Below are 141,775 nucleotides of genomic sequence, written 5' to 3'. Positions count from 1 at the left end.
CTGGGAGGGCAAAGTTCTTCCCTGGCAGAGTTGTGGGGCTGTGGCACAGGCTGCCCAGGGAGGGGCTGAGTCCCCACCCCTGGGTGTGTTTAACAGAGGGAAGATGAGGTGCTCAGGGATCTGGTTCAGCTTAGGATGGGATTGGTTGGACTTTATGATTTAGTTTCTGATGGTGCCACAGCCACAAAGCCATTCCCATCCTTGAGACTGACACCTGCAGCAGGGCCAGTGACAATTTCCAAGCTGGAATTAAAGGAACCCCTCTCCAAAGCTCATCAGCAGAAGCCAAGGAGCCCTCAGCACAAGGAGGACATGGACCTGTTGGAGAGGGGTCCAGAGGAGGCTATAAAAATGATCCAAGATCTGGAACATATCTCCTATAAAACAGGCTGAGGGAGTTGGGGTTATTCAGCCTGGAGAAGAGAAGGCTCCAGGGGAACCTTATAGAGACCTTCCAGTCCCTGAAAGGTGCCTATAGGAAAGGTGGGAAGGACTGTTCCTGAGGGCATGGAGTGATAGGATGAGGGGTGATGGTTTTAAACTGGAAAAGGGGAGATTTAGCTTGGATATTAGGGAAAAGTTATTAATCTGAGGGTGGTGGATCACTGAAACAGCTAGGATAGGTCACACAGGGAGACATCCAGCTGGGGCTGGAATCTCTCCAGAGAAGGAGACTCCACACCCCCTGGGCAGCCTGGCCCAGGGCTCCCTCACCCTCACTGGGAAGAAGTTCTTCCCCACATTGGGGAGGGAACTCCCTGGGCTCCAACTTGAGCCCATCACCCCTTGTCCTGTCCCCACAGACACTGAAAAGGGGCTGGCCAAATCCCCCTGCATCCCATACTTAAGATATTGATCCCCGGTGATCAGATCCCCTCTCAGGCTTCTCTCCAGGCTGAACAGCCCCAGGTCCCTCAGCCTTTCCTCCCAGGGGAGATGCTCCAGCCCCTTCAGCATCTCTGTCCCTCCTCTGGACTCTCTCCAGGAGATCCCTGGCTGGTTGATCCCAGGGAGCCCAGAACTGGCCACAACACTCCAGGTGGGGCCTGAGCAGGGCAGAGCAGAGGGGGAGGATCCCCTCCTGTCACCTGCTGCCCACACTCCTCCTCATGCCCCCCAGGATCCCATTGTCTCTCTCAGCCCCCAGGGCACACTGCTGGCTCATGGCCACCCCTGTCACCCTCCAGCACCCCCAGGTCCTTCTCCTCAGAGCTCCTCTCCAGCAGGTCACCCCCACCCTGTATCATCAGGTCCAACCCCCCTGCCCAAGCAGGGTCCCTAGGACAGGTCACACAGGGAGACATCCAGATGGGGCTGGAATCTCTCCAGAGAAGGAGACTCCACACCCCCTGGGCAGCCTGGCCCAGGGCTCCCTCACCCTCACTGGGAAGAAGTTCTTCCCCACATTGGTGTGGAACTCCCTATCGTCCAGGTTGTCTCCTACGTCAGCCCCACCTTATCCCTCTGGAGCTGTTCAGAAGTCCTAAATGAACATAATAACTATAATAAGTTAATGAAATAACTGTGAACTCTATAAAAAACCCCCTCTCTTTTGTTCCCAGCTCACTTGGTTATGTCAGCACTCATCAAATCCCAGTGATTGACAGGGCAGCTAATTTTGCTGTCAACTCGCATGTGCCACACATGCAGCTTTGCCAGGAGCCAACCCTCACGCTGCTGGTACCCAGCCTCTCCACCCACAGTCCCACAAATTGATGCTGATCATTGCTGGTCACTTCTCCCCACCCCTCCTGTCATGAATCTGGATTTTTGGGGGAAAAAAACGAATCAACTAAGTTGGGATGTGAAGGATTTGAATTTCTTGATGTGCTGGCAGAGAGATGCAAATAAAAACTCACCCATGTTGGGAAGGTAAAGGCTGGGAGAGGAGCTCCTGGAGAGCAGCCCTGCTGAGAAGGACCTGGGGGTGATGAGGGAGGAGGAACTTCCCCTGAGGCAGCTGGGAAGGGCGATGGGATCCTGGGCTCCATCAGCAGAGGGGTGGCAGCAGGGACAGGGAGGGGATTGTCCCTCTCTGCTCTGCCCTCCTGAGGCCCCAGCTGGAGTCCTGTGGCCAGAGCTGGGGCCCAACACAAGGAAGATGTGGGGCTGGTGGAGAGGGGTCAGAGGAGCCCCGGGGATGCTCAGAGGGCTGGAGCAGCTCCCCTATGGAGAGAGGCTGAGGGAGCTGGGCTGGGGCAGCCTGGAGAAGAGAAGGCTGTGGGGGGACCTCACTGCAGCCTCCCAGTCCCTGAAGGGACCCCAGGAACAGGAGGGGAATGGGCTTGTTAAAGGGCAGAGACTGGCAGGACAAGGGGGCTGGAGTGAAGCTGGAGGAGGGGAGGGGGAGATGAGATCTTAGGGGGAGGTTCTGAGGGGCTGGAAGGGGCTGCCCAGAGAGGGGGTGGGTGCCCCATCCCTGGGGGTGTTCAAGGCCAGGTTGGCTGGGGCCCTGGGCAACCTTGTGTAGCTCCAGGCCTGGAGGTTGGTGTCCCTGCCTGTGGCAGGGGGTTGGAGCTCTGTGACCCTTGGGGTCCCTTCCAACCCAGCCCAGTCTGGGATTCTATGATTCTCTGAAATCTTTTCCCAGCTATCTCCTTTTGTTTCAGCAGCAAAATGCCACCACTGGTAAAACCATCTGTGTTCCTATCAGCTTTCCAGTTGACTTGGGCAGCTCAGGTTACGTAGCAACTGTTGACAAAGGGAAGGCAGAACAATCACAGGCTTGACACTCATAATAGCTCAGAATTAGCATGGGAGCTGCAAGACTCCCGAGCCAACTAACTGAGTAGCAATGGCTTAAAATACTTGTCCTTTGGAATGGATAATTGATCTGCTAATGTTTGCTGTTTCTCAGGACCAGTGGTGTAGAGAGCTCATCTGATTGTTTCCCAAGGCTAAATCCTCCCATCAGATCTCTTGGGAAAACCCCAGGATCTGGAGGTTAAATGGGATATTATAGAATCACAGAGCTGGAGGGGTGGGAAGGGACCTCCAGGGATCATCAGGTCCAACCCCCTGCCCAAACAGGGTCCCTAGGACAGGGCACACAGGGAGACATCCAGATGGGGCTGGAATCTCTCCAGAGAAGGAGACTCCACACCCCCTGTGCAGCCTGGCCCAGGGCTCCCTCACCATGAAAAACTTCTTCCACATACTGGTGCAGAACTCCCTGGGCTCCAACTTGAGCCCATCACCCCTTGTCCTGTCCCCACAGACCACTAAAAAGTGGCTGGCTACATCATTGATGAAGATATTAAACACCACCAGGCCCAGGATGGATCTCTGGGGGACACCACTTGTCACCCAACTTCTCAGAGAGCTTCATGGTTCCAGCTGGTGAACAGCTGAGGAAGCAGAGTGTACCCCCAGCTTGGTCCCTGGGGTGCTGAGGGGTTTGGATTCAGCTCTTCCCTCCTCCTTCAGTCATGTGTCTAGAAGCATCAGCACAGGCAGGGATTTGCACCAGGACAGAGAAAGAATGATCCATCCTTCCAAGGCACAACATATCCCATGGAGGTGTCTGTACAGAGGGAGGAATAAATGGGTCTACCAAGCTTTTTTTCCCAAATTAGGGACTTTTGAGCTGAAATTGGATTCAAGTCTCCTGTATCCTCATAGACTAGAATGAACCAGGAAAAGAAAATCCAAACAAAACCCTCTCCAGGCTGGACAACTACTCCAACTCTCAGGCCAAGACACAAGAAGGATCAAAACTCTCACAGTAAGAAGTTCTCCTGGGAGGAGTTTTGAGTAGGGTTGGGTGGGCAGAGGCAGCTGCAGTTACAGCTGGTAGGAATGGAAATCCAGTCCCAAAAGAGTTAAGGCAAAAGCAGCCTCAGGGGCTATCAGTGAAGACACCCAAGTGATGATTTCAGAGGATGAAGGAGGTTGTTGGGGGGTTGGGAAAAACTGAAGCCATTCCCAGGTCAGGCTGAAGACCTTACACTAAGCATGGCAAGACAGCAAGAGCATGTCAAGGACACTTGAACAAGGGGGTAGAAATAGCTAAAGAACATATGTGGCTTTAAATAAACCCTAAAATAAATTAATCAATATCCCTGACCTAAAACCCAAACTCCTTCCAAAGGAAGATCTGAGATTGCTGGGGCAGTTGTGGAGCTGCCCCAGGAGGGATGGCACGTGGTGGCTGCTGTCCCCATAAGTCTTTGTAGGTTTGTCTTGCCAGTAACAGCCCTACCAGCAGAGACTTGCTTTCCTCTCTCTGCTCAAAAGAGGTTTTTACCCAGGAATTCATCCCTTTGATTGCTGCTGAAGAGCTGCACCAATACCAGTGGAGCATCCTCATCTGCCACATCAAGTCTTGAGCTTGCAGAAGATGGACTTCCCTGCCAGGGGGATACAACCTCATTACTCCTTCTCTTTGAGAGCACTATTTTAAGACCATCTTTCTCAGGCTAAGAAAAAAAACTCATTAAAACTCTACTTAATGGACTTAATGTCTCATTTGAACCCCTTCCATGGTTAGGACTAGCTTACTTGAGCTGGGCTTTGCCTTAAAACCTGCCCTAGGTTGCTCTCCTTTAGCCATAAAGTCTCTCTGAGAGCAGCAGCCAAGATTTGGAGGTTGGGCTGTGCAACCTTGGTCTTGAAGCCTTTGAAATAAGAAACAAGCTCTTCAGCACAATAGGAACCAACACACAACAAGGTTCCCACAACCATACTGGGCAGCACCACCCAACCTAGAAGTGACCAGGGACTTCTTTAATGGGGGGGGCTGGAAGCAAAGCAAGCTTCTTGACAAGCCTTTTTGCTCCAACATCATTTCCTAATGATATAATTACATATAAACTGCCAGAGATTCAACCACCTTCACCTCTAAACCATCCTGACACGGCATGAAAAAGGCAGCTACCTCCTCTTTGGTGAACAATTATCTGATTCAATGGGTTGATTCACTGATCTCTTAATGACAGCCTCCCCCCATGGTTGTTTTTTGGGTTTGGTTGGTTTTTTTTTTTAATGTTTAAAATATGAAATAAATGAGCCATGTCAGGCTGCAAATTCTGGGTAGGCTCTAGTAGCTGTTTTCAATAAATAATGAGGAGAAGTTTCAATTTACCCATCATCTGGCAGATCGTGTGACGAGGTTGTCATCTCCTTTCAAGCTTAAAAAAAATATCCATTCCCAGCCATCCTGAGAAGATCATTAAATATTGTGGCAGAGGCACTGAAGTTGTTTTTTGCAGAAGTTAATCAGAGAAGCAGAGAATGGGCTGGGGTGGAAGGGATCCCAAGGGTCACAGAGCTCCAACCCCCTGCCACAGATAAAGCACCAACCTCCAGGCCTGGAGCTACACAAGGTTGCCCAGGGCCCCAGCCAACCTGGCCTTGAACACCCCCAGGGATGGGGCACCCACCCCCTCTCTGGGCAGCCCCTTCCAGCCCCTCAGAACTTCCCCCTAAGATCTCATCTCCCCCTTCCCTCCTCCAGCTTCACTCCAGCCCCCTTGTCCTGCCAGTCTCTGCCCTTTAACAAGCTGATTCCCCTCCTGTTCCTCTGCTCCCTTCAGGGACTGGGAGGCTGCAGTGAGGTCCCCCCACAGCCTTCTCTTCTCCAGGCTGAGCCAGCCCAGCTCCCTCAGCCTCTCTCCATAGGGGAGCTGCTCCAGCCCTCTGAGCATCCCCGGGGCTCCTCTGACCCCTCTCCACCAGCCCCACATCTTCCTTGTGTTGGGCCCCAGCTCTGGGCACAGGACTCCAGCTGGGGCCTCAGGAGGGCAGAGCAGAGAGGGACAATCCCCTCCCTGTCCCTGCTGCCACCCCTCTGCTGATGGAGCCCAGGATCCCATCGCCCTTCCCAGCTGCCAGAGCCACTGCTGGCTCAGCACTATCAGTAAATAGAAGTGCTGAGGGAGAAGCACAACCAGGGGACAACAAGGTGAAGAGCCCCATGTCCCAAAGAGCTGAAGACTCCCTACACCTTCCAGCAAAGGGTCTGCCACCCTCTTTATCCATTCCTTGCTTTGGAACAAAGCTGCAATTACTATTTATTCCTACTGCCATGTTGCAGCAGGGACTGTCCAAGGCCAGGTTGGATGGGGCAACCTTGTGTAGCTCCAGGCTGGAGGTTGGTGTCCCTGCCTGTGGCAGGGGGTTGGAGCTCTGTGATCCTTGGGGTCCCTTCCAACTCAGAGCAGTCTGGGATTCTATGATGATGCCAGTTGTCCTGGAGCACTGAAGCAAACAGCTCAGCCTGAGAGTCAATCCCTTACCTGCAACAGAGTTTCTGCTTTCCAAAGGCCTCCTTGGAATATGCAAAGAGGCCCAAACATTTTCTGCTTTGGGTTTATTAATAAATAAAATCCTTTTTTGTTTCCTTAGAGTTTTTCCTTCAAGAAAATTGATCTACACCACAGGTTTATCTTCATGCCCCTTCCAGACAGGGGAGGTGCCTGCAGGGCCAGCTGAGCATGCAAAACAAAGCCATAAAGGATGAAGAGAAGCAAGCAACCCCCCTCCAAAAAAGAGGGGAAAAGTCAAGTTTACCCCTGTATCAACCCCCTTGATGTGCAGAACATCAACTACAAGGAAGCATTAAGGAGAGAAACAGCATCCAGTGGCAGCTCTGGGGGATATCAGTACCCTGAGGAAGGCAACCATCCTCATCAGCTTCACCCCGTGGCAACTGGGCTCTTCCTTAAGACATCCCACCCCAGTCTTTGGGAAAGCAACAACAAGGCAGCCCAAGCTTTTTCTCTTCCCACCCCCAGTGGGCTGCCCTTCCCATCCCACTCTCCCCTTTCTCTTCCCCTCACATGGGCAGCAGGTTGCACGCTCAGCATCGCGCGCGGCTGGCGGGCTGAGGAGAGGGAGAGAGGGACGGGCACGTTCTCCTGCCAATCTCTTTAGCTCTGCTTCATCCAGACAGCTTTAAAAACCCCTTCCCACCACCTCCCCTAAGAAAATCTCTCAGCAAATTATATCAAAGGCTTCATCAGATTCCTATTGTCCTGGATACACCACATAATCCAACTGGTTTCCAAAGAAAACCGCTACCTGCTGGTAGCCAGAGTGGCTGCCAGTTTGCCAGATGTCTGGCTTGTTGTTGGCTATCACTGCTCTAAATTATTTTGGAGGTGGGGGATAAAGAATGAAAATGGCTTTGAGCCTGCAGAACAAGATGCCCCCCAGATTCATTGCAAAAAAGGTCCTTTTTTTTTGGTTTTCTCCTTCCTTTTTGAGGGTGTCTGCACGACTGGGGAAGTTTAGTTTAGTGGGATGATTGGTTCTGTATTCAGTTCAACCTGTATTTACCCTGCACATTCAAATAATGGGCCCTGTTTTGCATTTCAAAAAGAAGAAGAATCGGAGTGTTTATGAAATGCCCTTTGAGTGGCAATTAGAGTCATTTGTCTCTGGGACACACAACATGTAATTGGGTCACCATTGTTAATGAGCTGGTAGCATTGTTGGTAATGAGCTGCTAGTGTGGGTTTCAGTGTTTCATACCCAGCAGGCAGCAAATACAGAGAGATAATTATGGGAATGTTCCCAATATCCACAGACCAAAAGAAGGCATTAAATTTATTAAACAAAGAGGTTAAGGGAGACAATTGGGTGGAGGAAACTCTCCACTCAGCAGAGAAGGGCCAGTGATGTTTGGACACTCAAGTGTTGTTTTCCAGCAGCCTTAAGGATGAGGAAGGAGCCCTTCACTTCATTCATTGTGGGGGAGAGATGGCTTATTTCATGGGGCACAGCAGGAGTTTCATGAAAATAAGACCTTGGTTGCAAACACCCCCCACAGAAGCTCTTAAAGAGGGGAAAGGCCACCTGAGCACCATCTTGTACAAAAAGACCACCCAATAGCAATGAAAATGCTTTAAGAAGTTGGATCCCATTAAGAATGAGGTGCATTTTTTATTCACATTAAGTGTGGCACCCACTCATTTCATCTGCTGCTCCCTAATCCCAGAATCCCAGACTGGTCTGGGTTGGAAGGGACCCCAAGGGTCACAGAGCTCCAACCCCCAGCCACAGGCAGGGACACCAACCTCCAGGCCTGGAGCTACACAAGGTTGACCAGGGCCACATCCAAAGTGGTTTTCAACACCTCCAGGGATGGGGCACCCACCCCCTCTCTGGGCAGCCCCTTCCAGCCCCTCAGAACTTCCCCCTGAGATCTCATCTCCCCCTTCCCTCCTCCAGCTTCACCCCAGCCCCCTTGTCCTGCCAGTCTCTGCCCTTTAACAAGCTGATTCCCCTCCTGTTCCTCTGCTCCCTTCAGGGACTGGGAGGCTGCAGTGAGGTCCCCCCACAGCCTTCTCTTCTCCAGGCTGAGCCAGCCCAGCTCCCTCAGCCTCTCTCCATAGGGGAGCTGCTCCAGATTTATTCTGTTGTTTGAAGGGGGAACCTGAAAAAGGAAATGTTTTTGGATTGTGGGTTTTGGGGGGTTTTTTTAAGTTTTTTGGTGCCTTAATCAGAGAATCCTACAATCTCCTGAGTTGAATGGGACTCATATGGATCGAGTCCAACTCCTGGCTCCATACAGGGCCAGCCAAGTCAGAGCATGGGACTGAGGGTATCAGCCAGAGGTTTCCTGACCTCAGTCAAGCTTGGTGCTGTGACCACTTCCTTAGAGAGCCTGTTCCAGTGCCTGACCACCCTCTCAGTACAGAACCTCTTCCTAATCCAGGATAAGAGTCTCCTGTTTAAGCAGCTTGAGGTTTTGTGAGCAAAGCAATGACCCCCCCATGATGACTCCTCAGACAAGGCTGGTGAATGCTGGGAACAAAGACACTGAATTTATGAGTAATTGGGTAAAACTAGTGTCTGTGCTTCCTTGCTTCCCCTTGCAGATGAGTTTTGAGCAGGGCAAGACTTCAGGTGCAGATGTTTTCATTCATGACTGACCTAACAAGGGAGATGATGAGTTTGGTCCTTCCTGGTTATGTGAAGCCTTTCTCCTTTGTATTTAGCTTTTATTTGGGGGGAAAAGCCCCATTTTTGGAGGCTATGTTGTGTATCTGAACACAGTGGGAGCTTTAGGTTGTCCTGCAAGGTTTAAATTATGCAGCAGTTACAATGTTTGGGTGCAACCTTTAGCATCTCCTTCAGAGACAAGATGTTCTAACTTTCTTCATTCTGAATTCTTTTGGAGGGGTTGACTCCCATCTATCCCTCTTAGTGGCTCCCAAACTGTGTAATTCTGTTACTGCTTCAAAGCTTTGCCTGAAATGAGTAGTTTGCTTTCAATTCTTTGGTATTTAGCCACTGCCAACTAACTAGCATTTCTCCACAGATGCTCTCAGCTAGAACCATCTGCACATCCCAATTATTGTCCATTAATATTTTGAATGATTTCAAACCCAAGCAATTCCATGATTTTTCATTAATTCCTCAACAACTTCTCATTTTTCATAACTCAATAATTTTCTCTGTGTGTGTGTGTGTGTGAGACCCATCATTTTTTCATCAATCATTTGCTGTCCCTTGTAGCACTGAATGAAACTGGAGAACTCCAGTCTAGGACTTTTATTTTAAGGGCCTCCCAGTATGTATTTGATCTGAGACAAATTAACTCCAGTTTCCCTTCCCATGGTGTAGATTTAAGGGGTTTCTCTTGACAAACCTACCTGACTGTCAGCAAAACAGTTTGCTTTCAGAGAGAGTGGTGAGGTGGAACCTTGTATAGATCCAGGTCTGGAGGTTGGTGGCCCTGCCTGAGGCAGGGGGTTGGAGCTCTGTGACCCTTGGGGTCCCTTCCAACCCAGACCATTCTATAAAACCATGGTTTAGGACTCTGTAGAGACTGAAGCACCTTAAACAAAATATTTCCCACCACTGGTTGCCATCTGACCTGAGATGGGAGAGCCAAAAACCTTTCCTCCTTCATTTTTTTTCTCACCAGCTGCAAGTATTGAAGCTTCATCAGGAGTTCTTGTGTCTGTATATATCTCATTTTAAAGACAGAAATCACTCTTGAAATACAACCTGGGAAATTGAGGGGTTTGGAGAAGTCAACAGGAACAGTTCATCAACAGTACTTTTGACATAGGGGTTGACACAACAGAAGGAAAGGAGCCATCCAAAGGGATCCTGACAGGCTGGAAAGGTGGGACTGGGTGAACCTAATGAGGTTCAACACTGCCAAGTGTCAGGTTGGAGGAATCCCAGATATATAGAGAGACTGGGAGAGGAGCTCCTGGAGAGCAGGAGAAGGACCTGGGGGTGATGAGGGAGGAGGAACTTCCCTTGAGGCAGCTGGGAAGGGCAATGGGATCCTGGGCTCCATCAGCAGAGGGGTGGCAGCAGGGACAGGGAGGGGATTGTCCCTCTCTGCTCTGCCCTCCTGAGGCCCCAGCTGGAGTCCTGTGGCCAGAGCTGGGGCCCAACACAAGGAAGATGTGGGGCTGGTGGAGAGGGGTCAGAGGAGCCCCGGGGATGCTCAGAGGGCTGGAGCAGCTCCCCTATGGAGAGAGGCTGAGGGAGCTGGGCTGGCTCAGCCTGGAGAAGAGAAGGCTGTGGGGGGACCTCACTGCAGCCTCCCAGTCCCTGAAGGGACCCCAGGAACAGGAGGGGAATCAGCTTGTTAAAGGGCAGAGACTGGCAGGACAAGGGGGCTGGAGTGAAGCTGGAGGAGGGAAGGGGGAGAGGAGATCTTAGGGGGAAGTTCTGAGGGGCTGGAAGGGGCTGCCCAGAGAGGGGGTGGGTGCCCCATCCCTGGGGGTGTTCAAGGCCAGGTTGGCTGGGGCCCTGGGCAACCTTGTGTAGCTCCAGGCCTGGAGGTTGGTGTCCCTGCCTGTGGCAGGGGGGTTGGAGCTCTGTGACCCTTGGGGTCCCTCCCAACCCAGATTATTCTATGATTCTATGAAAGAGGATCCAGCTGGGACACTGAGTTTGCTCTGTGGGGCCTGGGGGCAGCTTCTGGCTGCTCCTTGGAGAAGCCACCCCTGCAGCCCCTTCCTCTGCCAGAACCCTGCCACATAAAACCACAACACTCACCCAAAACCCTGCCTGAGGGGTTGAGACATGCCCACACATCCCTTTTTCCCCTGCTGGGTACCCAGGACAACATCCTCACTAGCAGAACTTTTAGTGGTAGGTAGAAAAACCCCACACACAGCAAGAAGAGAAGAGGAAACTGCACAGGAGTATCCTGAGGGAGATGCCTGTAGCACAGACAAGCTGCAATACCTTGCAATTTCTTTATAACCTGACTTAGGGAACAGAAAACACCAACCCCAACCCCCAAAAAGCTGAAAACCTAAGTGATATGACCCATTCTTCACATGGCTAAAAATAAAAATACATTCTCCTAGTGAATAATTTAGTGACTCATCTTTGCCAAGTCCTAAGTACTTTTGGAAAGAAGTCAAAGCTGGTTTTTCCCCATTAACCTCCTGAAAACATCTTTCTGCTTCATAATCAGACCCAGATACATTCAGTTACTCAGCAGATTTTGAAAGTTGCCCCCGTGACAAGTACTTGTTAGATGGCAAAAAGAACCAACTCTCAGGCACTAAAAGATGGATTTGACCATAAGACATCCCTGGATCTGTGTCCTTCAGCATCCACACAGGTAGAGGGATCAGGAGAGATGAAAAAAATGATGGATTTAGGGCAAAACTATTCCTTCTTGTGTCATTTTTATGGTGACATTTTCAGCCTCCAACTCTCCTCTGCAAGGTTGGCCAGCTCTGCAATTAGTGATGCCCATGGCACACCTCTCATCTCCTCAGCCTCAGAGATGTTCTTAATGGACAAAGCTTCCCCAAACCCTCTCCTATTAAATCTAATTTAAATGCATAAGTTAAGACTCTTAAATAGACATATTACAGAGATTTAAAAAGACAGTTAATATATGTTAAATACAATCAATTCCAGAGGATGAATAGTAATATGGTTTAGGAATCACACCATAACAGATTAAGATATATAACCTATTGCTGAACTAATAATTAAAAGACAATTACTGCCTTCCTAAGTCTCAGTAAAATGTGTCAGAAAACAAGGCTTTCACTTTAAAATTAAATTGCTGGATACTTGTATATCTAAGTGCTAACATTTCTGGGGCAATTCAAAGAAGTCTCATTTTCAGGAACTGCAGAGTATTCCCAAACTTCCTCAGGCAAACACCAAGGGTGCCCATGGGACCCCAAATCACTGCAAACCCTTCAGAATTTAGTCTGTAAGAATACCTTTTTAAGCATGCACCTCATCACTTCAGTGATAAGAGATTCATATACCAGATACAAGTTGTCAATCAATATGTGGGAGAATATGAATAGCTGAAGAAATAATTAGAAGAATTTGTCTTGATAAAAATCAAATTTACATGGTAGGTTCTTACTTGACCCAAAATGAAGACCAGAGTGTCATCTATTTCCTCAGCTGTTTATCTTCCCATGCAGTTTCCAATTTACTTCTTTCTTTGGCATGTTTTGGTTTACCAACAGCCTGTGATATTTCCCTCATCAGCTGAAACTCAGATGTATTGTAGCATTTGTGCTGGTTCAGCTGCAAACGGTGGCACTGGGGTCACTCACTCCCAGAGGAGAAAGAGACAGAGGCTCCATGGGCTGGGATAAAGACAGTTTACTGACAGAATCACCATGGAAGGAGAACAATAATGGTCAGTTACACTCACACCCAGTGATAACACAGAGTACTTTATTGACCAGATGATTAGAGAGCTGCACAACACAAGGACAAACCAATTGACCCAACGCAAGGAGCAACCAAGCAAGTGACCAAGCAACCAAGCAACCAAGCAACCAACAAAGCAACCAAGCAACCAACAAAGCAACAAAGCAACCAAGCAACCAGCAAGCAAGCAACCAGCCAAGCAACCAACCAAGCAACCAACCAAGCAAACAGGCAACCAACCAGCCAAGCAAGCAACCAGCCAAGCAACCAGCCAACCAACCAGCCAAGCAACCAACCAAGCAAACAGACAACCAACCAACCAGCCAAGCAACCAGCCAAGCATCCAGCCAAGCAAGCAACCAGCCAACCAACCAACCAAGCAACCAGGCAACCAGCCAAGCAACCAGGCAACCAACCAGCCAAGCAAGCAACCAGGCAACCCGCCAAACAAGCAACCAGCCAAGCAACCAAGCAACCAGCCAAGCAACCAACCAAGCAACCAGCCAACCAGCCAAGCAACCAGGCAACCAGCCAAGCAACTAAGCAACCAGACAAGCAACCAGCTAAGCAACCAACCAAGCAACCAGCCAAGCAACCAGGCAACCAGCCAAGCAAGCAACTAGCCAACCAGGCAAGCAACCAGGCAACCAGCCAAGCAGCCAAGCAACCATCCAAGCAACCAGCCAAGCAACCAACCAAGCAACCAGGCAACCAGCCAAGCAACCAGGCAACCAGGGAACCAAGCAACCAACCAGCCAAGCAAGCAACCAGGCAACCAACCAGCCAAGCAAGCAACAAGCCAAGCAACCAGCCAAGCAACCAGGCAACCAACCAGCCAACCAGCCAAGCAACCAGCCAACCAGCCAAGCAACCAGGCAACCAGCCAAGCAACCAGCCAACCAGCCAAGCAACCAGCCAACCAGCCAAGCAACCAACCAACCAGCCAAGCAACCAGCCAACCAGCCAAGCAACCACCAAGCAACCAAGAAACCAACCAGGAAACCAACCAAGCATCCAGCCAAGCAACCAAGCAACCAGCCAAGCAACCAGCAAGCAACCAAGAAACCAACCAACCAACCAGGAAACCAACCAAGCATCCAGCCAAGCATCCAGCCAACCAACCAACCAACAAACCAACCAACCAAGCCAGACTTAGACTGTCCCAGAGGCACCAAGCCCATACCCCTCCCCAACCAGCTCCTTTTATGAAGAAATTCTGTCAGGTGGTGTGGAAAACAGCCCAGGCTAACTCAGCTCAGCTCTCATGACTTCTTGGGAAGGTTGACTGGCCTGGCCAGAACCAGGACAATATTACATCTAAACTTGAAGATGTTAAGATGTTTGGAATAAGAAATATCAGATAGGAGGGCAAAAGGTTAATAATGAAGACAAAGAGTCAGTTAAAACTCTTTCTTTGGGGTATTGTGATGGTTATATCTTACAGCAGCAACCACAGGACTTTCATTTACATCTTCAAATAGAGCTCCAACCCTGTCTGGTGTTTCAGGACCTGACAAAGTTTTTGTTCTGCAAGGTTTTTGGGGGTTTCTTTTCCATTCTATAAACAAACAGCTTGTTTTAGCTTGGAGAAAGTATGCTACAAGCAAAGAGTCTTAATAATTCAAGTTTTCCATGCTGTCCAACACTCAGCTGGGAGAAGCCAATGAGGAAGCCAAGGGAGTGTTAAATAGAGAGTCTTTAGTCAAAGCAAGCAGCTCTGCTCCTAGCAGGTTTGGAAAAAGACTTGGGGTACTGATGGACATAAAGCTGGGCATGAGCCACCAATGGCATCCTGGGCTGTATCACAAGAAATGTGGCCAGCAGCTCAAAAGAGGGGATTCTCCCCCTCTGCTCTGGTGAGACCCCCCCCCTGCAGTGCTGCATCCAGCTCTGGAGCCCTCAGCACAGGAAGGACACATAATGACATGGAGCAATAGGGGGAGAAGCAGTGGTTTGAACCTAAAGCAAAGCAGGTTTGGATGGGACATTAGGAAGATGTTCTTCACTCTGAGGGTGGTGAGACACTGGCACAGATTGGAGGACCTGAACATCATACTGGTTGCTGGTGGGCTATCCATGTCCACAGAGGAGATCACTGTCCACTGCAGGGCTGCTCCCACCTTTTTTGCTTCCAGGACCATGCAACACAGTGGAGAAAGTACATTTTTTTTCTTCTTTTGCAAGGAAATAGCCTTGAGCTCACAATCTCAAGACAGAAGAACCCAAATGGGCAGCTCCCAACCCAGACCCATCATCGCAGCCTCTCTAAACTCAAAACACCCACACCACACCCACACCTCAGGTAACCATTTCATCATCTATCTAAACAGCATCTGGCTCTAACAAAAATGAAACCAAACAACAACCAGTAAGGAATTAGAAAATCCATTTACCTCCCACAGCAGGGCAGGTGCCACTCTGCTCCCCAGTCCTCATCCCTCTCAGCAAGTGTCTCCTCACCAAAGGAAGAAGGAGTTTTGGATTCAGGAGAGTGGCTTTTTTTTTTTGGTGAGTGAGTGAGCCATCCTGTTGAGACTATTCACCCCAAAATGGATATTAAACATGGAGGAAGAAGGGGTTTTGAACCAGATTCTTTGCTGTTAGCACCCATGAGCAAGCCACAAGGTTCAGTATGACAACCACAGGAGATTCATGGAGCACACCATCACAGCTCACAAGCTCACTAAGTACTACTACACATGTGTTAGTCAATCACAAACTTAAAGTACAGCAAATATTCCCTTCCCCATCTCTCCAGGTCAGGGTTCTCAGTATATTCCCTCAGCCAGCATCTTGGCCAAAGGGGGAAGGGTCTCTTCCCAGAGCTGGAGAAGTGGCTCCCCCTTCCCTCTACCCAAATCCTGAGAGGTTTCATGGCTTTGATCTAGGTGACAGTGGGCAACACCACCTCCCACATTGGTCATTAGTAATATTCCCCCTTATCTCATGCCCTATCTGTTGTGTATCTATTGTCTGGGCCCACTGAAGCCAAATGGGGACCCTTCTGGTTTGCCTTTATCTTACTTGGTGGCTTGATTGGGACTCAGGGCATGTTGGTTGTTGAAGGAATTCAAGGCTCAAGCCAGGTTTCAGTTCCTTGAGTTAGGCAGCACTGCCCTGTTTAAGCTGGGCTTACAGGACAACTCAAGCCTGAGCTATCTCCACACCTCCCCATGAGCTGTCTCTGCAGAGATGGGGGGTCCTCAAGGCTTGAGTTACTTTCACAACCCATCATGAGTTGCCTGGTGTGCTGGAAACCTGTTTGTGACCCTTACTCAGCTCCAGGGCAGCACAGAAAGGTGTCTTTCCACAAACAACAACTCTGAGCAACCTGATCACCATCCCAAGTGGATTAACAAGTGAATCTGACTTCATTACATTAGATTGCTGTTAAATAGGAAGTTGCAATTTAATAGGCAAAGTAATTGGTGAAAAATCACAGGAATCATAAGGAGGAGACCAGGAGTAGTGATGCACAGCTAAGAAAGCACGAGGAGGCTGTGAGCCCTGTCTCAGCCTGCTGTGCTACCTACTGCCCCTCTTTTGGGCTGATTTCCCTTAGAGAAGGGTGTAAATACAACTTTTAGTGTGGTTTCTGAACTTCCCAGGTTTGTTTGAGAGATACACAGTGTCCCCTTGTTTGCCCCACTCTATGGTCACTCAGGGCTTCCCTCCAACAGGAGCCTCAAATAATTCAAGAGCAGTTGGTTCCAAAGCAGCAGGCTGGAAAACAGGCACATTAAAAAGAGTTTCTCTGAAGATTAAGACAGCAGGGGTTGCTTCCAAGGTGCAGCTGTCTTCAGAGATTAGTTACAGCACCAGAAACCCAGTATTTTCACAGTCACAAGGGTGGAAAAGACCTTGAAGATTATCAAGTCCAACCAATCCCATCCTGAGCTGAACCAGATCCCTGAGCACCTCATCTCCCCTCTGTTCAACTCAGCCCCCTCCCTGGGCAGCCTGTTCCAGCCCTGACAACTCTTCCCAGCTGAGCTGCCCCTGCCCTGGGGCAGCTTGAGCCCATTGCCCCTTGTCCCATCTCCTGGCCCCTGGCTGCAGAGACCATCGCCCACCTCTCTGCACCCTCCTGGCAGGGCAGGGGAGGTGGGGAGAAGGGCTCCCCTCAGCCTCCTCTTCTCCAGGCTCAACACCCCCAGCTCCCTCAGCTGCTCCTCAGAGGATTCACCCTCCAGCCCCTTCCCCAGCCTGGTTGCCCTTCTCTGCACTCACTCCAGGACCTCAATGTCCTTCTGATGCTGAGGAGCCCAGAACTGGACCCAGCACTCCAGCTGCAGCCTCCCCAGTGCCCAATCCCACCCCAGCCCTACTGGCCACACTGGGTCTGACACAAGCCAGGATGCTACTGGCCTTCTTGGCCACACTGCTGGCTCATGCTCAGTGTGGGGTCACCCACCACCCCCAGGTCCTTCTCTGCCTGACACTCTCCAGCCAGTCTCCCCCAGCCTGGAGCTGCTGGGGGTTGTTGGGGTTTTTCTTCAGGACTCTCAAACTCAGCCCCTTCTGCCCAAGTTTTTTTTTTGTTTGATTTGTTGGGGTTTTTTTTTAATTTTAAATGGTTCCTAAGCCATTTTATTCCCCAGAGCTGGGGCTTGAGCATTGTTACAGCATTCACTTGAGATGCAGAGCTTGCTTTGAAGTGGCTGCCCTCCCCAGCAGTAACTCCTCTCCTTGCAGCTCCTCTCCTGAAGAGATTTGCAGCCTGCTGCTCCCATTCCTTTCAGGCGTGTGGGAGAGAGAAATTAGCTGTAATTCACTGTCAGGAGAAAGGCAAGGTGCTGTAACATCACTGTTATATAAGGAAATCTGATACAAAAGCTCTGGGAGTCTGCAGCTAAGCCTGCTATAAATACCCCTGTTCAACTGAGGCTTGCAGACTGATGTTTCCCTTTGCAGGGTGGCTGGGGACCAATGTTATCCCCCCCAAGTCAGCTCCTGAGGCAAGAACAACTCGTCTTTTTGCAAGAAAAACCCCCAAAACCCAGGTCCTCCATGCATATTTATCTCAAGTATTTCTGCCTGAGGGTGTTCTTAAGCTGGTTCAAGCTTGGAGATACTCAAGGTCAGGCTTGATGGGGCTCTGAGCAACCTGCTCTAGTGAAGATGTCCCTGCTCACTGCAGGGAATGGGACTAGATGGGCTCTAAAAGGTCCTTTCCCACCTGAAACAGCTCCTCCATGGAAGCTTTGGGGGACTGTAGACAAGTCACCCAGAGCTATTCATCCTGCCAGGCTGGAGCACAACAGGTATCCAGGATTAATGACCATGGTGCTACCCAGATTTGGTGGATGGAGTCACCTTGGCTCAGGCTCTAAGAGGTCATTCAAGGCTCACTAAGGCAATATTTTGGGGTGGCCCAAGCCATGCTGCCCTCACACAGGTCTGTGCAAGACCATTGCTGAAGGATGCCACCAAATCAGGACTGAAACAAGGGGGAATGGCCTCAAGATGCTCCAGGGCAGGGTCAGATCAGATGGGAGGGAAAAGTTCTTCCCTGGCAGAGTTGTCAGGGCTGGAACAGGCTGCCCAGGGAGGGGGCTGAGTCACCAGCCCAATATGTATTTAAAAGATGGGGAGATGAGGTGCTCAGGGCTATGCTTTAGTAGGGGACAGGTACTGCTGGACTCAGTGATTCCCAAGGTCTTTTCCAACCTTGGGATTCTGTGAGCCACTCCTGAGCTTCAAAACCATTTCTTGTCCCCTTCTCCTTCCTGCTCAGCCACATCAACCTCATCAAACAGGGCTCCTGAAAGCTCAGCTCCTCTCTGGCATCTGTAGGACCACCTCCAAGGTGTTGTTCCCCAGCTCTGACCTTCCTGGTACTTTGGCTGGAGAACACAAGGAACTAATTACCAGCTTTCCTTGGCTTTTCATCTAACAGAGACCACAGCCAGCTGCATCTCCTGGGCAAGAAGAGCTGAGCTCTGAAGTTCACATGCTGCCTGCACCCAAGCGCTGCCCAAAGTGCTCTGACCTGATGCTCTCAACCACATGGTAGATGTGCTCTGCTCTGTTGGGTAATTAAGTATTTATCAGCCCAGCAAGGAGCTTTAGAGCTCCACAGAGAAGCCAGTTAGCTGGGAGGGGGGAGAGTTGGGTTCAACACTGCAGCTATTAATATTTAAGGAGCTGGGTGAGGTAGAAAAGCTTCAGCAGGAGAGACAAAGGGCCATATCCATCCATCCATCCATCCATCCATCCATCCACCCATCCATCCATCCATCCATCCATCCATCCATCCATCCATCCATCCACCCATCCACCCATCCATCCACCCACCCACCCACCCATCCATCCATCCATCCACCCACCCATCCATCCATCCATCCATCCATCCACCCATCCACCCATCCATCCATCCATCCACCCATCCATCCATCCATCCACCCATCCATCCATCCATCCACCCATCCACCCATCCATCCATCCACCCATCCATCCATCCACCCACCCATCCATCCACCTACCCATCCATCCATCCATCCATCCATCCATCCATCCATCCATCCATCCATCCACCCACCCATCCATCCATCCATCCATCCATCCATCCATCCATCCATCCATCCACCCACCCATCCATCCACCCACCCATCCATCCACCCATCCATCCATCCATCCATCCATCCATCCATCCATCCATCCATCCACCCACCCATCCATCCATCCATCCATCCACCCATCCATCCATCCATCCATCCATCCATCCATCCATCCATCCATCCATCCATCCCTCCCCAAACTTGTGTCCAGAACCCACCCCTGCAGGTCTAAAGGCTGCAAAGCTGGAGCTTGAAGCATGAGAATTCCAAAGAGTGGAGCATAACCAGGTCCCTCAACATGATCCCTGACAGGCACTGAGCCCAGCACCAGGAGGAGGTGTAGTTAATCCTGACTGAGCAGCAGGATGCATGGGAAATGCTGGAATTTACCAAAACACCATCTACCTTGACACAGAGGGAGAGAAAAAACAACCCCAAAGCACTGTTTTTACATCCCATAAAGGCAAGAGATCTACCCAACTGTCCTTGGTGGTACCTGTGCTAGGAGAAAAAAGGCTTCATTTAGGTCCAGCCACAACATCCTCACCTGAAGCAGAGTCTGGATGGTTGGTGAGCAGCAGAACCACACGTGGTTTGGGCATTTATAGGCTGGAAAAGTTGTTTTTCTGGATGCTCAGTAGCTCTAGTCCTCATATTGTCTCAGCTCTTCCCCAGTCCTAAAGATCTCAATGGTTTTCATGTTCCCCTCAGCCCCCAAGGCAGATTTTGCTGCCACTTTCCTTGCCAGGAAGCATATTTGTTCCTCATCTTTTCAGATGAGGAGTGTTTTTCCCTGGCACTGCCTGTGTAGCTCAAGAAGTGTTTGGGGAAAGAAACCCCTCCCATGAATATCAACCATCAGGATGAAGGGCAGTGAAGTTCCAACAGGTTTGGAGAGAAATAAGTCAAAGCCAACTTCTACCTGGTCACATTTCAAAGCAGTGTTGAGCCCCTCAGCTCCAAGCTGCTGCTCCTCATCTCCTGACATTCCCCTAGAGGTTGTTTTTCCTTGTGCCTTTCATAGAATCACAGAGCTGTAGGGGTTGGAAGGGACCTCCAGAGATCATCAGGTCCAACCCCCTGCCCAAGCAGGGTCCCTAGGACAGGGCACACAGGGAGACATCCAGATGGGGCTGGAATCTCTCCAGAGAAGGAGACTCCACACCCCCTGGGCAGCCTGGCCCAGGGCTCCATCACCCTCCCTGGGAAGAAGTTCTTCCCCACATTGGGGGGGAACTCCCTGTGCTCCAACTTGAGCCCATCACCCCTTGTCCTGTCCCCACAGACACTGAGCAGAGGCTGCCCATGGCCCCCTGTGTCCCACCCTTCAGCTCTTGATCCCCATGGATCAGATCCCCTCTCAGGCTTCTGAACAGCCCCAGGTCCCTCAGCCTTTCCTCCCAGGGGAGATGCTCCAGGCCCTTCAGCATCTCTGTCCCTCCTCTGGACTCTCTCCAGGAGATCCCTGGCTGGTTGATCCCAGGGAGCCCAGCACTGGCCACAACACTCCAGGTGGGACCTGAGCAGGGCAGAGCAGAGGGGGAGGATCCCCTCCTGTCACCTGCTGCCCACACTCCTCCTGATGCCCCCCAGGATCCCATTGTCTCTCTCAGCCCCCAGGGCACACTGCTGGCTCATGGCCACCCTGTCACCCACCAGCACCCTCAGGTCCTTCTCCTCAGAGCTCCTCTCCAGCAGGTCACCCTCAGCCTGTTCTGATCCCAGCAGTTATTCCTCCCCAGGTGCCAGACTCTCCACTTGCTTTTGTTGACTCTCATCTGGTTTCTCCCTGCCCAGCTCTCCAGCCTGGCCAGGTCTCTCTGGATGGCAGCTCAGTGTCCTGTGTGTCACCCACTCCTCCCAGCTCTGGATCATCAGCACTTGCTGAGGGTGGATGCTGTTCCCTCATCAAGGTTGTTAATGAAGATATTAAACAGGACTGGACCCAACACTGAGCCCTGGGGAACACTGCAGGTCACAGGTCTCCAGCCAGACTCTGCCCCACTGCTCACCCCCCTCTGAGCACGACGTGTTTTCTGCCAGCTCTGCCTAATCCAGTTGGACTTTGAATTGAACAGGCATTAATTCTCCGGAGAGGAGCATCTGCTGAGGACCAGCTCACCAACTCCTCTCTGAAACCAGCACAACAGCACCATCTAGCAGAGCAGCCCAAAAAGTGCTGGAGGGACTCCCTGCCCATGAAGATAAAGGGATTACCAGGGTTTGTGATGGCAAAGGGATGAATTTTGGGTCCAGACAGCGATTGCCTCACACCCCAGTATCCCCAGTTCCATCTCCAGGCACCTGACTCAACAACCCCCTCCCTGGGCAGCCTGTTCCAGCCCTGAAAACTCTGCCAGGGAAGAACTTTTCCCTCCCAGCTGAGCTGCCCCTGCCCTCGGGCAGCTTGAGCCCATTGCCCCTTGTCCCATCTCCTGTCCCCTGGCTGCAGAGACCATCGCCCACCTCTCTGCACCCTCCTGGCAGGGCAGGGGAGGTGGGGAGAAGGGCTCCCCTCAGCCTCCTCTTCTCCAGGCTCAACACCCCCAGCTCCCTCAGCTGCTCCTCAGAGGATTTGCCCTCCAGCCCCTTCCCCAGCCTGGTTGCCCTTCTCTGCACTCACTCCAGGACCTCAATGTCCTTCTGATGCTGAGGAGCCCAGAACTGGACCCAGCACTCCAGCTGCACCCTCACCAGTGCCCAATCCCACCCCAGCCCTACTGGCCACACTGGGTCTGACACAAGCCAGGATGCCATTGGCCTTCTTGGCCACACTCTTGCTCAGTCTGGGGTCACCCACCACCCCCAGGTCCTTCTCTGCCTGACAGCTCTCCAGCCAGTCTCCCCCAGCCTGGAGCTGCTGGGGGTTGTTGTGTCCCATGTGCAGCACTCTGCCCTTGGCCTTGTTCAACCTCATCCCCTTGGGCTCAGCCCATGGGTCCAGCCTGGCCAGATCCCTCTGAAGGGGATCTGAAGTCCTTCCTTGCACTATCCTTTGTTTTGGTGACACTGGAAACTGGAAGAACAGCCCTGATAATCAGAACTTGTACCACATACTGGAGACATGAGGAAGGCTGATGGGTCATACAACTCAGAGTAACTCTTGCTTTTCTCCTTGCTTCTCCCTCTAGGGATGGGAGAGTGGGATATTAATGAGTCAGCCAAATTAAAAAGGTGTTTTAAGCAGCATTATTTCTTCTTTTGCCTGTTTTTTGCTGCTCATGGACAGCACCCAACTTCAACCTTCACTTTCCCCCAGTGGTAAATTGATTCCAACCCCTAAAGCTCTAACCAAGCCCAACTGTGAGAAATTCTCTGTCAGCCTTGTAAGGAATGGAAATTGATACTTGCCCATCTGGGTTAGTTTCTGCTTGCTTTCTACTCTCCATGCAAGGACAAAGAATCACACTCTCCCATCAGCTTCTCCTCCTTGCCCTGGAATTCCTTTTCTCATATTGCTCATACCTGGAAGATGAAAACTTGCTTCATTTTCTGCTGAAACCAGGAATCCCTTAACCTGCCCTCCATATGCTTGATAGAGCTGTGCAATTCCCTAATTCTAATACAAGGGAAAGTCTTTTTTTCCCCTGTGGTAATTACCCTCACAGCAGGATAGGTGCCTCCTCAGCCTAAGATGAAATCCCTGGCTCCAAGCACTGTCTTTCAGTCATCCTTCTGATTTCTATGCCACATTCTCCCCAGTTCTTCAGGCTCTTTAGGAAGGGAAAGTGGGGCTGGTGAGGAAAGGGTGTCACCCTCTATGTCAAATCAGGAGGAGTGTGGGCAGCAGGTCAAAGGAGGGGATTCTCCTCCTCTGCTCTGCCCTGCTCAGGCCCCAGCTGGAGTTTTGTGTCCAGTTCTGGGCTCCCTGGGATCAACCAGCCAGGGATCTCCTGGAGAGAGTCCAGAGGAGGGACAGAGATGATTTAAGGAGTGGAGCATCTCCCCTATGGGGACAGGCTGAAAGAATCAGTCACAGGGGTTGGAAGGGACCTCAAGAGATCATCAGGTCAAAGCAGGGTCCCTAGGACAGGGCACACAGGGAGACATCCAGATGGGGCTGGAATCTCTCCAGAGAAGGAGACTCCACACCCCCTGGGCAGCCTGGCCCAGGGCTCCCTCACCCTCACTGGGAAGAAGTTCTTCCCCACATTGAGGGGGGAACTCCCTGGGCTCCAACTTGAGCCCATCACCCCTTGTTCTGTCCCCACAGCCACTGAGAAGAGGCTGCCCACGTCCCCCTGTGTCCCACCCTTCAGCTTTTGATATTCTCTGGGGTGGCAGCAGGGACAGGGAGGGGATTGTCCCTCTCTGCTCTGCCCTCCTGAGGCCCCAGCTGGAGTCCTGTGCCCAGAGCTGGGGCCCAACACAAGGAAGATGTGGGGCTGGTGGAGAGGGGTCAGAGGAGCCCCGGGGATGCTCAGAGGGCTGGAGCAGCTCCCCTATGGAGAGAGGCTGAGGGAGCTGGGCTGGGGCAGCCTGGAGAAGAGAAGGCTGTGGGGGGACCTCACTGCAGCCTCCCAGTCCCTGAAGGGAGCAGAGGAACAGGAGGGGAATCAGCTTGTTAAAGGGCAGAGACTGGCAGGACAAGGGGGCTGGAGTGAAGCTGGAGGAGGGAAGGGGGAGAGGAGATCTTAGGGGAAAGTTCTGAGGGGCTGGAAGGGGCTGCCCAGAGAGGGGGTGGGTGCCCCATCCCTGGGGGTGTTGAAAACCAGTTTGGCTGTGGTCTTGGGCCACCTTGTGTAGCTCCAGGCCTGGAGGTTGGTGTCCCTGCCTGTGGCAGGGGGGTTGAAGCTCTGTGACCCTTGGGGTCCCTTCCAATTCATCCCAGGCTGGGATTCTCTGATCCTAATGAGAAGACAACCTTGATGTTTGCCATGCAGTCTCCTTTATCACCTTTTCCAAGGAGAAGAGCCAACAAGACCTGATGGGAGATGGATGCAAGGAGATGGCATGTGTCAAGCAGAAACCTTCCTCACCCAAAAAACCCCTGGTTAAAGATCAACTCTCCTTATCCTCTGATGTCAGAAACCACTGGTGCGTTACCCTGCCTGATATTGACATTTCACTCTGCTTGTAACTCATGCTAAAGCAGCTTCTGGTGATAAGGTCAGGTTACCATGGCCTATTCAAAGTTCCCTCTGCCCCTTCCCCTGGGGCAATTGGCTTTCAGCCTCCCTCCAAATACTTGCTCAGGGATTCAAGCTGACAGGAGTTTGTGTATATGTGTGGGTAGGTGGGGGGGTGGATGGGTGGAGGTGGGGGGGGTTGTTTACCAGTATTTTCCTCAATTTAAATTTGACCATTTCCTCTGATAAAAACAACTGAATTACAGGAATTTCTCAGTTGTTTCAAGAGTTTTCTTGTGGCCAACACATTTCACATCCTCAACCTCTAAGGAGCTGAGCAATCAGCTTTGGGTTTTGGGTTCTATTTGGAAGCAGTTCAGAGGCATCCAACTGCTGAGATAACAGTGGGAACAGAAGGAAAAAAAAAAAAAAGGTGAAAGGGGTGTTGGAGCATCAAGCTGAACTCTCTCCACTAACAGTTGTGTCTCTTAAATGAGCAAAACCAGCCAAGTGGATCAATACAGCTGCGTGGATGGAAGCTCTTCCTGATCAGAATGCAACCAGTGAGCAATTTCTGCCCTCTGGCACAGGGGCTGGTTGGGTTTTAAGCCACAGGTTTCATATGTTATCTACACTCCATGAAATAACTCAGGGAAACTCTTCCTTGCTACAGAGAATCCCAGAATCCCAGAGCTGGAGGGGTGGGAAGGGACCTCCAGAGCCCATCAGGTCCAACCCCCTGCCCAAGCAGGGTCCCTAGGACAGGGCACACAGGGAGACATCCAGATGGGGCTGGAATCTCTCCAGAGAAGGAGACTCCACACCCCCTGGGCAGCCTGGCCCAGGGCTCCCTCACCCTCACTGGGAAGAAGTTCTTCCCCACATTGGGGGGAACTCCCTGGGCTCCAACTTGAGCCCATCACCCCTTGTCCTGTCCCCACAGACACTGAGCAGAGGCTGCCCATGGCCCCCTGTGTCCCACCCTTCAGCTCTTGATCCCCATGGATCAGATCCCCTCTCAGGCTTCTGAACAGCCCCAGATCCCTCAGCCTTTCCTCCCAGGGGAGATGCTCCAGGCCCTTCAGCATCTCTGTCCCTCCTCTGGACTCTCTCCAGGAGATCCCTGGCTGGTTGAGCCCAGGGAGCCCAGAACTGGCCACAACACTCCAGGTAGGACACACTGCTGGCTCATGGCCACCCTGTCACCCACCAGCACCCCCAGATCCTCTGTCCAACAGCCAGTTCTCACCCCACCTCACTGTCCCCTCACCCATCCCATGCTCTCTCAGTCATACACAAATACAGGACTTAAATCCTCCTCCCCATTTTTCCACCCATTCCAACCCAGATACAGCCCAGGACCACCCATCACTTTCAGGCCCCAGTCTCTACAGCCCACATTCCCCTTTCTCCTGCCCTTCTGTACCACAGCTTTTCCATTAAGCTCAATATTTTGAGCACACTCCATAGGATGCAGGTTTTTTTCCTCCAACACTTCATTTCCTTTCCATTCATTTCCCTCCACAGTGATGGAAAGCTTTGGGTAACTTGGCCTTTAACAGTCCCCAAAATGATGCTTCAGTGGTCCATCCCATTTTCTTCCCTGCACAAAGGAAGAGTTGACATGACCTGACCAGTTGAGCTGATAGATGTCCAACCAATCCTCACCTCTTTATCTATGGAAATGGGGTCAATATCCAATTCCCCAGGGTTCTGTACACAGTTTCCACACTGGGAGAGCATCATATCTCAGGATTTCTGAGGAAGCTTTGGAACTCTGTGCCTCAGAGGTGCAGAAAGTGCTCCCAGGTTGAAGTGACATGAGGAAAACTCAGATGAAATTCCTCTGGTTTAGACAGGGAATAAGTGGGTTCACTCATTCCACTTGCCCCACAGCTCATCCATGGACCTGTTCCAGTTACCCCACGCTGGGCTTACAGAATCCCCTCTAGTTTTCTGTTTAGAAACCCCCATTCCTGAAGAGCTTGTAAGACCAGGGTAGAAAACCATGGCCCAAAATATCCCTCCTCTCCATGCAGTCCCCAAGAACAAGTTGGAACCACAGGCTGGGCTGGGTTGGAAGGGACTCCAAGGGGCACAGAGGTTGGGACTCAGCCCCCTCCCTGGGCAGCCTGTTCCAAGCCCTGACAGCTCTTCCAGGGGAAGAACTTTGCCCTCCCAGCTGAGCTGCCCCTGCCCTGGGGCAGCTTGAGCCCATTGCCCCTTGTCCCATCTCCTGGCCCCTGGCTGCAGAGACCATCACCCACCTCTCTGCACCCTCCTGGCAGGGCAGGGGAGGTGGGGAGAAGGGCTCCCCTCAGCCTCCTCTTCTCCAGGCTCAACACCCCCAGCTCCCTCAGCTGCTCCTCAGAGGATTCACCCTCCAGCCCCTTCCCCAGCCTGGTTGCCCTTCTCTGCACTCACTCCAGGACCTCAATGTCCTTCTGATGCTGAGGAGCCCAGAACTGGACCCAGCACTCCAGCTGCAGCCTCCCCAGTGCCCAGTCCAGGGGCACAATCCCCTCCCCAGCCCTACTGGCCACACTGGGTCTGACACAAGCCAGGATGCCATTGGCCTTCTTGGCCACACTCATGCTCAGTGTGGGGTCACCCAACCCCCCCAGGTGGTTATGTTACCTCATCCAGACTTACCTATCTCCCTATGCAAAGCATCCCTGCTCCACCACCAGCATCTCTCAATGGGCTTTTAGGAAGATCTCCCTGGGAAGCAGGGATTTAGCCCATTTTATATATATACACATATATATATTTGGCCATTTTTCCCTCAGCAAAGAAAGAGTTGTGTGGGTTTTGCCTCTCAGATCCTTCCTCCACCTCTGTGTTTCTCCTTCCCCCACTGAACCAGGTGATTTGGGTGGGCTCAGGCAAACACCCAACCTAGGGGGCTCAATTTCTTGGTGCCAGTTACTCCAGATGCCTTTTTTTGAATGCATTTAAATGAATGTGGATGAAACTAGAACACCTCAGTGCCTTCCATGAAGGAGTAAGTGAACTACCTGCAGGTCCCAAAATTAACAGGGACCTCGTGCTGTTGCAATAAATAAACCATGACAACTGCTTTTACTGCTATATATGAAAAGATATGATGTGAAATGAACAGTGAGGCCCCAGCTGGAGTCCTGTGGCCAGAGCTGGGGCCCAACACAAGGAAGATTTGGGGCTGCTGGAGAGGGGTCAGAGGAGCCCCGGGGATGCTCAGAGGGCTGGAGCAGCTCCCCTGTGGAGAGAGGCTGAGGGAGCTGGGCTGGGTCAGCCTGGAGAAGAGAAGGCTGTGGGGGGACCTCACTGCAGCCTCCCAGTCCCTGAAGGGACCCCAGGAACAGGAGGGGAATCAGCTTGTTAAAGGGCAGAGACTGGCAGGACAAGGGGGCTGGAGTGAAGCTGGAGGAGGGAAGGGGGAGAGGAGATCTTAGGGGGAAGTTCTGAGGGGCTGGAAGGGGCTGCCCAGAGAGGGGGTGGGTGCCCCATCCCTGGGGGTGTCTAAGGCCAGGTTGGCTGGGGCCCTGGGCAACCTTGTGTAGCTCCAGGCCTGGAGGTTGGTGGCCCAGGGGGTTGGAGCTCTGTGACCCGTGGGGTCCCTTCCAACCCAGCCCAGTCTGGTATTCTCTGATCACCTAGTTCCAACCCCTCTGCCATGGGCAGAGACACCCTCCACTAAACCAGGTTGCCCAAAGCTCCATCCAACCTGGGCTTGAACACTTCCACAACCTTTCTGTGCCAGGACCTCCCCTTCTGGATGCCCAGGAAGGGCTGGGATGATGAGCAGAGCCAACCCCAGCCCTGAGGATGCTGCTGATTAAATAAACCTGCAGCTATTAATGGGTATTATTTTGCCATGTAAGTTGGGATGTTTTTCAGCTTGAATGGATATCCTAGTCACAGGCTATGAAAAATCTGCAGTGTTTTGGGCTCTTTTCACTATATTTGTGTATCTACAGCCTGGAGAGAGACCGAACCTTGCTGTGCCTCTCAGAAGGGTTTTTGTTGCTCATGCCAAGCACACAGCTCACAGAGCAGGTTTTTAAGCTCTAACTACCCAAGCAAGCTGAGCTGAGCAATATTCTCTGCTTTTTTTTTTTAATCAGGGTCTTCAGCACAAATCCTCCAGGGTGCCTGAGCTGCACTTTTCCCACAGCCCCAACCTCCACTTCCCAACATGGGCTTGGAGAGAACCCAGCAGCTCAAAGGCAAACAGAGCAAAAAGCCCTGAGTGCCTTCACCAAAACTTCTCAGGACCATTAATTTCTCATCCATGGGTTGGGAAGTACAAACCTTTTGCTTGATGACAAGATATGAGTTGGTGGCCAACTTGATGAGCCTCTCTTAGTTAAGCAACAATGAGCTGAGCTTAGCACAAGCTTTGGGGTTTCAGTGATGCCCTGAAGCAGTTTGAAGAAGTTGGGGGTTTTCCCACAAAGCACTTGCCCAGCTTGGAGAACAATCAGGCTGAGCTCATTGGAGAGCAGCTGGATTGTCCCCACGATGATGATGATGATGATGATGATGGCTGAGGGGCAATTCCCAATCCCAGGAAGCCAATCACCCAGCAGTTCTTAACCATCAGCACAGCACATGGATTGCACGACACCTTCCAGCTTCCTCAGCTGCCAAACCTTGGGATTCATTGCCAGCATGGTGAAAAACCCTTTGAGTGCCATCTCCACCCACTGGTTTAATAACAACTCATCACTCCTGTGGGCTTCTCTGTAAGGCTGAGACACAGGTGATGCTTGGAATGTGCTTTCCTCCAGCTGCCACTTGGTGCTGAAGAAGGAGAGAGAAGGAATTGTGGCAAAGCAAAAGAAAAAAACCCTTTTCTCCAGGTTTTTCCACAAAGTCCAACCCATGGAAAACTTCTTACTACTTTCCTAATCATAGAATCCCAGACTGGTCTGGGTTGGAAGGGACCTCAAGGGTCACAGAGCTCCAACCCCCTGCCACAGGCAGGGCCACCAACCTCCAGGCCTGGAGCTACACAAGGTTGCCCAGCCAACCTGGGCTTGAAAATGTAATCAGAGTAAGAAAACCCTCCAAACTGGTCTACTCCAGGCTCTACGTGCTGTAGTATCCATATGGCAAATGCTTGGTGCCACTAGGAAAGGATTTCCCCATCTCTCCTGGGAGGAAAAGCTGAAGGAACTGGGGCTGTTCAGCCTGGAGAGAAGAAGGTTAAGAGGGGATCTGATCCATGGGGATCAAGAGCTGAAGGGTGGGACACAGGGGGCCATGGGCAGCCTCTGCTCAGTGGCTGTGGGGACAGGACAAGGGGTGATGGGCTCAAGTTGGAGCACAGGGAGTTCCCCCCCAATGTGGGGAAGAACTTCTTGCCAGTGAGGGTGAGGGAGCCCTGGGCCAGGCTGCCCAGGGGGTGTGGAGTCTCCTTCTCTGGAGAGATTCCAGCCCCATCTGGATGTCTCCCTGTGTGCCCTGTCCTAGGGACCCTGCTTGGGCAGGGGGGTTGGCCCCCCTGATCTCTTGAGGTCCCTTCCAACCCCTCTGATTCTGTGGCACACAGCTCAGAGGCAGCACACAGGGGATGTCAGTGTGTCTTTGCACTCATTCTTCACATGTGTTTCTCCCCAAAAAAAAGAGGAATATTCCCCTTGGGAAGAGGTTTCCACCTCCCATTGTCTTTAGGGCTCTGGGGGTTCCTCTTTTCCCAAATCAAATGAAACAAGGAATTGAATCCATCTATCACCTTGGGTTCTGCTCTCACCAACAGCCAAGGAGAGATTTCTGGGCAGCAAAAGGAAAAGGTCCCAGTCACAACAAGAAGGCAGAAAAATCTTCCCTGTCTCTGCTCTTTTGGGCAGCACCATCCCCAAACAACACCCCATGTTCACCTAGGGGCTAAGAGTGACTAAAAGGAGTGGATTTAAATGCCTTTTGAGGGTTGAGGAGGCAAGGAAAGCCTTCCCCTGGTTTATTAGACCCCCATCTTGACCCTGTCCCAGTTTCATGAGCTGGTTGCATCTCCCAGCACATCTGGGTGCAGGTGAGTAACCCTATGAGAGGGCAGAGGGAGGGAGAATCACACACCACAGGCTGGTTTTGGTTGGGAAAGACCTTTCAGCTCATTGAGTCCAACCATTAAACTGGCACTGATGAGTCCACCACTACACCAGGTCCCCAAGAACCACAACCCAAAATGTGAGGAGGTCAGAGTGGGGGGGGATACAGAGGCTGGGGACACCCTATTCCATCACCCAACAATTCAGCCCCAAAAGGGGCACCTCAGAGGGACAAGGGGCACAGCACAGCCCTGGGTGAGCAAAGGGTGATGGCACCCAACTCTGAGGTTCCCTCTTCCACCTCCTACTTCCCCCCCTCCCTGTCCTTACCCCCAAATTGCTGCTCAGCACAGCCACTTCATGCTGTGCCCAGGCTTGGTGGGAGCAGCTGCTGCTGCTGAGCTCACCTCTATTTATGCAAATCATGATAATTACCATTTGATAGCCCTTGCCAATGAGTCTGATTGCATGGCATGGGTGCTGATGAGTCCCAGCTCTTGTGGAGGTAGCTGGTAGAGGAGCTGGGGGCTGCAGGAGCATGACAGTGCCTGCCAGAGACCTGCTGCTACCTGCCCAAGGTGGTCTGAGACCATGGGCTGCCTCCAGAAGCACAGGAGAATCACAGGCATAAAGGATGGAAGGGAACTTGAAAGGTCATTTAGTCCCACCCCCTGCAGTGAGCAGGGACATCTTCACCAGAGCAGGTTGCTCAGAGCCCCATCAAGCCTGACCTTGAGTAACTCCAGGGATGGGGCCTCCACCACCTCTCTGGGCAGCCTGTGCCAGTGTCTCACCACCCTCAGAGAGAACTTCTTCCTAAGGTCCCATCTAAACCTTCCCTGCTCTGGTTTAACACCATCTCCCAGCCTGTTTTCATAGGAGAGGTGATCCAGCCCTTGTGGCCACCCCTGGAGCTGCCCCAACAGATCCATGTCCTCCCTGTGCTGAACAAAGCTGGACACAGGATTCCAGGTGAGGTCTCCCCAGAGCAGAGCAGAGGGGCAGAACCCCCTCTACCTGCTGCCCACACTTGGGCTGGAGGGCAAATCCTCTGAGGAGCAGCTGAGGGAGCTGGGGGTGTTGAGCCTGGAGAAGAGGAGGCTGAGGGGAGCCCTTCTCCCCACCTCCCCTGCCCTGCCAGGAGGGTGCAGAGAGGTGGGCGATGGTCTCTGCAGCCAGGGGACAGGAGATGGGACAAGGGGCAATGGGCTCAAGCTGCCCCAGGGCAGGGTCAGCTCAGCTGGGAGGGCAAAGTTCTTCCCTGGCAGAGTTGTGGGGCTGTGGCACAGGCTGCCCAGGGAGGGGGCTGAGTCCCCACCCCTGGGGGTGTTCAAGGCCAGGTTGGCTGGGTCCCTGGGCAACCTTGTGTAGCTCCAGGCCTGGAGGTTGGTGTCCCTGCCTGTGACAGGGGGTTGGAGCTCTGTGATCCTTGTGGTCCCTTCCAACCCAGACCAGTCTGTAATTCTATGATACCCAGGATGCAAAATCAATCCAGGTCAAGTGTTTTTAGGTGTGCATCACATCATGCACCAGGCAGCATCATGTAAGTCTATAAATAGTAGTATCCAGGCAAGAGTTGATGTGACATCATCTGTTTACACCTGCCTCATGCTGTCTCAAGGGGGATAATGCTCCTCAGTGAGCAGCAGGAACCATCACCCATTGCTGCTTACATGAGGTTTTGCACATCACAGAATCACAGACTCACAGATCCCAGGGGTTAGAAGGTGCCTCCAGAGCTCATCAGGTCCAACCCCCTGCCCAAGCAGGGTCCCTAGGACAGGGCACACAGGGAGACATCCAGATGGGGCTGGAATCTCTCCAGAGAAGGAGACTCCACACCCCCTGGGCAGCCTGGCCCAGGGCTCCCTCACCCTCACTGGGAAGAAGTTCTTCCCCACATTGGGGGGGAACTCCCTGTGTTCCAACCTGAGCCCATCACCCCTTGTCCTGTCCCCACAGCCACTGAGAAGGGGCTGCCCATGGCCCCCTGTGTCCCACCCTTCAGCTCTTGATCCCCAGTGATCAGATCCCCTCTCAGGCTTCTGAACAGCCCCAGGTCCCTCAGCCTTTCCTCCCAGGGGAGATGCTCCAGGCCCTTCAGCATCTCTGTCCCTCCTCTGGACTCTCTCCAGGAGATCCCTGCCTGGTTGAGCCCAGGGAGCCCAGAACTGGCCACAACACTCCAGGTGGAGCCTGATCAGGGCAGAGTAAAGCTGGAGGATCCCTCCTTTGACCTGCTGTGCCAGCAGATGAAGACAGGAGCAGGGAGGATGCTCCTCAGTTGTGCTTCCTGACAACGGGAAAGGTGACATCAGATGTGCTAGACCAAGAATTAAAGCACAGGAGTGTAATTAATGCCACTTCAGGATGCTTTGATGGAAAATAGACCTTGTCAAAGGGAATGTGATTTGATTCTTTGATGAGCTACCACATTTGGTGGAGAGAAGTGGCTGTGTTGAGGGAATAGACTCCTCTGCAACCATTAGTGCAGCGCAGGCTGCCACTCTGATGAACATTAATCCTTGGAAACTATCAATGAGGAGCACATTAAATGCCTGGCTAACTGACAGGTCTCTGAGAGGGGCTGTCAGGAGGGAATCAGTAGCAAATGGGGCTATTTCCAATGGGATTCCTCTGCTCCAGGGACCTGTGTGCAACCTAAGGGATGGCCTGGTAGTTTTTAACCTCATCCTTCTCACTGCCCTGCCAACACCAGTTTGTTTGCTTTAATATTAGTCATGGAATGTAATGAGCAGGTGGCTGAAAGGAAGGAGAACATCCTGATTATCCCAGCTCCTTCACAGGATCAGCAGGTTGGAAAAGACCTTGAAGATCATCAAGTCCAACCAACCCCATCCTGAGCTGAACCAGATCCCTGAGCACCTCATCTACCCCTAACCTGGGGTGGGGACTCATCCCCCTCCTTGGGCAGCCTGTTCCCCATCCCCACAGCTCTTCCAGGGAAGAACTTTGCCCTCCCAGCTGAGCTGCCCCTGCCCTGGGGCAGCTTGAGCCCATTGCCCCTTGGCCCATCTCCTGTCCCCTGGCTGCAGAGACCATCACCCACCTCTCTGCACCCTCCTGGCAGGGCAGGGGAGGTGGGGAGAAGGTCTCCCCTCAGCCTCCTCTGCTCCAGGCTCAACACCCTCAGCTGCTCCTCAGAGGATTCACCCTCCAGCCCCTTCCCCAGCCTGGTTGCCCTTCTCTGCACTCACTCCAGGACCTCAATGTCCTTCTGATGCTGAGGAGCCCAGAACTGGACCCAGCACTCCAGCTGCAGCCTCCCCAGTGCCCAATCCCACCCCAGCCCTACTGGCCACACTGGGTCTGCCACAAGCCAGGATCCCATTGGCTTCAACACCTGGAAGATCACCAGCAAGGGGATTTTATTCAGGTTTTACACTTAATGTGCTTAAAAAATGAGAGCAAAGCTGGGAAGAGATATTTAATTGGCAACTTTTTTTTTAGGCACCTACTTCTTGGCATCCTTCATGGACTCTCTCTTGTCTCTCTGTAACTCTCCTGAAGACTGAACTGATGAAAGAAACTGGAGCAAGGGCATAGCAAGGAGAAAGCCAGGATCCAGATTTTAATGAAGCAAACATAACCTTTCAGGGAGGCAAACTCACCCTGAGCTTGCCACAAACCTGATTAAAGCCTGCACATCCATTCAGTGAGGTGTTTAATTATAGCCAAGCACGTGAGCCCCCTTGGAGTTGGGGATTTTGCAGGATTTCTAATCATTTTTCCCCCTCTCTTTCTTAGATTTTTGTTGCCATAGAATGAAACCCACCTCAGGCTGCTGCAAAATGATAACATGGTTGGTGAGAGTGAATTATTTGGGCTGGGGGTGCCTGAATTAAACCCCCAACAGCTGGTTTTTGCTTTCCTGGATTCATGGAGGAGGCACATGGGGTAATTTTCTGACCTGTAAACCTTTTCCAATGACCTCTCTGCTACCCAAGCCCAAAGCACAGCCCATATCAGAGCCTTTTTCACACCTCAGAAGCCACGCTGAGGGCATTTTGCTTGGGAGAAATGGGCTAAGGCTCCAAATGCTGCTTGTCTGTTCAGGCTTGAGTGCCAACATCTGAAGAAAAGCAGGGGAACCCCTCCAGCTCCCAGCCAAGAAACCTCTTCAAGCATTTCTCTGCCTCACATTCAGGCTGCAGGAGGGGGGAGGGACAGGGAATACAAAGCCAAACATTGAGGAGGATGCAAGAGGAACCCTAATAAAAGGCTTTTTACAATTCCTTCCATGATTTTTTTTTCCCCACCCATCCCCATTTCTCCAGAGCCAGAGTTGCAGGATTGGGACCTTCATTCCACCCTCTTCAGGTTTTGTTGGAATAACATCAAGACAGCAGCTGGGGGGGGTTTATTTTTTTAATTAAAAAGGGCTTGTGCAATTTTTCCTTGAGCCTTCTTTATTTCCTAAATGAGTTCAGTGTGATTAACGTGCAGAGGGGGAGAGTTGGGGTGGGGGAAGCTCTCTCTTGCCTCTCAGGTTCAATAAATCTCATGCAAAGAGGGATTGACCTGCAAGCCCAGGTCGTTGCAGTGGGAATGGGTGTGATTGGGCACTTTAAGCATTGTCTCCTGGCTCAGTCAGCAGAATTGAGCACAATAATGCTGCTCCAGGTCCTCCTTCTCTGAAGACACTGATTTTCTTCTGTATAGATGAAGTTATCAGCATTTCCCCTCTGTAATCCTGTTCCTGCTCAGGAATACTGAGCTGCCATCCAGAGAGACCTGGCCAGGCTGGAGAGCTGGGCAGGGAGAAACCAGGTGAGGGTCAACAAGAGCAAGTGGAGAGTCTGGCACCTGGGGAGGAACAACTGCTGGGATCAGGACAGGCTGGGGGTGACCTGCTGGAGAGGAGCTCTGAGGAGAAGGACCTGGGGGTGCTGGTGGGTGACAGGGTGGCCATGAGCCAGCAGTGTGCCCTGGGGCTGAGAGAGACAATGGGATCCTGGGGGGCATCAGGAGGAGTGTGGGCAGCAGGTGACAGGAGGGGATCCTCCCCCTCTGCTCTGCCCTGCTCAGGCCCCACCTGGAGTGTTGTGGCCAGTTCTGGGCTCCCTGGGATCAACCAGCCAGGGATCTCCTGGAGAGAGTCCAGAGGAGGGACAGAGATGCTGAAGGGCCTGGAGCATCTCCCCTGGGAGGAAAGGCTGAGGGACCTGGGGCTGTTCAGAAGCCTGAGAGGGGATCTGATCACTGGGGATCAAGAGCTGAAGGGTGGGACACAGGGGGCCATGGGCAGCCTCTGCTCAGTGGCTGTGGGGACAGGACAAGGGGCGATGGGCTCAAGTTGGAGCCCAGGGAGTTCCCCCCCAATCTGGGGAAGAACTTCTTCCCAGTGAGGGTGAGGGAGCCCTGGGCCAGGCTGCCCAGGGGGTGTGGAGTCTCCTTCTCTGGAGAGATTCCAGCCCCATCTGGATGTCTCCCTGTGTGCCCTGTCCTAGGGACCCTGTTCTGGCAGGGGGTTGGACCTGATGAGCTCTCGAGGTCCCTTCCAACCCCTCCAGCTCTGGAATTCTGTGATATCCAGGCTCCAGGAGGTGAAGCTAGAGCAAATGAGCAAGACCACAGCAGATTCATAACAAAACCATAAGAATTGGGAAATTTACAACAAGATTATTTCTTTTGCTTTTGTGACTGAAAGGGAAACCAGAAAATGTGACCAAAAAACCTCCTGAATCCAAACCACCACAGAAACACTTCATCAGAAACATCAAGGTCTTGTGGCATATGACTCATGATTCTTGATGCTGCTTTGGAATGCTGAATGTGTCCATTGTGGCCTTTCTTTGATTATTGGAGTTATTGAAACTTGAACTGGAAATCATAGAATCAGAGAATCAGAGAATGGGATGGGTGGGAAGGGACCCCAAGGGTCACAGAGCTCCAACCCCAGGGACACCAACCTCCAGGCCTGGAGCTACACAAGGTTGCCCAGGGATCCATCCAAACTGGTTTTCAACACCCCCAGGGATGGGGCACCCACCCCCTCTCTGGGCAGCCCCTTCCAGCCCCTCAGAACTTCCCCCTCAGATCTCATCTCCCCCTTCCCTCCTCCAGCTTCACTCCAGCCCCCTTGTCCTGCCAGTCTCTGCCCTTTAACAAGCTGATTCCCCTCCTGTTCCTCTGCTCCCTTCAGGGACTGGGAGGCTGCAGTGAGGTCCCCCCACAGCCTTCTCTTCTCCAGGCTGACCCAGCCCAGCTCCCTCAGCCTCTCTTCTTTGTAGGGGAGCTCCTCCAGCCCTCTGAGCATCTTTGTGGCTCCTCTGACCCCTCTCCACCAGTTCCACATGAAATCCTGGACTACTTCAAAGGAGCCCCTCAGGTTTTCCTGGAGAGCATGTCAAACCCACAACCCTTGGAGAAGGAAGAAGAACAGTCCTTTTGGAGATGCTCAACAGCTTCTTGGGCCCTGATGTCTCTTTGTCTCTTTGCAACTGAGAAAGATTTGCTTCAAGAAACCCCAGTTTGAGGATTAGCCCAAGCAGGATGGATGGCTCCAGCTCATCAGCCCTCCCAGGCACACATCAGCTCTCCATTCTAATGAGAGTCCCTGTAGATGTTCCAGGGGACATCCCTCCACTCTCATCTCTCAGTTCAAACCTCAAGACCTCACATCACACCAGCTAACTGCCTGGCCCAAAACAAGGCCAGAAAGAAGAGCCACAGGCTCACAGGGAGAAACCTAAGAGATGGGGGCAACTTGGGGCTTTTCCACAGGGGGTGAAGCACCAGCAAGGGCTTCAGCAGATCCCACTGGACTCATCTCAGGCTCATTTTCACCCCTTTTCTAGTTCCTTTCTGTGAGCACCTTTCAGCAAGTGGATTTGTTGGGGAGCATCTTTCCAGCTGGTAATTGTAGGAGGTAATTATTAGAGAGGAGTGATTGAGAATGCCATTTTCAGACTAGGACCCCCAGCTATCAGCTGGGGAGCTCTGGGTGAACCCATTCAGAAACAAGATGTGCTATCCCATAACATGGGTGCCTGCTAAGGTTAATTAACATGTCTTAAGTGCCCATAAAGTAAAGCAGCTATAAAGGGAGTGTTATTCACTGGAGTTATGTGGTGCTTAAGATTTCAGGTAAATAAAGCAATGATGAGATGGAGGGTGGTTAGAAACATTGCAAAGCTCCAAACAAAAACCCCCAACATGAAGGCAAATTAATTGACTGTAAATTATTTCTTCCATGCAGCTCTCAGATCACACCACCAGAGGTGTTTAATAACATTGTGGCACCTTGAAATCCCTTCCTGCTCTCCTGCTTCCTCTGTGAAAACAAGGAACTCTCTGGAGATTGGAAGAGAACTCTTGGTTTCCCCCCCAACAGCAATTAACCCACCAGGCACCTTTCACCACCAAGCTCTGGAGCAATTTGTGTGACAAAACTGGTTTGTATCAAACTGGCATCCTGGCTTGTGGTAGACCCAGTGTGGCCAGTAAGGCTGGGGTGGGACTGGGCACTGGGGAGCCTGCAGCTGGAGTGCTGGGTCCAGTTCTGGGCTCCTCAGCATCAGAAGGACATGGAGGTCCTGGAGTGAGTGCAGAGAAGGGCAACCAGGCTGGGGAAGGGGCTGGAGGGTGAATCCTCTGAGGAGCAGCTGAGGGAGCTGGGGGTGTTGAGCCTGGAGAAGAGGAGGCTGAGGGGAGCCCTTCTCCCCACCTCCCCTGCCCTGCCAGGAGGGTGCAGAGAGGTGGGCGATGGTCTCTGCAGCCAGGGGACAGGAGATGGGACAAGGGGCAATGGGCTCAAGCTGTGCCAGGGCAGGGTCAGCTCAGCTGGGAGGGCAAAGTTCTTCCCTGGCAGAGTTGTGGGGCTGTGGCACAGGCTGCCCAGGGAGGGGGCTGAGTCCCCACCCCTGGGGGTGTTGAACAGAGGGGAGATGAGGTGCTCAGGGATCTGGTTCAGCTCAGGACAGGAATGGTTGGACTTGAGCTTAAAGGTCTTTTCCAGTTTTTCCCCAGCATCAGCAGGAGGGTATTGACATCCCTTGTACCCTGAACAACAATCCCAGGGATTATTTTGCTGCCAGCATGTGGAAAACAGGCTTTATCCTAAAGGGAAACTCCAATCCCACAGGGGGGAGCCAGAGTCGTGAGCTCCCACTGAGCCTGAAGCAAGAAGCAAAACCCATCACCACAGGCTGCTTCACCTCCTCCTTTCCTCACCCAGTCACCTCCCTGCAGCATCACAGGTAGAAGGATCAGCTTCAGCCTTGGTTTTGGATGGGGGATTTTCAGGGGGAATAGCTGAGCAGATTTAATTGGGTGCATTTCTGGTGACCCAGAGCAGCCTGAGCCCTTCTGCCCCAGGGTAAAAGTGGTGCCAGCCCCTAAAAGGCCCATAAAAGAGAACTCCTGTCACCTACCCAAAACCCCTTATCCCCCCAAATGTGGCTGTAGCAGGAGCCCAGCTGCATGCCCATGGGTGTGCAGACACAGGATGGAAGCTGTCATAGAATCCCAGCCTGGTCTGGGTTGGAAGGGACCACAAGGGTCACAGAGCTCCAACCCCAGGGCCACCAACCTCCAGGCCTGGAGCTCCACAAGGTTGCCCAGGGCCCCAGCCAACCTGGCCCTGGACACCCCCAGGGATGGGGCACCCACCCCCTCTCTGGGCAGCCCCTTCCAGCCCCTCAGAACTTCCCCCTAAGATCTCCTCTCCCCCTTCCCTTCTTCAGTTTTAATCCATCCCCTATACATACCTACACATACCATATGTATGGAGGTGACACTGAGCTGGGAGGAAGTGTTGATCTGCCTGAGGGTGGGGAGGCTCTTCAGAGGGGTCTGGCCAGGCTGGACCCATGGGCTGAGCCCAAGGGGATGAGGTTTCACAAGGCCAAGGGCAGAGTGCTGCACATGGGACACAACAACCCCCAGCAGCTCCAGGCTGGGGGAGACTGGCTGGAGAGCTGTCAGGCAGAGAAGGACCTGGGGGTGTTGGGTGACCCCACACTGAGCAAGAGTGTGGCCAAGAAGGCCAATGGCATCCTGGCTTGTGTCAGACCCAGTGTGGCCAGTAGGGCTGGGGAGGGGATTGTGCCCCTGGACTGGGCACTGGGGAGGCTGCAGCTGGAGTGCTGGGTCCAGTTCTGGGCTCCTCAGCATCAGAAGGACATTGAGGTCCTGGAGTGAGTGCAGAGAAGGGCAGCCAGGCTGGGGAAGGGGCTGGAGGGTGAATCCTGTGAGGAGCAGCTGAGGGAGCTGGGGGTGTTGAGCCTGGAGAAGAGGAGGCTGAGGGGAGCCCTTCTCCCCACCTCCCCTGCCCTGCCAGGAGGGTGCAGAGAGGTGGGCGATGGTCTCTGCAGCCAGGGGACAGGAGATGGGACAAGGGGCAATGGGCTCAAGCTGCCCCAGGGCAGGGGCAGCTCAGCTGGGAGGGCAAAGTTCTTCCCTGGCAGAGCTGTGGGGCTGTGGCACAGGCTGCCCAGGGAGGGGGCTGAGTCCCCACCCCTGGGTGTGTTTAACAGAGGGGAGATGAGGTGCTCAGGGAGCTGGGGCAGCACAGGATGGGAATTGGACTTGATGATCTTCAAGGTCTTTTCCAACCTTGTGATTCTGGGATTTTACCTGGCTCTGCAGTCTCACCAGCAGGACAACCCTCCTCATCCCTTTTCCTGCTCCCAGTAAGAAGAAAGAAGTGGTGACTTCTTCTTTTTCTCCTGAATTTTACCCTAACCTGAGTGTTTCTAACTACAGCTGAAGATGGTGTCCAGCAGCTGGAGCCAGGGACTGGCTGCACCATGGACATTGTCACTTTGGTCTTGAAACCTCCTATCTTGTTCTAAATAAGGTGACAGCAAGAAGAGAGAGTCATTAACTCTTAATTAGTGTAAATTATCTTCTACCCCCCATCCCTTTGCCCACTCACCTTGGGTTTGTGATTGTTTTTAACCCCTCCAGCATCCTTTGGAGGATTTTCTCTTACAAAATAAGAGCAGGTATCTCATCCTTGGGCAGGGACCACCTTAAGCAGCAGGTTGCAGAGCTCTTTCAGCCAGTCTCAAGGAGGAAAGGTTTCTCCTTGCAAGAGGGTCTCTGCCTTCCTTTCCCCACCAGAAATAACCTTCTGTCTGCCTGGGACTGGATCAAGTCTGATATTGTGCAAGTTCCTGAGAGGGAAACAAGAGCAGGCAGGGGATGGAACCAGTAAGCAGCAGTTGGGAGATGAGAGACAGGGTTGTGGGTTTCTTTTTATTACTGGGGGCCACCAGTCTTTCCAAATTTGCTTTTCTTTTCTACCTGCAGGTGGTATTCTGTGATGCTGAGGAGTGTCCCACCAGCCACACTGCTCTAAACCAAAAGCTTAAGTAAACTGAAAAGGGGAAATGGAGTCATCTGTGTAATAACACATTAGGCTAATGAGTTCCCTGCCTCACACTTTGTTTTCCCAAAGATCTGAGCCACTCTGTCCTGTGAGAGGCAGTATAGGTTGATGGGTGACCAGACTTACAATGCCTATCACAGTTTCATGGACCAGAAGATAGTTCATCATATGATGGGCTGAGCTGGCTCTCCCCAAAGCTGAGATGCTGCATCCACCTGTTAATCTTGAGGCTGAGACTAAACTCTAAAAACTCCCCTCCTCCTTGGGACTCTGGTGAATAAAACCTCTGAATTATGTGGCTTCAACCCATTTGCACCCATTGGCCAAGGGTCATGGCCAGAGAAATCTGTGCTAGAAATGTGAAGTGAAAGTGAAAGCTTCACCTGACATTTTTCTCTTCCCCTTCTCACCCTACGCACTCTGGGGCTCTAAATTGCCCGTAGCAGATGTCCATGAGTTGAAGAAAACACTCCTCACCCAGTGTTTTCCTAGAATCATTGAATGGGCTGGGTTGGAAGGGACCCCAAGGGTCACAGAGCTCCAAACACCACTGTCACAGGCAGGGACACCAACCTCCAGGCCTGGAGCTACACAAGGTTGCCCAGGGACCCAGCCAACCTGGCCTTGGACACCCCCAGGGATGGGGCACCCACCCCCTCTCTGGGCAGCCCCTTCCAGCCCCTCAGAACTTCCCCCTAAGATCTCATCTCCCCCTTCCCTCCTCCAGCTTCACTCCAGCCCCCTTGTCCTGCCAGTCTCTGCCCTTTAACAAGCCCATTCCCCTCCTGTTCCTGGGGTCCCTTCAGGGACTGGGAGGCTGCAGTGAGGTCCCCCCACAGCCTTCTCTTCTCCAGGCTGACCCAGCCCAGCTCCCTCAGCCTCTCTCCATAGGGGAGCTGCTATGTGGGCTCCTCTGACCCCTCTCCACCAGCCCCACATCTTCCTTGTGTTGGGACTCTGGCCACAGGACTCCAGCTGGGGCCTCAGGAGGGAGAGGGAAGGTGTTGGTCTCCCAGCCCTCAGGTCAGACTCCTCCTGGAATGATCACACACCAGGCTCTCAGGGGGTGTTAGCAGCACAGACCAGCCCCTCACAGTGCCTTGTGTTCCCTGGCACTGCTTCATTCCCTGGCACAGACACTGGCTTTGTCCCCCACCCCATCCTCCCCCCCCTGACCCTGCACCGCCTGCGACAGCTCAACAACAGTCGGGCGGCCGCCGCGCGCTGCTTGTGATGCTCCTCACAGGCATCTGCTGCCTTGTGCTTCCCCATCTGCTGCTCAGATCTGCTCCAGCTTTCTGCAAGAACCACGAGGGGGGGGCAAACACTGACCTTTTCTCACTGGAGGGTTTGTCTGCCCTTCAATGGTTTTCTTGTGGGGCGGCGATTTCACTCGGCGAACGGAGCGAGGGGCTCGTCACTGGGGTGTGACAGACACAGTCACACCTCCTGGGAATGGTTGCAGCAATGCTTTGTGTCCACTTAGGAAAGGTTTTGCCTTGTGAGCATGTAGAACCCAGGTGGGGAATTGTTTTGGCTGCCTGGACTTTGGGAATCGAGGTTTGGCCACCGCGGCGTTTCCGATGCGCTCAGAGAACCTCAAAGCAAAGGCTGGGAAGGTGGGATGGGGGGAACCTGATGAGGTTCAACACTGCCAAGTGTCAGGGGTTGCACTTGGGCTGGAGGAATCCCAGCCACAGCTCCAGGCTGGGAGAAGAGCCCCTGGAGAGCAGCCCTGCTGAGAAGGACCTGGGGGTGATGGGGGAGGAGGAACCTCCCCTGAGCCAGCAGTGGCTCTGGCAATTGGGAAGGGCGATGGGATCCTGGGCTCCATCAGCAGAGGGGTGGCAGCAGGGACAGGGAGGGGATTGTCCCTCTCTGCTCTGCCCTCCTGAGGCCCCAGCTGGAGTCCTGTGGCCAGAGCTGGGGCCCAACACAAGGAAGATGTGGGGCTGGTGGAGAGGGGTCAGAGGAGCCCCGGGGATGCTCAGAGGGCTGGAGCAGCTCCCCTATGGAGAGAGGCTGAGGGAGCTGGGCTGGGTCAGCCTGGAGAAGAGAAGGCTGTGGGGGGACCTCACTGCAGCGTCCCAGTCCCTGAAGGGAGCAGAGGAACAGGAGGGGAATCAGCTTGTTAAAGGGCAGAGACTGGCAGGACAAAGGGGCTGGAGTGAAGCTGGAGGAGGGAAGGGGGAGAGGAGATCTTAGGGGGAAGTTCTGAGGGGCTGGAAGGGGCTGCCCAGAGAGGGGTGGGTGCCCCATCCCTGGGGGTGTTCAAGGCCAGTTTGGCTGGGGCCCTGGGCAACCTTGTGTAGCTCCAGGCCTGGAGGTTGGTGTCCCTGCCTGTGGCAGGGGGTTGGAGCTCTGTGACCCTTTGGGTCCCTCCCAACCCAGCCCAATCTATGATTCTATGATTCCCACCATGGGCACTGGACCTGCCCTGTGCCACCACCCTTACCAGGAGATGCTGCAGAGGAGTTTTTTTTCTCAGTGCATCCTTCAAACAGGCTCTGCAAAGCGAATGGCTCCCATCTAAACCCTGTGAGAGCTTGAAAACACACATCCAGACCTGGAAAACTGCAGAAAATGGTAAAATCCACAAATTGACACTCAGGCTCCTAGGATGCCCAAGCTGAAGTGCAGCATACATCTAGCTTTTGTTGGCTTTAATATGTTGTGTTAGGATGTGTTTGTGACAACTGCATGGCAGGCAAAGTGTTTCCACCACATGAGGACCAGAAATCCCCTGGGATATGGCTGCTTCGTGCACGTTGGGCACAGGAATTCTGACCATCAGTGTCAGAACTGTTGCAAAAGACCATTTGAAATGGGTTCATGAAAGCTTCTCATCCTGAGAGTCTCTTTAAAATGTTTTTGCCCCTAAATCCCTATTTGCCAAAGCAGTTAAAAGGAGCATCAGCAGGACTCCTCACCCTTTGGGTTTCTCTTGGCACTCTAAGCACCTTCTAGGAAGGATGGCAAGCCCAGGACATCACTTGAAGGTGGGTGGCTCAGAGGGTGGTTTTCCAGGTGCTGAGCCCTTTTTTTTTTAAATAAAAGCATTGAGATTTAATACTAATAATGAGAAAAGCAGCTAAAGGGTGATGCTCTGGGGCTGCAGGAACTCACAGGTTATTTTAACTGGAAGACCACAACAGCACAATGGCACAGCTGGGGGATGGCCAAATCCAAGCTTAATCCTAACTGGAATTGAGCTGCAGCTAGTGAGGGAAGGAAGGTTTTTAATGAAGAATTTCATGTTGAGTTTTTATCTGAGGGGAGACACTGGAATTCTGAATTGGATGCACTTTGTTTCAGCTAAGGTTTTAAAAAGGCTGAGCCAGGAAGAAACGAGCTCAGGGTGCATACAAAGGGCAGCACAAAGAAGTGATGCACTTGGGGTTGAAGGAAATGATTCAATCAACCATAACATACTTTTTTAAAGTTTTTTTTGTTTTTTTTTTTTTTACTAAGCCATTGGGTGAAAAGATCCATAATTGCTGCTAATGCAAAATATACAGACATAAAAAGGCAGCGGGAGATGCTCCACCTGCTCCCTCCCATTAGCATCCCAACAAATCTGCCCTCTGAGAACCCCAGCACGTATGAGGATGTAAAAAACACTCCCCTTTGATGGGTCAAGAAGGAAGAGAAACCAAGAAACAAACAACCTGGGTCATGGTGGGGTTTTTTGTTTCAGTGCAACGGGGAAACAAAACCAGAGGGAGAAGCAAAATTAGGAGGCACAAGAAGGAAGAGAGAAACTCCTTCACTACAACTGGCTGCTTGGACAAGGCACTGAGTTCTCAGAAGTCACGTTTTTCTGGGTACAAAAGACTTGGGAAATGACTCAAAAAGCAGCCCTTAGCCATTTATAAAAGAGAAGCTGTTGCATGAATAATATTTGAGGGCTCTGGTTGCACTTATTTCACAGCAACAGAGAAATCTCCATCGAGTCCAGCAGCCAGTGTTGGGTCAAGAGGTTGATTTGGGGTTTTTCCCTCCTTGGGACATCAGAGGGGATGTAGGGGGAGCAGTCCTGGGCAGGGAGAGGATGCTCATCTTTGGGAACTGTTTGAGGGACCTCAGCCCTGAGCCATCTGCCCAGAGCTCCCAGCTCACCCTTGGCTGGAATTATCTGGGATACCTCCCAGCACGGTGGGATAACGACTTCCTCACCGGTCACAGAGCAGCAACATGGAGTTGGCTGGTAAGACCAACACATTTCAAAGTCATACATCACATCCCAACACCAGCTCTGCCATGCTAAGGGAATAAATAGTTGAACCATTAAAAACACAGCTGTCAAAAGCACAGCGTGTTGTCAAGGATGCTGCACTGATGCTAAGGGGAAAAAAATGCCCTCATTAGAAAGAAAAATGCATCTCACCCTGAACACAGCAAAATAAGGGGGGGGAAACAGCCCAACACAACAGCCCTGCAGATGTAAACACAGAAAGCTAAGAGAGGAAATGGAGAGAAGTGATGGGGTAGAGCCTGCGGCACGGGGAAAGGAGCTGAGCTGTTATCCCAGCTCAGCCACCAAGGCCCCTTAGGAAATCAGTTAACCCCTGTGATCCTGTTATCTGAAAATGGGGATAATCAGTCTTACCCACCCACATCCCTTGCAGGGGTGTGATGGGGTTAGTTAGCAGGAGATGGAGATGATGTGGATTTTCTAAGGAGCTCCGCGCGTCCCCGTCTCCGCCGCTGGCTCCTGGGTGGGATGAAACAAGCTCTGCTCTTCCCACTGGCATTTTATCCTTCCTTTGAAGAGGAGCCTGGCTTCACATGGCCATCAGAAAGCATAGCCATAAGGATACCTCAACCCATGCAGGGACAGCCCTTATTCAGGCTCATTGCAGCTGAGAAACCACCTCCTGGGCTGATACTCACATTACTCAGGTCCCAACCACAACCCCCCCCCCCCCCCCCCGAGGGAACAATCCATTCTCTTCCTTCCTTACACTGTGCTTTGCAAAACTACCACCATACCTCTCCCTCAACTCCTCTGGAGTTACACAGGACACATTACCCCAGAGATGACCCTTTGAGGACCCCATTTTTCCCACACCCCCTTTTTCTGGACTGGTGCTCAGCTCCACACCTGGGACACCAGTTGGGGTTTCACCAGCACCAAGACAAGCAGGATTGTCCCTGAGCTGTTACAGATACTTCCAGTGTCCCTTTTTCAGCAGCCCAGGTCAGCTCAGCTCAGCATAAAGATTGAGCTGGGGACCATGGCCCTGTCCTGTAAAGCCCTTGAAGCTTTTCCCAGTCTGTGACAACCTGGAAATGTGACAAGCACAGTGTTGCATCAGCAGTATCCCCCCCCCTCAAAAGCAAGAGATGAATTCCCACCCCAGAACAGCCCAGATAAACCCCCAAATACACCCAAGGCAGCTTCCATTTCAACTGGGAGCCACCCATGATCACTGTTGGATGTCAATATCCTACTCATCCCTTCCCTACCTTAAAAGTCTTTCTTCTGGACCATGCTGCCTTATTTGCCTCCCCAAACTGCCATTTGACACATCATGAAAGGTCCTATTACAGTTGCAGGGGACAAAAGCCAGATGCACAGGTGATTGCAGCCTCCAATGTCACGTTAACCCTTGCCAGTGGGGTAGAGACCTTAGAAATAAACCAGTTATCACAAATGAGCCATCATTTCCCAGGGCTTTTCTTACCTGGAGCTCAGGAATTTCACTGAGACAAAAGGTCAGTGGGGATGAAGGGCTGGGAGAGGGAATAAAAACTTTATCATCAGTCAGCAAGGTTTCAGCTACTTTGACTCAAGGTAGCTGCAGGGTAGATGTCTCCATCAGAGGTAATCACCCCCCAATTCCTTTAGTCAGTGAAGAGAAACAGGAGCTTTCAGGGAGTGATTAGAATCAGGGAATCAGAGAATTAGAGAATCAGAGACTGGTCTGGATTGGAAGGGACCCCAAGGGTCACAGAGCTCCAACCCCCTGCCACAGGCAGGGACACCAACCTCCAGGCCTCGAGCTACACAAGGTTGCCCAGGGCCCCAGCCAACCTGGCCTTGAACACCCCCAGGGATGGGGCACCCACCCCCTCTCTGGGCAGCCCCTTCCAGCCCCTCAGAACTTCCCCCTAAGATCTCATCTCCCCCTTCCCTCCTCCAGCTTCACTCCAGCCCCCTTGTCCTGCCAGTCTCTGCCCTTTAACAAGCTGATTCCCCTCCTGTTCCTCTGCTCCCTTCAGGCACTGGGAGGCTGCAGTGAGGTCCCCCCACAGCCTTCTCTTCTCCAGGCTGACCCAGCCCAGCTCCTCCAGCCTCTCTATGTAAATCAAATCTATTTTAAATACCTTCTTTGGGATGAGGTGAGTTGCACCTAGTCTGATGGGTCCTTCCACTGTAGTCAAAGTGCCCTATTTCATGGGCTTTTAATTAATAAGGAAGGTGTAACAGCTCTAGTTCTTCATTTCAAAGTGGAATCCAGCCCTCCAGCTCTTTAACTAAATGAAACCCAAACATACTTATAATATAAAACATATATGATGTATACATGTACGCCCCATGAGCATCCTACCCACTTCCCAGGGCTTGAGTGCCACCACCAACCAGGCACTGTCTCTCTGTTTCCCTCCAGCCCACTTCTTTTTCCCTCCAACTAGAAAAATTAAGGTTTTCTGCCCCAGATGTGAGGTTTAACATCTGTCCCTGGTGGGATAAATACAGTGAAAAAATGAAAAAGGCCTTTGCTGAAGGTGGTGAGGGGATGGGTAAGTGCCAGAGAGCAGCTCTCCTCTCCATCCCCATGATTTGGCTTTTCCATGTGAGCACTCAATGAGAAATTCCTTATTAGCATTGGAAACAATCTCTTAATGAAAACTGGAAAGGGAGGAAGCATTTCACAGCCAATATCTCCATGTAATTGTGACCTGGAGGGGAATTGTGCTGGGGTTGTTTGAGTGGTTGGCAGTCGAGCTGGTGGGGTAAGACCAGGGCAGCTCTCATGCCACCCCATTACATCTCCTCCAGGGCAAAGGGAGGCTCTGAAAGGGAGTGATGCAGAGTCCCTCAGCCAGGCACATCCCAACGTGACACCTCAATTTTAGAAACAGCATCTCTTCTGGTGAAATTTCTCTTTTCTCCTTCTTTTTAAGCATCAGATCAGCATAAAGCAAGAGCTCCAGCAAGCTCTGGTTGCCCCACAAGACCACCTTACACCATGGCTGCTGACAGATGACAGGGCAACCACCAACCTTCTGACTGCAGACACCAAGCCCCAGATATTTTATGCTGCATTTCAAAGGCCAGGAAATGTTTTCTTTGGAAATCTCCAAGTTTCAGAAGGGGAAAAAATAAAGAAAGGAAAAAGGGAAAGGAAAAAGGAAAAGGGAAAAGGAAAGGAAGAGGAAGAGGAAGAGGAAGGGGAAGGGGAAGGGGAAGGGGAAGGGAAAGGGAAAGGGAAAGGGAAAGGGAAAGGGAAAGGGAAAGGGAAAGGGAAAGGGAAAGGGAAAGGGAAAGGGAAAGGGAAAGGGAAAGGGAAAGGGAAAGGGAAAGGGAAAGGGAAAGGGAAAGGGAAAGGAAGAGGAAGACAAAATGAAAAGGAACCATTAAAGAAAAAGGAAAAGGGGAAATAAAAGGAAAAGGAAAAAGGGAAAATTAAAAGAAAAGGGAAAATGAAAAGGGAAAGAGAAAAGAAAAGGAAAAGGAAAAGGAAAAGGAAAAGGAAAAGGAAAAGGAAAAGGGGAAAATTAAAGGGAAAGGGAGAGGGAAAGGGAGAGGGAAAGGGAAAGGGAAAGGGAAAGGGAAAGGGAAAGGGAAAGGGAAAGGGAAAGGGAAAGGGAAAAATAAGAAAAAAAGAAAAAAAGAAAAAGAAAAAGAAAAAGAAAAAGAAAAAGAAAAAGAAAAAGAAAAAGAAAAAGAAAAAGAAAAAGAAAAAGAAAAAGAAAAAGAAAAAGAAAAAGAAAAAAAGGAAAGAAAAAGAAAAAAGAAGAGAGAAAACTCAATAAACCATTTGTGAAATCAGTGACATTTGTCATCTTTCTGCAGACTGGGATCGTGGTTGCTGAAGCTGCACAAACAGAGGATGCTGCTGCTGCTGCTGCAGAGCTGGTTTAAGCATCTCCCCAGCTCCATTCAAAACCACGAGTCCCCATGTGCTCGTCTCTCTGTGGCACCCTGTGCACTGGGGTCGGTGGCAACAGCAGCATCCCCAGGCCATGAGGATGCAGGGAGATGCTCTCCCAGCATCTCCAGACAAGAGGGACCACAGTCACTTATTTTTCAAGAGTGGGGGGGTCTGGTGGAATCTGGGGTGCGTGTCCCCAACCTTCCTCCTCTTCTCATGCTGTAGCCAAGTCTCAGTATTAGCATCCCACCCACACAAGCTGTCTCAGCCAGGCTAAGTCATACAGGGGGCAAACTGCCCTTCCCCACACCTCCTTCCAAGAGGGGAGCAGAAAAATAAGAGAGCCAGAGATTGAGGGGAGCTGCCCCTGACCCAACAACTGATCTGAGAGAGAAAATTGAAACCTCTACACCAACGACTTGAGTAGGTGCCAGGATGACCGCGGAAGGTTGTACTCTGTGAGTAAAGGCTGTGCAGGGCTGTGCAGTGTCTGCACGGGACCCGTGGGCTTCTTCTCATCCCAAGGGATGCTGGTGCAACGTTGTGGCAGCTTGTGAAGTGTAGGGGCAGCAGCAAAGCATGAAAAGGGCATTTCTAACACGGTGTGGTGTGTGGCAGAGGAACAGACACACAGAGCCAGCTCGCCCTTGAAGGGAAGGAAGGCTGACAGCAGAGGAGCAGAGTCTGGCTGGAGACCTGTGACCTGCAGTGTTCCCCACGGCTCAGTGTTGGGTCCAGTCCTGTTCAATATCTTCATTGGTGACCTTGATGAGGGAACAGCATCCACCCTCAGCAAGTGCTGATGATCCAGAGCTGGGAGGAGTGGGTGACACACAGGACACTGAGCTGCCATCCAGAGAGACCTGGCCAGGCTGGAGAGCTGGGCAGGGAGAAACCAGGTGAGGGTCAACAAAAGCAAGTGGAGAGTCTGGCACCTGGGGAGGAATAACTGCTGGGATCAGGACAGGCTGGGGGTGACCTGCTGGAGAGGAGCTCTGAGGAGAAGGACCTGGGGGTGCTGGTGGGTGACAGGGTGGCCATGAGCCAGCAGTGTGCCCTGGGGCTGAGAGAGACAATGGGATCCTGGGGGGCATCAGGAGGAGTGTGGGCAGCAGGTGACAGGAGGGGATCCTGTGTTGGGGCCAGTTCTGGGCTCCCTGGGATCAACCAGCCAGGGATCTCCTGGAGAGAGTCCAGAGGAGGGACAGAGATGCTGAAGGGCCTGGAGCATCTCCCCTGGGAGGAAAGGCTGAGGGACCTGGGGCTGTTCAGAAGCCTGAGAGGGGATCTGATCACTGGGGATCAAGAGCTGAAGGGTGGGACACAGGGGGCCATGGGCAGCCTCTGCTCAGTGTCTGTGGGGACAGGACAAGGGGTGATGGGCTCAAGTTGGAGCCCAGGGAGTTCCCCCCAATGTGGGGAAGAACTTCTTCCCAGTGAGGGTGAGGGAGCCCTGGGCCAGGCTGCCCAGGGGGTGTGGAGTCTCCTTCTCTGGAGAGATTCCAGCCCTGTCTGGATGTCTCCCTGTGTGCCCTGTCCTAGGGACCCTGCTTGGGCAGGGGGTTGGACCTGATGAGCTCTGGAGTCCCTTCCAACCCCTATGATTCTGTGATTGTCCTGGAGATCCTTAGCCATCCTCCCTTTTGTATTTTTGAATAAATTGGGATGATGTTCTGTTGAGGCACCAGTGCTATCACATACAGAGTCACCCCATCAGCAGCCTCAAAACCATGTCCAGCACCTGAGAGCCACCAGCAAATGCAGCTCCAGAGCCAGTTCAACAGATGTGATTATTGAAAACCTGCTTCCAAAAGAAATGTCAGGCTTGTTCATGCAGCCCCAGCACAAGGCAAAGCATCCTCCCAGCTTGCTGATCCTACTGCAACAGCAGCAGGAGCACTACAGGCCTTCCCTGCCCACCATACTGGGAGGCACACCCAAATTGGGAACCCCAGCTTGCAGGCACTAGTAGGGAATGAGGTTTTGAGTGTTTTCATCCCACTGTAGATGCCTGGAATCAGTAAGAGAAGTCACCTGCTGCAAGCCAGAGCAGCTCTGGGGCTAACATCCATCAACAGCCAAAGGCTGAGGAAGAGAAACCTGGTACTGTGAGGTCTTGGAAGGGCTAAAAAGCCAGGGAACTGACAGGTCAGTGGGATTAAAGTCAGCAATTATCATCCAGAGTGATAAACCATCAATCTCCTCAGCTGAATTGAATGTTGTCTGGGATGAGTCTGCCCCATAGGTCCTCGGCTAACAGGTAAAACTGGGGGGAAAGGAGCAGAAGTCAAGGGGAAGGGGAATGGTGACACACACCTTTGCAGCCATGCACTCCTCTAGCTAAGCAAACTCCTATGGAAACCCATTAATTGATTTTAAAAACACTTCCTGGAAGCAAACTGCTCTGCATGGCTCAGCAGAGAGCTTGTCCTCCTCCTCTGAGGAACACCCTGCTCACAGGAGGTTTTGGGAAGGGTTGAAGAGATGGACTCTCTTTTCAAGCAGATCACAGGGTGTTTACCCAAAACCTAAAGCCTGCTAATTGGTAGTAGGTTGTTTTTGGGAGGATGAAGCCCTGCTCCCGTCCTAAGGGTGTAATTACCAAAGGAAGACTGATGTTTCATACTTGGATCAGCAGGAGCTGCTCCAGAGGGACATTTATAGATGGCAATGTGACCACGGGAATCACGTGGGGACATTAATGACACCCAACTGAGCTCTACAGAGAGGTGTCCAAACACAAGGGTGAGGGATTAATCTGCCAGAAGAATTATTTAAAATTTATAATCTTTGTTGAGAAAGGAATTACTGTCTGAGTGCTATGTAAAGCTGTGGTAATTATGTCAATGAATCAGAGGTGCTCTTATCTGCTTTCAAAGATGTTTATGAACAGTGTATGCTTGGCTCTCCCCCAGTTATGGGTAGAAGTTGTGACTCTTCCAAGGCTGCCACTCTTCCAAGGCTGCCACATACCAGCCCCACACCATAACAGACCTTTTCCAGAAGGTAATCAGCCAACACAAAACCCCTCTGTTTGGTCTTATCATCTCCAGGACTCACCTCAAGTGGATCCTGCAGTGAGATGACTTCCCCCAGGGCTCAGTCCTGTGTCCAGTCCTGTTCAACATCTTTATCAGTGACCTGGATGAAGGGATTGGATCTTCCCTCAGTGGGTTTGGGGGTGACACTGAGCTGGGAGGAAGTGTTGATCTGCCTGAGGGTGGGGAGGCTCTTCAGAGGGGTCTGGCCAGGATGGACCCATGGGCTGAGCCCAAGGGGATGAGGTTGAACAAGGCCAAGGGCAGAGTGCTGCCCATGGGACACAACAACCCCCAGCAGCTCCAGGCTGGGGGAGACTGGCTGGAGAGCTGTCAGGCAGAGAAGGACCTGGGGGTGGTGGGTGACCCCACACTGACCATGAGCCAGCAGTGTGGCCAAGAAGGGCAACGGCATCCTGGCTTGTGGCAGACCCAGTGTGGCCAGTAGGGCTGGGGAGGGGATTGTGCCCCTGGACTGGGCACTGGGGAGGCTGCAGCTGGAGTGCTGGGTCCAGTTCTGGGCTCCTCAGCATCAGAAGGACATTGAGGTCCTGGAGTGAGTGCAGAGAAGGGCAACCAGGCTGGGGAAGGGGCTGGAGGGCAAATCTCTGAGGAGCAGCTGAGGGAACTGGGGGTGTTGAGCCTGGAGAAGAGGAGGCTGAGGGGAGCCCTTCTCCCCACCTCCCCTGCCCTGCCAGGAGGGTGCAGAGAGGTGGGCGATGGTCTCTGCAGCCAGGGGACAGGAGATGGGACAAGGGGCAATGGGCTCAAGCTGCCCCAGGGCAGGGGCAGCTCAGCTGGGAGGGCAAAGTTCTTCCCTGGCAGAGTTGTGGGGCTGTGGCACAGGCTGCCCAGGGAGGGGGCTGAGTCCCCACCCCTGGGTGTGTTTAACAGAGGGGAGATGAGGTGCTCAGGGATCTGGTTCAGCTCAGGATGGGATTGGTTGGACTTGATGATCTTCAAAGCCCTCGTCCAACCCTGAGTGGTTCTGTGATCCCTGTTACAGCAGAATGTCACCGTCACCGTCCTGTCCCGGTGCCACGGGCTGGCAGCAGCAACTTCCCTGAGAGGCAAGAAGCTTGACCCAGTAAAAATAAATTAAAAACATAAATGCTGTGGATAAATAACCTATAGAATCCCAGAATCCCAGACCAGCTTGTGTTGGAAAGGACCTCAAAGATCACCCAGTTCCATCCCCCTGCCACGGGCTGGGACGATGCCGGTCTGGTTATATATTCTTTGCCTTTTTCTGGAGCACTGGTGTATCCTTGGTCAAAGCAGGGATTTTGAAAAAGGCAACTATATTCTTCTGCTCTGAGTTTATTCTTCCTGTCTGTTTAGGCTGAGAAACTAGTTAACTCAGCCATCATTTCCATGCAGTGGAACGGGGAGGTTTTTCTGGTCGAACCTCCCCCTGGCTGGGAACACCGTGGTGAGTCACTGGTTTGGAGCCCACCAAGAAGGTTTGAAAACATTTCTTTCCCACTTGCCAATGTGTCTGCAGTTAAAGCACAACACAAGACCATACTGGGGCTGTTGAAACTCTGCCAGAAAGCCTGGCAGGTTTCTTACAGGGTTTTATCTAACAAGTAGGCAGACTTTTTAGAAAATAAAATCATTAAAAATGTGACTTATTTTGGGGTCTGGAGAACATCCTGCACAGCCTGGTGCTTCATCTCTTGAGCCTACAAGCTCCCAGCAGCCTGTCTCATGCAGCCCCCAAGCTGCAGGTCCAGCACTGAGGCTGGGAAAGGGGAAAGAGCCATCACCTTGTGTCCAGTGTCACACATGGGGCTTGTCCCTCTGTGGGTTTCTCACCCAGGAGGTGCCACCTTGCACCCATCTGTGCAGCAGGGACCCAGCACTACAGCTCAGCTCCCAGCAAGAGCTGCTTTGTGCCCCTCAGAGCCTCCAGAGGCAGATTTTGGTGCCACCCAAGGTCCTCGTCCCCACCACGAGGTTCCACCTCTGCCAGGCCTGATGTGCTCAACAGCACCTCACTCCCAAAGCCCAACACTTTCCAGAGAGCAAAACTGCTGCTCCTCTAAAGTGTCCTGGAGGTTATTAGCTTATAAATGAGTTAATCTGCCCAAAAAAAGGCTTATAATGCAGCAGGAGCCTGTCTCCATCACACCTCTCTGAGAGCATGGCAGCCCAAGGAACACACAGGCAGCAGGAGTAAAACCTGCTCCAGAAGCTGTCCCAGATGGACTTTCACAAACTATCCCAATATTTATCTCCTGGGATTTCACCCCAGACAAGGATTCTGGCCCAGCACAGGCTATAGTTGGACCCTGGCCAAGGGTTTATCCATGTTATAGCAAGGAGGACTCTCAAAAACACCAACAGGATCGGTTTGGTCATCAGATTAACAAGCAGAGGAGCTGGAACATGAGAAGGACCTGGGGGTGATGGGGGAGGAGGAACTTCCCCTGAGCCAGCAGTGGCTCTGGCAGCTGGGAAGGGCGATGGGATCCTGGGCTCCATCAGCAGAGGGGTGGCAGCAGGGACAGGGAGGGGATTGTCCCTCTCTGCTCTGCCCTCCTGAGGCCCCAGCTGGAGTCCTGTGCCCAGAGCTGGGGCCCAACACAAGGAAGATGTGGGGCTGGTGGAGAGGGGTCAGAGGAGCCCCGGGGATGCTCAGAGGGCTGGAGCAGCTCCCCTATGGAGAGAGGCTGAGGGAGCTGGGCTGGGTCAGCCTGGGGAAGAGAAGGCTGTGGGGGGACCTCACTGCAGCCTCCCAGTCCCTGAAGGGACCCCAGGAACAGGAGGGGAATCAGCTTGTTAAAGGGCAGAGACTGGCAGGACAAGGGGGCTGGAGTGAAGCTGGAGGAGGGAAGGGGGAGAGGGGAGACTGGGGGGAAGTTCTTTGCAGAGAGAGTGGTGAGGGGCTGGAAGGGGCTGCCCAGAGAGGGGGTGGGTGCCCCATCCCTGGGGGTGTTCAGGTCCAGGTTGGCTGGGGCCCTGGGCAACCTTGTGTAGCTCCAGGCCTGGAGGTTGGTGTCCCTGCCTGTGGCAGGGGGGTTGGAGCTCTGTGATCCTTGGGGTCCCTTCCAACCCAGCCCAGTCTGGGATTCTATGATTCTATGAACATCTGGAGCATCAGCACTGTTGGGAAGGGATGCAGAAGGGTGCACAGCTGTCCCCAGACTGGGGACTTACCTCTCACCTCCCTTTTTCCTGGGGAAGTTCAGAAACAGGGTCACTCTAGTAGAAACTTGCAGTGAGAATAAATATGTTGACATTCCTGTGTTGCAACAGGAACAGCTCCTTCCCTTGGGAACGATAAGAGGAAAGCTGCCACCGATCACTGTGCACCCTCACACTGATGCCTTCAAGGATGCCAGATAGGACATAAATATTTTTACAGTCAGTAAAAACAAATTACACAGAGCTAGAGAATGATGGGGGTTGGCAGGGACCTCTGGAGATCATCTACTAACCCCCTGCCAGAGCAGGATCCCCTTGAGCAGGCTGCACATGCACAGGGCAGCACCCAGGATCAGGGGGTTTGAATGGCTCCAGAGATGGAGACTCCCCAACCTCTCTGGGCAGCCTGGCCCAGGGCTCTGCCACCCTCCCAGCAAAGAAGCTCCTCCTCAGGTTCACGTGGGACTTCCTCTAGTCCAGTTTGTGCCCATCTCCTCTTGTCCTGTCCCTGGGCACCACTGAACACAGACTGACCCGTCCTCCTGACCCCACCCCTCAAGGATTTCTCAGCACTGAGGAGATCCCCGCTCAGTCTTCTCTTCTCCAGGATAAACAGCCCCCAATCCCTCAGCCTCTCTTCATCAGAGAGATGTTCCAGTCCCCTCAGCACCTCTGTAGCCCTTTTTGTACCATATTCAGTAGCTCCCCACCCTTCCTGACCCAGGGAGCCCAGCACCTGCAGTGAGGGTATCAACCTCCTGAACAGGTTATGTGCACTGAGAAGGATACGTGCATGGAATGAATCACACAAGGAAAAGCTGCTTAAATCTCCTCAGGTTCCCTTTCAAAACACCATCTCTTCCCAAAGGAGGGATGTAGGAGGCAGGAGAGGTCCCAGCTCAGGCAGGCACAGCAGCCTGGCACTGCCCATCCCTGCCCCAACGGGAACATCAGACCTGCCAGGCTGGACCTGACGTTACTTCAGCTGCTGCTAAATCCAGTCTCAGCTTTTTTCACCCTGAGGGCTGAGCCAGGGGGCTGACCAGAGCCCCTTTGATCCCTCCCTGCACACCCAGGTTGTAATTTCCTGATGACTGCAGCCTACAGCAGCTTTGTTGGAGCTTTGCTGACAGGCCTGATGTCCAGGGGGGAAAGCTGGCTGCTGGAGAGGGTGCGAGGACGTGTCCTGACATGATGCTTCTCTCCAGGACAGGATTATCATCAAACCACCTAATTACTCTGTGGAGAGATGGCTGAGCTGCAGCAGTGGAGAAGATGAGTTGTCCCTGCAGCAAGGGAGGATGCAGGTTTGCTCACACAGTGGGCAGCATCTTGAGGGAAGGTGGAAACCCTCGGGCATGGTCCCAGGGACAGGGCAACCACCCTCTTGGCTCTCTCTGGCCACCATTATGCTGCTTCTGAAGATGTCAACCAGTAGGTCACAGAATCATTGGGGTTGGAAGGGACCTCCAGAGCTCATCAGGTCCAACCCCCAACCTGCCCAAGCAGGGTCCCTAGGACAGGGCACACAGGGAGACATCCAGGTGGGGCTGGAATCTCTCCAGAGAAGGAGACTCCACACCCCCTGGGCAGCCTGGCCCAGGGCTCCCTCACCCTCACTGGCAAGAAGTTCTTCCCCACATTGGGGGGGAACTCCCTGGGCTCCAACTTGAGCCCATCACCCCTTGTCCTGTCCCCACAGACACTGAGCAGAGGCTGCCCATGGCCCCCTGGGTCCCACCCTTCAGCTCTTGATCCCCATTGATCAGATCCCCTCTGGGGCTTCTTCTCTCCAGGCTGAACAGCCCCAGCTCCCTCAGCCTTTCCTCCCAGGGGAGATACTCCAGGCCCTTCAGCATCTCTGTCCCTCCTCTGGACTCTCTCCAGGAGATCCCTGGCTGGTTGATCCCATGGCCACAACACTCCAGTTTGGGGCCTGACCAGGGCAGAGCAGAGAGGGCAAATTTACTCCTCCTTTTCACCCAGCACGCTGTTTGGCTCACAAAAAGTGTGTGTCCCCCCCACCCCACTTCACAAAACTGAGATGGGAAGTGCTTCCACTTTAATTATGAAATAAGTAGGGCCAGTCTTTAATTGCCCCAGTATTTTCCAGGGCCAAACCAAGTGCTGCCCACGATGGGCACTGGAAAGACACTGGGTATTTTACAAGAGACCAATTTACATGTTGCCTGGTAAATATAAGCACACCATGAACAGAAGCCACGAGATGATTACAGTGCAGTGGAACAAGAGAGGCAAAAAATAAAGTGAATTGAGGGCAAGGCCACTACCCACAATGGCTATTCTGTATTTTGGGTCTAAAAATACAGTGCTCAAATAGGGAGGCTTTAACTTACCCCCAACCCAGCCCCCCACACCCAAGCAAAGCAAATGGAATCAGCTTGAGGCCACGTTCAGCAGAGAGGTCAGGAATAGATGATGTACATCCCTTTTAAGGATATTTGTGTTTTATTTTAACCCCTTCCTTTATTCAGCCAGCTACCTGCAGCTCTTCTGGTGGATCTTTTTCTCCCTGTACAGGGAACAAGGACATGCAGAGGCAAGTGTCCAAGGAGAAAAGGAGGGTTGGCTGCTCAGACTTTCTATAATCTCTGATAAAGTGGTAGAAGGCAGAGTTATTTCCAGCAAGATAAGGTACAGGAACAGAGCCAAGCCTCCAAGCTACAGCCTCCCACACTCTAGATTACAGCCCCAAACCCCCACTTTTTAGAACACAGGGCATTCATACAGATCTGGCCAGGCTGGAGAGCTGGGCAGGGAGAAAGCAGGTGAGGGTCAACAAAAGCAAGTGGAGAGTCTGGCACCTGGGGAGGAATAACTGCTGGGATCAGGACAGGCTGGGGGGAGCTGCTGGAGAGGAGCTCTGAGGAGAAGGACCTGGGGGTGCTGGTGGGTGACAGGGTGGCCAGGAGCCAGCAGTGTGCCCTGGGGGCTGAGAGAGACAATGGGATCCTGGGGGGCATCAGGAGGAGTGTGGGCAGCAGGTGACAGGAGGGGATCCTCCCCCTCTGCTCTGCCCTGCTCAGGCCCCACCTGGAGTGTTGGGGCCAGTTCTGGGCTCCCTGGGATCAACCAGCCAGGGATCTCCTGGAGAGAGTCCAGAGGAGGGACAGAGATGCTGAAGGGCCTGGAGCATCTCCCCTGGGAGGAAAGGCTGAGGGACCTGGGGCTGTTCAGAAGCCTGAGAGGGGATCTGATCCATGGGGATCAAGAGCTGAAGGGTGGGACACAGGGGGCCATGGGCAGCCTCTGCTCAGTGGCTGTGGGGACAGGACAAGGGGCGATGGGCTCAAGTTGGAGCCCAGGGAGTTCCCCCCCAATGTGGGGAAGAACTTCTTCCCAGTGAGGGTGAGGGAGCCCTGGGCCAGGCTGCCCAGGGGGTGTGGAGTCTCCTTCTCTGGAGAGATTCCAGCCCCATCTGGATGTCTCCCTGTGTGCCCTGTCCTAGGGACCCTGCTTGGGCAGGTTGGGGGTTGGACCTGATGATCTCTGGAGGTCCCTTCCAACCCCTGTGAGTCTGTGATTCTACCCTGCAGCAAGTGATGTCCTCCCTTTGAAATCAGCCATCCAAGAGCAGATCAAATGCCTTCAAAAAGCACAAGTCCCTGGAATTTTGACCCATACACTCTTCCACTGGCAGAGTAAGCCCAAAACCCTGACTTCCTTGGCATGAAGGACCTGTGTGGATCCCTTTCTCAGCTTGTCTATCCTGCTGTGACTGTGCCCAGCAAACAGGTCACCCCTTTGTCATCCACCACACATTCCATGGGCACAGCCCAGCTTTTTGTAACCACCACTAGAGCTGGTACTGGGCAGATTGGAAATATCCCCAAATAAATCAACCAAACCTGCTCAGCAAAAGAAAAGCTTTGGCAACAGCCCATCACAGTGTGCCTCTAAATTAAACCTCCCAAGGAAACCCCCATCCTGTGGCAGAGGCTCAAGTTTAGGTCAGAAAAGACCATTGAGGTCATTGAGCCAAAGCATTAACCCAGCACTGCCAAGCCCACCACTAAACCATGTCCCTCAGAGCCACATCTACAAGTCTTTTAAATTCCCACAGGGATGGTGGGTCCACCACTTCCCTGGGCAGCCTGTTCCAGCACTTGACAACCCTTTTGCTGAAGATATTACATAAATACCTGCCTTCATTGCAGAAGAAGCTGGATGCCTAGCTGGCAGTGGGAGATTAGGTGATTCAATGTCAGTCCCACGTAACATGATGAGATGAAATAGGAAAACCCACTCCAAACTGGTGTCCAGATCCAACTGGTCAGCAGAAAGTTGAAAGGAAATGAGGCAAATGGAGAATATCCCTGTATCTGAGGGGGGAAAAGGCAGTCAAAGAGCTTAGCAGATTTCAGAGATCAAGGAGAAATCCCACCTGGTCAGCTTATAAACTCCCAAGGCACTAAACATCATAAATAAAAGCCCTGGGTCTGGCAACTTTGGTTTTGAGGATAAAAGAAAACAGCTGCAATCCAAGCATCATCACAGGAGCTGGGACATCACTGAAAACTTCAAGTTTCATGAGCTTTGCAAGAAAAATCTGGGGATTTGGTGATCTTGATGGTGCCCAGAGGGAAGGAGGACCAGGCAGCGCTGCTGAGGCCCCGCAGGAGAGAGGCACCATATGGCACAGAGGGATGTTGGGGGAAGCAGGGGAGGAGAGGAGACGAGCAGATGGGAGGGGGAGTTGAGACACATAGCAAAGCAGACAGTGTGTTTGGGTTTATTCTGCAGGAAGGGAGAGACAGCAGCACAGGGGGGGATGGTTTGAGAGGCAGTGCTAGCATCCCTGCTCAGGTCAGCAGGCAGAAAGTGGTCCCCTGCATCACAGGGTGGACTAAAAACCACTGCAAATGCAATCAGGCAGAGAAAATACCAGATATGCCTGGATTGTACCCCATTAAAACCAAGGCCAAATTTCCTTTAGTCATACAGCTCCTCAACCTCTCCTCTGCCCCAGCTTTATCCACATCGGATCCCCAAAGCATCGTGGCAGCTTCTGGACCGTATGTTGGGGGAGAAACACATGTCAGGGTGCTGCTTTCCTGCCTCACACCCTTACCACTGTCACACCTCACCCTTTTGTTTGCTTGGGAAGCATTGCTCTCAAAGCTGTAGTGGCTGCTTTGGTTTCTGCCCTCAGCAGGAACATCACAGCAAGGCAGCACCCGGCAGAGCTGGTCCCTTGGCATCGCAGTGCAGCGGGGTCTCCAGCAGCATAAGGGCAGGGCAGGTTTTCACCCAGCATGGGGCATCTCTGACACCCAACGTTTCGTGCCCTGGCTGGCCAGAGGCCATGCCTGCAATCCCAGAGCAAAAAAAACTCAATTACATAAACTTAAATTCCTGGCATGACTGGGCTGCCTTGCAAACCCTGCTGCCCTGAAAGCTGAAACAATTAGTATACTGTTTATTCACAAGATCAAACCCAGTGAGGTGTAAAACAGCAGCTGGAGAGTCAAGCATGAAGCATTATTTCTCTGCCACAAGACACACACAAGCCCAGGCTTCTGGCTGAGTCTCCAGCAATGTGTTTTCACTCACCTGGAGCAAAGGAACTCACTGATTTTGGGGGTATTTTGGACACAGAGGAATAAATCCTCTGCCTTAGGAAGGGAGCTGGATGGTCCATCCTCTACAAAGCTTTCTCTGGCAATGGATTTGAAGAAACACTTCCCATTAAAACTCCCTCCTTATGCAACAAGATCACCATGGGACTGGTGTAAGAGAATCACAGAATCACAGAGTCATAGAATGGGCTGGGTTGGGAGGGACCCCAAGGGTCACAGAGCTCCAACCCCCTGCCACAGGCTGGGACACCAACCTCCAGGCTTGGATAAAGAGAAGAATTACATATCTGAAGGCTGTTAACTGGCACAGCACCAGCACACAGCTGTCAAAACTGTTGATTCTGGGCTGATTGGGCTATTTATATTTGCAGTACACACAAGGTGGGTGGTACAGAGCTCCCCTTGCCTCCCCAGGTCACTGCTGGCAGGACACCCCTCTGCCCCGTCATGGTAGGTTTGTGTGGCTGGGGTCTGGGGGCTGCAGGGGCGGCTTCTGCAAGGAGCAGCCAGGAGCTGCCCCCAGGCCCCACAGAGCAAACCCCAGCCGGCTCCAGGCCGCAGTCGCTGCTGACCAAGGCCCAGCCCATCAGCGACGGTCACGGCGCCTCTGGGAGTCACCCTGAGGAGAAACAACCGCAAGCGGCCGCTCTGTGCCCCAGAGAAGGGAGGGAGAAGGGGGGAGAGACTGTGCAGGCCCCAAGGGCAGGGAAGGGGGGAGAGAAAGATGCCCCTGAGCCCCTGGAGAAACCCATGGTGGAGCGGGTGTCCCCCCACAGCCCATGGGAAAGGCCCAGACCCCACCTGCAGCCCGTGGAGAGGCCCCAGGCTGGAGCAGGGGGAGACATGCAGGAGATGCTGGGACCCACCTTGGAGCAAGACCCTGGCAGGACCTGCAGCCTGTTGAGAGAGACCCAAACTGGAGTAGGTTTCCTGGGGGGAGAGTTGTTCCTGGGGCTGAGGGGCTGCACCCCATGGAAGGACCCACCCTGGGGCAGCTGGGGAAGAGCTGAAGCCCCGTGGGAAAGGACTCAGGTTGAAGAAGTTGGTGGAGGACTGTCTGCTGTGGGTGGGACCCCACGGTGCAGCAGGGGAAGGGGGTGAGGAATGGCCCCCCCCGGCCAAGAAGGAAACAACTGGTGAGGAACTGACCCAACCCCCCATCCCTGTCTCCCCCTGTGACACCTGGGGGGAAGAAGGGAGTGAAATCCTGGGTAAAATCCAGTCTGGGAAGAAGGGAGGGGTGGAGGGAAGAGTTTAAGATTTGGGTTTATTTCTCATCCAACTCTGGTTTCAGTGGGTACTCTCAAGGAGGAAAATAGATGCTTTTTTTTAACAGCATGTTGAGTCTGTTCTACCCGTGACACTGACTGTGGAATGATCTCTCCCTGTCCTTATCTCCACTCCTGAGCCTCTCAAGATCTATCTGCTCCCCTGTCCAGCTGAGAAGGGGGGTGACAGTGGCTTTGGTGGGCATCTGGCCTCCAGCCAGGCTCAAACCACCACATTTACTCCAATGATGACAACTGTGTTTCAGTAATGCCTGAGAAGAAATGAAAGGTCAAATAATACAGCCAGTACCAGTAACTTCTCTGCATTTAGGTTAATGAAGCCAATTAGATCCAACAACCCAATCTACCATAACCTATAATCCACCCAGTTCCTCCCTGATTAAGTCACAGTGAGTGATCCTTGCCAGGCTGAGCTGGTTTTATTCTCTAGAAACCAAACTTTTTGGGTGCTGTAGGCAAGAGAAGATGGGCTGAAGTGCTGGCAAGTGCCTGAGCATCCCACCAGCAAGGATGTTGCTGTATGAGCTGTGCCTGGGGAACTGGATCCAGCCCCCTCTGCCACATCTTGCAGAAGGCAAGCTCTGATTTTGGTAAAAAACTTCATTCTGAGCCTGCATCTCATGTGGGATTGACCCAGGTCATGCATCAATATAGCAGATGGGTGGAGGGGGGGGCTAGAAATGATACCCCAAAGCTGCTTTGCTGTTCCAGCATGTCAGCATCTCCAGGAGAAGACATCACCCCAGGGGGAAATCAGCTTCTGTATGTGACCACAGGGCACTGCTGGGCCCCATCTCCAGTCACAACCAGCCTCAGATACCTCTAGAAAAAACAAACAAGCAAAAAAAAAACCAATAATCAGGAAAACAAACTCATAAACCAAAGCAAAAAAATACCCACTCGTTGTGCACTGGGGGGGAAAAGTCCTCCCTGACCCTCACAGGCTGCTGGCTGGAGCCCAGAGTATCACAATTGATCTGTCAAGCCAGATGATCATATTGGTCACTTCTGACCTCAGAAATCTATGAAAATATATTAGATAACAGCTGTTTCCATGCCAGGTGATGGCAAGACATCATCACTGCCTCAGGACATTTGGATGGTGGAGAAAACTGCCTCAGGTCTCTGCAGGAAGCTGTGTCCTGATGCTCAGCTGCCTGAAGAAAGGGAAAAAAAACCCCATTTTCTCTTCCTCAGTTGGCACCAACATCATCTCAGAGCCCCAAAAAACCTCCAAAATAGGTCTTCTCAGCAGTAGTGTGCACTTAAATATATCCTCCTCCCTATGTTCTGTATCAGGATATCTTCTCCATCATTTGCATGGTAGACTAAGATGAAGCCCAGGATAAATTAGATTACCTGGAAAATATGCTTACTGGTGGGATATATCAGTCTGTCTGGGCCATACAGAAATTGGGGGGAGCACTGTTAACCAAGGCCTGAAAATAGGCTCAGTACCCTCCTCCAGCTTCACTCCATCCCCCTTGTGCTGCCAGTCTCTGCCCTTGAACAAGCTGATTCCCCTCCTGTTCCTCTGCTCCCTTCAGGGACTGGGAGGCTGCAGTGAGGTCCCCCCACAGCCTTCTCTTCCCCAGGCTGACCCAGCCCAGCTCCCTCAGCCTCTCTCCATAGGGGAGCTGCTCCAGCCCTCTGAGCATCTCCGTGGCTCCTCTGACCCCTCTCCACCAGCCCCACATCTTCCTTGTGTTGGGCCCCAGCTCTGGGCACAGGACTCCAGCTGGGGCCTCAGGAGGGCAGAGCAGAGAGGGACAATCCCCTCCCTGTCCCTGCTGCCACCCCTCTGCTGATGGAGCCCAGGATCCCATTATACCATAGCAGTGCTGCTTTCCTTTCTGGGCATCAGTGCACCTCAAATCATCTTTGTTATCCACCTTTCTAGGAGCACTTGCAGGGATGCATGTGTGTGTTTGCACATCTATCTGGAGAAGAGCTTAATAACCCACACACTTCATAAGAGGATATTATCCTGTATATAAATAGATCTGCAGGCAAAAAAAAAAAGAGAAAAGAAATAAATAAGGATCTGTTGTTTATATATTAAAAGAACACCCCAACAACCCTCCATGGAGACACACACGCTCCCAAAAACCAGGCACAATTTTTTCAACGGGTCCAAATGAGAGGATGAGATGAAATGGTGCCAGCTGACTTCCACATTATAAACATTTTACCTCTGTTTTTCCACTGGAAGCAGTTGCAGGCTCCAGCATTAGCCAGTTTCTTGGCTTTTTGCTTCTTTTCTTGCCTGGCTTTTTTAACACGGTCTTGGTGCCACAGCCTTAGCAGAAGGGAATCTGAAAGCTCAATAACAATCCAATATTTCAGCTCTTTCCTTGCTAGGAGAAACCCTCTGCCTCCCAGGCACAAACCCAGCCTGTGCTGTGTAGGGAACCAGTCTAGTTGCTGGCTGTGTAACTGGATCCATGTGGAGGGGGTGTTTGGCCCAATGGTTTCCATGTTTACCCCAGAAATTCTGCTTCTCTTTCCAGTGGCACAGGTCTGGCTTGCAAGCAGGGTGTTTTTAATCAGGTCACTCATTAGCATCTCCTCAGGTACCTGCTGCTTGGGGCTCTGGTCCCAAAAAAAAAAGCAGCAGCAGAAGCCACACTGAGTTTAAAGTCTTTCCCAAATGCTCCAAAGAGCTTCCCCCCTCCTCATACCCACACGAGGCCTCTGAGGAGGTGAAACCTCCCTGACGTTCTGTTTTGTTTCTGAAAGGATGGAGCTTGAACAGCTTTCTCACCCTCCAGGCTTCACAGATCCTTTAAGTTCACAGCCTCCCTGAACCTTCACTGCCAAAAGGATGGTGGGAAAGTCTGCAACCCTGTATCCCTCCTCTGCTTTGCCTGTAGGGAGTGGGTAGCATCCTTCCACCCCTGAATTTTCAGATGCTTCGTGCTTCCTCCAAGACTGACTCCAAAAAACTTCCCAGCCCCTTTGTGTCCCTCTTCTGGGATGCCCTGAAAGGGGGTAATGCTCAGAGCACCATGTCACCTCTCTCCCCAGCGGCCTCCCATTGCCCCCCAGAGCAACCCTGACTCCCTGAGCATCCAGGTGGACAGAAACCCTCTCATGAACACAAAACAGCTCCAAGGGCTTCATCCTGTTCCCCTCCTGGGCTGAGCAAGATAAAGACTCATTAGTGGGAAACATATACAAATATATACAGAATACGGGTGTATCTTCACTGTCTAGGTGTGGGTGGTGTTTGCTAATGATGGAACAGAACAACCCCCAGCAGCTCCAGGCTGGGGGAGACTGGCTGGAGAGCTGTCAGGCAGAGAAGGACCTGGGGGTGTTGGGTGACCCCACACTGACCATGAGCCAGCAGAGTGGCCAAGAAGGCCAATGGCATCCTGGCTTGTGGCAGACCCAGTGTGGCCAGTAGGGCTGGGGAGGGGATTGTGCCCCTGGACTGGGCACTGGGGAGGCTGCAGCTGGAGTGCTGGGTCCAGTTCTGGGCTCCTCAGCATCAGAAGGACATTGAGGTCCTGGAGTGAGTGCAGAGAAGGGCAACCAGGCTGGGGAAGGGGCTGGAGGGCAAATCCTCTGAGGAGCAGCTGAGGGAGCTGGGGGTGTTGAGCCTGGAGAAGAGGAGGCTGAGGGGAGCCCTTCTCCCCACCTCCCCTGCCCTGCCAGGAGGGTGCAGAGAGGTGGGTGATGGTCTCTGCAGCCAGGGGACAGGAGATGGGACAAGGGGCAATGGGCTCAAGCTGCCCCAGGGCAGGGGCAGCTCAGCTGGGAGGGCAAAGTTCTTCCCTGGCAGAGCTGTGGGGCTGTGGCACAGGCTGCCCAGGGAGGGGGCTGAGTCCCCACCCCTGGGTGTGTTTAATAGAGGGGAGATGAGGTGCTCAGGGATCTGGGTCAGCACAGGATGGGATTGGTTGGACTTGATGATCTTCAGAGGTCTTTTCCAACCTTGGGATTCTGGGATCCCACGCTGGCTGGTGTGCCCCTGCTCACACCCCCAACCCATGGTCCCACTGCAATCCTGGCACTAGGACCCCCATACACACAGAAGAGATTCCCTCACCCAGGAAATAATTAGAAATGGATTTTAATGACCACACTGCTCACACACAGGGCACAACCAATGATGCCAAGCAGCAACCAGCTCACCCACAACCAGCCCTTTTCATCTTATTTTCCCACTTTTTTTTCACCCCAAAACACCTTGAGCCCTGCCTTTGTTTCCTCCTCTAAATGCCCTTTGTGCAATCCTAAAAGGCTCTTCCCCCATGTATCCCATACCCCAAGGCAGTGATACCACCCCTAGGCCAAAAGATGCTCCTGAGACCAGCTCCATGGAGCCAGGACCAGGCATTACCTGGGCTCTCCCACTCCTCTGTGTGTGCAGGGGTGGCTTTCACCCCACAACCTGCCCCACAACCTCCCCCAGCTGCTGAGTGTGACAGTCACACCGAGCAGGAATTGCGTTTTCATCCCAGATCTCCATGCAAGGTTGGCAGGAACACAACAGGGTGATACCAGCCTTGTTGCCCTTCCAAACCTTTGATGAGGATGTGATCAGCACTGGGCTGTTCAAAGCACACCTGGCAGCTTCCCCTTCCTTCTCTGTGCTGCAGAAATGTTTGTAGCCTCCAGCCATCTCCTCCTGCTGCCAGTGAGATCTTGCCCTTGGCAGCTGGTGGGACTGGGGGGGGTGGTTTCTAACCTGAGCATCCTTCTATCCTGAGCATCCTTCCACTGCCCTACGTGCACTCTGCAGTGCTACCAAGAAAAGGATCGTGGGACTAGAGGAAAGAAGTGAGGGGGAAATCGTGAAATGTGACAAAAGCATCAAGAATTTGGGAGAAAAGAGAAGGGAACAGTTTGTGAAGAGCAGCCAGAGACAGTACATAAGGGCAGCAGGTAAGAAAGTTAATAAATCCAGTCTGAAAGCCAAGTTCAGCTACACAGACTCAGGATGGATTTCGATGCTCCACAGAAATCAGAGAACAAATGTCTTTTCCCCCCAGGAGTCAGTCCCTGTGGCCAGGAGCCCTTGGGCACTGGTTTCATGGAGGCAGGTAGAAGGTTACTGCTGAAAACAGCAAACGTGTGACAAGGACAGATAACACACCCCAGCCAGGAGATAAACAACACCTGGGCAGACGTCACCAGGGCTGATCTTCATCTCTGGGAAAGCAACATCCTGATTTAGGAGGTGGCACCACTGGGTTTAGATACAAGAGAGGTTTTCTGGGTGGGTTTTTTTTTTCCATGTGAAAGCTTCTGGGTGGGAATTAGTTTGATGCTTGAAAAGTTGGTGGGTCCTAATAGTGGAGGGGAATGAAATGTAGCAGTGAGAGATCCAAGGGCGCTTTGATTCCGCTCCTACCTGGTGACTTAGGATGGACAAAAAGAAAGTGTCTGTTTAGGAAACTGAAAACCAACCACTGTGAAAGAGCCTGGCAGCCCAGCTCCAACATCTGGTATGCACCCTGGAGGCAACATGAGAAAACCCCTGTCCACAAGCCGCCTCGATAACCAAAGAGGTTTCCAGACCACTGGAAACAGAGCCACCCCAAAGCCTCCAGAGAGCTTCACAAAGCTCTAGGCAAAACTAGTGCAGAGATTTGGCCAAAATACACCAGGGGGGTGAAGGAAAGCAAGGATGAGGTCTGCTGAGCATCCATTGCTATGCAACCTAGCCTCAGCCTAACAAAGGGTCTTCATTTGCTCTTCATGTGCTCCTCACTCGTTTCCCAACCAAGAGTGATGGGCAGAACTGGATTAAATGGTGGAGACTCTGCCAAGAGTTCACCAATAAAAAAAAAAGAGCTTTCTGGCCATTATTCTTCATTTTGGGTCTGCACCCTCTGCATCCAGAGGAGTGTAGTGTAGCCAGCAGGTGACAGGAGGGGATCCTCCCCCTCTGCTCTGCCCTGCTCAGGCCCCACCTGGAGTGTTGTGGCCAGTGCTGGGCTCCCTGGGATCAACCAGCCAGGGATCTCCTGGAGAGAGTCCAGAGGAGGGACAGAGATGCTGAAGGGCCTGGAGCATCTCCCCTGGGAGGAAAGGCTGAGGGACCTGGGGCTGTTCAGCCTGGAGAGAAGAAGCCCCAGAGGGGATCTGATCACTGGGGATCAAGAGCTGAAGGGTGGGACACAGGGGGCCATGGGCAGCCTCTGCTCAGTGGCTGTGGGGACAGGACAAGGGGCGATGGGCTCAAGTTGGAGCACAGGGAGTTCCCCCCCAATGTGGGGAAGAACTTCTTCATGGTGAGGGTGAGGGAGCCCTGGGCCAGGCTGCCCAGGGGGTGTGGAGTCTCCTTCTCTGGAGAGATTCCAGCCCCAGCTGGATGTCTCCCTGTGTGCCCTGTCCTAGGGACCCTGCTTGGGCAGGGGGTGGGACCTGATGATCTCTGGAGGTCCCTTCCAACCCCTGTGATTCTGTGAACTGCCAAGTTGTTCTGTTCCTGCCTACATGAAACCCCTGCCCTTCAGACCCATAGAAACGTAAGAGAAACCTGTTTATTTCACCATTCCCTTCCTTTCACAATTTATTTCATGAAATCTGAGGTCACCTAGAGCAGACCAGGAATTGAGGATTCTAAATCAAACGGGATTTCCAAGCTTCAGCCACAAGGTCACCCTGGGACAGCAGGTCCCCCGAGGCTGGGTACATCCCCAAACCCCACAGCCTGTAAGTAAATTGTGCCTCAGTACAAGTGGTAGAGTTCCCACAGAGCCTGACCTGAACGCTGCAGAACAGCAAATTCAGCCTGTGATGAAACAGAAGAGGGAAGCCTTTGAATTACGAGTGGGGTTTATTAAGAAAAGCATTAAGAGGTGGCATTTCACAACATGTTCTGCACGCCAGAAAGGTCCAACTGAGCCTTTCTCTACATCTGATTTTTATCAAGAAAGGGGAAAAAAAAACCCCACCAAACCCCAGCAAGAAGATGAAAGCCTGTGTGAGCCATATCAACAGCCTGGAGAGGATTCACCCCTGCAGCAATCTCTCCATGTTCCTCTCCCTCAACCCTACTTTCACCTCCCTCCTAGCACAAAACCCCCCTCCTCATCATAATTAGCAGTTTTAATGTATGGGTTGTTCCAAGCCAATTACATCAGTCCATTACAGGTGGTTTTATGAGGTTGCATTTATAATTCCAGTAATTTATGCTTGGCAACAGAGAGATGCAAAAGGAGCAGGTTACTGGAGGTTTTCAAAATAATCAAGAGCTTTGGTTGTTAGTGGCACTTTTGAAACACAACCTGAAGTCTAAAAGGAGGGCCAGGAAAAGCCTCTGCTGAGCATTTGTGTAGGTTAATGGAGCAGGGGGAGTAAAAGCCTCTCTCACTGCATCCAAGGCTTTGGCTCTAACCTCTGGCCACAGGTCAGTTTTGATGTTTTCAGCCCCCGTTGCTCAAAAAAATCTCTCTGGCAACACTTTTCATCTTGACCAGAGGTGTCATCAGGCAAGTATCTAATCCTCGTTTTCCCAAGTCTCTTCCACAGGTAGATGTAGGGGCTGTTGGGCTCAACCAGTTGAAAAGGGGAAATGAATGCCACTTGCCTGGAGCCCAGTGTGGGTGTTGTGCCCCCAGCACAGTGACCTAGGTGACCACAAAGGGCCAGGACCTCTGCTCAGCCCTGACCTCAAAGGAAGACCTCTGAGGACAAGGGTCGGGTCCCACTGATGGAGTGGTCATGGAAAGGTCACTTGGATTTAGGTCTTGCTGCACCCAGGTGCCAATTACACTCCAGACCATGTCCCTTCCCAAATGCCTTCCACCTTGACACTCTGTGGTCCTTGCCATGCTTAGGAGCCCCACCTTCCTTCTCCCAGAGCCATGAGAAACCCATGCCCCTCTCCTGGAAATCTCCCCTTCCTCTGCACAGATCAATCCTTCTACCACAGACCTCTGCCTTTCTACCCCACCTAAAACCCTGCTGCCCCTCTTGCACCTCACAGTTGCTTTTGCCTGCTGCCACCCACACGGTGAACACAGACTTTGACTGCACCAGGAATGACACTGGCACCTGTAACCTAGATGGGAATTTTCCCCAGAGCCTTTTCTCAGCATACCATCTTCATGGCACCACTATACAACCCCAGCTTCTGCTCCAACATCTGCCTTTCAACCATTGGCACGTGGCTTTCCTTCACTAGATCAAGAAGAACCCTGTTCCACTCACACTGATCCTGAGGGCTCACTTGCTTCCCCCTTCCAGCCAGAAAAATGGGGAAAGAAGGAAAAAAAAAACAACAGGAAAGACAAAGGCAAAGCTCAAAGGTTGGGATAAGGAGAGTTTACTGGGACAGCAAAGGGAGGGAGAAATAACACCGATGGGACCTTACAGCAAAACACACAAACTGGAGACACATGATGCAGTTTCCCACTGAACTGCTCAACTCAGCCTGTGAAGCACAGAGCTGGCCCAGAGCTGGACCATTCCCAAACCCAAACCATCAGCCCCTCTTCATGCTGAGCATGACATCACTGGTATGGAATACCCCTTTGGTTAGTTTGGGTCACCTGTCCTGGCTGTGTCCCCTCCCCACTTCCTGGGTGTTTCCTGCCTTCTTGGTAGTAATTAACATCACACAATTTTAATTGATTTGTTATATTGGCTGTTCTCACCCAAAATTCAATCCCCTTGAGGTACACATTGGACTTCCCCATCCTTCTGCATCGCCCACCAAGCGCTGCCAGGTTCTTGAGCAAAAACAACCCCACAAATGCATTTGCCTTTGCCTGAAGCAGGGATGACCCAGACTGTCTTCCCCAGCACATTCTTTACACACACTGTGAGGACTCTGTGTCCTTCTACAGCACACAGAAGTTTCCGCTGGGCAGGGCCAGCTCAACTGGTAGAACCCCTGGAGTTAAAAGTGTGACACACTACATGTGTGACCCAACATTGGAGGGTCCCACCACCACTGCTCTCAATGTAGTCTAATTTTAGTGTTTGATTTCCCAGAGGCTGGTGCATGACAGGGGATGTGATACACCCACCCAAGGCCGTGCTCTTTTGGGCTTTTCAAGGCCCAGGATTCTACTCCAGGCAGTGGCACAGGGCACGGGATATGTGCCTCTTCTCAGTGGGCTGTGGGGACAGGACAAGGGGCGATGGGCTCAAGTTGGAGCACAGGGAGTTCCCCATCAATCTGGGGAAGAACTTCTTCCCAGTGAGGGTGAGGGAGCCCTGGGACAGGCTGCCCAGGGGGTGTGCAGTCTCCTTCTCTGGAGAGATTCCAGCCCCATCTGGATGTCTCCCTGTGTGACCTGTCCTAGGGACCCTGCTTGGGCAGGAGGGTTGGACCTGATGATCTCTGGAGGTCCCTTCCAACCCCTACAGCTCTGGGATTCTGGGACTGTAGTTTCCAGCCAGCCAGTGGTAGCTTCCACCGTTGTGAGCACACACCGTTTGCCTTGGCGTGGGTTTGGGACTGTGATGTAATCGATCTGCCAGGCCTCTCCATATCAGCCACCATCCTCCATATCACAGAGGCTTTGGCTGAACGGTTTCCTTAATTGCAGCACGTCTCACATGCATGGATGATCTACAAGACAGTGTCCATAGTCACAACCACCCTCAATCATGAACCCATCTAGATGTGGCACCTCTCCCTTGATGGCTTGATGTGCCATGGCCCCTCCACTCTGTTTTCCCCCAGGTACCTTTTCCCTGGTCCTCATTTCACTTCAGCACCCGATAGTCTTTTCTCATTTTGGACTCGTAACGACAGCACAATCACATCTGCAAACGAGGTTTTTCTTCATGTTTTGCCTGACATCTCCACCTGTGACCTGAACCTACATCACTGCCGGGCTGCTGTGAAAAAAGGGCCCAGCTCTGCCTTGAGTTCCCACACCGAGAAGCCTCCACATCAGAGGGGAGCACACGGCAAAACACGGGGGCACGGACACGTGGCATTCCTTATGGGCTCCCCATTTTTAACGTTTTATAATTCCTTCTGGGCTCATTTCTCCAGGGTGGGTGAATTTAAGGTTAACAGGACCAGGCTGCCTTTCCACACAGGTGCCCTGTGTGTGTCCCTGAGACCCTGAGGAGCAGAGGCTGAGGGACCAACCCTGGGGCCCTGAGGAACAGAGACTGATGGACTGGCCCTGAGGAGCAGAGGCTGAGGGAACAGCCTTGAGACCCTGAGGAGCAGAGGCTGAGGGATGAACCCTGGGGCCCTGAGGAGCAGAGGCTGAGGGACTGGCCCTGAGTAACAGAGGCTGAGGGACCAACCCTGGGGCCCTGAGGAACAGAGGCTGAGGGACCAACCCTGGGGCCCTGAGGAGCAGAGGCTGAGGGACTGGCCCTGAGTAACAGAGGCTGAGGGACCAACCCTGGGGCCCTGAGGAACAGAGGCTGAGGGACCAACCCTGGGGCCCTGAGGAGCAGAGGCTGAGGGACTGGCCCTGAGTAACAGAGGCTGAGGGACCAACCCTGGGGCCCTGAGGAACAGAGGCTGAGGGACCAAGCCTGGGGCCCTGAGGAGCAGAGGCTGAAGGACTGGCCCTGAGGAGCAGAGGCTGAGGGAACAGCCTTGAGACCCTGAGGAGCAGAGGCTGAGGGACCGGCCCTGAGGAGCAGAGGCTGAGGGAGCAGCCTTGAGACCCTGAGGAGCAGAGGCTGAGGGATGAACCCTGGGACCCTGAGGACCAGAGGCTGAGGGACTGGCCCTGAGGAGCAGAGGCTGAGGGACCAATTCTGAGGAGTAGAGGCTCAGGGACCAACCCTGGGGCTCTGAGGAGCAGAGACTGAGGGACTGGTGTTGAGGAGCAGAGGCTTAGGAATTGACTCTGAGACCCTGAGGAGCAGTCTGTGGGATCAGTTCTGAGGAGCAGAGGCTGAGGGACCGGCCCTGAGACCCCGAGGAACAGAGACTGAGGGACTGGCCCTGAGGAGCAGAGTCTGTGGGACCAATTCTGAGGAGCAGAGGCTGAGGGACCAACCCTGGGGCTCTGAGGAGCAGAGGCTGAGGAAGTGACTCTGAGACCCTAAACAGCAGAGTCTGTGGGACCAATTCTGAGGAGCAGAGGCTGAGGGAACAGCCTTGAGACCCTGAGGAGCAGAGGCTGAGGGACCAACCCTGGGGCCCTGAGGACCAGAGACTGAGGGACCAGCCCTGAGGAGCAGAGGCTTAGGAATTGACTCTGAGACCCTGAGGAGCAGAGTCTGTGGGATCAATTCTGAGGAGCAGAGGCTGAAGGACCGGCCCTGAGGAGCAGAGGCTGAGTGATCAACCCTGGGGCTCTGAGGACCAGAGACTGAGGGACTGGCCCTGAGGAGCAGAGGCTGAGGGACCAGCCCTGAGGAGCAGAGGCTTAGGAATTGACTCTGAGACCCTGAGGAGCAGAGTCTGTGGGATCAGTTCTGAGGAACAGAGGCTGAGGGACCGGCCTTGAGACCCTGAGGACCAGAGGCTGAGGGACTGGTCCTGAGGAGCAGAGTCTGTGGGACCAATTCTGAGGAGCAGAGGCTGAGGGACCAACCCTGGGGCCCTGAGGAGCAGAGGCTGAGGGAACAGCCTTGAGACCCTGAGGACCAGAGGCTGAGGGACTGGTCCTGAGGAGCAGAGGCTGAGGGATCAATTCTGAGGAGCAGAAGCTGAGGGACTGTCCCTGACGAGCAGAGTCTACAGGAGGCGACTCTGAGGACCAGAAGCCAGAAGACCCGCCCAGAGCCCCCGCGCAGCAGAGCCTGAGGAACCAACCGCAGCCAGCGGCCCGCCCTGCTCCGCCCCACCCCCTCCGGCCCCCGCGGCCCCTCCCAGGAACCGGCTCGGCCGCCCAATGCGGCGGCGGCGATCCCGGGGCGGGGCCGCGCCGCCTCCTCCCCCTCCTCGCCGCCCGCCACCGCCGCCGCCGCCCGCGGCCGCCGCCGAGGGAGGGAGGAAGGGCCGCGCCATGGGACAAAAGGCGCGCTGAGGGACGGGGCCCTGACGCCCAGGCCGCGCTCGGTGCCCGCTGTGGCATGGTGGCCCGACGCCGCTAGACCCGCCTGGCCCCCCCCCTTCCCCCCCCCCGCTTCCCGCAGCGCCTCCCCCGCCATGCCGAGCGGCAGCGCCGCCGCGGCCTCCCCCGCCGCCGAGCCCGCCGAGCCGCCGCCCCTCCCGCCGCCGCCGCCGCTGCTGCTGCTCCAGCAGCACCTCGCCGGCCTCGGCCTCTGCGACCCGCCCGGCAGCGGAGGGGCGGCTCGGCGGCCAGCCCGGCAGCGGCAGGCGGGCTCGGCGCCGCTGCCCGACCCCCCCGGCGAGCTGGGGCCTGGCGGAGCGCAGGAGGAGGAGGAGGAGGAGGAGGCGGCGGGGGACGAGGGAGACTTGGAGCTGGAGGAGGAGGAGGAGGAGGAGCTGCTGGCGGGGGAGGACGAAGAGGAGGAGGAGGAGGAAGAGGAGGAGGAGGAGGACCCGTCCGCCCTGCTGCTGCTCTCCTCATCCTCCTCGCCCTGCCAGCCGCTGCCGCTGCTGCCGGCGCTGGGCGCCGTCCTGCTCTCGCCGTCCTTCGATGCGCAGGAGGCGGCGGCGGCGGCGGGGCTGGGGGGGGCGGGGGGGGTGGGAGCCCTGTGCGGGCCGGACGGTGCCCGGGGCATGATGGCGGCGATGCTGTCCCACGCCTACGGCGGGCTGGGCGGGGGAGCGGCGGCGGCGGCCGCCTCGGGCCTGAGCGCCGAGCAGGCGGCGCCGCTCCGCCGAAGGAGCGTCAACACCACCGAGTGCGTGCCCGTGCCCAGCTCCGAGCATGTGGCCGAGATCGTGGGTCGGCAGGGTGAGTAAAGGGGGACGGGGGACGTGGGACAGGGGACGGGCACCCCCTCCCCCACACACCACCAAGTCGGGGGGGGGGAAGGATGGAGGGGGGGGGGGCACCCATCCGCGACCCCCCCCCCTAAGTCGTCAGGGGGGAGGGGGGAAGGGTGGGGGGGGGGCACCCATCCGCGACCCCCCCCAAGTCGTCGGGGGGGAGGGAGGATGAGGGAGGAAGGGGGGGCACCCATCCGCGACACCCCCCCCTAAGTCGTCGGGGGGGAGGGAGGATGGAGGGGGAGGGGGCACCCATCCGCGATCCCCCCCCCCCCAAGTCGTAGGGGGGGAGGGAGGATGGAGGGGGGGGGCACCCATCCGCGACCCCCGCCCTAAGTCGTCGAGGGGGAGGAAGGGTGGGGGGGGGCACCCATCCGCGACCACCCCCCCCCCCAACCCGGGGCAGGGCGGCAAGGCCCAGGCCAGGCCTCTCCCCACCCTCTGTGGAGGAGCCCGAGTAGCGGCTTCGTGGTGCTCGCTGGGGCCGTCGCCTCCCTCTCCCTTCCCGAAGCCCGGGGGTCTGGCCCCGGCTGCGGGGGGTGTCGGTGCGGGCTGTGAAACGCGGCCCCCAGCCCGGCCCTTTCGCCTGGGGGGGTGTGGGGGGGGGGGTGGAACTTTGGTCCCTGTTCTTACAGGGAGCTTCGTGCTAAGGGCTTTGACTTGTTTTGGGGGGGGGGGGGGGGGGGGGGGGGCTGACAGGCATCCCGCAGCTCCCCGCGGGGCTCGCCGAGACAAAGGGAGCCCTCGGGAGCCGGCGGGATGGGGACGGGAGGCCCACGTGCATCCCTCCCTCCCTCCTTCTCCATCTCTCCCTATGGAGGAGCCCTCGGCGTTCGGCTTCCCTGCCCGCGGCTGTCGCTCCCCTCCGCCGTTGGGATAAGGTCATCCCGGTGATGTCACACTCCTTTCCCTGCGCGCTCAGGGGGGGAGCGGCCCCTTGGAGGAGTTTGGGAACGGCACCATCATCCCCCCCCCCCCCCCCCCTCCCCAAAATCCGATGTTCAAGCCACTTCTTGACAGACAGAGACGCAGCCCCGAGCAGTGCCGGGTTGTAGGGGTGGAGAAACTGACGATGGAGCCGCTGCTCTCTTTCCCTCTGTCCTTCCAGGGTTGTTCCTGGGCAGGTTTGGGGTGGGGAAGGGGGAGAGAGGAGGGGGTGGGTGTTGTGTCTCCCTGGCTAATCAGCTCAAGAGAACGGGTGGCTGTGCTGTCTGGTCTCATCAGCGTGGCTTTTGTTGGGGCAGGGGGGTTTGTTTGTGTTGGGTTTATATATATATATATAAAAATATATATATTGGGTTTATATATATATATATAGGGTTTATATGTATTGGGGTTTTATATATATATATAGGGTTTATATGTATTGGGGTTTTATATATATATATAGGGTTTATATGTATTGGGGTTTTATATATATATAGGGTTTATATGTATTGGGGTTTTATATATATATAGGGTTTATATATATGGGGTGTTTTATATATATATAGGGTTTATGTGTATTGGGGTTTTATATATATATATAGGGTTTATGTGTATTGGGGTTTTATATATATATATAGGGTTTATGTGTATTGGGGTTTTATATATATAGGGTTTATGTGTATTGGGGTTTTATATATATATATAGGGTTTATGTGTATTGGGGTTTTATATATATATATAGGGTTTATGTGTATTGGGGTTTTATATATATATATATAGGGTTTATGTGTATTGGGGTCTTTTATATATATATATAGGGTTTATGTGTATTGGGGTCTTTTATATATATATATATATATAGGGTTTATGTGTATTGAGTATAGAATAAGCAGTAAAACAAGTCTAAACATGTGGCACTAAAGAGCTGCCCGCTGAGCGCCGGTTCTTAGGCAGCCCTTTTTTGGGTGTCTTGGGTTTTTTTTTTTTCTGTTGTTGTTGGTTTTCACTTCTTGAAACTTAATTTTAGTCTTTCAGCAGTCAAGAGGGAGGTTTTGTTGTTGCTGGGTGTGTCACGGGGCACCCAGAGCCTGTGGGTGCTGCGGAAATTGGCAGGTATCTTCCTCCCATGCAGGCAGGTCTGTTCAGAAGCAGAACGCTACCCTTTTCCAAGAAATGCTGCTCTGATGTCTTCAGGCTTCGGTCATGTGTCGTTTAGGGATGGGGGGGGGTGATGGTGCTGCAGTTTTTGGAGGCTGTGCTGCTGAGACTTTTTGTTTTTAAGCAGCAGTTAAGAGTTTTCTGCCAGCCTAAACTATAAAACACACACCCCCCCCAGCAATTCAAGGCCAAAGTTGTGGCTAGAGATAGTGAAGAGCCTCTGAGAGTCACATGTGGGTCAAAACAACCCAGCAGCAGCTGTGTTTGCCACTGGAGAAGAGATGTAACGAGCTGTGCAGACACCAAGGGCAGGGAAAGGGGGAGGAGGCACCCCAGGTGCTGGAGGGAAAGATGCCCCTTGCAGCCCCTGGAGAAACCCATGGAAAAGGCCCAGACCCCACCTGCAGCCCGTGGAGGGGCTCCAGGCTGGATGGGGCAGGTGGAGACATAGAGGAGATGCTGTGACCCTATGTTGGGATAAGCCCCTGGCAGCGCTTGCAACCTACAGAGAGAGAGAGATTTGTGTCAGAACAGGTTTGCTGGGGGGAGGCTTGGAATCCTGTGCAGGACTGGGACTGAGAGTCACTGTGATAGAGAGATGGAGCCCTGTGGGAAAGGACTCAGGTTGGAGAAGTTGGTGGAGGACTGTCTGCTGTGGGTGGGACCCCACGGTGCAGCAAGGGGAGGGTGTGGAATGAATCTCTGTGTTCCCCCTGTGTTTTAAGACCTGGTTGTGTTTGGTTTAAGATCTGGTCGTGCTCCCACCTCTGGTTTGTCACTGTTCTTTGTGGTGTAGTGCAATAAATTAGGTAGTTTTCCTTCTTTCACTGTGTTGAGGCTGGTTTTGCCCATCTCATTGCTGACAGAGTGATCTCTCCCTGTCCTTATTGTGACTCCTGATCTTCTTAATACCTATTTTCTCCCCTGTCCAGCTAAGAAGGGGAGTAACTGCCTGACTTTGGTGGGCGCCTGGCCTCCAGCCAGGGCTAAACCACCACAGATGGAAAACAGAACTGAAAGTGGTTGTTGCTACAGGGCCCCTAGGAGAGAAATAGGAATGAACTGGGCTTGGAGGACCAGTGTGGCTGCTGTGGCTGTTCTCTGTGGGGTCAGGGCTGTTCTCTGTGCTGTGCTTTTGAGTCTCTTAGGAAGGAGATGATGGAGTTTGCATAAAAACAGGATCACTGTCCTTCATGAGGAGGAAGGAGAGCAGAAGGAAACCCCAAAAAAGCTGTTGCCAAACACAGTTGCGTGGAAGCTCTGCTGTGAGAGGGGGTTCTTCAGGAGCCTCATTCAAGGGAGGCTTGTGCCTGGAGGCTGAAGTTGCATGACTTCCACTAAGTATTTGTCGAGTTTCTTAGAAATAGGCATCCTTTCCTCTCCTTTTATGGCCCAGAGCTCTGCCTGCTCCCTGTCAGGACCAGAAGCTTTTCCTCTTCATCCACCTGCTTTGCCTGTGTCTCTGCTCCACCAAGTGCTGGCTCCCTGGACCTGCCTGCTTCCCTCTCCCTCCCCACCCCGGGTTCTGCTCTCTCTGAGAAGGAAGGTGCTTCATATTCTCTTCCCAGTGTGTATCAGAACCAGCTGGCAGCATTTTTCCTGAACAAATCCAGCTTTTTTGCACACAAGAAGAGAGTTTCCAGACCCTGCCCATCAAACTTCAGGGAGCCCCTGGTTCCTGAGAGAGCAGCGAGCAAGGAACCACCTCAGGGTGCATGTGGCTCTTTTCCTTTCTGTTTCTCTGCCCTGGTTACAGAGTCTCAGAGTAAACACAGCGCTTTGGGCAGCGCAGGGGTGCTCCCACAGCCCCTCTCTGGGTCCCTGTGCTGCAGGTTCCCACGTGGGTCGCTGCACCCAGCGAACCTGGGGGTGTCAGGGGGCCCTGGGAGGTGAGCTGTGGTGTGGTTGGTGGTTTCCTTGTGAGCCTCTGCTGTGTTTTAACTGTTGCTCTGGTGCTGGAAGGATTTTTATTGCTGGAAAAAGCTTAGGTAAGGTTTTGTTTTAATCAATGTTTTTCTGCAAAATCATAGAATGGTCTGGGTTGGAAGGGACCCCATGGATCATAGAGCTCCAACCCCCCAAAAAAACCCCACCCCAAACCCAGGCTGTGGTGTTTCTGAATCCTTGGGGCTTCTTTGTTGTTGTTTTTTAAACCTCAGAAGCCCTCAGCCTTTTTTTCTTACCCCCCTTGTGCCCCAGAAGTGAAGCTGTCAGGACAGCAGCTGGGGAAGTGTGGTGTAGCTCTTTTGAAGTGGAAGAATCTCAAAGGTGAACAGCAAAGGAAAATGTGCTTGTATCCATTTATTCTTGTGAAGGCATGTGACTGGGAGCCAGGAAAACTAGATTCCATTCATGGCATTGCACAGGCTTCCTGCATGGGTCTGAACTGGCTGTTGAATCCAACCTTTGGTGAGCTGGCTGGTCCTGGTGCTGATCAGAAACTGGCTTCAGCTAAAAATCCCACCTACATAAAGCTGCCTTGCTTTGGGTGGGGGGAAAAAGAAACCTCAACCCAAAAACTTGGCAAAAGTGCTTTTTGAGAAGTGGTGGTGAGAAAGCTGCCTAGCCTGGGAGGTGGCTTTGCCTGAGGAAAGCTGGCACTTAAAATTATATAGAATCCCAGAATGGGCTGGGTTGGAAGGGACCCCAGGGGTCACAGAGCTCCAACCCCCCCTGCCACAGGCAGGGACACCAACCTCCAGGTTATATAAATGACTAAATGAATGAATTATATAAATAATATATATTAATTATATATTATATTCATTTATATAATTTTGAGTGCCAGCTGTAAGCCAGCTTTTCTCAGGCAAATCATTTATGTATATATTTTACATATATATATATTAATATATTCATTTATATGTATATTTATATATTCATTTATATATTCATTTATATATTCAGTATATCCAAGCTTTCTTTAAAAAAAAAGGCAACCCCACAACAGAATGCCAGCAAACTTCAGGAGCTGTAACAGGGAAGGTTTTTCATTTATTAAATTTTTTTCCCTATCAAGTGAAGGGCTTGCAAAACTCTGCTGTGAATCACCTGAAGAGTGTTTTGAAGTTGGTGTTTTCCCATCCTGGTGGGTCTGGAGGAGGATTTGACAGGCTTAGCTGGAGTGTGTGTGTGTGTCCCCAACCCCCTAGTTTTTAGGGGGAGGGGGTTAATGTTTAAACACTTAAGAGCTTTTTGAATAATGCACAAAGAGGGGGTGGTGCCTTCAGATACCAGCAGAAAAAAAACCTGAAAGGGGCTGGAGGGAGGAGGCAGAGGGATGCAGAGATGCTGCATCCCTCTGTGTGCTCCCTGCCTTTGGGAAAGGATTGCTGGAATATGTTTGCTAATGCATTCCAGCACTGTGACCCTCCAAGCAGGGTGGTTCTCCAGGTTTTACATCCTCAGTGCAGCTGGCAGGAGTGGCTTTCTGCCTCCTGTAAGGCATCACCCAAGCTGGAGCTGCTTAATCCCGAGCCTGACACTCCCCTTGCTCGGGTAAGGACAGTTGGGGTGATGGTTGTGGAACCTGAAATGGGCAGGGCAGGCAGCCTCTGAGCCCCAGATGAGCAAGAGGAGGAGGGATGATATCATTCCACTCTGATTGAATCAATAATGAACAAATCTGCTTTGCATGAGGCAGCCTTGCAACCAAAACACCATTTTTTAAATTCATATTTAATGATCTTGGGCTCTTTTTTTTTTTGCTCTCTGTGGGGTTTGGGGCAAAATCTTGTTTGTTTTTTTGTTTCAAGGCCAGTACCTTGAAACAAAAAACCAAACCCACCCCTGATTCTGGTAAGTTTGTAGCTGGTAACTGTGTGGTGTGGCTGGATGGGCAAGTAAAAACAGTTGGGGAGTGGATAAAACAGTCCTGGGGCACATGACTGTGTGTGATTCAGGGGTCTGATCAATGGGGATCAAGAGCTGAAGGGTGGGACACAGGGGGCCATGGGCAGCCTCTGCTCAGTGTCTGTGGGGACAGGACAAGGGGTGATGGGCTCAAGTTGGAGCCCAGGGAGTTCCCCACCAACCTGGGGAAGAACTTCTTCCCAGTGAGGGTGAGGGAGCCCTGGGCCAGGCTGCCCAGGGGGTGTGGAGTCTCCTTCTCTGGAGAGATTCCAGCCCCATCTGGATGTCTCCCTGTGTGCCCTGTCCTAGGGACCCTGCTTGGGCAGGGGGTTGGACCCCATGGGCTCTGGAGGTCCCTTCCAGCCCCTGTGATCCTGTGATTCCAGCTCAGTGTGTTGCCATGGTGTGTCTGAGCTACTGACAACACTTACCTCGCCCTGATGGGTTGTTAATTGCTGACCTGCAGGAAGTCGTCAGCACAAGCACAACCAGCCAGTGGGAACTGACTGTTTGTTTTCCCTCTCAGGAATTGGTTCAGCTTGCACGACTGAGGTCAGCTCAGCCTCCTGTCTGATTGCTGCAGACAGCAAGGAGCATTGCTTCAGCCAACTTGCTTGAAGTGAAAGCTGAGGAGGCAGTTACACTCCAGATACATGTTTTTTCCCCATTTTCTTCTTAACCAGCAGTCTGTTAAATGCTGCATTAAACGACCCATTCTTAGTACTGCAAGAAAACTCGAGCTATTTGTTGAAATCAAAGGTAAGAGCTCTCTTCCTGAGGAGTTGAAAGTCTCCCCTCTTTAAACCCTGAAACTCCCAGGAACTGCAACACGTGAGCAGACCATGTCCTGGCACAGCCTGACCCTGCTGCTGGAGTTTCAGTGGTTCCTTCCCCTGGTGCTCCCAACCAAACACCCCTTCAGGTCCTCTGCCTTGTGGCTTGTGCTGGAGCCACGTGGAGCTGCAGAGTGGCTCAGAAAGGGGTTGCAGGTTCTCCAGCCAAGGTCATAAATCCTCAGGGGTAAACGCTGCTCTTGCCTGGCTTGCTGGGTGGGAAGCACTCGAGTTATTTTGCTTGATTTTTGCTCTGTTGGTGTGCCAGGAACGCTGCAGATTTTGATGTGGAAGTGAATAACTACATAAAGCTGGAGTTGTGGTGGGTTTTTTTTAAAATGAAATTCCAGTGAAAATAATCAAAATCCTGCCTTGTAAGATGCTGATTTCTGATCTCCTGGCCCTTTTGTTTCTCTTGCAAAATCCCTGTCTTATAAAAGAACGTGGTGGGGGGTGTTTTTTTCAGTTTCAAACATACAAAATCCTGATTGATGTTCCTCTGAGCAGCGCTGGATTAACCTGCCTGTGGCATGAGCAAAGGGTGATGAGTTGTGTTCTTTCAAGCTGTTAAAAGTCAGCAGGTGCTGCCTTGTTTCCCCCCCCTGTTAACTCCCCTTGCCCTCTCTTCTGGCACACCCTTGGTCTTGAGTTTCTGGAAGAGGAAACTTTGAAGCCTGTTGGATAGGGCACAGGGGGTGAGGTTTGGGGTTTTGGTGCAGGCAGCCTCCACCACACAGGGCTGATGCCTCCCTGCATGCAAAAAAAGGCTTGGAGGCAGAGGGTAGAGCTGCAGACTTTCTGTAACAGAGTAAAACAGGCTGCTGAGCCCCAGAACATGGTTATTTCATCAAAAAAAAACATCCCCAGAAAGCTCTGCATGGAGCATTTGCTTCCCACTTCGGTTACTCCTGAAGAACATCTTGCTTTTTCCCTCTCTTTCAGGTGTTCCTTTCAGCTGATGAGCTCTTGCCAGTGCCAGAGACCTGGGTTTTGCTTCCCTGGTCTGTCAGTAGTTCTGTGCTCTGCCCAGAGCTCCTCTGAGCAGAGACAAGAGTAATCTCTTTATGCCCTCCAGGTCGCTGGATGGCAGCAGGCAGTGGGGGTTTGTGTGTGCAAACACCATCTCTAGCAGCATTTTTTTTGGGTTGGGGGGTTGGTGTAGGTGAAGATTTTGGTGGTTGGGGGTGGGTTTTGCAGTGTTCTTTCCTCCAGCCACTTTGTCCCTGCTGTGTGTGATGCTGAGGGGTCACCTCTCTTAACCTCCTCCCTCCACAGGGCAGCTTTCCCCAGCAGTGCTGCTCACAGGCATCTCTTCCACTCGCTAGATCAATGTGTTTTTTAATAAAAACCCAACTTTTCTTAACCTGTAGCTCTTCTATTTCTTGTAACCACTCTAACTCCCCTCTTGTAACTGCTTGTTTTGCTGATTTTTCTTCCTGCGTTTGCTCAGCAGCTCCCACCTGAGTCCTGGTGCTGCAGCAGTGCCAGTAATTAATAATACAAGCTGCTGCCCTCTGGCTCTTCTTGCTACATGTAACTTGTGTACTGAGTTGCCCTCAGTCTGGGGAATTGGAGTGATCCTCTCTGCCTGTGCAACTGCTGATGTGATAGGTTATCCCAGCCTGATACATAGAAGGATGCAGTGTGCAGGCTGGCTGCTTGGTTTTTGTGCTGGGTTGATACAGAAGCTGGTTGGTGGATTGATACAGAAGCTGGTTGATAAATTGAGCTGTATCTCAAATCTTCTCTGGTGCACTGTTCCTGAACACCAGGGCTTTTGTTTTCCAGAAGAGGAGAGCTGGTGAACATGCTTCTCTTGGGAAGCTTTCTCAGCATCACCAGAGGCTCTCTAAAGCTCCCCTCTCTTCCCATCTGTTAGCTTGGCAGCAGTAGGACTGACCAAAGTCCTGCTCCCTGTGATCTGGCACAGCCAGGGGACTGACCACGATGCCTTGGCTCTTGGTGAAAGGACCTGAGGTCTCCAGCTTGCCCTCATGCCTGGTACCCAGGCAAGCCTGAGCTTGTGCAGCTCCAGCGTTGGGCAGGCTCTCAACTTGAAGTGGTGCTCTGGAAAGTGTCTAGTCTTAAAAAAACCACCCCAAAACCCAGCCCTTCCTTCAGTTCCAGCTGGATAACAACAAGTAGGAAAGTCATCTATCATCTTAACGTTTGTGCATGTGTAAAACACTGAGAGGTCAGTGGCTCCTCAGAAATGTGTGAGGCTGATGGAATTATGATGGGAGCAGCCTCGGTCGCTATATATAGTGTGAGTCTCACTGAGCTGTTCCACAGGGGCTGGTAGCTGCACTGTAGCTAAAAGCCTTCCTCTGCAGCAGTGAGTTCATGAGGGGCTGAGGAGGCAGGGAAATGCCTCTGCTGTAAAATGCTCTGATTTTTATTCTTCTTCTAGGTCATCTTTCCTTCTCTTGGAATAACTTTAGCAGGGTGGCTGTCAGTTGAGCTTTTCTTGCTCTGGTCACTAAGGTGCCTACTTACAGCATTGCTGATTGTGGTATGGCTGTAGCTAGAAGTGGAAGATGGCTGTTGGTGATGCACAGCACTGCTGAGGTGCAGTTGTTGCCTGAAACTGTTAATACAGCCAGAACTTTGTTCCCAGGTTGTGGGTGGCATCTGTGTTGGCATTTCAGATGGTAAAGCTGGGACAAAGCTGTGCTTGGTGGGCATCTCACTATGATGAAGCAGCATCCTTTGTGTGATAAGCAGAAGCTGGCATCTTAAATATGACCTGGCAGGTGGCAGGAGCACATGCAAGTGCTCAGGAAGCCCATGGAAAAAGCCCTTTCCTGGGGCATCAATCTCTCAACCCTGCCTGTGTGTCTCAGGTGGTCCCCTCCAAGGAACCCCCAGCTTGGGTCCCACCAGGGAGGGGGTCACTGTGGTTTGGGTGAGCAGAACAGCCTGTGGACATCCCTGTCCCTGTGTAAGCTGTTAGCCTGCTCTCCTCTTTGTCATGCCACCTGCTCTCTGAACCTGCCAGTGACCTGCCCCATGGGCCTGAGCACATCCCAGCTGCAAGCTGCACCCATCTCTTGGGGTGTTTCTATTTGCTCTCTGGTGTGTGTCCTGTCTCTTTGTCACATGGGAGCCCTGATCTTAACCAGCTAATTAATCCTTGAAGTGATCAGACTGCTGCCTGTGCTGCAGAAGGCTAGTGGGGAGATGTTAAGCCTGTGGGTGGTTGGTCTAGCCCTGTCTTCAGGAGGGATGAGGTGTGTCCCAGCTTACCACTGGCTGTCAAAAAGGCCAAATAACAGTAAATTTAAGCTTGCTTTCAAAAAATGTCACCTGATGGGTACTATACAAGCTAAGGCTTTCCCTTAAAAAATTACTAAAATTTAAAAGCAATGTTTTTACAGCCTTCATTTGTGATATCAAACTGCCAGGGGGGGTGGTAAGCAGCTGCCCAGCTTTGTAGATCTAGGGGTTTGTGCAGATCAGCATCTTCTGCAAGAGAAATTACTTCTTGGATCTCCCTTGAATCAACTAACTGTGTTCAACAGCCAGTTGGAAAAAAAAATCCAGTGAAGATTGTCAGGAGTTGAAATTTTTCAGTTCAGTAATTAAGGCAGGGGGTGAGATGAGTTAATTGATCCTGGGTGAAAGGTGACTGTGAGCTGAGCAGACCACAAGTAGTATTTCACAGGACTTGGGTAACCCACTGAAGTGCTGAAAACGTTCCAGTCTTAATTTTCCTGTGTCACCAGCCTGCTGAAGGAGGTGGTGTAGCCTTCAAAGGGCCTGGGATTTCATTTTCTGTCCTGATGCAGCTCCATCTATGCTTAATAAGTGGGGCATCCATCAGTCTTCTGCTGTATCATCAGGCTGGGTAGATCTCTCTAGCTGTGAGTGAGAGGGAGGACTGTGTGTGTGTGTAAGCAAGAGAAAGTGGCTTGTGCCAGCAGCAGGAGTGAGCAGCTCTTCTGAAATATAAGTAAGTAGAGCAATCAGTTCTCAGTGTTATTAATATATTAGTGTATTAATTTTTCCTCTGTTGATCAGGTGGGCAGTGCTGTGTTCTGCAGACCCAGCAGCCTCACGGTGGATCCCGTGTTTCAGTCTCCACGGATCCTTTGTTACTTTCAGCTGCAGGAATTTGCCCTTTCCAGCTAAACCCTTGTGGCAGCCTGGCAGTGAAGTAGGTGCTGCACCAGCTGAACAGACCCCACCTTTAAAGCTGCACAGAAAACAACTCCCTGTGTGCTCCCTGCTCTCCTTGGCATGCCTGAGGATGCTGTGCCATCCCCTGAGGATCTGCAGGGACTCTCCCAGACCCTGAGCAAGGAATTAGCTGTGGCTCTCCCAGCTCCTGGTCCCAGGTTAATGTCACTAATTGCTCTGTCTGCTGCCTCCTTACCTGGTGTCAGTGTATTCCACAGTCAGAGTGCTACAGACTGTGCTTGGAGAGGATGCTGTGATGCAGCATTGCCTTTCATCAGGGAACAGCCAAGCTGCTGGCAGGTGTGTTCCTGTGCGCTGCGGATTTCTCTTCAGTGCTGAGGAGATGCAGCAGCTTGGCTCTGGAGCAGAGCTGGGTGACGCTGGGTGCATCTCCCGGGTGTGAGAGCTGAGTTGGGTGATGCTGGCTGGGTGCATCTCCCCTGTGTGAGTGTTGAGTTGGGTGATGCTGGGTGCATCTCCCCTGTGTGAGTGTTGAGTTGGGTGATGCTGGGTGCATCTCCCCTGTGTGAGTGTTGAGTTGGGTGATGCTGGGTGCATCTCCCCTGTGTGAGTGTTGAGTTGGGTGATGCTGGGTGCATCTCCGGTGTGAGAGCTGAGTTGGGTGATGCTGGGTGCATCTCCGGTGTGAGAGCTGAGTTGGGTGATGCTGGGTGTTGGGTGACGCTGGGTGCATCTCCCTGGTGTGAGAGCTGAGTTGGGTGACGCTGGGTGCATCTCCCCTGTGTAAGCGTTGAGTTGGGTGACGCTGGGTGCATCTCCCGGGTGTGAGAGCTGAGTTGGGTGACGCTGGCTGGGTGCATCTCCCGGGTGTGAGAGCCGAGTTGGGTGACGCTGGCTGGGTGCATCTCCCGGGTGTGAGAGCCGAGTTGGGTGACGCTGGCTGGGTGCATCTCCCGGGTGTGAGAGCCGAGTTGGGTGATGCAGGCTGGGTGCATCTCCCGGGTGTGAGAGCCGAGTTGGGAGATGCTGGGTGCATCTCCCGGGTGTGAGAGCCGAGTTGGGTGATGCTGGGTGCATCTCCCGGGTGTGAGAGCCGAGTTGGGAGATGCTGGGTGCATCTCCCGGGTGTGAGAGCCGAGTTGGGTGATGCTGGGTGCATCTCCCGGGTGTGAGAGCCGAGTTGGGTGATGCTGGGTGCATCTCCCGGGTGTGAGAGCCGAGTTGGGTGATGCTGGGTGCATCTCCCGGGTGTAAGAGCCGAGTTGGGGGACACTGGGTGCATCTCCCGGGTGTGAGAGCCGAGTTGGGGGACACTGGGTGCATCTCCCGGGTGTGAGAGCCAAGTTGGTGCTGATGCTGCTTCGCTGCTCACGCAGCCTGGGCAGCCCTGGGATCTTCCCCTGGGAGTCGTGTGCCTGAAGAGCTGCAGGAGGTTCTGTTTTAACCCCCTCAGCTCAGCACCTTCTCTACCTGAGCAGGGAGGAACGCAGTGGTATTGTCACTTAATTGTGGTTCTGTGACTTCCAGGCTTCCATTTAGGGCTTTTTTTCCCCAAGAAAAACCCTCTCTGTAAATTGTTGATATGAGGTTAAGCAGACATGATGGTGAGAAGGCTCAGGTTGCCCTGTGTGCTTGTCCCCTGGTTCCACAGTGCTTGGCAAGAGGTGGGTTTGAGATGTGTGTCCCTCCTCTGACAGGCTGCCTTTTGCTAAGGCTGGTGCTCAGCAGCTGAAGGGCTGTAGCTGCTGGGAAGAGACTACCCTACAGCTACCCAGAAGGGGGTCCCTGTCTGTAACTCAGTCCTCTTCCCCTTCCCAGCATTGAAGTGCATTCAGTGGAAGGAAGGAACTGAGGGGAGATGCTGTTTCTCCCTCTGAGGGATGCTTTTCAAGGTGGCTCTTGGCTCACAGCAGCAGGTCAGCTGGGCACAGGGTTCCTGCAGCAGTTGCTTGGTTCTCCTGGCTCTGTTGGGGGAATTGCCCTCCTATGGAGCAAACAGGCTGAGACTTAGTTTGGTGAACTTCATGATGATGAAAGGTGAAAGTCAGAGCGAAGGCTGAGTCCTTACTGCATGGGTGAGGACTGTGGGTGGTGTGGCTTGGCTTCCAGGAGAGGAGAGGGGGTAATCTGTCTGCCTTCTTTTATTTGAAAGAGAAAAGGTGATATTTAAAAAACAAAAGGTGATGAGAAGTGTTTAATAATTCTGAATTGGTGGTGTAGGAGGTAAACAATTCCTTCAGAGTTACTGATAAGCTGCTTGGGAAGTACAATGTTTACAGCCTGTTTTAAAGTGTTTGTCCAAATAGTCCTCTTGAGGAGGAAGAAGGAGGCTTGAGAAGAGGGATGCAGATCCACTGGTGCAGGGTGAGCGCTGCTCAGCTCCTCTCTGGGTGCCTGGGCAGGCACCTACCCAATCTTGGCCTAAGTGAAAGCAAAACTAAAGGGGTTTGGCTTCAATTGTCAGCATGCTCTTCAGGCTGAGTGGCTTTACCACTGAACCGAGCAGGGTAACTCGTGTCAGGCAGACTCCTGTTACCACACCAGAACTAAAATCACTTCAGCAGGCTTGATTAAACCTAATTCCCAGTCTAGAAGTCCCCTCCTCGGGCTCCTTTTATCTCTGTGCTTCAAAGCCCTGCATACAAAGGCCTGATTATTGCTTGCAGGAGTGTGAGGCAGTGGTGGTGTGGGGGTGGGTTTCTTCTTCTCTTTTCCCCTCCCATTCTTCCTTTGTCCTCCTGTGTCTGAGCTGAGGAGGTTGGGAAACCTCTTGATTCACCCCGTGACCGCAGGGGTTTCGTAGCTGCCTGACCTCCTGTCGTCACCGTGCCCTGGGGTGCTGTGGGGATTGGGGGGGGGGGGGGTGGCAGTATCCCTGCTGGGTCTCATCACCTGGGTGGTGAGTAATGGGAGCAGCTGAGTAAGAGCAAATAGAGAGGTTGTCCTGCTGGGGTGGTGGTGTAACAGGCTGCTGGGGTGGTGTTGTGACATGAGGGGCTGTTGAGGGGTTTCCCAGTGCTGACAAAACCCGGCGGGCATTGACTGTCTGGCTGATAGATCTCTGCTTTCCCATGGGCTGGTTCCCTCCAGCTCTTCCTGACTTCTCTCAAAACTTTTATCTGAGTTCACTGTGGTGGTCTGCTTTCCTTTCAGGCCAGCTCTCTGGCACTGAAAGGGCTGCAGGGAGGTAGTGGAGGCAGCATCTGGCCTCTGCTTTCTAGGCACATGACTCTGTCCCTTAAAGGAAAAGCTCTGCCTGCCTTGGTCTGTGTCGTTCCCCAGCCTGAGGAAGGAGGGTGAGGTGGCTTTTCCTTCAGTGCTGGAGGGGTTTGGAAGTGTGGCTCTGGGAAGGAAGCTGAGGCTGCAGCCTTGTAACTGGAGTGTCTAAAGCCTCAGAAGAATTCGTGTGGGAAATGTCGACTGTAAGTATCAGGGAGGCACTTCAGAAAGTAGGATTCAGTAGGTATGTAGTAATGAGATGTGTGTGTTTTTATATAGGTAAATAATACATTTTTAAAAGGGTAGAGACTGGCAGGACATGGGGGAATGGATTAAAGCTAAAGGAGGGAAGGATTGGATAAGATATTAGAGGGAAGCTCTTTCCAGAGAGAGTGGTGAGGGGCTGGAACAGGCTGCCCAGAGAGGGGGTGGGTGCCCCATCCCTGGGGGTGTTCAAGGCCAGGTTGGATGGGGCCCTGGGCAACCTTGTGTAGCTCCAGGCCTGGAGGTTGGTGTCCCTGTCTGTGGCAGGGGGATTGGAGCTCTGTGACCCTTGGGGTCCCTTCCAAGCCAGACCAGTCTGGGATTCTGTGAAATCTTATGCTAGATGCTCTAGTGTTTGCAGTAATGCTTCTGTAGTTCCTAGGAAACAAGAATATATGCTTGGGTGGGATCAGTGTAAGTAACTTGTGTAAACAGGAGAGTAATCAGGAGGCTGGCTGTGGCTGTAGGTGTTCCAGCAAAGAGGGCTGGATCGGTGTGAGCTTCAGCAGCAGCATTCTGGGGATGCTGGATTGGGTCTTTTCTGAGCAGCTGAAGCGTGGGGCAGGTGAGCAGGTGTTGCTTACAGGGAGAAATGCAAAAGGGAAGAGGTGGAGGGAGTAAAGTGGAGCTGCCCAAGTGAGGTGCTGCTGTCTGGTGGGAGCAAGGGGAGGGATGGCACATGGCACGGCTTCCAGGGATGCACTCTGCTGCTCCCAGAAGGCATCTCGTGACTCTGCTTTCCCTTCTGCATTATCTGGTAAAGATCACTGGGCTGTGGGAGGAGGTTGAGGCCTATGGGGTTTGTTCTCTCCTGCAGAGCCTTGCTTGTGCCTTGCTCTTTCCCTCACAGAAACCCTCCTGTGCTCCTCAGTGGGGTGCTGGTGGAGGTGGGCGCTGGGAGAGCCCTCCCAAAGAGCTCTCAGAGATAATGAGCTTCCTCTCCAGCTGTGCCCTGGAAACAAAGGGCTGCTGTGTCGAGCCTTTGTCCCTGTGCAGGGGCCCTGCAAGAAGAGGCTTTTCCTTCCCTCTCTTCCAGCCAGCACCTGCACGTTTTCTATCTATTTCTTGCTTTTAGACCCGTATCCAGCTCTGCACAGAATGTGTCAGCGAGTGGCTTTCAAACTGCATTTACTGCTTGTGGTCCTTGGGGTGCAGGGTGGGGGGCAGACAAAACACTTCAGTTTGAGAGAGTGTTTCACATACCCAGACAGTTCATGAGATGCTTAAAGCAAGGGAGGAAAATGGGAACAAAACCTGTCTCTGCAGGTGAAACGATGCTCCCCAGGCTGGGTCTGGGGCGCTTGGAGCTGTCTCAAGGGGAGGTTGGCTGTGAAAGGATGTTGGGAGGGTGACAGGCGTTTGAGTTGGGTTTGGTAGGTGATGAATCCAGCTGAGGCTGAGTCCAGCAGCCTGTCTGGGCTGTCATGGACCTGCTTGTCCCACTTAATTTCTGTACTACCTGCTTTTCTGGTCCTGGGATGGGTGAAAGGTGGTTCTCTGTGCTCCGTGCCAAAGCGCCTGAAGCATCTTAGGACAGGGGCCACTGTTCCTGCAGCCTGGCAAACTTGGTAATTCAGCCCCCCCAGAAATCAAAGGCAAAGCTCTCATTAACTTTTTGCTTCCCTTTCAGGCTAGGAAATACCATGTAGGCATGTAATGCTGCATAGTAAGCCCTGTTTGTGTGCAACAGACTGCTCAGACTCCTACTTGACAGTTCAAGGAGTGGCTCCTTCCGCGGGGAAGAGTAATGTTTAAATAACACTTATTGATAACAGGAAGCAAGTGAAGAGTTCTCAGTAAATCAATATGGTTTTTTTAATCCATGTCCTACACAAGTGGTGACACAGATCCTTCTCTCACTTCTGAGTGTTTAATTTGCTTTTAGGTCACGATGGTCGGTGAAAGGCTGGACTGTCAGCAGGCTTAACGTGCCTGTGTGCCCGAGCCTGTGCTCCTGCTGCTGCATCTTAGAAGTAACAGAAGGATGCCCAGTTAATGGAGGGGGAAAAAGTTACAGTCACCAGTATTTGAGGTTATCATAGAATCATAGAATAGAATCATAGAATTGTAGGGGTTGGAAGGGTCCTCAAGAGATCATTGGGTCGAACCCCCCTGCCAAAGCGGGGTCCCTAGGACAGGGCACACAGGGAGACATCCAGCTGGGGCTGGAATGTCTCCAGAGAAGGAGACTCCACACCCCCTGGGCAGCCTGGCCCAGGCCTCCCTCACCCTCACTGGGAAGAAGTTCTTCCCCACATTGGGGGGGAACTCCCTGTGCTCCAACTTGAGCCCATCACCCCTTGTCCTGTCCCCACAGACCACTGAAAAGGGGCTGGCTGATTCCCCCTGCATCCCCTGCTTAAGATAATTATAGACTTTAATTAGGTCCCCCCCCTTAGTCTTCTCTTCTCAAGGCTGAACAGTCCCAACTTACTCAGCCTTTCCTCCCAGGGGAGATGTTCCAGGCCCCTAATCATCTTTGTGGCCCTTCTCTGGACTCTCTCCAGGAGATCCCTGTCCTGTTTAAACAAAGGAGCCCAGCACTGGCCACAACACTCCAGGTGGGGCCTGAGCAGGGCAGAGTAGAGGGGGAGGATCTCCTCCTGTGACCTGCTGGCTATACTCCTCCGGATGCACCCCAGGATCCCATACCATGAACGTGGCTGTTGTGGGGGGGGGAGGGGAAGAGCTGTCTATGTTTACCCCCTGCCTAATAGCAACGGAGGAAATGATGGGTTGGGCCAGCCCAAGAAACGCTGCTGGAGGAGTTTGTGGCGCTGAAGTGTCGGAGGGTCAGAGGTCTGTTGGGAAATAATAGGTAGAAGCCGCGACTGCTTTCTCTGGTGTGGCTGGCAGAGAGAAAAACAGCTGCTTCTGGTTTCACCCCCACGGTTTCTGGAAATTCTCAAGCAGCTTAAAATAGCTGGCTGTCTTGTGGCTTTCTGAACCCGGGTGCCTGGCTCAAACCTGCCTGCCTTTTTCCTTTTGACCAGGCTGCAAAATCAAAGCACTGAGGGCCAAGACCAACACTTACATCAAGACCCCCGTTCGCGGAGAAGAGCCGGTCTTTGTGGTCACCGGGCGAAAAGAGGACGTGGCCATGGCCAAAAGGGAAATCCTCTCCGCTGCTGAGCACTTCTCCATGATCAGAGCGTCGCGCAACAAGAACGGCTCTGCCCTGGGAGGCTTGTCCTGTACCCCCAACCTGCCGGGTCAGACGACGGTGCAAGTCCGGGTGCCTTACCGGGTAGTGGGGCTGGTGGTGGGGCCGAAAGGAGCCACCATCAAAAGAATCCAGCAGCAGACCCACACCTACATCGTCACCCCCAGCAGAGACAAGGAGCCGGTCTTCGAGGTGACGGGGATGCCCGAGAACGTGGACCGCGCGCGGGAGGAGATCGAGATGCACATCGCCATGCGCACCGGCAACTACGTGGAGCTGAACGAGGAGAACGACTTCCACTACAACGGCACCGACGTCAGCTTCGAGGGAGCCGCCCTGGGGTCCGCCTGGCTGCCTTCCAACCCCGTCCCTCCCAGCCACACCAGGATGATTTCTAACTACAGAAACGACAGCTCCAGCTCCTTGGGCAGCGGCTCCACCGATTCCTACTTCGGAAGCAATAGATTGGCTGACTTCAGCCCAACCAGCCCGTTCAGCACAGGCAACTTCTGGTTCGGAGAGACCCTGCCTTCGGTGGGCGCGGAAGACTTTGTGGTCGACTCTCCTCCGGTGTATGACTCCTTACCGACGCCTTCCCAAACCATTTGGACCCCTTTTGAACCCGTGAACCCGCTCTCCGGCTTCGTGAGCGACCCAGCTAGTAACGCCAAGCCTCAATGCCAAGGGAGCCAGCCATCGACTCCCCGCCTGTCGCCCACCTTCCCGGAAAGTCTGGATCACCCGCTGGCTCGGAGGGTGAGGAGCGACCCACCTCCCACCAGCCACCCAGCCGACCTTCCCATCTACATCCCCGCCTTCTCCAACGGTACCAACAGCTACTCCTCCTCCAACGGGGGGTCCACCTCCAGCTCCCCCCTGGAGTCGAGGCAGAAGCACGACTGCGTCATCTGCTTCGAGAGCGAGGTCATCGCCGCCCTGGTCCCCTGCGGCCACAACCTCTTCTGCATGGAGTGTGCCAACAAGGTCTGCGAGAAGGAAGCCCCAGCCTGCCCCGTCTGCCAGGCAGCTGTTACTCAGGCAATCCAAATCCACTCTTAGGTATGTATAGATACTGTGTGCAGACTCTGCCGAACCTCTACGAGGCGTGGGTACCCTCCTAGTGAGCTTCCTAATGAATTCTGACTGTCGGGCTTTCTTGGGGTTAGGCTGAAAGTGCTTAATAAAGTTCTACTTTCTGGAGAAGGCTGCTACAGTAACACTAAACCTAAGTGGTCTCTGTCAGGTTCAGTGTAAGGAGGTGGCAACGCTTTAGCAGAGAAGCATCTGGAGTGACGGTCACGGCGAAGGGGAAGTTTTCATCAGTGACACGGCTGGAGGGGGAGGAGAATAAAGGAGGAAAAAAGAAAAAAGCCCCCAACCACCAATTCTGCAGGTTTTTTCCTGAAGGAGGATCATCTCTGTGAAGCGTTTCGACTTCTTCTGTGTGCCTGGCAGCGGTGCAGAGGGACCCGTGGTGGAGGGCTTGTGGCATTACTGGTATTATCAGACAACACTTCCAATGCTGCCTTCTTTACACTGCCAGTCCTGAAAAACAGGTTTGGGGAAATTACTGTTTTATTATTTTATTTTTGCTTTGTGCAGCAACTTATGCCTGATTCTTCAGCATTGCAAAAAAAAAAATCTTTTTTTTAAAAAAAAAAAATTATTTTTGGTGTTTAAAGAAAAAAAATCAAGTGTGATTTATTGGCATAAGTGATACTGTTTAGCAGGCTCAGATGATAAATTTTGAGGTGGGGGAGAAGCACCCCAACACGCCTCTGATTTGCCTGATGTGCTGAGCTCAGTGTGCTCAAGAGGATCAGGAGCTGTCTTGACTTCATTTTTTTTTATGAGTTCCTACCCACTGCTTCTCTTAATGTGTTGTGGAGAAGAGCCGGGCTTGGCTCCGTCCCATTTCAGTAAGGGCTTTGGGATGCACATACTTCAGCTAATAATGAGGATGCTGACATTCCGTTCATTAGTCCCATCAAGCTGTTCTTAAATCACGTAGCTCAAAATGTGAAGCGTGTTCTTTTTTTTCAATCCGTGTGTCTTGCACATACCTAAATCTATATTTTTACTAAGGAAAAGGAAGAAGAGGGGAGTTGCCTACGTGCCCCTGTCTGACTCATGGCAGCAGCCGTGCCAGTGGCTCTGCAGTCAGTCTGTTTCGTTTTCAAACTGTCTTTCCAGTCATCAGGAGAAGGAGAAAAAAATTAAGTCTTTTGAATCAGTTTTCTTACATTTCAACCTGTGGCTGTTTTTAGCTGGTTTTGTTTTTAGGGGATCCTTTTTTTTTTTTAATGTGTGTTCCCAAATCTGTACTGGCAAATATTAAAACCAACACAGCAAACAAGAAAAAAAAAAACAAAAACAACAAAAAAAAACCAAAAAAAAAAAAAAACAACAACAAACCAGGAAATAAACAAAAAAGACACAATATGGAGTTCTGGTGGATTTTTTTATATGATTTTTTTTTGTTTTACTGAAGCATTATTTTTCCCAAGATGAGATGAAGCTCTTTTTTTTTTTTTCTCAGTATAACAAGGAAAAACAAAAAAAGGAAAAAAAAAATAAAAGGAAAAAAAAAAAGAAATGAATTCTATGTGTATTCAACTAGTAAATATACAGAGAAAAGATTTATTTTTTATTTCCACTTGAAGAAGAGTTACATTTCTTACTAAAGGTTTACAGAGTCAACGGTTCTTATTTGGGGAGTGGCCTCGGTGGCGGGGGGGGCTGCCTGGAGGGGGAAGGAGGGGGGGGGGGGAGTGGGCAGCGCTCCTGTACTGAGCAGCTCCAGCGCTACAACCGCTTGTAGAGTAGCCGCCCGTGTCAGTATTGGAGCCTCACCTCTGGCTGCAGCCTCTGCGGGTGGAAGAGGAGCCCCGTGCTCTGCCCCCGGTACCCCTGCGTTCCGGTACCGCCTCGCCCACCGCCGCCGACCAAGCCAAGGAACCCCCAGGCGCGGGGTGTGCGCGGACCGTGTCTGCCAGCCACAGGCCTGAGGGTGACAAACTATCAGTATAGTTTTAGTATTTGCTAATTTTACTACACTTCTCTCTCTCTATTTCTTTCTTTCTTTCTTTTTGTTATGTATATGTAGGGAGGTCATAGGGGTTATAAATTCAATTTGAGTAAAGTTTTAAAATCCATATATTTTATGATAAAAGGGCCTTTAACTTATGATGGCCAAAGCACTGATATTATATATTTGCTGTAAAGAGAATTATAAGAGTTTTATTTTTCTGATATTAAAAGTTACTTAATAAATACTTGTTTCCATTAACCTGGGTGTTCCTGCTGTCTTCGTGGTTACCGCTTGGGAGGAGCCCGTGGAGGTCACTGCTGCCTCCCACACAGGAGGAAGCCCAGACTTTTGGGTGAAGAACCTTGTTCCTCAATTTCTGGCTCTACCAGCTGCCTGGAAAAAGCAGCTTGTGGTCTTGTGGAGGGCGCAGCTGCAGCTCCCTGTAGCGCTCAGCAGCTCCTGAGGTGTGGGTTGGATCTTGGGAAGAGTTTCATCACTGAGAGGGCTGTCAAATGCCCAGGGAAACTATGGAGGACCCATCCCTGGGGGGATTTTCATGCTTGATGGGGCTCTGAGGAACCTGCTCTAGTGAAGACGTCCCCGCTCACTGCAGGGGCTGGGACTAGGTGACCTCTAAAGGCCCCTTCCAACCTTACACTGACTGTGATTTGTGTCCATGGCTTAGTGGTGGGCTTGGCAATCCAGCCAGGTTAATTCTCATTTGATGACCACAAATGTCTTTTCCAACCAAAATGATTCTATGAACTCAGATTTCAGAGCTGTTTCGGGGCAGCTGCAAGGTAAATTCCCCTCTTGGTGCTTGTGAGCATCAGCCAGCTGCAGAAATAGAACCATGGTATGGTGGGGGTAGGAAGGGACCTCAGCTACCCCCAGTGCCACCCCTGCCATGGGCAGGGACACCCCCAGCACCAGCCCAGGGTGCCCCAAGCCCCATCCAGCCCGGCCTTGAGCCCTGCCAGGGATCCCGGGGCAGCCCCAGCTTCTCTGGGCACCCTGTGCCAGGGCCTCCCTGCTTCCTGGGAAGGATTTTGGCCTCCCAGCCCCTCTCCATCCCCCTCCTGTAGCTGAAGGCTATTCCCCTGGGCCTGACCCCCCAACCCTGGGCACCAGCCCCTCTCCAGCTCTCCTGGAGCCCCTGGAGGGATGGGAAGGGGCTGGGAGCTCTCCCCAGCAGCAGCCTTCTCTTCCCCAGGCTGAGCCAGCCCAGCTCTCCCAGCCTGGCTCCAGGGCAGAGGGGCTCCAGCCCTCTTGTGTCTCTGTGGCCTCTCCAGGACTTGCTCCAGTGCAGAAGGATTTCCTGACCCCACCTTACACTGGTCCCCCGTTGCCTTCCCTCCCGGTCTGAGGGAGGCCTGAGCCCTGTGCAGGGTGTTTCAATGTTTCCTTCTGAAGTCACCTCGTTGTCCCCCCCCGTTTTCCCTGAGCCACCCTGGCTGCTCTTTCCACTCTGGTTTTACAGCTGGAAGGAGCCCTGCTGGGCTCTCCCCAGCCTGGGCGTTGGGCCTGGCTGGTGCTGCCGTGTGCGTGGATGCAGCCCTGGATCTCATACGGATTTGTTCTTGCAGGGAGCAGCCAGGAGCTGCCCCCAGGCCCCACAGAGCAAACCCCAGCCGGCTCCAGGCCGCAGTCGCTGCTGACCAAGGCCCAGCCCATCAGCGACGGTCACAGCGCCTCTGGGAGTCACCCTGAGGAGAAACAACCGCAAGCGGCCGCTCTGTGCCCCAGAGAAGGGAGGGAGAAGGGGGGAGAGACTGTGCAGGCCCCAGGGGCAGGGAAGGGGGGAGAGAAAGATGCCCCTGAGGCCCTGGAGAAACCCATGGTGGAGCGGGTGTCCCCCCACAGCCCATGGGAAAGGCCCAGACCCCCCCTGCAGCCCGTGGAGAGGCCCCAGGCTGGAGCAGGGGGAGACATGCAGGAGATACTGGGACCCACCTTGGAGCAAGACCCTGGCAGGACCTGCAGCCCATGGGGAGAGAGAGGCCCCATGATGGAGCAGGTTTGCTGGGGGGCTTGTGACCCTGTGTGGGACCAGGCTGGAGCAGTCTGGGGCTGAGGGGCTGCACCCCATGGAAGGACCCACCCTGGGGCAGCTGGGGAAGAGCTGGAGCCCCGTGGGAAGGGACTCAGGTTGGAGAAGTTGGTGGAGGACTGTCTGCTGTGGGTGGGACCCCACGGTGCAGCAGGGGAAGGGGGTGAGGAATGACACCCCCCCCCATTCTGGATAAGAAAGAAACAACTCCTGAGGAACTGACCTCACCCCATTCCTCCAGCCCAGGCCCCTCCCTGTGCCACAGTGGGGGGAAGAAGGAGCAAAATCCTGGGTAAAGTTCAGTCTGTGAAGAAGGGAGGGGTGGGGGAAGGGGCTTTAAGCTCTGGCCACACTTCCCATCACCCGACTCTGGTGTCACTGGGGGTGCAGGGCAGGGCCATCAGTTAGAGAGTTTTCTGTCCTTTATTCCATGCTGAGCCTGTTGTGCCCGTGACACTGACTGTGGAATGATCTCTCCCTGTCCTTATCTCCACTCCTGAGCCTCTCAGTATCTATCTGCTGCCCTGTCCAGCTGAAAAGGGCAGTGACAGAACAGCTTTGGTGGGTGTCTGGCCCCCAGCCAGGGTTACACCACCACAGCGGTTGAAGCATCCTTCCCCACCTCTCATGTGTGGGAGGGAGCAGCTCCCTTCCAGGGAGGAGGATTTGCAGCAGAGCACCTGGGCTGCGGGTGGGCTCGTCCCTGGGATGGAGAGTGAGGGCACTTGATGGGAAAAGGCGTTTCTAGGCCGCTTGACATCCAAGGTGTGTGTAAATAGCTGCAGGTAACGCTGCCAGGGGCTGTTCCCTGTGGCAGGTGGTACTGAAGGGGCCCCTGCGTGGGTCTCCACAGGTGGTGGAGCAGATACCATGGGCTGCTGCTGCCTTTGTTTTTTCCTCTCCAGAACCAATTTCTCACCATTCTTTGAGGAAAAAAACCCAATAGAAGCTCTGCTCCTCCCCACCAGTACACACCAGTGCACTGACTGGCATTTCTCCTGGAATTTAGATGCCCACAGGCCACTTTATGTGGGGTTGTTCCACCCTCCTACCCCCCCCCACCAGCTGCATCATCACCCCTGGGGCACAGGGAGGTTGGGGGGGAGCCTGAGCAGCGTCTGCCTGTGGTGCTTGTGTCCTGCATCTGCTGTCTTCAGGGGGGAATGGGGAGGAGAACACCCCTTTTTCACAGGTGTTGTTAACAGCAGGTCTGGGGAAGGGATCCAGGAGTCTTTAAACTCACATCACGTGGGGCTGGGGAGGGGGTGGGTGGCCGTAGTGTTGCAGCAAGAGGCCTCAGCCATAAAACCCCAGGCAGCAGGGCAATACCTCCCCCCCAACACACACACACACACCCTTTCTGGTTGTACATCAACCCCTGCACATCCCAAGCCCTCCAGGACACAGCTGTGGGCAGCAGGAACAAGCAGCAAGCACCCCGGTCCCGCCGGCGTTGCGTAAGCCGGGCACGGGCGTAAACCCAAACCCCAGTTTGCCTGAATCTGCTGCTGTGGATTTATTTTTCCATGCTCAGGAGCTCTTGTGACGGGTGAGTAACCCTCCTGGAATTTCCAGCTCCTGGTGGTGGAGAGGGAAGCGCTCAGCAGCACCGGGCACCGGCTCTTGCCCCGCTGCCAGCCAGGCTGCTGGGGAGGGACGTGGCCTTCTGGTTTAATCTCAAGGTGAAGCAGTAAGTTTGGAGGAGGGGGGGGAGGGTCTTTTCCCCCCCATTTCAGCCCCTGATGCTTCCCCAGCTGGGCTCTGTGCTGGTCTGGGAGGCAGCAGCTCTCCAGAGGTGCCAGTTTGGCACCAGCCAAACACCCCGCAGGACCTTCCCCCTGTAGCAGCATCCAGCTGGTCTGAAAGCCCCATCCCTGCCCTGGGAGACCTCCCCTGGCTCCCAGTTGGGAGGAAGGGGGAGATAGGGGTGGGAAGCCTCCCCCAGCTGCTGGGGAAGGAACTCAGGGTTGTTTTGTCCTTTGAGTGACAGACACTGCTTGCCAGCCATCCAGTGACCCTCAGGGTGGGAAGCAGCGCTGGGATGTGCCTGGAACAGGACATCCCCATCCCTATCATCTCCCCTTGGGCCCTGAAAACCAGCCAGGGTTTGGTGGTGAAAAAAAGACATATAGGGACCATGGGGAACCCATAAAGTCACATAGGGAACAACAGGGACTCATAGGGACCCTTAGAGACCCGTAAGGAACCACAGAGACCCAGAGGGACCCATAGAGACCCACACAGCACCATAGAGACCCACAGAGACTAAGAGGGACTAAGAGGGACCAATACAGACCCATAGAGACCCAGAGGGACCCATAGAGACCCACACAGCACCATAGAGACCCAGAGGGACCCATAGAGACCCATACAGCACCATAGAGACACATAGAGACTAAGAGGGACCAATAGAGATCCATAGAGACCCCGAGGGACCCATAGAGACCCATAAGGCACCGTAGAGACCCACAGAGACCCATAGAGACCCACAGGTTTCTCACCTGCTCAGATATCCACGGTGGGGACTGTGGGTGCAGCTCAGGACCTCAGGAGCCAGCAACAATTAAAAATAATGAACAGAATCAGTCACTTTAGCAGTGCTTCCCTTGGGATGGGTCAGGACTCAGGAGCCAGGCTGGACTTTGGGGATGGAAAGGTCATACCAGGGAGTCTGAGGGAAACTCATCCACCCTGACCACAGTCCCACCAGGTACCAGAGCCACCCAGACACCCCGGGGCCAGGGCACCCGCTGGTGGTGGGAAGGTGGGGGGCACTTTTGGTGTCAGAACCTGCAGGAAAGGCTCCATCCTGGGTAGGAGACACGGAGAGGCAGCTGGCAGGGATGGGGGCAGCTGAGGGGCTGAGCACTCAGCTCCCAGCCCCAGCTGAGCCCAGCTCCAGTTCAACATGCAGGGCTCGGGCTGGTGGGAGCACAGATCACAGATCACAGGGGTGGGAAGGGGCATCCAGAGCCCAGCGGGTCCAACCCCCCTGCCAAAGCAGGGTCCCTAGGACAGGGCACACAGGGAGACATCCAGATGGGGCTGGAATCTCTCCAGAGAAGGAGACTCCACACCCCCTGGGCAGCCTGGCCCAGGGCTCCCTCACCCTCACTGGGAAGAAGTTCTTCCCCAGATTGGGGGGGAACTCCCTGGGCTCCAACTTGACGCCATCGCCCCTTGTCCTGTCCCCACAGCCACTGAGAAGGGGCTGTCTGATTCCCTCTGCATCCCCTGCTTCAGCTATCCCAGAGCAGTGCTGTAAGGCTCCTCTCCTGGAAGCATCTTAAGGGGAATAAATAAAAACTGAGGAGTTTGGGGGGGTGTGTTGTGATTTGTTTCTTTTCCCCCAACTATCCTCAGCCCTATTTTTTCCCCAAAGGTTCAGCATGCTGTCAGGATAAAATCTAGAACAAATAAATGCCAGTGGAGCTGAAGGGGAAAGGGGTGTGGGGTTGTCACGCAGGAGACAAATGGGCTTTGGCTGAGGGATCCTACACGGGGCTGCAGGAAACCCCACAGACTGAGGCTGCCAGGAGGCTGCTCTGTGGAGTGAGCTCCGTGTGGGACTGTCAGGGATGGGAGAGGGGTGAGGGAGGAGGGATGCAATGGTGCAGGAAGAAAGCCTAAGCTCCCCCAAAAAAAGCCTCTCTGGGAGAAGGAGCGGGGTGGAGGTGGAGGCTGAGGCTGGGGTCCAGCCCAGCATCACAGGACAGACCTCCTGGAGATGTGGGGGGGAGGGAAGTTGGGGCATCAGCCAACTGTGTGTCTGTAATCCAAGGGAAAGAGGGGGAAAAAAAAGGATCAAACCCAGTGTGGGAGCAGCCAGGGGGAAACACAGGACCACTGAATGGTTTTGTTTGGACAAGGCATTCAGGAAAGATCAACTCCAACCCTTAACCCAGCAGGGCCAAGCCCAGCACCAAACCCTGTCCCTCAGCACCACATCGACGTGGAGTCCTTGAGCCAGTGATGTGAGGAGAGGGAAACAGACAGGAGGATGGGAAAGGAGGGTGTGAGCTGCTAGAAGTGAGCTGCTGGAGTGGCAGAAAGTGCTGCAGGTGCCTTGGGGAAAATAACCAGTTAGGGAGGGATTGCTGTCACAGGTATTGCAGCTTTTTACCAACCAGTGACAATGAGCAGCCAAGTGAACCCAGTAACGTGGTATAAATGTAACCCCCAGGGATGGGCCAGAGCAATCCCAGCCACAGCTCCAGGCTGGGAGAAGAGCTCCTGGAGAGCAGCCCTGCTGAGAAGGACCTGGGAGTGATGGGGCAGGAGGAGCTTCCCCTGAGCCAGCAGTGGCTCTGGCAGCTGGGAAGGGCGATGGGATCCTGGGCTCCATCAGCAGAGGGGTGGCAGCAGGGACAGGGAGGGGATTGTCCCTCTCTGCTCTGCCCTCCTGAGGCCCCAGCTGGAGTCCTGTGGACAGAGCTGGGGCCCAACACAAGGAAGATGTGGGGCTGGTGGAGAGGGGTCAGAGGAGCCCCGGGGATGCTCAGAGGGCTGGAGCAGCTCCCCTATGGAGAGAGGCTGAGGGAGCTGGGCTGGGTCAGCCTGGAGAAGAAAGAGAAGGCTGTGGGGGGACCTCACTGCAGCCTCCCAGTCCCTGAAGGGAGCAGAGGAACAGGAGGGGAATCAGCTTGTTAAAGGGCAGAGACTGGCAGGACAAGGGGGCTGGAGTGAAGCTGGAGGAGGGAAGGGGGAGATGAGATCTGAGGGGGAAGTTCTGAGGGGCTGGAAGGGGCTGCCCAGAGAGGGGGTGGGTGCCCCATCCCTGGGGGTGTCCAAGGCCAGATTGGCTGGGGCCCTGGGCAGCCTTGTGTAGCTCCAGGCCTGGAGGTTGGTGTCCCTGCCTGTGGCAGGGGGGTTGGAGCTCTGTGACCCTTGGGGTCCCTTCCAACCCAGACCAGTCTGGGATTCAGTGACTCTATGACTGTGACCCCACCACTGCCCTGGGCAGCCTGTTCCAGCTCTTGACAGCCCTTTGGCTGAAGACATTTTTCCTCATCTCCGCCCTAAACCTCCCCTGGCACAACCTGACTCCTGTTTCCTCTGGTGATACAGGGATGAGGCTTCACTTGCACCCCTTGGGATGCTCCCTGCTCGCTCCCTGCTCAGGATTTGCTTCACCAGCCGTGTTTCCATGCCACATCCCCTCCTCCTGCTGCTGCCACCAGCTGCCCCAGCTGCTCCCACCCCCAGCCACCGTTCCCACCTCTGCCACTGCTCTGCCCAGCCCCCTTGGTCACATCCCTGCCCCCAGGGATCAGACTGACACCAACCACTGTGGTCCCAGCCCCAGAGCTCAACCCCATCATCCTGGATGCTGCAGGACATCTTGCTTGCCCTGAGTGCAGCCGTGCTGCTGGATGTCTCCTGGCTGCATTTAGTGACTGTGAGCTTTACCCCCTCAAAGCACCAAAACCTCCCCAAACTGGGGGGATGGGACAGGGGTACAGGTGTCCCCATCCTCTCCTAACATCACCACAACTGTGTGTGGGCCTCACTGGCTGTGGGATGCTCCTGCAACATAAAAGAGCTCTGCAACCTGCTGCTTAAGGTGGTCCCTGCCCAAGGATGAGATACCTGCTCTTATTTTGTAAGAGAAAAACCTCCAAAGGATGCTGGAGGGGTTAAAAACAATCACAAACCCAAGGTGAGTGGGCAAAGGGATGGGGGGGGTAGAAGATAATTTACACTAATTCAGAGTTAATGACTCTCTCTTCTTGCTGGCACCTTATTTAGAACAAGATAGGAGGTTTCAGGACCGAAGTGACAATGTCCATGGTGCAGCCAGTCCCTGGCTCCAGCTGCTGGACACCATCTTCAGCTGTAGTTAGAAACACTCAGGTTAGGGTAAAATTCAGGAGAAAAAGAAGAAGTCACCACTTCTTTCTTCTTACTGGGAGCAGGAAAAGGGATGAGGAGGGTTGTCCTGCTGGTGAGACTGCAGAGCCAGGTAAAATCCCAGAATCCCAAGGTTGGAAAAGACCTTGAAGATCATCAAGTCCAACCAATCCCATCCTGAGCTAAACCAGATCCCTGAGCACCTCATCTCCCCTCTTAAACACACCCAGGGCTGGGGACTCAGCCCCTCCCTGGGCAGCCTGTGCCAGGCCCTGACAACTCTGCCAGGGAAGAACTTTGCCCTCCCAGCTGAGCTGACCCTGCCCTGGGGCAGCTTGAGCCCATTGCCCCTTGTCCCATCTCCTGTCCCCTGGCTGCAGAGACCATCGCCCACCTCTCTGCACCCTCCTGGCAGGGCAGGGGAGGTGGGGAGAAGGGCTCCCCTCAGCCTCCTCTGCTCCAGGCTCAACACCCCCAGCTCCCTCAGCTGCTCCTCACAGGATTCGCCCTCCAGGGCAGCACCATCCCCGGGGGGACTGCGGTGTCCCGGGTGGGCTTCAGCCCTTCAGCCCCTTCCCCCCCCTCCCCCGGAGCCGCCTCTGCGGAGCGCTGCGGACATCTAGCGGCACCGACCCGCCGGCACAGCCCCCGCCCCAGCCCCAGCCCCAGCCCCCCGCCCAGCCCCCGCCCCAGCCCCCGCCCCAGCCCCCCGCCCCGGCCCTGCGGCAGCACCCCCGGGTCACCCCGCTGCTCCCGGGGGGGACGCAATCGGCACCGCAGGGTGGGCACGGGGAGGGGTCTGGCGTGGGGACAGGGACGCCCCCGGCCCCTCGGGCAGCGCTGAGATCCTCCCGAGCCGGAGAGGGGGCACCGCGGGCACTGGGACGGGATGGAGGAGTCGGGGTGCCCGGGATGGAGGAGTCGGGGTGCCTGTCCCCAGCCCTTCCGAGCCAGGGACACCCCCACCCCCTCCCCCATCAACCGCAGGACCCACCGGCCCCCTGCCCCTCGAAGGCTTCCCGGGACAGCCCGTGTTTGGCTGGCACCGTCCTGACCCCCGTCCCGGGATGGGTTGGGGTCCCGTCGTCCTGTGTGTGTGTGTCCCCCGCCCGTCCCCAGAGCAGAAGCCGGGCCCGAGCGGTCCCCTAAGAGCTGTTTAAGCCCCCCGGGCAGCGTGGGACCCTCGCAGCCCCCCGGCCATCTGCTCCCGGCCGCCGCCAGCGCAGCCCAGCGCGACCGTCATTAACATGGAAGCTCGTTTAGGAAGGGTCACGGGTCAAGCGCTGCTGACATCTGACAGCAGAGCCCCCCTCCCCCCCCCCCAGGGCTTTGCACGGCTGTGGGGCTGCAGCTGGGGAGCGGGACCGGGCATTGGGCAGGGGCTGGGAACCCACATCAGATTTGGGCTGAAGGAGGGGGGTTGCTGCAGGCAAACGCTGCTGCATCAGCTGGCGATGGGGCCAGGGCTCAGCTGGGACCATCAGGCTGTTTGTCCCCAGTGCTGCAGCCTCCCTGCCCCATACAGCATCACCCCAACCCTGCACAGCATCACCCCAACCCTGTACAGCATCACCCCAATCCCATATAGCATCACCCCACCCCTGTACAGCATCTCCCTGAGCCCCTACAGCATCACCCCAACCAATACAGCATCACCCCAACCCCATATAGCATCACCCCAACCCTGTACAGCATCTCCCCAACCCTGCACAGCATCTCCCTGAGCCCCTACAGTGTGTGTGTCAGCAGCAGGGGGAACAAAACACGTGTCTGTACATGTGCAGGACAAAGAAAGGTGAAAACACACAGCCCAGAGTCGTGAGATTAGTGTTTTTCTGGTTTTTGGTGAGAAAGGGAAGGTCCTGCTTCACCCCCCGGTGTGATGACCCAGGAGGAGCCAGTGCCCAGATTAAGAACTTCTGGTCCTGCTTTAGCTTTTCAGCATGGATTTATCCCAAACCTTGTGTCAGGGGTGTTAAACATCACACACTCCATGTGCCAGCACACAGTTGGTCCCATCCTGTAGAGGATAAAACCAGTGAGAGACCCAACTGGCCACAACCAGCTACAGAAGGGATGCCAGCAGTGCTGGGAGGGAGCCTGGGAGCTTTCTGGAGGAGAGAACACTGGTTTGAAGTGGCGATGGATGAGCTTAGGAGGGACTGTGCAGCTCAGCAGGAGATCTGATGGCACCGAGCTGGGTGGTGAGGGGAATGTGCCAGAGGGACGGGATGCCATCCAGAGGGACCTGGACAGGCTGCAGAACTGGGCCCAGGTGAACCTCATGAGGTTCAACAAAGCCAAGGGCAGGGTCCTGCACCTGGGTTGGGACAGTCCCTGTTATCCATCCAGGTCAGGAGATGATGTGCTGGAAACAGTCCTGGGGAAAAGGACTTGGGGGGACTCATGGATGAGAAGCTGGACATGAGCCACCAATGTGCATCTGAAGCTGAGGAGGCCAAACACATCCACCACACACCCCCAGCCTGTCCTGATTCATACCTATAAGAAAGCTGGGGAAGAACTGTTCCCAAGGGCATGGAGCAACAGGACGAGGGGTGATGGTGATAACCTAGAAAAGGGGAGATTTAGGTTGGATATGAGGAAGTTCTTCTCTCTGAGGGTGGTGAGACACTGGCACAGGCTGCCCAGAGAGGTGGTGGAGGCCCCATCCCTGGAGACATTCAGGGTCAGGCTTGAGGGGGCTCTGAGCAACCTGCTCTAGTGAAGATGTCCCTGCTCACTGCAGGGTGGGACTGGGTGGGCTTTACAGGTCCCTTCCAACCCAGTGCAGCCTGTGAGTCTGTGATCTTGAAGCCAGGACATTAACCTATGAGGAGAACGTGAGCATCTGATGTTCCCATAGGGTGTTTCGGGGCTGTATCACCACCTGCAGCAGTGACTGGGCTGGCACCAGGGTACACGGGGCTATTTGGGTGTCAGTGTCCTGTGTCACCCCACAGCCACCAGCCGCTAGCTGCAGGCAGGGCAGGGCAGGGCAGGGCAGGCACCCACCCAAACCAGGCCCCACTATCCACCTTAAACAGGCCAGCAGCCCTGTGCTCCAAGAGCTCAGCCCACACCCAAGGGGGCTGGTGGCTTTAAAGGGGTTAATTGCCAGTGCTCTAATTGCCAGTGACATAATTAACACCCACGGGATGGTATTAGTGCCCAGGGAGGTGACACTGCTGGACCCTACGCTCAGGTTTGGGGGTCAGATGCTGGTTGCACCCACATATCTGACACCAGGGACCCTGAGATGAGGACCCTCCACAACCAGAGAGAGCTTTGCTCCCCTCCCCACGGCTCTGTGGCTGAGAGCCAGCCAGGACCAGGGTGGGAGCTCTCCACAGAAGGAAATGAAACTCAATCACACCTCCAATCTTTAACCTTTTTTAATCAAAAACATACTCTGTTACAGAATTTCAGGAAAGTTTAACTACAGTATATTATCCACAAACTAGGTCTAATGAAAAACATACAGTAAGCTACAAAGGAACTACTGGGAATTCTGATGACCACTTATCAAAAGGCAATGGCTGGAAGAAGAAAGGCTTCACTCAGCTTTCATGCTCAAAAGAACCCTCCTGGGGTGAGATTTTGGGTTGTGAGCTGGATCACAGCGTAGTGGGGCTACCAACACCTCACCCAAAATACACAGGGGGGGAAAAAAATGGTACTGGAGCAAGAAAGCACTGGGTGTCTTTTGGTGATCTGGAAAGAATGAAGTCCTGTCAATTTAGGAGCGACGTTACCGCCCGCAAGGCACAACAGCAGCCGAAACCTTTGCCCCCCAGGTCCCAGCAGGGGGTTCTCTGGGACCCCTGCACAGGCAGCAGGTGTGGTCACACCTCCCAGATCGCTGTCAGAAACAGTCACTGGAGAACAGCGTTTCGGAGGTGGGTGACAGCACCCAGCTCCTCAGTGCCTTTCCCATCAGTTTCCTTTCCCTGTCCAGGGCCCAACCACACAAATTGGGAGGGGAAAGGAACTGGCTCAAGAACAGCACCTATGGCTCTCAAAACCCTGTGAGCTCCTGTTCTGAGGAGGACCAGGCACCTCATCCAAGTCTTAATTAAAAAAGAAGGAGGAACCTCTCAGAAGTGATGTCCCTGATGATACCTGACCACCCAGCATCTTGCTGTTTCACGGAGCAGATGTCGTGCCCCACAGGGCCCAGAAGGAGGAGAGGAGGGAGGGAAGAGGATTTCTCACCCCAAGTCTGAATCCCACTTAGAGGAAGAGCCATCTGGCTGCCTTTCAGGTGGGTGTCGTTCAGGAAGCGACCGGCCATCCCAGCCCCCCTGCAGAGCAGAGCAGAAATGCAGACCCAGGAGGCAGCCCCTGCTGAAGCGCTCGCTCTCCAGGGAAGAGACCAGGGATGTCTCCAGCACAGGGCACCACCCGAGACGGGAGCAGCACTGGGAGGGTTCAGAGGCAGAAGCCTCTGGCACAGGGATTCCCCTCCCAGCTCCCAGTCCCAGAGGTGAGGCAGCCGTTCCCCAGCTGCGCCCAGAGGACGCTGTCAGCTCCGAGTGTCACAAGAAGTGAGATGGTCTCAAAAAGGTAAGGCACAGGAGTTGGACACAGGGTTCAAGGACTACTGCTGCTTGCAGACCTGTTGTGTGACTGGGGGGGTCTGTGTGTTGGGGGGGAGACTTTAATCTCCTTCATACTTGAGGCCCCTCCTCTCTGAAGCTCCCCAGGGCTGCGGTAGGCTGCAGCCGCTAAGGGAGTGATTCACATTGCTCCTGCCGAGCCCAGGAAAGCAAGATGAGGAACATCCACTTCAGGCCAGCACTGCCTGGTGATGGAAGGCTCCTTCTGAGGGATTCCTGTTAGAACTGAGAGCGTTTCTCAGCCATTCCTGGGAGCAGCTTTCCTCCCCTCCATCCCTGCTGCGGCCACTTTAAGTGAGCTGGCTTTCAGAACCTGACCCTGGCTAAAGCCATCTAACCCTCCCGGTGCTAATCCCAGCTTTCCAGCTCAGGGAGGTGACACAGCACTCCAGCACCACGTTTTGTTTGGGGTGGGGGTGGTTTTTTTTAAAATAAACCCCTGTTTTGAAGGGTGCAAGACTGAGGGTGGGAGATGCTGGGGTAATTACTGCATCAAAAGAACCAAGCGGAGAAGAGACAGACCAGGGTCACCAGCTGGGGAAAAAAAACAACCCAGCACTTGAGTTTACTGAGTTTGAGGGATTTGGAGGTGAAGAGAAGCGGCTCTGGTGCTCCTGACACCCCTGCCTACAGCAGGCATGGGGATGGTGACAGCTGTCAAGCAGCTGCAGCTCTTTTCTGAATCCCAGAGTACAACCCAGCCCAGGCACAGGCGTAAGGCTGTCCAGAGACGCCCGGCACAGCCATGGAAGGGTTTCCAAGCTGTCCTGTGCTGCCTTTTCCTGCCTTGTCATGTGAGTACAAGAATGAAGTCAAAGGCTCATTAAGGACTAAGAAGACCCCCCTCATTTTGCCTGTTAATGATGGTGTCCCATTGGGAAGTGGCTGGTGGGTGAGATGAAGGGCACGGCAGAGCTCCCGCTGCCTCACACCGCATCCCTGCTGCTCCTGATGCAGAGCCTGATGCTGGGTGCTGATGAACTCCCCTCACGTTACTCTGGGAGGGGTTTGGCCACCTGAACACCACAGCAGGCTGCAGGCAGAGACTTGTGGAGGCAAGGAAAGCAAGCCACCAGGGAAAAAAGAAAAGCCTGAAGAGCTGAATTCTTTTCAGCCTGATACAGGCAAGGGCACCAGCAGGCAGAAGTTCTCTTTCATTGTTTTATCCAAGCCTGGCACGACCAGAGCCGTGGGCACAGAGGGTTTCCTGTGACCCAGCCACCCTCCAAGGCACAGCCTGTGAAAGCACGAGGGCACAGAGGGAGTTAAGTTCACAGACTCCTAATCAAATGATTAGTGTGGGATGAGCAATTCACCACCCAGGCTAGAGACTTCCCAAAACCCAAGTCACCTTGTAACCAGAGGTAAAGGCCAGCAGACAACGCAAAAGGGAGGCTGGCAGGAAGAACATGTGGTCAGGCTTATCATTTCTTCCCCCAAATCAAGTTTTCTCTTGCAGATGAAGCGTAACCGAGCTGGTGGCTATCAGGCTCCTCTGAGGATGCAGTCAGAATCCTCTGCAGAACGTGTTCCTCAAGAACCTGAAGCAGCTCCCTTGTCAGACAAACTAGATCATTAGGAGAGAAAGGAAAATGAGAGAGGTTTTTAAACTCAAGGTCTCCAGAAAAGCCCTTCCAGACATCAAGAAGTCGCCACGCAAGAGGCAGAGTAAAACCAAGTTCTCTCCTTGGAGGTGAGTCTGCAGAAGGCAACACTGTTAATGAGAATAAGGAGAGAGCTCATCCATTTCTGGCCACTGCTCCACCTGTCTCCAGGCCCAGGCAGCAAGGTTGACCACTGAGACCTCAGCGTACAGTAGGGAGTGACACCTGAACGCTGCGTGTCACAGCCCTCTGCTGGCCCCTGAAACAGCACAAGCAGCTTGATAAAAAGCTTCCAAATCATCTGTCCCAAGTCTTTCTACTTCTGCTGACCACAAGCACGCTGCCAGGCTGGCTCAGGAAAGGGCAGCAGGCAGAACAGGCAGCGCTCCAAGCATTTAAGTTGGAGTCTGCATACTTCTAAAGCCTGTTCTAATTAAACTTCAACTCCCCACGTCCGTGCTGGAGTAAGGAATTCCTGCTCCCTCTTCATACCCCATCAAACAGCCAAGAGAAAGCCCGGGGATGCACATTTATGGAGAGGCAGGGACAGTAAGAGAAGTCAGACTTGCTTCCCAGCAAGCTTAGACCAGCAAAAATCCCTCCTACCGCTGCTCGGCGGCTGCTGCTGTCCTTGCCAAGGCAAAGTGATCCATCACTCAAGATCAATGGCTTCAAGGTGCAGGGTTACATCACAGAAGCAAACTAGATTTGTTTAAAAGAGAATTTAAAAATCGGGGTTTTCATAGTTTTATTCATACTATTAACTAGAGAGAAAGCATTACATAACGTGCCTGTCGTACAGCCAACACATCTGCGTTTATTCCCCTACTATGAGTTCTCTACACAAAGCCATTGCTGATTGATAGGGTCACTGATGGCAGAGGGCTTAAAACAACCAAGAGGTATAAAAACAGGTTTGCCATCTTGCCCTGAGTGGAAATGGTGAACAGATACAAAACCCAGACCCTACAGAGCGCCGCCGCCGCCGCTCGTTACAGGCGGTTTAACGGCAGAAAGAGGTCGTGCAGCCTTCTGGGGTTGGTTTTTTTTTTTGTCTTTCTAAAATACCTGCCAAGTTTTGCTGGAGTAAAATCATAGGAGTCAGTAGTAGGTATGAAAATAACTATGTTGCTGCCACTGGGTTACTCACCGAGCCATTGCAGTGGCAGCTTTGCAGGCTGGGTGTGTCCCGCTACCTCCAGGTTTCTGTGCCCCGTCTTCCTTTTAGTGTTTTAAAATCCTATATAAATAAAAATCTAAGGTTCATCTCCTTTTAAAAACTAGTGGAGGAAAAGCCTCAGTTTCTCTTCCTCGCAGTTTCTGACTCATCCCCTCCTTTGTTTTTTGGCAGCTTCTAAGGTTTTAATCTGGAAAAAGCCATGGTGAGAGAGTCAACAAAATCACCAAGTCTCCTGTTAACCGCTGTTCCCCAAAAAGAACATCACAAACCAGATGGGGTCCTGTTCTCCTTTTTTTCCTTAAAGTTGCTATAAGGTACATGCTCATCACTATATCAGAAGGAGTTTTCAGGTATAAATATATATATAATATATATTCTGCATACAAAAGGCTCCTGTGAGGCTTACCACCAAGATGCCATCATAGAGAAGGGGAAGTTTTGAAGGGAACAAACCCAACGCTGTGAAGTCTCTGTAAGGCATTTACCTCTCCCTTCTAAGCCCTGAGCCACGTGTTATGACCAGCAAGTTCTGGAAACCACTGAAATCCCACATTCTGCATGTTCAGCTTCTCTCAGCTAAGAGCAAGGCGGCAAACACATTTTTAAAACCTGGTTTCAGAAGATTAAGCAGAACAAAAAAAAAAAAAACCCAAAAAAAAAAAGGTAAAATATATCTTCAGGTTATAAACAGAATCGTATTTTACAATCCACCCTCCTCACAACATCACGGCCCACCAGCAGTGCAGCAGAGGGAGCTCAGTCTAAAGGCTGTGGGTCTGCAATGGGCATGGTATGAAGTACTTCGTCTAGAAGCTGGAGGGCGCGGTGTAAGTGAATCTCGATCCAGCACGGGGTCTCCTTGATGCTCTGCCGCGGGTAGTCGGGTCCCCAGCCCTTCACAAAGCTCATCCTGAGTATGCACAAGCGGCGCAGGTCATCCACTCCGATTCCAGCAGCGGCTGACAAACCTAAACAGGAGAGGTTTCAAGTGAGAGTTGAGAGGGGTGCTCTTTAGATCACCTGTTTGCCCAGCCAGTCCTGATGGCTTGGCTCTCCCTTCACAGAGAGCTCCCTCTCACCACAGCCAAGGTGTGTCACACAGTCTGTGTTTCTAGATCTCTGCCATCACAGCAGGGACTGTTCTGCATTCCCTCTGGCTCAATTTATTTTCCCCCCATCATTCTGCAGTCTTGAAAAGGGGGGGGGCTGAAACATGAAGCTTCATAGAATCACAGAATCATCATAGAATCATAGGGGTTGGAAGGGACCTCCAGAGCCCATCAGGTCCAACCCCCTGCCCAAGCAGGGTCCCTAGGACAGGGCACACAGGGAGACATCCAGATGGGGCTGGAATCTCTCCAGAGAAGGAGACTCCACACCCCCTGGGCAGCCTGGCCCAGGGCTCCCTCATCCTCACTGGGAAGAAGTTCTTCCCCACATTGGGGGGGAACTCCCTGGGCTCCAACTTGAGCCCATCACCCCTTGTCCTGTCCCCACAGACACTGAAAAGGGGCTGCCCATTTCCCCCTGTGTCCCATATTTAAGATATTTATAATAAGGTCCCCCCTTGGTCTTCTCTGCAGGCTGAACAGCCCCAGGTCCCTCAGCCTTTCCTCCCAGGGGAGATGCTCCAGGCCCTTCAGCATCTCTGTCCCTCCTCTGGACTCTCTCCAGGAGATCCCTGGCTGGTTGATCCCAGGGAGCCCAGAACTGGCCACAACACTCCAGCTGGGGCCTGAGCAGGGCAGAGCAGAGGGGGAGGATCCCCTCCTGTCACCTGCTACCCACACTCCTCCTGATGCCCCCCAGGATCCCATTGTCTCTCTCAGCCCCCAGGGCACACTGCTGGCTCATGGCCACCCTGTCACCCACCAGCACCCAGGTCCTTCTCCACAGAGAATAATAAAGCAGACATGATGGAAACCCAAAGTCCTAGGTGATAAAATGCATGTAAACCTTGTTTAGGAAATACAATCTAAAAAATACTCATTCTTGAGGTTTGCCAAACCCTGTGTGTCCAGCCTAAGGACTCAGACCACCTGGAGGAAGCTGGGTGAACAAGCTGCACCACTTGCATCTAATAAAGTGAAATCATAGATACAGCCAGCAACCTTCAAATCACAAGTACAGCTAAGACAGAATTCAACACACTCTCCATAAACACCTTGGGAGGTCTGCAGGATAGCTGGGAAGAGACACCTGGCCACAGAAGGAATCCAGACAATACTATGGCAGACAAAGCAGCCTCAGACACAAGTACTTGTGCTTTTAAAAGTGCTTAATTACCAAAATCCAGATCCTTGGAATTGTACCTAAGGAAACTATCACAGAACAACTCTTTAAAGAAAAAAAGGAAAGGAAAAAAAAAAAACAGAGAAAACCAGCCTCACACTCTAATCTTCTGCTTCTCCATAATCTTAAATTTCCCTAAACAGAGTCAAGGACTTTGTGGCCCAGTAGCAATCTTTATGAGCTTATCTCTTTTTCCAAGCTAGGGTCCAAGTAATCAAACATATCTCAGTTTGAAGCAACAGGGTTATGCTATTTGACCTTGCACATTTCCTGCTGTGCAGCAGCACAAACAGCTGCTTCCTCACCCAACACCCCCCAAGGACCACAGAGAAGAACAGTGTGCAGAGCAGGACTGAGGTGAGTGGATACAGACTTACCAGGATGCCACCCTGCCCCAGTCCTGCCACCTCATTCCCAGTTCACTTCTCGTGCTGCAGGGGCAGTGGGTGGATGGCTGGGGGTGTGCTGGTAGGAGGGAGAGCTGTGGTACTTGCTTTCAGGGAAGGAAAGAAAGGAGACCAAGCAGCTGGTGTACTTACTAATGGCTGGGGCTATTCCACCTACTGATCCTGGTCCAGGGATGTTTCCAGCTACTGCTGCAGCCTGAGCAGCAGCAGCAGCCTGGGCAGTGGCAGCCTGCTGCTGCATCTGGCGATGACACTGGCGTAAATCAAACACCTTTAAGAGAGAAATCAAGTGTCAAAACCATGCACACCCCACCAAAACCAAGGAAACAAGAGAACTCCTCAGCTCCCACCCCCAATAACATGGACCCCTCTGCTCTCCCAAAGCCACTTCCACAGTCTTGATGTACACTCACCTAACAGCAAACCTCCCCTGACTAGTTTAATTTCTAACAGAAATGGTCTGTTAAAGAATCTCCAGTTCCTAGAGACATGATGTTACCACTGGCAACACCAGGACTAAAGGCTGAAGGATGCTACAATGCTGGCAAAATCCTGACTTTTCTGTGTAAATCCCAGGATTTCCAGAAAATCATCATTTAAGTACAAACAGAAGCCAGTAAGCCCTGATTAACTTTGTCAGACTTTGTTCTTCTGCTCTGCTCTACTGAAACTCATCAGCCTAAGCAGAAGAAATGCCAATAATTGATAGTCCTGAAATCTCAGCAGCTGGGTTTCAGGTTGGTGGCACTCAATGTCTTTGTGATCAGCCTCAGCACTAATAAAGTCAAGAACTCTGCTCTCCTAGAGACCGTGGTGTTTCTTTCACCTTCATTATACAACCTGTCTGCAAAACTGAGGATTTAAAATAAAACAAAGAAAGAAAGAAGGGGGAGGGGGTGGAAATAATACATCACTGCAAACATCAAATGGTTTCTCTCTAATTCACTAATTATTCTCTTTTTTCTTTATGAATGTGACTTGTCCTAAATAGCTTTCTGAGCCTGGCATGTCCCTCTAAGAATCTCCTGAAAATTGTTTGGTTCCATGAAGCTTTGTGTTTCATGGGCTTTTGGACCACTTCACATTCACAGCACTTTAACGCAGGTTTAGCCCTCCTGCTGCACGTGTACACACTTCCACAGCTTTTCTTGTTTTGGAGAGAGAGAGTAAGGAAACAGATAAACCATGTGTTGTGGTTTTACCCCAGCTGAGAGCAGAGACCCACACAGCTGCCTGCTCTGTAAAGGAGAAGAGCAGGGGGAGAAGAGGGGCAGGGGGGTGTGAGGGAAAGGGAGGGAAAAGGAAGGGGCAAATAACAACCCCCAAACCAAGAAACCAAAAGCCCCTGGGTTGGGATAAGGACAGTTTACTAGAACAGCAGAGAGATCCAATATAACAATGCTACCAGGACTCTAGAGCAGAACATCTCTGCAGCTGCTGATACCCAATGAGTGTCTGACCCAACCCACAGCTCAGGCCCTGCCACCCAGAGCCGTCCCGGGACCGACCGTCCTGGAGCCGCCCCCTCCTCCCACCAGCCCCCTTTACACTGAGCATGGTGCCACTGGCATGGAACACCCACCCCCTTTGGGCACTTTGGGTCACCTGTCCTGGCTTCCTCCCCTCCTTTCTCATGAACAGAGAAATAGGAAGAGCTGAGGAAGTCCTGGAGTGCTTGAGCACAACTGAAACCATCAGGGTGTTACCAGCACTGCTCCCATCCTAACACCCAAACACAGCATTCCAGCCCCTGCTACACAAGGAGTTAACTCCATCCTGGCCAAAACCAGGACACCCTGCTAAGAATTTCAGTGGTGGTTAATTTAAAACCCTGAGGCTAAAAATACAAAAAATACAAAAAAAATCTGCTAGCAAGATGGTGCCAAGATGCAAAACCAGCTCCTCCTGCAGTGCCTTTCGGGTGCTTTCGGGTTAGAAGGTTTTAGGTTTCTTTAAAGATGCTCAAAAGCGAAGTCACAGGTGGTTTAGTGTCTCATCACTTCACTAACACTTACAAGAGCCAAACACCTGGTGTTTTCCCCCTCCCCAGTTTTCCCCTGGGAGCACCAAACCCACCTTTATATATGCACTTGGGTAGATCTTGTGCACAGCATCCCCTGGGGCACGCCCCGCTTCCCGATCCAGGTAGTAGCTCTGCACAAAGACCGCGTGGTCGCTCAGGCACCTCACCCACACATCACCTTCTCCTTTGCACTCCAGCTGCACCCCTTTCCCTATGTGCAACCTGGAAGAGAGAGAAGCAGCCCCAATGCACCTGGCTACACACACACCACAAACCAGACCCCCCCCAGTAAATAAACCACAAGTCATTCTCCTGCTCCCACTCTGGGATGCTTGAATTGACACCCTAGTCACACAAGGCTTTGAATAGTTATTATCTCTGGGGAGAAGTCAGCACAGAGTGGTACAAAATCTGTAAAGTAGGGAAGAAAAAAAAAGCCATCTGTAAAAATAGCACATAAAGATCTATGGGAAACACAGCATGGAGAAGGAACAATGCTGGAATAGCAGCTAAGGGGCTCACTGGCAACAGAGCTGGGATACCAAATGCCATCAGTTCTGTTCAGAGGCATAAAATCATGGAATCACAGAATCACAGCCTGGTCTGGGTTGGAAGGGACCCCAAGGGTCACAGAGCTCCAACCCCCCTGCCACAGGCAGGGACACCAACCTCCAGGCCTGGAGCTACACAAGGTTGCCCAGGGCCCCAGCCAACCTGGCCTTGAACACCCCCAGGGATGGGGCAAAAAAATCCCCCAAGTCTTCTAGTACAGAAGGGACTCAGGTCTGTACACAGAGCCAGGTTTTAATGCAGAGCTCAGAAACCATTTAGTTCCTTTCTGTTTCAAGGAAAAGAAAAAAAAAAAAACAAAGTGGCAAGATGGTTTCAGTGGTCTCTGCTCTCACAGCACAGCCTGGCACAGGCAGGGTGAGAATGAATGGAACTCCAAACCAGCTCTCCATCAGCCTTTCCTTCACTCCTCTGAAGCATCCACACATGGCAGCTATTCTCACACCACTGTGGTGAGGAGAGAGAGAGCAGTCAGCTCACACACACGCAGCAGCACGAGTTGCTAACTCCATCCTTGGAGGCAGAGCTGCTCTGGGAGCAGTGGGAATCAACACTGGGGGGGGTCCCTGTCACACAGGTCACATTTCAAACACGTTACAGTAGCTGCCTAGAGAGATAAACCTCGACTTAGCTCTGTTAGGGAGCAACCTGCCACGCTGCCCATTTCAGAAGGGAGGCAGACAAAAGGCTACCAAATAGCAGGGGGAGCTGGGGAGTACCTTGCTCTCTCAATGGCTTCTGTTCTGTGCACGTTGGAGAGCTGGCCCAGGCAAAAGCGGTCTCCCCCAGAGGGATCCACATATCCATCCACAGTGACGATGGGGCAGCTGGAAGGGACCTTGAACGTCTCCCCCACTTGCACGTCCATTTCGAAGTAGGCGATGGAACACCAGTACTCTGGAGCTAAAGAACAGGCAGGATTAGCTGGCTGCAGGGCACACAGCCCACTGCAAACCCAGGCTGGACCACCCATCCAGCCTCCTGCAACTGCAAACGTCATCTGGAGTAAGAGCATACAGGCACACAACCCAGTTCAGAGAGAAATACCACACCCTGCAACAAACACCGGCTGGTTGGATTGTATTTGGGCACCCATCAGTGCCAGGGGGCTTTGAGGGTAAGATCCTTCAAGTTTATAACTCCAGCTAGATTTTGTAAACCATCTGGATTCCTGCACTGTAGCTCTACACCTTGACTGTGTCCTCCACGGTACACCCTCAGCTTGATCTTGTCCCCCACGGTACACCCTCAGCTTGATCTTGTCCCCCACTGTACACCTACACCTTGATCTTGTCCCCCACTGTACACCTACACCTTGATCTTGTCCCCCACGGTACACCTACACCTTGATCTTGTCCCTCACGGTACACCCTCAGCTTAATCTTGGCCTCCACTGTACACCCTCAGCTTAATCTTGTCCCTCACAGTACGCCTACACCTTGATCTTGTCCCCCACTGTACGCCTACACCTTGATCTTGTCCCCCACTGTACGCCTACACCTTGATCTTGTCCCCCACTGTACGCCTACACCTTGATCTTGTCCCCCACTGTACGCCTACACCTTGATCTTGTCCCCCACGGTACACCTACACCTTGATCTTGTCCCCCACGGTACACCTACACCTTGATCTTGTCCCCCACGGTACACCTACACCTTGATCTTGTCCCCCACGGTACACCCTCAGCTTGATCTTGTCCCCCACTGTACACCCTCAGCTTGATCTTGTCCCCCACTGTACACCCTCAGCTTGATCTTGTCCCCCACTGTACACCCTCAGCTTGATCTTGTCCCCCACTGTACACCCTCAGCTTGATCTTGTCCCCCACTGTACACCCTCAGCTTGATCTTGTCCCCCACTGTACACCCTCAGCTTGATCTTGTCCTCCACTGTACACCCTCAGCTTGATCTTGTCCCCCACTGTACACCCTCAGCTTGATCTTGTCCTCCACTGTACACCCTCAGCTTGATCTTGTCCCCCACTGTACACCCTCAGCTTGATCTTGTCCCCCACTGTACACCCTCAGCTTGATCTTGTCCCCCACTGTACACCCTCAGCTTAATCTTGTCCCCCACGGTACACCTACACCTTGATCTTGTCCCCTACGGTACACCTACACCTTGATCTTGTTCCTCACAGTACACCTACAGCTTGACTTTGTCCTCCTCTAGCATAAAAAAGTGATGTCAATATGCCCACTTATGGCTAGGCTGTTAGAAAACAACTCTCAGACAGACCTGGCTTCAGACACAAGGGTAACTACCTCCTAGATGAAGTCAGTTTTCTCTGTCCTCCTGGCAAAGCAAGCCAGACTTGGAAAGCAGGGCAGTGAGGGGGTAAAACATCAAATACCCCATGCTGATCTTGTCTGCACACAAGGGAGTCAGTTATGGGGTAAAACAAGGAAGTCTTAAGCAAGGGAGCAGAACCAACCGCCGTGTTTTAAAAGCACAGAGATGCCTTTTCACTCAAACACTCCAGTAAGCAAGAAATCCTCACAAAGCACTGTGGTACCGGTGTCTCTGCTGCTTGTCTGCTACCTGGGAGCAAGTGGCTTTGCTGTGAGTGCTCTCAGCACGAGTTTCTCTCTTCAGGCTCATTAAAAAAAGCCTCAAGTTGCCACAAACTTGACTCACCAGGGCTTCTGGGGCCACAGCCCCTTTGCTAACAGAGCTGGTGCTTAAGCAGCTTGTCAGGCAGGGCAAGGAAAATCAGCACTCCACAGAGTGTGCAGTCCAAAGAGGGGAAGCAGAAGAGCTAATGTGACAGGACCTAAATGCAGCCACCCAAAAAGCCAATGGGAAAAGGCTCTCCCAGTGCCCTAAGTGCTGTTTGTTCACTGCAAACTGCAGCAGCCAGTAGCACACCTACTTCTCTTGAAAAACTGGTGTTCTGGTTTTATTGTAGGGAAGAATAAACCAAGGTGCCTGCATGCCTTTCAGGTTTGGGGTGGGTTTATTTTAATCCTCAGATGAATACCTGTGTGTGTGAGGGCTGAACAGGGTGAAATCAACAGGGTGAAAAATATCCACCCATTAATATTTACACACAGAATTTGTAGGGGGTGGAAGGGACCCCCAGAGATCACCCCCCAGTATGAAACACAACACAGCCACAGTGCAGTTCAGCCAGCAGTTACCATGGGTTTTGTTTCTAGCACTGACTGTCACCAGCCAATGAATGAAGAAGTGAAACTGTCAGGCTTTTTGGCTATGCTGCCCTCCCTGAGCAGGCACCAGCTTTGCTGATGTAGAGAACAGAATGGCACCTTGCACCTGGAACAGAGAGAGCCAGGACTGCAAGCCAGGGCCTCCCAGGTTCCACAAGCTGCTGCCAGTAATGAAGGCTCTGGGGGGAAGAGCAAGCCTGTATGCAGAGGTTCAAAGAGCAGCTTCAGGACTATGATCTGAGGAGGACAATGCCCATCTGTCAGGGTATCTGGCTGAGATGGACTTGGAGGTCATGGATCCAAGGGGGATCTGGCATGACCTAAGCTCCATCACATTTCCAAGCAGGCAGGAAGTGTAATTTCAGGCACCCTGCAAAGTTTAGGATGGAGGACATTCAGAGTGCAGACAGCTCCAGGCCAGGGACCAGCTCAGTGTGGGTTTGAGGGCTGCAGTCTAGATACTCAGGCATCTACATTCAATTCAGTCCCCAGTGTACATCCCTATTTCAAAACAGGCTTCCAAATTCAAAAGGCAACTGATCACAAAGCAGTTCCCCTCCCCTTCCCCTCCCCTTTGGAAGACTCAGCTCTCAGATTCAATGTACCTGATTCTGATTTTTTAAATTTCACTTATTTTTAATCAAGACAAGAAGTTTTTAGCTTTAATAATAAACACTTGGCATTATGTGTTAAGACTTTACTCACCAGGATGATTTGATATAGGAGGCTGGAATGCAAGTTCATTGTGAACTGGCCCTTTAAAAGAAAAAAAACAGCATTTGTTTTACATGAGGAAAAAGGTTTCTTTTCTTATTTGCTTTCCTATTAAAAAAAAAAAGAAAGGGCTTGTGAGGATGCCAGATGTCATAAATCCCAGTAATTTCTGAATCAATAGGGCAAATCAGACAGGGGAGAAAAATGTGCAGAGGAATCACACTCTTAGAGGTTCCCTAAAAAAAATAATCAGGAGTTGAGTAGAGCCAGGAGCTCCATTAGTATCCCAGGAGGAAAGGCTGCAATGCACTTTGAGCCACACTGAGCTCCAGAAGAGAGCAGAAACCAGATAGAGCACAGATGTAACAGAAACAGGACTTGGGCTTCACATCTGCCCCCCCAGTGTGGGCAAGGAGAGCATTGCTATAGAGAGGAATGTGATATAAACGTGATGTGAGTCTGTCAGAAACCCCCCTTCATTAGTTTCATCAGCCACAGAACAATTGGCTCAGCATGATGTGGATGTGACCACAAGAAACACTCCCTGAACGTGGAAAACAGCCCAAGAGAGCTCATTTTCTAATGAACCCCCCCCACACACACTCTGAACATGGCTTTGGTGTTGGTCAGTTTATTTTGTGACCTTTTTATAAACTAAGGAGGGTCCCTCACAGGCAGCAGAGAACAGGAGGGAACAGCTTAAACATAGTATTTTAACAGCAGCTTTTGCAACAAGATGTCAAAACAGGCACAAGGCTGGTAGGGGTCAGAACGCCGGACTTTCTGAGGTGAGAGAGGGCAGCAGCCAAGAAAGGCTCTCTGCAGTATCACCAGCCAGTTACAAGTATCAATGATGGAAAGGTACACGGACTGACAGACATTGATAGAGTATCCACAGCAGCGCTCAAGCTTTTGTATCCTGGTATTTCTGAAAAACGAGAAGGGAGACTAACAGAACAAGGTAACAAACTCAATGACAGTATCTACACTCGGTAGAGACAAGCTGGGGTCACTGTAACAGTAACTCACACTATATTCTCCCCTCCACCACCACTAACTGCTGCCAGCAGGGGATTTGGTTAAATACTGTGTGAGGAAATAAAGAACTGTTCTAGCCTTTCACCACCAAATTTAGGAGAACTTTAATTTGGAGGTTTGGGTTTGGGGTTTCTTTGCACTCTTGCAATGCATAAGCATGCTAAACTAGAAGTTTGATCACTTGGGGTTTGTTTCCCTCCCATCCCCTGTACCTTAAAAAACAAGAGGCTGTGGTCCTTGACAAGTACTTTACCACAGGAGCCTTCACAAAGTCCTTTCCAGACTGGCTGGAGCACAGGGACATACGTCTCCCAGAGCCTGATCTAGGTAGTTACACCATTAAGACACAACTTCAAAACTTCTAGATAATAAAAAGCAGCCAGGAGTTTCCAAGTTGGGAAAGAAAAATACCTGAACACTGTGTTTTTAATCAACTTCCCTTCCCAACAAGAAAATATCTGCTACAGGATCAGAGAGCTTTAAAAACAGAGGTTCAGAAAGGAAATGCTAAGTTTTGCTAGGCATCCTCAATATAGATGGTGTCACCACAGCTATCTGAACAGTTAATCTCTGCTGCTCTGACAAAGCCCATCAAGCTCTTCTATTTAACTCTCAGAATGCACTAAACACAGTTAATGGCAGTTCTACTATGAGGAAATAAAGAATTATCTGAGGGCAAAACCTCATCACAAATGAGCCCCCCCTGAACCCAGAAAGGGGTGTGAAGCTCTGCAGTGCTTACAGTAATGTCCTGGGTGCATAGGTGGGTGGTGCTGGAGGTGGCCATTCTGGTGGTGAGGTATGGTGGGTGTGTAGGCTGCCGTCCGGCTTCCAGTCCAGGTTGTTGTACTATCTGGGGGAAGAAAAGGAGCAGTTGGTTTTTAAGGGAGTCTTTCCCCCATCTGACTTCTAATCCTCTAGTTCTCCTGAACATTGGGAAACCGGTTTTAGGAAGCTAGGAAGAGTGCAAGTATGTATATACTCACTGTGGTGGTAAGTAGCTGGCTGAGCTGTAAACCCATTCTGCTGAGTTCCTGGCTGAGGCCCTGAAGCAATCTGTAAGAGTCCATCACTATGGCTACCTGTCAATATACTGGGAGGTTGACCTGGTAAAAGAACACACTACCTATTGATGAACGTTCCAAGATTTTAATGAAGAAGAGCTCAGCACTACTGCGGTAGGGAAATACACCCAACTAAGGGCACTGCCATACACAGTTCCTGCAAGTTTGGGTTGGTTTGGGGTTGGGGTTTCTTTTTTTTCCTTCCACCCCCCGGGAGTGTCACAGGAAATTTGATGTAAGATCCTCTGCACCAGCTAATTTTGACTCTGACACCCTTAATATTTTAGGAGTAGAAGTCTACAGAGAACTCTTATCAAGGGCATCTTTGCTCTAGTCACATCCAATTTTTAGTTTGAAAGGAAAGAAGAAGAGATGTTGCAGGTTTTACTTAATAACATAGCTGGAGTAGATCTGGTGATACCCAAACTGGCCAATAAGTTGCTTATTTTCAGCATAACTACTGTTCCTAAGGAGGCAACTCCCTTAAATTTTACCTTCGTCCAGAACACACTGAACAGCATTTTATTTCTTAAAAATAGTGCTTGAGTAGAGCTGCACACATCACTGGACTCTGTCCTGAGGAAGTTGCTGGGTCTTTTCTTTGTTTTTAAACCCAAAATAAGCATCTGAAGAATTGACTAAGCTTTAAAGTAAAGCTGCAGATACTTCAGAACAGGTAAACAGACTTTGATTTTAAAAGGCTTCAGCTCAGCCATTAACACTAAACTGATCAGCAGTTTCACAAGTACACTTGCACTCTCCAGCTGGTGTGGCTAGCAGAATTTAAACACATTGAAAGCTTGCACTAAAACCCTAAGAAATAGCTTTTTCCCCTGTCCACTCCTGCTCCAACAATTACAGCACTGGTGAGAAAAGGTTATTGACTAAAAGCATTGTGCAAAAGCAACAGAATTAATACTTCTATCCTTTTTTTTTTTTCTCAGCTGGAGACAAACACAAACATCATATCTCAGCTTGGCATAAAGCATCATTAGTTTAAGCAAAAAACATCATCAGCTAAAAATTAAAGCACGTTACCAAAACACCACACCACTGTAATTCAAGTTCAGTAACATGAAATCCATTATATTCACACATCCTCGACATTAAAGCAACAGAGCACATGAAACCCCTCCAAAACTTCATGGTTCCCCCTATCAGGGCTGCAGGATGTTGTGTACATCACCCCTTTACTGTCCTGCTGGAGCCAAGTGTGAGGTTCAGTGCTGGCAAACCAGACTCTTCCACTCGTACCAAATGCACACAGATAGAGACTCATGAAGGTACCCATCAGGGCTGTCACTCTGGCAGCACAGTGTGCCACTATGAAAACACTAAGTTACAACCAGAAGACTCATTCTGTCAGCTGTGGAACACTGAAGAATGGTCTGAAAAGCTCTCAATACCCCACCTTGCAGTGTATCCACTCGTTGTCCTGCTTGCTGTTGCAATGTAATAATAAAGATCTTCCATTCCTACAGCAATTACTGTAATTACAGGCATTATCTTTTGTCAGCAGCCAGTTGTTCTAACACTGTATCACTGACCCCTTGGCACTTCCAAAACAGACTCCTAACACTCATGCAGTGTCAGCCTCATTGGAAGAAGACAAGATTGGGTCACCAGGAGAAGTTACTCAGATTATGCTCCACCTTAAGACCTCGTGTTCACACTTACACAGCCACCTAGACCCTATCCCCACACCCTTGCAATGGCAGCAGCCCCACTTCCAAAGCTCTGCTTGGGAATAAAACAAAAAACCCAACCACCCAGCTGTCAGCTTCGAGCTTTCCCCTTCCTGCTCGTGCATCTCCGTTATCATCTCGATGGTCTTACTTGTTGAAGCCACAGGAATGTTGGGAAAGTTAGTGGTGCTGGTAGTGCTAGCCTCAGTGGGAGCTAGCATGGCCGGGGTGCTGTAAGGCTCCGTTGATGCTCTGTTGCTGGGGGGGTGCTGGATGGTCTGGACCGAGTGGCCTTCGGCAGACGACAGCGACGGCTGCCCCTCGTAGTCGTGAACGTACTCGTCCTTCACCAACATGCTGGAGGGGGCTGTGAGGGAACACACAGGGTCAAACTCCCAGAGCAGAGCTGCCCCCCAGGATGCAACTGCGAGTAACAGGGCTGCTGAAACTCCTGGGGGAGGGTTTGCCCTACAGAAACAGGGCCAAAGCACTCCTCCACGGTACGAGCGAGCACTTCAAGGCAGCAGCAGGGAGCTCTCAAGAGTCACCAGCTGGCTCTTCCCAAGCTGTTGTTGTGCTTACTGCTGGCAGACAACCAGCTTAGCCCCATGGCAGTGGACTCCAACAGCATTTTGGTCTGTAGTCCATCACTGTGGGACCAGACATGGTTAATAAAAGGGAAAACAAGCAGTATTTATAATATTTATAACAAATATATATATTTGTTATAAATATTATAAATACACATTTATTATATGGATCATAAAGATACTATTCAAATAGTTATTTATCCCTATATTTATTATAGATATAATATATAATCATCCATTGTTGTATTTATTATAGAAAATAAAATATAATCATAACTAAAAATTTAATGTCTATTTATATATTTACATCATTTATATATTTGTTCTATTTATTATTACTATTATATATGTATAAATATATATATGTGCTTGACAAAAAGCATGTTTTTGTATATATTTATATTTTTAATATATAACAAATATATACATATTTGACATTATATATGTATTTTAAGGCAGTACCTAACAGACCAATTCCTAGTATACAGGAACATCCACCAAAGCTCCTAAGAATAACATAATTCATGTACACAGCACATAAAGTTACTTAAGGGGTGTATGTGTGACAGTTTTTTTAAGCAACTCCCATCCAAACTGACTAGAAACATCAAACTTGCACTCAAAGGCAACATAGCACTATATTTATATTTATCAAGATAGCCACTAATCCACAACATCCCACATAAAGCATAAGGCAATTCCTACCCTCCCCACTACAAGACTTGATTTCTATACATCCTATCCAGCACGTTCAAGTAAAGCTCTCCTACCACCTTAGCTCCCATGCTTATCTTTAAAGCAGACTTAAAACACATCACAATCTGGCAGTAAGATTCTGTTTCCTGCTGCAAAAACCAGCAGCACAACAAGGAAGCACCCAGGTATTTTAAGTGCTGGCTTAGTAAGCTTTGGTTCTGTAGGAAAGGATTATTTTTAATAATGTGAATTAGCAGGGGTGGGCACACAAGTTAAAGCTTGTGAAATTGGGTTGTTAGGGGTTTTTAAGTCATTTTCCCTTGAATACTTCTAATAATGTGCTAAAAGCACTGGATTAAACAAATTTCCTTCTCATCTTTAGTTTATTCTGGAAGGCAAAAAAAAAACCCATCAGTTTGGAAACACAGCAGTTACCTCAGATCTTTGAAAAATGTTCATTGGGACATTTAATGTCCCATTTCTCTCAAGTTTCAGGGAGAGCAGCAAAACTTGACCACTTCAACTGCAGGTTACAGAATTTCTAATACTTTCTTGTTAAACTGCTTATTAAATCATAAGCACCTGTTATTTCCAATTAATTAGCATATCACAATCATAAGCACCTATTACTTCCTATCAATTAGCATATGATATAGGAACACACATTTTTAGGTGTTTGGTTTGGTGGGGGGGTTTTGGGGGGTTTTGGTGGTTTTTTTAACTAGCAGCATCCAACTGAGGCAGTTTTGTTTTTCTTTTCTGTTTGGGGTTTTTAAGTTGCAGGAGATGGAAACAAAAACCCCTCTGTGAGCTGATGTGAAGGCTCAATTTACAGAGTTTGATCAATATTCACCTCTCACATGCTTCTGAGCTGGTTCTCCAAACCCAGAGAGGTAAGAGCATTTCCATCTGCTCTCTAAACTCCCTCCCAAGGATACACACAGGGATAAACTGTAGGTAAGGAGAAGCTTAACAGAGCCTGTGCCACAGAAACACAACAGTGAACAGAACTACTCACCAGAACTCTGTAGTGTCAGTCCTGAGAGATCTTTAAAAAGAAGAAAGAGAGAAAGGGGTGGGGAGGATTATACACACAGAGATCTTCAACAGTGTTTGAACATTAAGTTTAAAAGCCTTTACAAATATTACTACTACAGACTCTAGATACTATGCCCCCTCCTCCACAAGTCTCAACAGTAAGTTATTCCTAGGACACACTTTAACTGCAAGAAAGGCTTAAACAAAAGCCACAGACCTTTCCTTCAAATTTGGAGTAAACATAAAAGAATAAATTCCATTAAGAGGGTGGGTAGGGGCACATGAGAGCAGCTGAGATCATTAAAAGTTAATGTTGCTAATTCAGGCCTGTATCTTCTACACTTGAAACCGTTCCACACTCCATTCCCACTGTTCCACTTGAAACCAAGGGTCTACTCACCGATGCCAGGCGATACTACACGCTCATAATGGTAAGGGTTTACACAGACACTGTCACATTTTAAGTCAAAAGCATACTGACAATATTTAACATGCTTGAGTTCATTTTTGTGAAGATCAGGCCACCTCCAGAGCCGGGCGTAAATCACATGGGGGAATCCCTTGCGACCAGCCACCTAGAAAGTCAGAGACAGAAGCTGGTTGGGAGAACAAGCAGGACACTTCAAGGCATTTCACTTGACTGAGGAGCAAAGCTGGAAGAGGACAGACAACAGCACAACCTCTTCTCCATCACCAAAATATGGAAAAAACAGAATAAAATACGGTGTATGTTTGACCCAAGGTTCTGTACTCAAATTTCTATTAGGGTTTTGCTAGGGTTAAATCAACACTGTGTTTCTTAAGGAGAAAATACTGGATATAAATAGGCAGAATTTGTGCTTAAAGTGGTGTGTATGGTCACCTTCCCCACCACGGATGATGAAGGAGCTTTGCCCCAGAAGTAGAGGAACTAAGAGGCACTAAGCTACGCTGTGAGGAATTTGCAAGCAGAGGGATGCCAATCCATTATACTGGAAAATAAAAAATAAATTTTTAAAAATTGCTTCTAGGGTGGGCAGAAAGCCAGCCAGCAAACATGACATCTGTCCTGGGACAAGGAAACCACAGCCCCAGCTGTGCAGGCACTGAGTACTAGTGATATAAAGCTAATGCCAATCCTCAGTGCAGACTCCTTGGAGTACCTCAGCAAGGGATCACACTGCAAGGGATCTTCACACTGCTGACCAAGACAGAGCTAACAGAAGCTTGTAGTGAAGATACCAGGACAAGCAGCCGAATTTGTTACCTGGCCCTGCTTTTTGCTGCCACACCCACGCTGGTTTAGAAGGGCTGATCCAACACCTTCTGCTCCTTTTTTTTTTGGGGGGAAAACAAAAATGCTCCACTACAGTAGCATTGCAGAGCTGCAGCCACACAACATGCCTACACACCAGGGCGGGGAGGGATGCAAGAGAAGAGCGACTCTCCCTCCACACACCCTGGGGTCCTGCGTCACTCCTGCTTCACCAGGGAGGGGGAACACCTGGGGTCACGCTGTTCCATTTCCACTTGTACTAACCTGAAGCCTCCCATCCAGCGTCCTCTGTATTGTGACACACTTGCTAGGGTGAGCTCCGTTGGTGGTTATGGCTGTGATCAAAGAATCCAGCTCATCCTTCTTCTCCTTCAGCTTCTTGACCAGGCTTTCGATGGCGCGCTTGGCAAAGGTTTCGCTCTCTCCCCCTTGTCGGTGGCACATCAAGCTGTGGACAATGCTCAGGCAAGCATCATTACTTGTTGGTGTGTTAGTAATAGACATATTGTCCATTTGTCACAGCTTTTTTTTGTTTGTTTTCCTTTCAGATCAAGTGTCAGGTCTGGTGGGGGAAGGGGGCTGTTATGATTCTCAAGCTGATGAACAAGAGGTGATCCGAGTGAAGTGTTAGATGTCCTGTCTCCTGGTAAAACCTAGGAGGGAAAAAATATCTACATTAGAATTGGGTTTTGTTGTTTTTTTTTTTTTAAACAAATTGCAGATCATGTTTCTAAGGAAGACTGTGGCTTTTTGCTTCTTTTATTTTCAAGCTAAGTGCAGGATATTAAAAGCACATGGGAAAAAAAAACAAACCCCACTGCACTGCTTGTCCCATGGTAGCTGAAACATCCCTAAGACACTGCTGACTTATAGATATCTTATATCTTTTAGATACAAGATTTTGTTTCCCTTAGTCACAATATGTCAATAAAGAGTTATAGTTTACATACATGTAGCATGTACACATAGAAAGGCAGGGGTGATTAGATGAACAGGCTCTGAACCAGGGAAAGCAGAATGGTGATGATGAACACCCAAGCTTTGTACTGGTAGGATGAAACCAAGTGAAAACACTGACTGGGAATCAAGGGATATTGATTTACACAAAAATTGAGTAGCAAAGAAGCATGAGTGCACACCAGAACCATCTGCCCTCTGTATTTATTAACAAGCCTGTTCCAGCAGTTCGGCTCTGTTCTGAGCTCAGACCAACTCTGCTTCTCTCTGCCAGCCAGGAAGGCAAAAGCTGTGTCTGCTGGTAAGCTCCAACACACACTGGTGTCAGCCAGCACTGCGTGTAACCTCACGTGTGACTGCTGACCCTGTGGCTGGGCAGGGAGGTTCTGTCCCCTGCTTCACCGACTGACAGTCCCCGAGACCCCCGATTACCCTGTGCCCCACCAGGCAGAGGGCTCACCCCGTGAGGAGCTGCCCAGGAGTGTGTCTGTGAAGCCTCTGGCTGCAGGGAGTGCCTGAGCCTGCTCCTGCTGCCAGCAGTTCCACCTGTGTGAGGGCTGAGCCAGGTGGAAGGTCTGCGCAGCGCGGGGGCAGAGCTGAAGGAAGAGGGGGAGAGACTGAGAAGCGTTAGGAGATTGATGGGTGGAGTAACTCCCTGGCACCCCAGAGGGAAAATCAAGGGGGAGAATCTCCCCAAAATACGATGGACACCCCCCCAGCCCTGTCAGGCAGAACAGGGAGAAGTGGGTGACCAGAAAGAGGAAGAGGGTTGGAAGACAGTCCCAGCTCGGCGCCGTGGGAAAACCTCCTCCCTGCCTACCCTGGCTCCCCAGGTCCCACTCAGCAACAGGTTTGAGGTGCTGGGAGCTGAAGAGGAGGCAAATGGGAAGGTGGGGGACAATCCCCCTAAGAGGAGGCCAAGGGTGAGGAAGGCAACTCCATGGCTCAAGACTGCCTCCTCCAGGAAAGAGAGGAAGGTGGTTTTGGCTGGGGATTCCCTCCTCAAGGGAACAGAGGGCAGAGCAGACCCTATCCCTACCCTATCCCTAGGGCAGGGTGCTGCCTTCCTGGGGCACAGGTCAAGGACACAACTAGAGAACCCCCAGATCTGGTTCACCCCTCTGGTCACTGCCTGTTACTCATTGTGCAGTCAGGCAGTGATGGGATCTCTCAGAGGAGCCTGAGGAGTATCAACAGAGACTTCAGGGGTTCAGGGAGGCTGATTGAGGGAGGGAGGGTGCAAGTGGGATGTTTTCTTCCATCCCATCTGGGGCCCTGAAGAACATGAAGTGTGCTAGGAAAGCAGAGGTGTGGGATGGGTGGCTGAGGGGCTGGTGCCACCTCAGGAACGCTGGGTTTTTCAGTCACGGGGCAGTTTACTCAGCACATGGCCTGATGGCTGCAGATGGGTGTCACCTGTCCCCACAAGGGACAAGAATCCTTGCTCAGGAGCTGGCAGGCCTCATTGACAGGGCTTTAAAAGGGGGAAGGGGATACAAGGGGGCTTTCTAGGGGAGAGAAAGTAGCCCCTAGCTTTGTACTAGACTCAAAGGGGGAGAAGGGTAGAATTCAATGAGATAGAGGAGGGCTTGGGGATGCTGTTATTCTAGGAGACTGTAGGGAAATCCCTCTGAAGTGTCCCATAGGAACTTCTGGGGGCTCCTCAGAGGAGGCAGTACTGCTGATCCCCCCTTCCAGAACCTTCTCACATCCCTCTAGGAAGCCCTGGGGGAAAACTTCAGATTCTTCCCAGAGGGTTGAGGGAGGGCTCCTCAAAACAGGTGGTGAGTCAGAAAGCCCAGCTGAAGTGTCTCTACACCAACACACACAGCACGGGTGAGAAGCAGGAGGAGCTGGAAACCCTGATGTCACTGGAAAGTTATGATCTGGCTGCTATCAGGGAAAGATGGTGGGATGATTCCCACAGCTGGAATACCCCTGTGGAAGGGTATCGCCTTTTCAGAAGGGCTAGGCTAGGTAGAAGGGTGGGGGAGTTGCCCTCTGTGTTAAAGAGTGGATGGACTCTGAGGAGCTCCCTCTGAGAAGTGGTTGGGAGGGGGCTGAGAGCCTGTGGGTCAGAATTAGGGATGGGACTAATAAAGGACAGCTTGTGACAGGGGTCTACTACAGACCAGCTGATCAAGGAGACTGCTGACAAGGCCTTCCTCCTTCAGCTGCAGGAGCCAGCGAGTTCACAGGCACTCATCCTGATGGGGGGCTTTAACCACCCAGGTATCTGCTGGGAAAACCACACATCAAGCTGCAAGAGGTCCAGGAGACTCCTGGAATCCATGGATGAAAACTTCCTGGTTCAGGTATTGGACAGACCCAGGAGAGGTGATGAGTTGCTGGACCTGGTGCTCATCAACGTGGGGGGAGATCATTAAAGGTGTCAAGATCGGAGGCAGCCTGGGCTGGCTGAGCTTGTGATCTTGAGGAATGTGGGCCCAGGAGAGTGGGATCAGGACCCTGAACTTTAGAAGAGCAAACTTAGATCTCTTCCCTGACTTAGTAAGAGCTACACCATCGGCTATGCTGCTAGGAGGTGAGGGAGCCTGTGAGAGCTGGCTAGCATTTAAAGAGGGCTTCTTCCAAGCCCAGGACCAGTGCATCCCTTTGAGCAAGACATCAGGAAAGGGTGGCAGAAGATGAGCAGGGAAGCTCATGAGGAAACTCAAAGGGAAGCAGAAGGTCTGTGAATTGTGGAAAGAGGGTCTGAGCACCTGGGAAGAATACAGGAATGTTGTCAGAGCCTGTAGGGACACGACTAGGAAGGATAAAGCCCACCTGGAAATGAATCTGGCAAGAGACATAAGGGATAATAAAAAGGGGTGTTTTAGATATGTGAATAGTAAGAGGATGACCAGGGATAATGTGGGTCCCTTGCTGCACGAGGGGGGTGTCCTGGTAATGGGGGATGCTGAGATGGTGGAGATACTGAATGCCTTCTTCACTTCAGTCTTCACTTCAAAGGCCCCTCGGGACTCCTGGACCCCAGAAGAAAGTATCAGAGTTTGGGAAATGAAGAGCTTCCCTCTGGTTGAGGTGGGGGTGGTCCAGGAGCATCTCAAAGGGATTATCACACATCAATCCATGGGCCCTGATGGGATGCATCCACGTGTGCTGAGGGAGCTGGTGTAGGTGATTGCTGAGCTGCTCCCTGTCATCAAACAGGAGAGGTGCCTGAAGACTGGAGGAGAGCCAATGTCACTCTGGTCTTTGAAAAGGGCAAGAAGGAGCATCCCAGCAACTACAGGCCAGTCAGCCTCATCGCTGTCCCTGGAAAGGTGATGGAACAGCTTGTTCTGGATGCCATCACCAAGAAGAGAAGAAGAGAAGAAGGTCATGAGGAGCAGTCAGCAGGGATTCACCCAGGGGAGATCGTGCTCCACCAGTCTCAGAGCCTTCTATCCACTGGCTGGGTGGATGGAGGGAGAGCAGTGGATGTCATCTACCTTGACTTCAGCAAGGCCTTTGATACTGTCTCCCATGACATCCTGATAGCAAAGCTGAGAGAGCATGGGATGGATGAGGGGACAGTGAGGTGGGCTGAGAACTGGCTGTTGGACTGAGCTCAGAGGGGGGTGATCAGTGGAGCCAAGTCTGACTGGAGGACTGTTACTAGTGGTGTTCCCCAGGGCTGGGTGTTGGGTCCAGTCCTGTTCAATATCTTCATTAACAACCTTGATGAGGGAACAGCATCCACCCTCAGCAAGTGCTGATGATCCAGAGCTGGGAGGAGTGGGTGACACACAGGACACTGAGCTGCCATCCAGAGAGACCTGGACAGGCTGGAGAGCTGGGCAGGGAGAAACCAGGTGAGAGTCAACAAAAGCAAGTGGAGAGTCTGGCACCTGGGAAGGAATAACTGCTGGGATCAGGACAGGCTGGGGGTGACCTGCTGGAGAGGAGCTCTGAGGAGAAGGACCTGGGGGTGCTGGTGGGTGGCAGGGTGGCCATGAGCCAGCAGTGTGCCCTGGGGGCTGAGAGAGACAATGGGATCCTGGGGGGCATCAGGAGGAGTGTGGGCAGCAGGTGACAGGAGGGGATCCTCCCCCTCTGCTCTGCCCTGCTCAGGCCCCACCTGGAGTGTTGTGGCCAGTTCTGGGCTCCCTGGGATCAACCAGCCAGGGATCTCCTGGAGAGAGTCCAGAGGAGGGACAGAGATGCTGAAGGGCCTGGAGCATCTCCCCTGGGAGGAAAGGCTGAGGGACCTGGGGCTGTTCAGCCTGGAGAGAAGCCTGAGAGGGGATCTGATCAATGGGGATCAAGAGCTGAAGGGTGGGACACAGGGGGACGTGGGCAGCCTCTGCTCAGTGGCTGTGGGGACAGGACAAGGGGTGATGGGCTCAAGTTGGAGCCCAGGGAGTTCCCCCCCAATGTGGGGAAGAACTTCTTCCCAGTGAGGGTGAGGGAGCCCTGGGCCAGGCTGCCCAGGGGGTGTGGAGTCTCCTTCTCTGGAGAGATTCCAGCCCCATCTGGATGTCTCCCTGTGTGCCCTGTCCTAGGGACCCTGCTTGGGCAGGGGGTTGGACCTGATGAGCTCTGGAAGTCCCTTCCAGCCCCTATAATTCTGTGAGTCTGTGAATCCCAGCTGGAACACTTGTCCTTACTTATTCGGATCCAGCTTCCTCTGGATCAAAACTAATCCAGTGAAGGCATTAAAAAAAAAAATAAAAAATGTCAACTTCTAAATTGTCTGCAACAGAACAGCCTTAATTACACTAAAGGTCAGGTGAGGAGGAAGCCCATCCTAACACGGTTGGCCTTTTAACTCCATTTGTTAAGGACCTGCAGTGGTTTCTGGCCGTGGAGTCATTCAGCTCTCAGCCAGCAGACCTCACCCTTTGTTCCACAAATTAGGAGAAGAGCTGGCCCACTCCTCTCAGTTCTGAATGAGCTAATTACTAGGCTTTATCCAGAGACACACAGGGCAGCCGCCTGGCTGGCACACTGGCTGAAAAGGAACCTACTGTTGTCAAAACAAAGCTGCTTTGGCTCTTCAAGCACCTCTGGCCTCAGGTAGCCCCCTGCTAACACCATTCAACCGGCAGCCTTCTGACCTTGGGACACTGGCAGGAAGCACAGATAAGGGATTTTACTACGTTTAACAGGAGCAAGCTTAAAATACAAGCCCTTCTGAAATGAGCAGCCTGTTCCCTGCGATGTAAATAAAAACATCTTCAATTTTTTTTTCATAGGTAAGGGGAAAAAATAAAGTCTGCTCGTGCTCTCTGAGGAACATACCCAGCCAAAGACCTGCTGCTGCACTGGAATTTTCCATGTTATCAGAGGCAGGGTGTTGGAAACAACTGTGTTGCACAAAGAGGTAGCAGCAGGAGGTCAGTTTAGAAAGTTAAGGCATCAGGCAGATCACCGTGTCAATGCACGGCTTCCCTTCTTGTGAAAGGAATATTGCAACACAAGGGAAAAAGGAAACAAAAAGTCTTCCCTATTTAAAATCTTCTCCGATTTCAACTTGAGCTTTGGTGGGGAAAAAAAAAAAAAAACCCACATCATAAATCCTCTCCCCCTCCTCCCCCTCCATTTTCAATAGTTTTCTGCTTTTGTAAGGATGCTTTTGGACCTGATTTCTCCCAAAGGAAAACAATTACCTAAAAGTTTGAGCAAGATCACTTTACCTAGCTGTTAAAAGTTTCTCCCCTCAACGCTGGGTTGTTGGGGTGGATGTTTTGGGGTTTTTTTTTTTTGCACTTCAACTCAATAAGCCTCTTTGAAAAAGTCAAGCTTAACCTGCCAGCAATTCTCCATGGCAACCCACACTCACATAAATCCATACAACCTTGCCAGATAACACAGAATAGATCATTTTCCTTAAATATAAAACAGCATCCCTGACAGATCTGCATAAGCCATCACAAGTAAGTGGCTAGGTGAAGTTATTAGCCACGAAGAGCCTGAAATAAAGAGATGCTCAAAATTAAGACGTGGGGCTCTATCCTCCAGGCTCCTGAAACTATGAATGAGAGTTCTGCTCGCTGCCTTTCAGGAGGCTGAGATGAAGCAAATAAACCCTTGTTTAAGTGGAATGATCCTCAGAAACGTTGAGTCACCCCCTCAGCTGCCGCTGCGCTCGGTGGCAGCTTCTGGCTGCTCAGCACTTTGAAAGCCGGGGGCCACTTGTTTGGGATTCTGAACACGGTCACAGGCTGCTGGGGCGTAATCCCAGGGTAATTCAAGAGCCTTCCTTTCTAAATCCCCTCCACAGATATCCTGAGTTTAATCTGGCATTTTCCACCGCCTGAGAGGAGGGGGTGAGGTCAGTGGGGATCAGCCCAGCGCGCACTGACGGGGGCTGTGACACGCTCCTTCTGAAGCACCACGGGGTTCTGGTGTGTTTTTCAGAGGAACCAGGTTTTACAAGCCTATCCTGGAGTCACACATTCAAGAGGTGCCTTAACACCTCCTTACTCTATTACTTCCCTGTGTGCAAACAGAAGGAAATCGCAACCTTCAGGCGCTGTGCTCTGAGAGGACAGCCTCTGAAGGCACGGTTCCAGCATGCCCCCAGACAGGGAGCGATGGATGCTCTGCTAAACAACAGGATGCTGGTGTGATCTAACGTGGATCTGATGTGAATTTCATTGGATCACAGGCTGGGCTGGGTTGGAAGGGACCCCAAGGGTCACAGAGCTCCAACCCCCCTGCCACAGGCAGGGACACCAACCTCCAGGCCTGGAGCTACACAAGGATGCCCAGGGCCCCAGACAACCTGGCCTTGAACACCCCCAGGGATGGGGCACCCACCCCCTCTCTGGGCAGCCCCTTCCAGCCCCTCAGAACTTCCCCCTAAGATCTCATCTCCCCCTTCCCTCCTCCAGCTTCACTCCAGCCCCTTGTCCTGCCAGTCTCTGCCCTTTAACAAGCTGATTCCCCTCCTGTTCCTCTGCTCCCTTCAGGGACTGGGAGGCTGCAGTGAGGTCCCCCCACAGCCTTCTCTTCTCCAGGCTGAGCCAGCCCAGCTCCCTCAGCCTCTCTCCATAGGGGAGCTGCTCCAGCCCTCTGAGCATCCCCGGGGCTCCTCTGACCCCTCTCCAACAGCCCCACATCTTCCTTGTGTTGGGCCCCAGCTCTGGCCACAGGACTCCAGCTGGGGCTGCTCAGGAGGGCAGAGCAGAGAGGGACAATCCCCTCCCTGTCCCTGCTGCCACCCCTAAGATTTGTTCCTTAGCATGCCCCCCACCCAAGTAGGTGATCCCACACTACAGCTCAGGCTCAAGATTTACTGTTGACAGAGAGGGACAAATATATTGGGCACAGATCTTTATACTTCCCTCCACCCAGGGACTTCATGGGAACAGCAGTGGGTGAGAGTGTGCTTTGGGGAAAAAGGATCAAGAGGAGAGACAGGGAAGGCAAAAAGAAGCAGCAGCAGGAGACAGGGGTTGTGAAGCTCTGGGCTCTGCAAACCAAGGAATGGAAAGGTATTTCTCTCCCTTTTGCTACAGTGTGATGAGAGCAGAACACAGAGGGGAGGAGAAAAAAAAAAAAGGGGGGGGGGATGACAAGCTAATGTAAAATGCTGGGAGGTTACAAAGTTGTAGGGGAGCAGCTGGTGATGTTATGGGAAGTAATTCATTTCAATAACAGTGTCAGCAGGTATGTCACAAAACAAGAGAACAACGAGCCCTCTGTGATAGCCTAAGCATGGGAACAAGAGTCAGATCCTCTGGAGAGGAGATAACTCTGACAGACAAGAGAAGTTCAGGACTGCCAGGTAATTATGGATGCCTTTGATGAGCTGTAGCAACTGATAAGCAACCCTTAACTGAAAGGCTTCCTTCAGGAGGGAGGCAGGTTTGAACCCCATCCTCCTTCTGCACGCCCCACATCCCAGCCGCTGCCCTGCTGAAGGGTGGGGGGATCTCTCCAGCCCGTGAAGTGAAATGCAGAGCAGGAGGCAGCTGTCTGAAGCTGGAATGGCAAGGCCAGTGCCACATGCCTCCTCTCCTCAGGCCTGTGGATTATTCTGCCAGAAACACAACCCTGACTTGAACAACATAAAGAGGTTCTAAAGCATCAAATAGCCTCGTGTAACTAAAACTGAATATGTTATGGGCTTCTCTACGTGGAAGTGACACTACCCAGCTCTGCACTTAAAACGTTTACCTGAAGGGCAGCAAAGCAAAACAGGCACCATCCTGACTCAGAACTGCCCCACTACCTTCTCTCCCTCACAAAACAGCAACCACTCTCCTAGTGTGACCAGAAAAAGAGAGGTGGGGTTTAATGCTCAGCATCTTCTGCAAAGCCAGAGCTGGCTCAGAGCTCCAGGACAGCACTCCCATCTGTGGAAGCAAGGTACTCCTGATCAACCAGACAGCACTGAGCACAGAAAGACAGATGAGATCTCACCCAAAGGGATAATAAATACCTTTTATGCAACAGAAAATTAACATTCCACCTGGCCTGCCAGTGGCTCTTCAGCTGCACCAGCAAGATAATATTATAAGCTAGCACAGCTTAAGAACAAGTGCTTTTTACATGCCAAAAAACCAAGGGTAAGACAAACAGGGTGAGCCATGACTCCCAAGTATCTGCAGCAACTCTTCAGGCAGCACGCTGGGTATTTCAGAGACAGGAGCACTTGGAAGGCCTGACACAAAGCCCTGGAGCTGCTGAGGTGTGTTTCAGTTCGAAATGCTGCATCCAAAAAGCATGCAGAGGCTTCCAGACGTGGGCAGACACACAGACAGAGGGTCTGAAGAAGGTAGAAGGGTTTTAGGAAGAGGGAAGAGTTTTGCTGCTTTTCATGGTTAGGGAGAGCTCTTGGGCTTGTTTTCCTTGTTGTTACTACAGTCCTACAGAAGAGGAACTGAGACAGAAGGACAGGGGCTGCTAAAACAAAATACAAAGGCTTCACCTAAACTCCCACTGAGCTGCCCTAGCCATTCAGCCAAGCAAACTCTGGAGCTTATCTGGAAAAAACCCTTCCTCCAAACCACCCCCATTCCCAATACCCTGAGGTGGCTGAAGTCACAGATCCAGATCTCCTGAAAAGAACTCTCATTCTCTGCTCCACTTTTTACACTCACAAGTCACTTATCACCCCCCCCTTCTCCTCCCACAGAAGCCACACTTGGTAATTTGGGGAGGACTAACCAACCCCAAACAAGAGAAGGAAATAGCAGGCTCAGGCAGGCCAACCAGGAGGTTATGGATGGAGCTGGAAGTGAGGGTGGGAACCCCAAGGAACATGATCCAGGCAATCAGCAATCCAACAGCTCGGGGAAGAGGGTTAATCTGGGCCGGACGCGGATACGATACCCTGCCCTGCTCCTTCACAGGGGGGGTTAAGCCAATCACAGCTGCTGAGGGATCAGATTCACCAAGAAACTCAGTCTAAAAATGTGACAGTCCAAATGCCACTGGATAATTACTTTAAAAGATGGGCAAAAGGCCAGAACCCCCCCCTCCCCAAGTCGCTTTCCTGGCATATATTTAATTTGCTAATTGTATTCTACAGCAAACTCTGTATTTTTCAAACAAGAGACAACATGAGACCCTTGGAGACCTCACCATTTGCAGGACAAGTTACATGAGAAGTAGTGTGATGAGGAGTGAGCTAGTACTGCACTTTTGTATCCAAGACTCAAGATGCTAATTGTGAAGTGCTGTATTTAAAGGGGAAAAAAATAAATGTAAAAATATAACATAGGCTTGGAACAACTGGAGGATCCAAGGCAGCAACAGCCCTCTGGGTAGCTTTTGATGGAGAAAGGGAAGCAGTTTTGCAGCTCAGCTCAGAAAAAAGAGGTTCCAGTTACAGTGCTGAAGATGCAGAGAGGCTGGAGGGGAAGGCTGATAAACGTGCCATCCACTGTCACATCAGAGGCAAGCACAGAATGCAAGATGGATTTGGAACCGCACGCACAAGAAGCCTGAAATAAACATTTGTGATGGAAATTCAGCCAGTATGCAAAGTTAAAATCAAAGAGGGGGGGGGTGGGGAATAAAAAAGGGAAAAGATTTTACACGTGCTAAGGATCAGATGACACACTTTGGGCTGAGGAAGCCTTCAAACAGCACGGCAGAGAGAGATTTGCCATCTTCTTGTACTAACTGATCAGACAACGGTTCTGTGTTGCCTGAAAGCATTTCAGCTGACTGCCAGTGCAGGGCTGGTGTAGGTCCCTTCCAGCTCAACTGCTCTAAGTGAGACCAGCACGGGTTCTCAGCAGCAGTTGTGCACAAATGCTCCACCAGGCACGTAAAGAGATAAGCCTGAGAATTTTTAGTGCTGCTATACCCGTGTCAGGGCTGGTGTTACACCACGTAGAGGGATGCTAAAGAGGGTAATGTAAGCTACATGAGTGTGTTTAGTGAGATTCACCAGGTAGAAGACAGCATCTCACAGCATCACAAGGCTGGAAAAGACCTTGAAGATCATCAAGTCCAACCGTCCCTGTCCTGTGCTGAACCAGATCCCTGAGCACCTCATCTCCCCTCTGTTAAACACACCCAGGGCTGGGGACTCAGCCCCCTCCCTGGGCAGCCTGTGCCAGGCCCTGACAACTCTGCCAGGGAAGAACTTTGCCCTCCCAGTTGAGCTGACCCTGCCCTGGGGCAGCTTGAGCCCATTGCCCCTTGTCCCACCTCCTGTCCCCTGGCTGCAGAGACCATCGCCCACCTCTCTGCACCCTCCTGGCAGGGCAGGGGAGGGGGTGATAAGGTCTCCCCATTTGTATCTACACTGTGGATCTGCAGGTGACTTGGCCACTGTCCACTGTACAATACCACAGAAGGGTCTCAGCAAATTTGCAGCAGAATATCCTCTGTGAAAAGCCATGACTTAACTGAGTAGTACCACTCTGGTCTTCAAAGGGGGGAAAAAAACAAACCCAACTCGTAATGTCTGAGCTTCCACTTAAAAAAAAGGAAATAAAAACACACATGTTGCAGTGGCACCAGCCAGATCACACAGCCTGTGGTGCCCTACGATGTCAGGGGGAAAGGCGTTCAGCCTGCAGTTCTGGGGAGTCATACCCTGGGGTGTGAAGGGGAATGAATTTATCCAACAAAAAAAAAAACCCCAACCAAACCCAAAACCAAACTCTCAGTGACTAAAAACCGGTTTCCAAGTTGCAAAGGTGAAGGTAATTTGGGCGGAAATATCTCTAAGAACAAACAACTGTCTGCTCAAGGCTGCCACTGATGCTCTGGAAGCACAGTTAATCAGCGACAGCCACCCCCATCCCTGATTTCCAAGGTTTAGGCACCAGGCAGCTAACGACCTCGCTGAGTATCAGAGTGTGGAAGTTCCTATTTCACACACCAAGGACAAGAAAGGCTCGTTGCCTTCAAAATTAGAGAAAACAAGGAGATGTCAGAAAAGCAGCATGTACTTTCCATAGCTTCCTACCACCAAACCATCACCAGAGTTCTGCTGTTTAATAATGCAGAGGTCTAAGTTTTATGATAAACATGATAAAGGGGGAAGAAAAAAAAAAAACCCAAATGAATCTATAAACCAATAAAACAAAAGGCAGCTCGTGATCTGATGAAGATATGAATAAGTGATTAAACTGCAGATACTCCCCAGCACATTAAGAGTATTATCTACTTGCCCAAAGGGTGAACAGGAACAAAATGTTAGTAGACACAAGAACAATTAGCACTAAAGAGCAAGAGAAAGAGTACTCAGAGGATACTACACTCAGGCTGTTCTGCACAGTAAGAGCTAACATTCCCCAGAATACTATTTTTGTGCATGTGTCTGAATCATCAGTATCAATTCTGCTCATCTCCCTGTCAGTAGCTACAAAAAAAAAAAATACATACATATATATATATAAATTTAAGACACATGACAGCACAAAAGGAACCCGAGAAGAGTTTTTAAGACAGCTGAGGGGCAACTCTTTCATCTCAACAAGAAAAATCCAGGGCTAAAAGAGCACAAGCAGCCATTTCTCTGGGGAAGAAACCGACCTGAGGTAGCTGCCCAGCTCTCAGTTTCCACCTGTGAGCTTCAACGGGTTTCAAGAGATGACCCTGCAGACAAGGGAAACGCTCCTGCTGCACAGAGTTCCAGGGGTTTTTTCCTCATCTCCCCCAAGGAACTAATGCAACAGGGAAAAAAATAACACCTCTGAATCCTCACCCTGCCTTTGAGAACGTGGGGCAGGGTGCGACGAGAAAGGCGGTGCTGCCACGGTGAAGTGGCGCAGGTTTTACATCCCAGAAAGAATGTGGGGTTTCTTTTTCATTGTGGTTCCCCTCCCTTCCCTCTGCTCACTGCTTTTGAGAAGAGCAGAGAGCTGAAAACATCATCTCCTCTTTTACAACACAGGCCTTCTGCACGGCCTGAGAAGGGAGACCAGCACACCGCTCCACCACGGAGGCAGGGAGGGTGGTAAGCACCTCTGCAACGGGATCTGCTTCCCCAGCAGACACTGAGGAGGCACCTCACACCATCCCCCCCTCCTGAGAGAGAGAGAGCTTCACCCCAGCACCCATGGGTGTGGAAGGAGGGGATGGAAACCTGGGAGCAGCAGGAGACACCACGTTCAGAGACGTGTGCCTGGAAGCCCTCAGAGGGCCCTGCAAGACCCACCCACTCACAAGCAGCTGCCTTCAAGCCAGGAGCGTGTGGAAACCTCACTAATAGAGGAAACAATTGTGGCTGTGTCAAGTAGTGAAAGGAAGAGTCAAACCTTGCCCAGGCAGAAGCGGTGTGATTTCTCACTGGTAGGCAACGTTTCGATGCCCGAGCAATAGGTGTGTTAGATAACATCTGCAGCCTGCACCGGGGATAATGTTCTCTGCTTTGTTCACGAAGGGAAAATAGATAAAGAAAGAAAATCACCCCCTGGGCGAAGCAAGCATGGAAAATTCCAGCCCCCGACAGACACAAGAGCGTCTCAGAAACGGTTAACAAGGTGGGAAAACAAGAGTCCTCAACTTCCAGCAGGACGCTAACAGCAGCACCGGGAAGGCTGCTCCTCACCCAGCCCCACCGCCTTGCTCCCAGCACCTCTGCTTCTCCTCCCAGCCCGCTGCTGCCTCTCACAGCTCGAACGCGTTATGTAAAGGGCCATCTACTCCAAGGAAAAGGAATTCTAATCAGTTTGAGGCACTCGCTGCTTCTCCCCAGGCTCCAGCTCTTTGAAATCAAAAGTTTCTGCACCAATATTAACCGCCCGTGCTTATGCACCCAGCGAATCAAAAGGGGCTGATGAATGCAGAGCAAGAAACTCCTTCCAGGAGCAACCCGGCCCAGGTAAAAGAGGAGGGCCAGAAGGACAAGTTGCCTGCTTATCCCGACGCCGGGGAGCACACAGCCGCTCGGGCTCACAGGGCAGCGCGGCTACTCCAACCACCTGCCGTACCCAAGTCCCGACCGCGCCAGCGCCCCGGCGATTTAACGGGCGGCCGAAGCACGAGGGTGGAAAAGCCCTTTGGAGACCCACGGCCGTTCCCCACCCTGAAATCCCCCCGCAATCCCTCCTGCCCACGGACAGCGGGATAACCGGCGGAGCGGCGGTACGAGGCACCGCGACCCTCCCTCCCCCTGCCCCTGCCCTGATGTGTTTGGACACCAGCCGGTCTGCAGCGCGCAGGGTGTCTGGGCTCCGAGCACCAACACACCTCACCCACCGCCCGATTACCCCGCAAATCAACGAGCTTCCCGCGGTAAACCCCCCCCCCCCCTACACACACACCCCCTCCCCAAGTCACACGCCTGCCCAACAACCCCCAGCACCCCGCCGAACCGGGGATGGGGAGGGAGACCACCGAAGGAAGGGGACGGGGAGGGAGACCAC

The 141,775-nt window shown here is 52.3% G+C and overlaps 2 protein-coding genes across 2 annotated transcripts; one reads left to right on the top strand and one right to left on the bottom strand.

The window, feature by feature from the left end:
- The first annotated feature begins 73,764 nt into the window (after window positions 1-73,764).
- MEX3C (mex-3 RNA binding family member C) lies at window positions 73,765-94,111 on the top strand. Its single transcript, XM_084279010.1, has 3 exons — window positions 73,765-74,564; window positions 91,986-93,214; window positions 93,399-94,111. The coding sequence occupies exons 1-2, from the start codon at window positions 73,850-73,852 to the stop codon at window positions 93,212-93,214; spliced, it is 1,944 nt and encodes a 647-aa protein (XP_084135136.1). The 5' UTR covers window positions 73,765-73,849; the 3' UTR covers window positions 93,399-94,111.
- Window positions 94,112-109,500: 15,389 nt separating this feature from the next.
- SMAD4 (SMAD family member 4) lies at window positions 109,501-127,544 on the bottom strand (the record flags this gene model as incomplete). Its single annotated transcript, XM_084279016.1, has 10 exons — window positions 109,501-111,457; window positions 113,321-113,459; window positions 115,265-115,433; window positions 116,501-116,684; window positions 119,657-119,707; window positions 121,446-121,556; window positions 123,604-123,819; window positions 125,757-125,786; window positions 126,177-126,351; window positions 127,296-127,544. 10 exons carry the CDS (start codon window positions 127,542-127,544, stop codon window positions 111,246-111,248), a joined length of 1,536 nt encoding a protein of 511 aa, XP_084135142.1. The 3' UTR covers window positions 109,501-111,245.
- Between the last annotated feature and the right edge of the window lie 14,231 nt (window positions 127,545-141,775).

The sequence above is a fragment of the Gallinula chloropus genome (genome assembly GCF_964237585.1).
Source record: "Gallinula chloropus genome assembly, chromosome: Z".
NCBI classification, from domain to species: Eukaryota; Metazoa; Chordata; class Aves; order Gruiformes; family Rallidae; genus Gallinula; species Gallinula chloropus.
This window is presented reverse-complemented; position numbering and strand designations above follow the sequence as displayed.

Coding starts and splice junctions, on each gene's coding strand:
- MEX3C (XM_084279010.1), top strand. CDS start 73,850: ATGCCGAGCGGCAGCGCCGCCGCGGCCTCCCCCGCCGCCGAGCCCGCC. Junction 74,565..91,985: donor CGAGATCGTGGGTCGGCAGG/GTGAGTAAAGGG, acceptor CCTTTTGACCAG/GCTGCAAAATCAAAGCACTG.